Raw genomic sequence first — 144,179 nt, forward strand, 5'->3', positions numbered from 1 at the left:
TTATCCCCGTTCGCGCCAGCGCGACGCGGCGGCCAGGCAGACGCACAGGTGCATGGCCGCGCCGGATCGAGCGGCGGCCACCTCCTGCTGCTCACTGGCAAGGAGGAAGACGATACGCGCTAGATGGGCTGGGCCTCAGGTGAGCGACAGGTAAGCTTATTTTCCTTTTTTTTCATTTCTGTTTCTGTTTTATTCTTCCTGATATTGTTTTGTTTTATTTTTGGCTTCAAACTGTTCCTAAAATAGTTTGAAAAATATTAGAGTGTTAGTTGGAATATTTCCAACCACTCATAAAGTTTTCAACATTTTTGGAAACTTTGAATTATTTGAAATCAAATATATAATTGATTTCAGTAGATTTTAACTTAAATTTAAAATGCCTAAGATAGTTTGAAAATAAGTTTCATCTCTGATATTTTGTTTTCAACATTTATCAGAAGAGGTTAACTTTTCTAATGGCCATTTTGGATTCATTGATTTTGATAATGGTTAGATTTCTTTTGAATAAGAAGTGGCTAGGGTTTTGCTTTGGATTTCACCACTTCTTTTGAGTTTATTTCCATTTCTTGAATGCAATGAAAGAAGACATGAGCACAAGTTGTTAAACCCTAACAGGGAATAACAGGGATGTGACAACTCACCTCCACTCAAAAGAATCTCGTCCCGAGATTTGGAAGTCGTCGGGAATAGCGCGGGATACTCAAGTTGGAGGCGATCCTCTATTCCCCATGTTGCCTCCTTTTCAGAATGATTTGACCATTGAACTTTAAGAAACTCGAGGTTTCGACATCGAGTGGTACGCTCAGCTTGATCAAGAATACGCACAGGGTATTCTCGGTATGAAAGGTTATCTTGGAGATCAAGCATTTCGTGGTCCACTTCACAGATAGGATCTGAAAAACAATGCGTGAGTTGCGAGATGTGGAATACATCATGAACCTTGGAAAGATGCGGAGGAAGTTCCAATTGGTAGGCAACTTCTCCTCGTTTAGCAAGAATGCGAAAAGGACCAATGTAACGAGGAGCCAACTTGCCCTTGATACCGAATCAATGGGTACTCTTCAGAGGTGTAACCCGAAGGTAAGCCTTCTCGTCAACTTCAAAGGTCACAACCTTATGATGACGATCATATTGGCTCTTTTGACGAGACTGGGCTGTTTTCAACTTTTCACGAATAATGCGAACTTTCTCTTCTGCATCCTCGATCATATCCGGACCAAAGAGTTGCCTCTCTCCGGTTTCTGACCAATTAAGAGGTGTTAGACATCTTCGTCCATAGAGAACTTCAAAAGGAGCTTTGCCCAGGCTTGATTGATAACTATTGTTATAGGCAAATTCGGCGAATGGAAGGCACTTCTCCCAATTCATACTGAACAATATAACACAAGTTCGGAGCATATCTTCTAGGATTTGATTCACTCTTTCTACTTGACAACTTGATTGAGGATGGAAAGCAATGCTAAAAGATAAGTGAGTCCCCATTGCATTCTGAAAACTCTCCCAGAAGCAAGAAGTAAAGATACTTCCACGGTCTGAGTTAATCTCCATAGGAACACCATGAAGAGACACTATTTGAGAGATATATAACTCTGCTAGCTTGCTAGCTATTATACTCTCACGAATTGGAAGAAAATGAGCTACTTTGGAAAGACGGTCAATGACCACAAAGATAGCATTATTTCCTTTCTTGGTCTTGGAAAATCCGATGATGAAATCCATACTGACTTTATCCCATTTCCATTCAGTAATAGCTAAAGTTTGAAGGGTGCCAGCAGGCCTTTGATGTTCTGCCTTAACTAGACGACAAACATCGCAGTTAGCAACAAACTCAGCAATTTCTCTCTTCATCCTAGTCCACCAAAACCTCTGGCGTAGGTCCTGATACATCTTAGTACTACCAGGATGAATGGTGAGAGGAGAATCATGAGCTTCCTTAAGGATTAACTGCCTTAGATGTGGATTCTTAGGAACCACTAGACGATTCTGGAAGAACACAACATCTTGATCATTCATGGAGAATTCCTTAGCGTTTCCACTAATAATATTCTCCTTGATCCGTGATATACCCTTATCACGCTTCTGGCCAGCTACAATTTGATCCTTAAGAGTAGGCTTCACCAGCAGGGTAGAAAGGAATCCTTGTTGAACAATGTGAAGATTTAACTTCCGAAATTCCTCATAGATACGTGGTTGACCTCGTTGTAGCATCAGATTGTTACAATAAGACTTACGACTTAGTGCATCAGCCATAACATTAGCCTTCCCCGGGGTGTAAGTTATCCCTAAGTCGTAATCCGTGATCAACTCAACCCACCGTCTTTTCCTAAGATTCAAATCCGGCTAGGTGAAGATATATTTCAGACTTTGGTGATCAGTGAATATTTCGCAACGATTACCAAGAAGGTAATGTCGCCAGGTTTTAAGTGCATGGACTACTGCTGCAAGCTCAAGATCATGTGTGGGATAATTATCGTCATGTGGACGCAAATGTCGAGATGCGTATGCAATCACATGACGATCCTGCATGAGAATGCAACCTAATCCTTATCGCAAGGCGTCGTAGTAGATAACAAAGTCCTTAGAGAAATCTGGTGGTAACAACACAGGTGCGGAAGTCAGGCATCTTTTCAGTTCCTGAAAACTATGCTCACACTATGGTGTCCACTCGAACTTTTTATCTTTCTTGAGGAGTTCATTTAGAGGCTTTGCAACCTTGGAGAAATTCTCGACAAAGCGGCGACAATAGTTCGCTAGACCAAGAAAACTCCTAACTTGCTTAACCGATTCAGGTTGAGTCCAATCAAGGACAACTTGAAATCTCTCGGGATTGACAGCAACACCCTTACCAAAGATTACATGGCCTAGATAGGTCACTTCTGGTAACCAAAATTCACATTTTGAAAACTTGGCATAAAGGCGATGCTCTCGAAGTTTCATCAATACCAGCCTTAGATGCTCGGCATGTTCTTGTTCGTTCTTCGAGTAGATGAGGATATCATCGAGGTATACTACGATGAATTTATCCAAATACTCCATGAAGGTTGAATTCATCAAGCGAGAGAAGGTGGCTGGGGCATTGGTTAAACCGAAGGACATGACAGTGTACTCGTATTGGCCATAACGAGTGACAAAAAACCATTTTTGGAACGTCTCCATTCTTGATCTTGATTTGATGGTATCCCAACCTCAAATCCATTTTGGAGAAGACTGAGGATCCAGCGAGCTGATCATACAGATCGTTGATCATGGGGAGCAGATACTTGTTCTTTATGGTGACCAGGTTAACTGGTCGATAATCTACAACCATCCAATCCATTCCGTCTTTCTTCTTGACGAAGAGGACGAGACAAGCCCAAGGAGAAGAGCTAGGATGAATGAAACCTTTATTCAAGGCCTCATCTAATTGCTTTCTTAAGTTCGTCTGGCTCCAGGGGTGCCATCTTATAAGGTCTTCTGGCTATTGGAACGGTTCCCGGAACAAGGTCTATCACAAACTCTACATCTGTGTCAGGTGGAATTCCTAGTAGTTCCTCTGGAAAAAACATGCGGGAAGTCAGGGACTATCGGAATGTCTTCAAGTTCCGAAAGAGGGTTGGCATTGAGGGAATAGAGTTGGCATTTGGCAACTTGAGTAGAGACATTGACTATCTCACCGGAGGGATGCTAAGCTGAACATTTCTAGAATGAGTATCCATCTTGGCATAGTGAGCTGACATCCAGTCCATACCCAAGATGATATTGATATCCGAAGATTTCAGGGCTATCAAGGATGCTGGAAAAACTAGCCTGTCTACTAGAATTTCATTGTCATAGGTTACCCTGGAGGTTTGCCACTTACTACCAGGGGTTTGGACAACCAATAGGATTGACAAATCATAGAAAGACATGTTATGCAACTGTGCATACTTTCTGAAATGAAGGAATGAGATGACCCAGTGTCAAAAAGAATAGACGCTGGGTGATGATTAACAAGGAGCGTACCAAGTATGACGTCGGGATCCTCTGCAACTTCTTCTGCTGAAACACAGTTCACACGGCCACGTGCAGGAGTTGGCTTCACATAGTAAGCTTTGCCCGACTTGCCTTGCCGAACGGACTTTCCGGGTTGCTTGGCACCCATATTCTGAGGACACTCTCGGGAATAGTTCCCCGGTTCTCCACACTTGTAACAGATCACCTGATTGGCACGTGGTGCAGCATTGCTAGCTGGGCCACCATATGTTTTTGCTGGAGGGTTGGTCTGATTCGCCTCAGGCGCCCCATAGGATGGCCTCGGAGTGTATCTTGGTGGCAGAGAACTATTCGGAACCCACAACCTGCATTTTGGGAACGCGGAACCAGATGACGAGCCAGAGTCATGGGAGTGCTTCTTTGTGGCTTCATAATCGGTATGACCAGTCTCGGCACTGATTGTCTTGTTGACAAGAGCTTGAAAGCTTGTACATTCGTGGAGGCGCAAATCACGACGAAGTTCAGGGCTCAGACCCTTACGGAATCTTGCTTGCTTCTTGGCATCAGTTGACACCTCCTCAGTTGCATAGCGGGCGAGGTTACCGAACTCGCGGCTATAGGCATCCACGATCAATTTTCCCTGGGTGAATGCACAGAACTCCTCTCTCTTTCTGTCCATCAGGCCTTCTGGAATATGGTGCAGACGGAAGGCTGCACTAAAGTCTGCCCATGTGGCTACTGGTCCAGCAGGACGCATAGCTTCAAAGTGCTCCCACCACAGATTGGCGGGTCCTTCCAGAAAGTACGCCGCAAAGGTCACCTTGTCGGCCTCAGAAACATTTGCAGAGCGAATCTTGCGCGATATACTGCACAACCAATCATCAGCGTCGAGGGAATCGACGGAGTGATGGAACTTTGGAGGATTCAGCTTCACAAAGTCATTGAGGGACACTGCATCATTCCTAGGCTGACGAGCCGTATTTTGCTCAATACGCTCTAACAGACGGTTGGTCTCCCTTTTGTTTCTCTCTGCCTCAAGCATAACTTCCGTCAGAGAGGGCGGGTGAGGCAGTTCCTCATGCGATGCTTTACTACCCTCTCCTTGCTCATGAGCAGGGGCACGGTTCAACCTGGTGAACACCATCCTGACAAACAAACTCACAGCTTAGACCAATATCAACAACAACAGTAACTATGGATTAAGAATGCACTGAACACATGGAATGCGGAAATGAACATCCGAACAACATGGTAACAAGCAACTGCTATATATACACCATGGTTCATACACACCATTACATAGTTCAGTACAACCTTAACCAAAGAGCAAACTACTGAAAACATGAAACTACTCATCAGAGGCTTCCAAGCTTCCTATACATTATTTATCTATGCCTCCGGAATTCATCTCACGACACAAGCATACTCCACAAGTCACACAAGACCGTGGAAGTATAACTACTACCATGCTATCCTTCCACTCACGGGTTCAGGCATCTGCATAGAACATCTCATAAAGGTTGCCTCCATGGCCAGGAAACTCAACCTGCGGATCAGGAAATACTCCAGCCTGAGACCCCTGGGATCCGTAAGGACACGGGTGTGGCCTTGGTCCCCTGACTGGTGGTAGTAGAGGTCCCCGAAGAGGGGTGACTCCTCCTATAGCAGGCCAGTCAACATGAGCTGGAAGATGGGTCCTAATAGGGTTCAACATCTCCATATCTCCATACCCTGTCTGGACTACAGGTGCCAGCTGTGTCAAAGCCGTCCACAGACGGGCACATGTAGCATAGAGCTCCATACGAAGGGCATGAGCATCCCTGTCTCTATTCTCTAGCATCTCAGCAGTGGACTGCAGCAGCGGATCCTCCATAGAGGAATCAAAGTAGACCCCACTGAGGTATCCTTCTTCACCTGGCTGAGAGGCAGGAACACAACAGAACTCTGAATTCTACAACAGTGCATGTCTGGCCCTCATGATGGTCAGCATTGAATAGGCAGCATCTTGTAATGCCATGTCAACAGTGACCCCCAATCCATAAGACCAATGGATCGGCTCCTCAGCTCCAGGGTAATCTGGGAATACCCTAACAGTGCACATGTACTGACTCTGATTAAAATCTCGGTAGTGCTCCTCCACTGTGTACTCTGGGTACCAGCGATAACCGGCTACTGACATCATCCTGACTAGCATGGCCGTATGACCTGGAACATCAATGCAACTAGTCAGACGGACCACCTGACGAGAAGGACGGCCAGGCATCTGAAAAATAGAGTGTAATGCAAAAAGCATTAGAGCTCTGAAGACAAAATTGGGCAGCATAACGGCTGTAAATGCTCAAAAACATTTTTGAGACAACCCATAAAAATAGGATAGCGTAACCACTCAACTACCAAGTTCAATTCCATGGTCATCAAAACTTACTTTCTTTTCCTTGGAATAAAAGAAACCCGAAGTAACTCTCGACTCGTTGTCCTATAATCTACCGATCAGAAACACGAGCCTAAGAGAAAGATAAGTAACCTAGTCCTTAATCCCCGCAGAAAAGACGAGGATGACCAGAATAGAATAACATGAGAAGAGAAACAAGAGTCTTACATTCCCTTCCACAAACAATTCCCTTATATATAACTAAAGCAATTCTAGACTCAACTTCGACCAGTTTGGCTTAGTAATCCTACAGTTAGTCAGGCTCTGATACCAACGTTGTCGGGACCCCGATCCTAAGCCATAGGAATCCATCCTGTAACACATCGCATCCCTTTGCGGTCTCACGCACGGTTATCCCCACGGATGCAGCCTTACCTTAGCCGGGACCGTTTGCGCCTTTTGACTCGCGTATGCAATTGTGTTTCTAGCAATCCAATGTCAAAGAACCCGGATCGACATGTCTAGTCATAAACTCAAGCGGCAGTTCCGTACAGGGACATGCATACATGACCCAACAAAGCAGGTGTCGGTCATAAACGAATGTAGACGAGTCGTAGCAAGCTACAAGGACTCCATTACATACGCGTGACATTTCCCAAAGGGACAGACACAACAGCTAAGAAGGACACATGCTGGTCAACCAATGTGTCCGGAGCAGTAGCGAACTACCATGGCTCGATGGAATCACAAAGGGGCATTTCCCCGTAAGGAGTGTTACTAAGGCATACGACTAGGTATTCGAACCCCATACATAACAAGTACAACACAGGTACGCATGGCATACCGATATGTATAGATACACCGATGGCATCACAACATAACCATAAACATACAAACTTTATTTAGAAGGCTCGGAAGAGCCTCACACATTATATTACAAAGATAGGGGTCTCACGACCCATCATCACAAGTCACACACACAAGTCTTACAAGCTAGCGGAAGAATAAAACCGTCTGAGTATAGACAGATGGAAAGATAAAGGCACATGGCCTCACTATCTACAAACCCATCCTAGGGCCAGATCATAGCTGGGATACCAGCTACTCGTCGTCGTCGATGTCTAGGTAGAACCCTCCATTAGGGTCATTAACAACCTCTGCAACAATTTATTAAGCAAACATGAGTACAAAAGTACTCAGCAAGACTTTAGGAAATCTATCTACTCATGCAATGTATCAACAAGGAGTTGTGGGGTTTCATGCGAAAAACGAGCACTTGACTCTTGGCTAGACAACTTGTATTTTTAAATAGTTTTGACAACTATGTTTCTCGCACACGAGTCCACTAACACCACAACAATACTCCATCGTGGAATCATTCTGTCTCCCTATAGAAATGCCGTCCACGACACTCACGCTTATCTTGACAATTTTATGAGTAGCCATTAGAGTTATCTATGAACAAAGTATGCTTCCAAGTAGTCCATATCCGCGGACGCGGCTATTCGAATAGATCATAACCCTGCAGGGATGTACTTCTTCACACACGCTCTCACCACTTATCGCCATGTGCACGTCATGCACCTCGGCAACCTTCAAGCGGAAGCCCAGCGAGGGAGTCGGCCACGACCGTTAACCACGCTAATACTTAGTCGAGGTCTATCACCTATCTGAGGGTAACCCGCATGGAAGTCCGGCCGAGGTTTCCGCCACGACCCCAAACGATGTGCGCAGGGTTCCCAAGCCCACCATCCGTGTGCCACTTGGTACACCGTGCCACTGCCTACCGCATCATAGCCCACCTCTAAGGTCAGCGCTACGCACGGCCTCCAGCTTGACTATAAACACCAGAAACTACTTGCAACTCCTGGACCGAGTACTAAGCGGTTAATAAGTCGAGCGGGGTCATATTTTAGGGCCCAACATGTGGTAGTATCTAGTCTTGGATTACATACATGGAACTCAGTTCCTGAAGACGGTTCCAATGAAACAACCCGCCATGTACTCCTACATAGCCTTTCACTGGTACCTTTACCAAATCAGGTTCAACACACCACCTTTACTCACTGAACACATTCTCACAATTTTGTTCTTCACCCAGATGACAGACCATACACAACTCTAAGCATAGCATGCATAGCAGGATAAGGCACATCATGGGTTGCAAGGTTCAACTATTTACTGTGACAAGGACATGTCATGCAAAGGAAGTGGGTTCAACTAACGTGATAAAAGCAGTGAAAGCATTTTGACCTAATGCAATAAATAAGAGCAGGAGCCAGAACATGGGATTTATTGGGATGATCAAAATGGTTGTTTGCCTTGTTGCTCAGTAGAGGGGTGATATCCGTCAGTCGGATAATCAGACGTGTCTAGAGGGGCGGAGCCTACTGGAATAACTACAATCAATCAATATCAAACATATGCAACAAAATGATGCATGAAATGCAATGTAGCATGGTTTGAGATGACTAGCAGAACCCTTTGGGGTGATCTTGATTTGAAATCATAAGTCAAATATCATTTGAATTATAATTTATTACATTCTTTTAATTGATTTGACCTGATGCTGTTTCATAACTTTGTTAATCATGCATGAGAATAGCACCATTGGATTCCTTGAATTTTTCTGATCCTTTTACATATCTTATTTGTCAAATTTGGAGTTATATTCAATTTTCTATGAATTTCCAAAGTTTTGAACTTATTCTAGAATTATTTTTAAACAGAAAAGTCTTTATTGCATCAACATGACATCAGTAGGTCCAACTAGCCGTTGAAAGTCAAACCTGACCAGTGGGACCCAGTGGTCAGGGTCTCTGGCCAGGTTTTAGTTTAAATTTAACTTAATTAGTTAATTATCAGGGTTGGACCCACATGTCAGTGTCTGTTTAAGTTTTTATTTAATTAATTATTTTTATTAACCTAATCCTAATTAGCCAGGGGGCTGGCCCCACATGTCATAGGCTCAGGGGGGGTCAGATCCATCGGCGGCGAGGTCGATCTCGCCGGCGGTGAGCCTCCGGCGACCACCAGAATGGCGGAGGGGCTCGGAAATGCATCTCCGATGACCAAACTTCACGCGGAGGGCACCAGACGAATGACACTTCACCCGCGACTCCATTTTTGCACGCAGCAGGGGATGAAATGGCTAGAGATGACGCCGGCAACGAGCTTGGCGGCGGGCGAAGCTCGGGCTATGTCGGGATCATCGAAACCGAAGGCAAAACGAGCGGGGCTTAGCTCCTAGAGCACCTACGCAACACACTGAAGCCATTGGTGGCCTCAGATGGACCAACCGATCACCGGAGAGCTACCGACGACGAGGTCCCGCGGCGGATCTCGTCGGGCTCCGGTGGAATCGGGGCCTAGAGGAAGGGATCGCGGGGGAAAACTTGGGGGAAAGAACCCTGAGCTCACGGGGAGTGCAGAGGCGTCGAGAGTGGGCTCGGGGATGGCCCGAGGAGGAAGAACGATGGCGGCGAGCTCCGGTGACCCGAGGAGGAAGATGATGGCATCACGGCGTCTCAGGGGTTCTTGGCATCGTGCGACTAGCTCGAGAGCTTCCCGGGATCACGGCGAGGCTGTTATGCAGCTCTGGTGAGAGAGAGAGGGGCAGGAGCGACGGCGAGCTCGAGCTCAAGCTTGGTGTCATGGCGGCCGAGAGAGAGAGAGAGAGAACAGTGGGGAATGAGGAGGGGATGAGCTCGGGGAGACCTCAGGGAGCTTATCCCCATTCGCGCCAGCGCGACGCGGCAGCCAGGCAGACGCACAGGTGCGTGGCCACGCTGGATCAAGCGGCGGCCACCTCCCGCTGCTCGCTGGCAAGGAGGAAGACGACATGCGCTAGGTGGGCTGGGCCTCAGGTGAGCGACAGGTAAGCTTCTTTCCCTTTTTTCATTTATGTTTCTGTTTTATTCTTCCTGATATTGTTTTGTTTTATTTTTGGCTCCAAACTATTCCTAAAATAGTTTGAAAAATATTAGAGTGTTAGTTGGAATATTTCCAACCACTCATAAAGTTTTCAACATTTTTGGAAACTTTGAATTATTTGAAATCAAATATATAATTGATTTCAGTAGCTTTTAACTTAAATTTAAAATGCCAAAGATAGTTTGAATATAAGTTTCATCTCTGATATTTTGTTTTCAACATTTATCAGAAGAGGTGATCTTTTCTAATGGCCATTTTGGATTCATTGATTTTGGTAATGGTTGGATTTCTTTTGAATAAGAAGTGGCTAGGGTTTTGCTTTGGATTTCACCACTTCTTTTGAGTTTATTTCCATTTCTTGAATGCAATGAAAGAAGACATGAGCACAAGTTGTTAAACCCTAACAGGGAATAACATGGATGTGACAAACACATCATTTATTTAATAGGCTCCAAAGAGCCAACATAGTATAATGTTACAAACAGGGGGGTCACATGACCCAACACTCAGAGCATATAAACATCGAGCGGAAGTTACATGTTAGGGTACAGACATCTATTAAAAGTGGCTGGAAGAGCCTGAAAAGTTGCAATGACCCTACCATAGGAGGCATACCACTATCTGGGTTCCCAAGCTATTCCAACGATGTTAACATCAACAGGAAAACGTAGAGAGAACAACGTGTATCACTGCAAAAATGTAAATAAGCAGAGTGAGTACGAAGGTACTCAGTAAGACTTACATCAGAACTAACTACATATGCATCATGTATCAATGAACGAGACTGTGGGGTTTACTGCAGAAATGCCAGCTTTGACCTTTGGCTAACCTAGACTAAAACAATGTTTCATACCTCTCTCGTTTCCCTACGAGAGAGCGCACACGAGTCCACATATCCACCACATCAATACACCACCATGGATGCTCGCCCGTCATTCCACGAGAAGGCCATCCATACCACTCACACTTGACGCGGCTATTCGAATAGATAATTACCCTACAGGGGTGTACTTTGTCACACATGATCCCACCACTTATCGCCATGTGCACATAAAACAAGCACCTCGGCAACCTTCAAGCGGAAGCCCAACGAGGGAGTCGGCCACGGATGTTAACCTACAATGACTCATGTCCAAGGTAGCCGCCTATCTGAGTTGGAACCCAGAATGGATGTCTGGCTGAGGTTTCGAACATGGCCTCAAACGATGTGAGCAGGTCCCCAAGATGGTCCCGATTGGGCCGTTCATCCACTTAGAAGGCCGTGGCACAACCTATGAACGTTTCAAACTACTACGACTCCCGGACTAAGAATAGAGTAGTTAATAGGCCAAGAGGGGTCGAGTTACCGGAACCCAATGTGCGGTAGTATATAGTCTTGGAACACCAACACAAGATCTCAAGTCCTAAGTGTGACCTCAATGAGACAACCCACCATGTACTCCTACATGGCCTCTCATTGTTTCCTTTACCAAAACGGGCTCACATACTTAACTCTCATCAGTAGGACATGATCATTCCAATTCATCATCCAGATGATCAGACCAGCTCAACTCTAAGCATAGCAAGCATAACAGGGTAATGTCACAACATGACTCAAGCATCTACGAGGTATGCTAGGTTTCTTGCTTTAGCTATTTACTGTGACAATGACATGTCATGCAAAGGAATAGGTTCATCTACCATAACACAAGTACAGTTGAATCATCTTGTCCTAATGCATTGAAATGAGAGCAAGAGCGAGAGGGTGTGAATTCATCGGAATGCTCAAGGGGGTTTTCTTGCCTGTTGATGAGAAGAACTCATCTATTCTTCGATGTTTGTGATAACTACATCTCGCAAGTCTATCAACAATACCAAGCAAGTAAAAAATTAAGCACAACAAATGCTTCACAATGATGCATGAGCATGGCATGTTAACGTGATGCTATTTTTTGTCTAATGCAGGTGGTCACAAGTTAAATGGGAGTTATTTGATCAATATAGATCAACTTCAAACCCATTTATAAGCATTTAAATGCCTTTAGCAAAATTGTCCTATTCAACAAGTTTAAGTTGTTCAAACATGCATGAAAATACCACCATCAGATTCCTTGAATTTTTTGATAATTTTTCATATATTATTTATTTCATTAGGAGCTATGGTTGAATTTCTATATTTTTTTGTAGTTTTGGATATTTTATGGAATTAAGTAAATCTAGAAATGCAATTATTGCGTGAGCCTCATCAGCAAGTGAACCGACCCGGGTCCAGGTCAAACCTGACTACCAAGGCCCACACGTTAGTGACACACGGTTAATCCCTGTGCTGACCCACGCTAATTGTGGTTTGACCACCTGCGGGGCCTTATGGTCACTGGTTGTGTGTGTGTGTGTGTGTGGGGGGGGGGGTAATTAGTGCTAATGCCGACCAGATCAGCACCGACAGGGGTGAGGCAGCCGCCAACCGTCCGACGTGGCGGAGGCTCGCCGAAATCCGGTACGGGCATCGGATCGAGGCACCGAGAGAACCATGGCGAAGCCTAGGCTCGACCTGATCCAAGGGAACGTGCGGATGGTCGCACAAGCACCGGAGGAGGCGCTAGCGATGAGGCGTGCGGTGGCAGCGGCTCGGCCTCGGCGGCCTAGCGCTAGGAGGTGCAAGAGAGCAGGGAGAAAGGGGGGAAAGACGAGGTGGCTCACGTCGATCTCGTGGAGCAGCTTGGGAAGCTTGAGGTGTTGCGGTTGGCACGAAGTGAAGCACAACGGTCATAGGTCGGAGGTGGAGAAGGCGATGAAGACGGCGAGGTAGGAGGCGTCTGGGCTCGATTTCGATGATGGGGAGGACAAGCTCGAGGAGGCGCAGGCCTTGGGCAAATCAGGGAGCGAGGGGAGGCTGGAAGCTGCGACGGTGACAAACGGCTACGACGGTGGTTTCGGCCGTGCAGAGAGAGGGTGAGAGAGAGTGCAAGGGGGAAAATGGCGAGGAGGAGGGGATCAGGACGACTGCGGGGATTTCATACCCATAGTCTCGCTGGCCTAGGAGGTAGGCACGCACCTGCCAGCGTGGCACGAGGCCACATACGCTGTCCTTTGCTTCTCCTGTGCCTTCTGTCAAGAGGTAGAAGACAAGGGTGCCCCTGGTGGGGTGGGCTAGGCCGGTGTACACCAGGTAAGTATACTCTCTCTCTCTCTTATTTATTTTAGTTTTTCTATTTTTTGTCATTTGTTGTGGTTTTTTTATAAAAATATAAAACCATTTCTAAAAATCCTGAAAATTATTATGTGATATAAATGGAATTATGTAGTGCCACACAATTATTTTTCAGAATATATAGAACTATATCTTCTATATAACAAATATAATTCCATTTTAAATAATTGTTTAATTAATTCAAAAGCCCAATATAAAATGTTTCTGTGCTTTCAAAATATTGGTTGGCATATTTACCTCATCCCAATATTTTCACACAATAGTTGGAAAAATTTCTTGGATCCATTTGAAACAATTTTTATATTTCCTTTTGACACATATTTTAATTGTGAGGCTTGATCACTTCCACATTTCAAGTTCAAAACAAAAACAAAAATGCATGCATGAATGCTTCGCAAGCAAGGTATAACTAGGGTTGTGACAACTCACCCTCACTAAACGAGAATCTCGTCCCGAGATTCAGGCGTAGTCGGGGTACTCAGCCAAAGACGATCTTCGCGCTCCGAGGTTGCTTCATCCTCGGGATGAGACCACTAAACCTTGAGAAACTTGTTGTTGCAACGTCGAGTGCTGCGCTCGGTTTCGTCGAGAATACGAACAGGATATTCTCGATATGAAAGGTCATCTTGGAGCTCAAGAATTTCTTGGTCCACTTCGCGGATAGGATCCTTGCAGCAACGCCTGAGTTGAGAAATGTGGAACACATCATGAACTTTTGAAAGTTGCAGGGGTAGTTCCTATTGGTAGGCAACCTCTCCTCGTTTTGTGAGAATGCGAAAAGGACCAATGTAACAAGGAACCAATTTGCCTTTGATACCGAAATGATGGGTAAGCCTTCTCGTCAACTTCATACTTACTTCCTTATGATGACGGTCATATTGGCTCTTTTGACGAGATTGGGCAGTTCTCAAATTTTCATGAATAATGCAAACTTGCTCTTCTGCCTCCTGAATCATCTCCTCTCCAAAGAATTGTCGTTCACCGGTTTCTGACCAGTTTAATGGCGTTTGACATCTTCGTCCATACAAAACTTCGAAAGGAGCTTTGGCCAGACTAGATGGGAAACAGTTGTTATAAGGAAATTCGACAAATGGAAGACATTTCTCCCAATTCATTCCGAATGAGATAACACAGGCTCTAAGCATATATTCGAGAATTTGATTGACTCTTTGTACTTGACCACTTGACTGAGGGTGATAAGCAATGCTAGAGATATGGGTTCCCATAGCATTATGGAAACTTCCCAAAATCGAGAAGTGAAAAGACTTCCATGGTCTGTATTGATTTCTAGAGGAACACCATGAAGGGAAACTATTCGAGAAATATATAGGTCTGCTAATTGACAAGTAGTTATACTCTCTCGAACTGGAAGGAAATGAGCAACTTTCGAAAGGCGATCGATGAACACGAAGATGGAATCATTCCCTTTCTTAGTCTTTGGAAAGCCGGTGATGAAATCCATACCGATCTTGTCCGATTTCCACTCGGGAATAGCCAAGGGGTGAAGGGTGCCAGCAGTCCTTTGATGCTCTGCCTTAACGTGACGGAAAACATCATAGATAGCAATGAATTGAGCAATTTCTCTCTTCATCCGGGTCCACCAGAACCTCTGGCGTCGGTCCTGATACATCTTTATAGCACGGGGATGAATCGTGAGAGGAGATTCATGAGCTTCCTTGAGGATCAGTTCTTGAAGTTGTTGCTTCTTTGGAACCACCAAAAGATTCTCAACGAATAGAACACCTTTATCATTTACCAAGAAACGACCAGCAACTCCTTTGGCAATGTTGCTCTTGTTCTGGGAAATTCCCGTATCATGTTTCTTAGCTTCTATGATCTGATCCTCAAAAGTAGGTTTTGCCACCCAAGTAGAAAGGAATCCTTGAGGAACAATGTGAAGATTTAGCTTACGAAATTCCTCATGCAGAAGTGGTTGATTTTGTAGCAACATGAGGTTGTTATAATAGGATTTATGACTTAGTGCATCAGTCATGACATTGGCTTTTCCTGGGGTGTAAGATATTCCTAAGTCAAAATCCATCATCAACTCAACCCAACATCTTTGCGTGATATTCAAATCCGGTTGGGTGAATATATACTTGAGACTCTAGTGATTAGTGTATATTTCACAACAATTACCCACAAGGTAATGTCACCAGGTTAACAGTGCATAAACTACGGCGGCAAGTTCCAGATCGTGTGTTGGATAATTCTCCTCATGTGGACGCAACTGTCGAGAAGCGTAGGGAATCACATAAAAATCTTGCATAAGAATGCAACCAACGGCGACGCATGACGGCGGTGGTGGCTTCGCCCGTGCAGAGAGAGGGCGAGAAAGTGTCCAAGGGGGCAGACAGGCACCTGTCGGCGTGGCGCAAGGCCACGGGCGCCATCCTGTGCTTCTCATTTTCCTTGTGGCAATAGGTAGAAGACACGGGTGCCCCTGGTGGGCCCGGCTGGGCCGGTGAGCGCCATGTAAGTATACTCTCTCTCTCTCTCTCTCTTTCATTTATTTCTGTTTTTCTATTTTCGATCATTTGGTGTGGTTTTTTATAAAAATATAAAACCATTTCTAAAAATCTTGAAAATTATTATGTGATATAAATGGAATTGTCGAGTTCCACACAATTATTTTCAGAATATATGGAACTATATCTTATATATAACAAATATAATTCCATTTCAAATAATTGTTTAATTAATTTAAAATCCAAATATAAAATGTTTCTGTGTTTTCAAAATATTGGTTGGCAAATTTACCTCATCCCAATATTTTCACAGAATAGTTCGAACATTTTCTAGGATCCATTTGAAGCAATTTTCATATTGCCTTTGCCAAAAAATTGAATTGTGAGGCTTGATCACTTCCTCATTTCAAGTTCAAAAGAAAAACAAAAATGCATGCATGGATGCTTTGCAAGCAAGGTATAACTAGGGATGTGACATAGTTACAATCAAATCATATAAAAACCATATAAAACTTGGGTAACTATTTAATGAATACTTCATAAATTATTGATACGTTGGAGACTTATCAAAAACCCCTCGAACACCACCTTGACGGCCTACCGAGCCGTGCGTCGTTGTCCCCGTGTTTTTGGCGAGTCTCTCATGAGCTCGCCACCATGGTGAACCTCGATCTAATATGGATTGTTAAATTTAGATCCAGTGTGTTGATTTAATCACGTTTTGTTTTGAAAACCAAAAAGGCATCGACCAATCAAAGTGTGCCCCTAGAACTTAAAACCTTCATATATAATTATCTAGAGGGCCAAATAGAATGATTCTTTTTGTAGATGAAACCTTATAAGATGAATTTGAGAATAATTTCAAGAAAAGTAAATTTGAAATTTTCAAATTTGAATTTCAAACATAATGGTTTAGATACTAAACATGGCATAATTTTTAATCTAAAAATCTAAATTAGGTGATTCTTTTTTAATTTTGGAACTAGTTAAATGTAGCTTAGTATGGTCTATTGTTTGTAAAACTATATTATTTATAATAAGTTTCTAGACAGAAACTTAACAACCCTAGCTTCACATTTATTTGTATTTCTTTACTGAAATTAAATTTCTAAATAAACCCAAATCAATTAAAATATTTCTTAAAAATAATTTGAATCATAGTTTGAATTAGGGTAGTTATGATAAGCCCTAATTATTTTATAAAATAGAAGAATAATTAATAGGCCACTTAAATTTATTAATAGAATCATATTGACATAATATGAATAAATTTCAAATTGAAATTCAAGCTTAGGTGAATTAAAATTCAAATAATAAAAATCAAATTTCAAATTCAATCCAATTTACATTAACTAATGAGGTTTAAATTATTGAGGGTTCGTAAGATTCAAAAGAAAATGTCTAGTGAACACTATTAGGATTGAACCTAGCTAGCTAACCCTATTTGAATATTGTAATGGAGTTAAATACCAATCAAATCTTGAACTCAAATTGAAAGACCAAATCAATTAGAATCAAATCAAGCAATCCAATACAATAATGTGTGCTTTTGCATTCGTGCAATTTTACCATTTGCATGAATTGTGTGCTTATGATTGCTATCTATTATTTATGTTAACACTAGATTACAAGGAGTGTAACTCCTATGATTATGAGGAGTGCACGAGTGTCAACAATAACGAAGGCAAGTTCCACTTTAATCATATTACCAAGTATTTTATTTGCTTCGTAGTTTGCCATGTTAGGTGGGTGAGTTTAGGATACTAAATTCTATAAAACCCAATAGTTGTCAACTTAAGCTCAAACTTACCCTAAACTTGTAACCATCGAGTAGGTGCTTAGGTGCTACAACATGGATTGGGAAAGAATAAGTATTATGCCATCATACAGCCTCATGGTTGACTACTTAACTACAACTTAATTAATGAAATGATGTGGGCGGGTGATACGTCTCCAATGTATCTATAATTTTTGATCGTTCCATGCTATTATATTATCAACTTTGGATATTTTATATGCATGAATATGCTATTTTATATTATTTTTGGGACTAACCTATTGACCTAGAGCACAGTGCCAATTTTTGTTTTTCCTTGTTTTTGACCTTTTTCAGATAGGAATATCAAACGGAATAGAACTTTCGCCGTGATTTTTTATGGAAAATATCAAAAATACCAGAAGAAAAAGATACCGGAGAGGAGTCCCGAGGAAGCCACGAGCCAGGGAGGCGCACCCACCCCCTGGGCACGCCTAGGGGGCTCGTGACTCCCTCGTGGGTCCCCCTGACTTGTTCTCGATGCCATCTGGTCTTATAAATACAGAAACCTCCACAAATAAACCTAGATCGGCAGTTCCGCCGCCGCAAGCCTCTGTAGCCACCAAAAACCAATCGGAAGCTTGTTCCGGCACCATGCCAGAGGGGAATCCATCTCCGGTGGCCTTCTTCATCATCCCGGCGATCTCCATGAGGAGGAGGGAGTAGTTCTCCCTCGGGGCTGAGGGTATGTACCAGTAGCTGTGTGTTTGATCTCTCTCTCTCGTGTTCTTGAGATGTCATAATCTCGATGTACCGCGGGCTTTGCAACTATAGTTGGATCCTATGATGTTTTCCCTCTCTCCCTTCTTGTAATGAATAGAGTTTCCCCTTTAAATTTATCTTATCGGATTGAGTCTTTAAAAACACTTGATGTATGTCTTGCCCGTGTCTATCTGTGGTGACAATGGGATATTCATGTGAGTATTTGATGTATGTTTTGGTGATCAACTTGCGGGTTTTGTGACATCGGGAACCTATGCATATGGGTTGGCACACGTTTTGACTCTCCGGTAGAAACTTTGGGGCACTCTTTGAAGTTCTATGTGTTGGTTGAATAGATGATTCTGAGATTGTGTGATGCATATCGTATAATCATGCCCACGGATACTTGAGGTGACAATGGAGTATCTAGGTGACATTAGGGTCTTGGTTGATGTGTGTCTTAAGGTGTTATTCTAGTACGAACTCTAGGATAGATTGAACGGAAAGAATAGCTTCATGTTATTTTACTACAGACTCTTGAATAGATCGATCAGAAAGAATAACTTTGTGGTGGTTTCGTACCCGACAATAATCTCTTCGTTTGTTCTCCGCTATTAGTGACTTTGGAGTGACTCTTTGTTGCATGTTGAGGTCTAGTTATATGATCCAATTATGTTATCATTGTTGAGAGAACTTCACTAGTGAAAGTATGAACCCTAGGCCTTGTTTCCACACATTGCAATACCGTTCGTGCTCACTTTTATTATTAATTACCTTGCTGTTTTTATAATTTCAGATTACAAAAACCTATATCTACTATCCATATTGCACTTGTATCACCATCTCTTCGCCGAACTAGTGCACCTATACAATTTACCATTGTATTGGGTGTGTTGGGGACACAAGAGACTCTTTGTTATTTGGTTGCAGGGTTCCTTGAGAGAGACCATCTTCATCCTACGCCTCCCACGGATTGATAAACCTTAGGTCACCCACTTGAGGGAAAATTGCTACTCTCCTACAAACCTCTGCACTTGGAGGCCCAACAACGTCTACAAGGAGAAGGTTGCGTAGTAGACATCAAGCTCTTTTCTGGCGCCGTTGCCGGGGAGGTTAGCGCTAGATCTTGCAATCGAATATTTTTGTTTCTTGTTTTATCACTAGTTTATTTTATTTAAAGAAAACTACAAAAAAATGGAATTAAGTTTGCCTCATATGCTTCATCTTTTTAATGTCTTTCATGAAAATGATGGAAAAGAAAATTGTGCTCAAGTGCTAGAAGAAGAATTACATAGGATGCTTGGCATAAAATATGTGAAGGATGAGCATGATTGCAATGTTGTTAGTATGAATACTTTGAATATCCATGATGCTCATTGTGATTGCACTATTTATGATGAAACAATTTCTTATAATCATGTTGATTTCTGTGGAATACATAGAGTTTGCAAATATATATACCAAAAAAAGAAGATAGATTTTGTAAGACGCATAAGTATTTAGAAACTAAGTTTTTGCATGTGAGGCTAGATGATTGTGCTGAAATATTTAATATTGATAGCCGTCCTTGTGAACTTTGCAATGAACATGGTCATTTAAATCTCCAATGCAAATTGTTTCATGATCAAATCGTGTCCAAAAATTGTGATGACTTGATTTCCCTTGCGTATCATAATGAACTTAGTTTGCTTCTGAGATATGAAGAAATGAAACGTATAACTAAGAGCCTCCCAGATTGGGATGTCATAAAAATGCTTGATTATGATCTAGAAGAAATTTATTTATATTGTGCGGTAAATTGCATTGAGAATCTTTATATTGCCAATTACTTAAAGGCAAGAAAACAAATGGAAGATAAAGATAATACTAATGAAGGGGAAGAGGTTTCCCAATACCCTCCTATTATTTATTATGATGAATCAGGTAACGAGGAGGAGCGTTCTATTCAACCAAACTCTCCAAAAAGAAGCTTGGAAAAATTAAGTAAACCTTCACATGATGGGGTGAAGAAGAAGAAAATAAGAAAAGGTAAAGGTAAAAAGGTATCTCTCCCAAATAATGTTGCTCCTACTATTGATATGCCTCATGAGAATGAATCAAAGATAAATGTGGAGGATGATAATAATTGCTATACTATTGGTGCTATTCATACTATTAATGATGAGAGTGATTATGTCTATGATATGCAAAACCAGAAGCTTGGGGATGCTATGTTTGACGAGAATGACATGTTTGAGAATATATTTTCTACAATTAATGTTTTTCCCAATCATGAGGATGCTACGTTAAAAGAAGATGATCCTTTTAGTCCCCCACTTTGAGTGATCAAATTTACTATGATTATTGCATACCTCCTATCTATGATTGTGATGATATTTATGCTATGAAGAAGAATGATGATAAAACTTGTCACAATTATGAGTATACTTTTGGTAAACATTGCTCTTTTAATGAGGAAACTATTTGTAGTATTCAAGTCTTTTACGATACTCCCACTACTATAGATGAGAATAAATTTGCTTATGTGGAGAGTAGTAAAATTTATATGCCTGTAGATCATGAAAAGAATGCTTTAGGTGCTGGTTATATTGTTGAATTCATTGATGATGCTACTGAAAATTATTATGAGAGAGGATCATATGCCTCTACATTTTGCAATAACATCAAGTTTCCTCTCTATGTGTTGAAATTTTTGAAGTCATGCTTGTTTTGCCTTCCTATGATAGTTGATTCTTGCTCCACTAAATTGTTTGTTCACAAAATCCCTATGCATAGGAAGTGGGTTAGACTTAAATGTGCTAGTCATATGCTCCATGATGCTTCCATTATGTTTCAATCCTTATGTTTTATGTGAGCATCATTGAAATCATCATGCCTAGCTTGAAAGGCATTAAAGAAAAATGATTGTTGGGAGACAACCCAATACGTATCCTTACTGTTTTTGTGTGTTCACATGATTAAGCTACTGTATTAATCATGTTTTATAGCTTTTATTTCAATAAAGTGCCAAGTAAAGCCTTTATGATTAGTTTGGGTGATAATTGTTTGATCATGCTGAAAACAACAGAAACTTTGTGCTCGCGAAATCATTTATAATTTATATCCGGAGAGTTATTTTAGGTTGATTCTTTTTTCTTCCGATTGATATACAAATTTTATTAATGTTCATAATTGTTTCAGAATTTTTTGAAGTGCAGAAGTATGGTTAGCATTCAGATCATTACAGACTGTTCTGTTCTTGACAGATTCTGTTTTCAATGCATAGTTTGCTTGTTTTAGTGTTTCCATAGATTATATTAAGTGATATAAATTGTGGAAATGATAATATACAGTAGTAATTGTGCGAGAAAAATTATGAATCTTGTCTTGACAGTACCAAAGTGAATGCTTTGTCTTTATTATACTAACCCATCTCACGAAGTTCCGTTAAGTTTTGTGTTGTGAAGTTTTCAAGTTTTGGGTAAAGTTCGGATGGAGAACGGAACAAGGAGTGGCAAGAGCCTAAGCTTGGGGATGACCAAGGCTCCACAAAGCCATATTCAAGGACACCAAAAAGCCTAAGCTTGGGGATGCCCCGGGAAGGCATCCCCTCTTTCGTCTTCAATCCATCGGTAACTTTACTTGGGGCTATATTTTATTCACGACATGATATGTGTTTATCTTGGAGCGTCATTTTATTTTATTAGTACTTGATTTATTTTATTTATATTAATGTTTTACATCATTTAGTTCAATAAAAATGTCAAGGATAGCCTTTACTGTGTTTAGTTTGCAAGTATGGGAGTTGCTGTTCCAAAACAGAAAGTTTGCTTGTAGTGCAAAAATGCCCTAGAATTTTTTGTATGCCGGAATAGCTTGAAATTTGGACATAGTATGATCTTATAAATCCTCTACAGCTTGGAATTTTTCATATTGTTTGGAGTTAATTAAATATGTATCTTGTTACATTCTTTACATGTTGTTCTGTTCAGGCAGATTGCTGTTATGTTTGCATTGTTCGCATATGTTTGTTTGTTTAATGATTCCATTTGAGGATGGGAGTTTTAAATACGCAGAGGCATTTAGTATGCAATGTCAAATAATAATATTAGTGATTTTCTACTGTAGAGGATGATAAAGTTTTGCATTGATTTATACTAACCTATCTCACGAGTTCTTGTTGAGTTTTGTGTGGATGAAGTTTTTAAGATTTCGGAAACCATCATATGAGAGGAATTAAGGAGACACAAAAGCTCAAGCTTGGGGATGCCCAAGGCACCCCCAATACATATTTAAAGAAGTCTCAAGCACCTAAGCTTGGGGATGCCCCGGTTGGCATCCCACCTTTCTTCTACAACAATTATCGGTTAGTATCGGTTGAACCTAAGTTTTTGCTTCTTCACATGTTTCGTGCTATACTTGAAGTGTTTTTTTATTTTGTTTGAATAAGGTAATTAGGATCTAAAGTTCTTAGATGGGATAGTCTTCACATAGCCAAGTAATTATTCAACTACTCATTGAGCTTCACTTATATCTCGTGGAGTAGTTTGTCTTTTCCTCTAGTGCTTCACTTATATCTTTGTAGAACATTGAAATGGTTTTATTTTATAGAAATAGTTGAACTCTCATGCTTCAATTATGTTATTTTGAGAGTCTTAAACAGCATGGTAATTTTCTTAGGTTATGAATCTAGTCCTAATATGATGGGCATCCAAGAGGGATATAATAAAAACTTTCATATAGAGTGCATCGAATACTATGATAAGTTTGATTCTTTGCATGTAGTTTTGAGATATAAAGATGACGATATTAGAGTCATGTTAGTGAGCAATAGTGGATTGATAGAAATACTTGTGTTAGAGTTTGTGATTCCCGTAGCATGCACGTATGGTGAACCGTTATCTGATGAAATTGGAGCATGATTTATTTATTGAGTGTCATCCTTTGTGTGGAGGTCGGGATCATGCGATGGTTAAATCCTACCAACCCTTCCCCTAGGAGCATGCGTCTAATACTTTGCTTCGATAGCTAATAAACTTTTGCAATAAGTATGTGAGTTCTTTATGACTAATGTTGAGTCCATGGATTATACACACTCTCACCCTTCCACCATTGCTAGCCTCTCTAGTACCGCGCAACTTTCGCCGGTGCATACACCCACCATATATCCTTCCTCAAAACAGCCACCATACCTACCCATCATGGCATTTCCATAGCCATTCCGAGATATATTGCCATGCAACTTCCACCGTTCCGTTTATTATGACACGCATAATCATTGTCATGTTGCTTTGCATGATCATGTAGTTGACATCGTATTTGTGGCAAAGCTGTGACATCCTCGACTTTTGCTACAGTGATTATTGTAATTAAGCTACAGTGATCAACCGCTAACGATGCCACGTCATCGAATTCCCATCTCAGACCCGCGTTGATTCGCGTCTGTCCGGATTAAAAGATTTGGAAACAAAAGAAAAGTACCTTATAAGTTCATTACGAACATTAAAAGAATAGGTATATGAAAGATAGGATTAAAAGTATGTATAATAATTTGTAAAAGAAAATATAATAAGAGAAAGTGTTTCAAAAGAAAAATTCAAATAGTAAATTAAATAATAAAAGAAAGAAAAGAAAACTGAAAGAAAGAAATGATAAAAGGGAAAAGGTAAAACAAAATAAAAACAAATCAAAAAAAAAGAAGAGAAAACAACTCCCTCCCCGGCCCAGCTGGGCCACCTCCCACGCCCCCTCCCGCCAAACCCTAGCGAGAGGCCACCCTCCCCTCGCTACTCCCTCCCCTCCCCCAAGTGCGCCGCCGCCAGCCACCCCCCCCTCGTGGGGGGCCCCACACCCCCACCGACACTCCCTCTCTCTCTCGGTCCTCCCACCCCACGAGCGGGAGCCCCCACCCCCCCACGATCTCCCTCCTCTCTCCCGTGACGACTCCCTCTCCCTCCCCATCTCGCCTCCCCCACCGAGCCCCTCTCCCTCCCGCAGATCCCCGGCGGCCACCTCCTCCCGCCGGCGTCCTCCTCCCCCACGGCCACCTCCTCCCCCCCACGGCCTCCTCCCCCACGGCCACCTCCTCCCCCCACGGCCACCTCCTCCCCCCACGGCCTCCTCCCCCCACGGCCTCCTCCCTCCCCCGGCGGCCCCTCCCCTCGCCCCGCCGGCCGAGCCCCTCCTTCCCGCCGGCGAGCCACCCCCTCCATCCTCTCCACCGTCCCCTCCTCCCCCGGCGGCCCCTCCCCTCGTCCCGCCGGCCGAGCCCCTCCTTTCCGCCGGCGAGCCGCCCGTCCCCCACCGGGCCTCCCCTACGTCATCATCTCGCCGGATCCGACCGACTCCCCCTCGCCGGCACGTCACCACCATCGTCACCGTCACCGTCACCGCCTCCACGCCGTCTCCACCGTCATCTTCGTGCGAACTCCGGCTTCACCGGGCCGTCTCGTCACCGTCGGTGAGCCCCTCCTCGGGCTCCTCCCACCTTGTCGTTCTCCTCGACGTCACGGTTCCGTTCCGGCAAACGGGGCCTCGATCCGTCGACGGTGGACTCCGGTAGGAGAGTTTGAAGTTTAGGTTCTTCTAGGTGGTGTAGCAAAAGAACTTCTCTGTATCTCTGTTAACAGAGAGAGGGAGATGAGTGTTGAGAACTTTTGAGAGAAAAGAAATAAAATCAAATGGTGTATTAGATGCGTATGAATGTATGTATGTATGAGATGTGATGTATGTATTTGTGTATTTGGATATTTAGAGGAATACGGTATTTGCACGGATAGGTATCTAATAAAAATAAATGAGAAAATAACCTTAGGCCACTTACCGGTGGGGCCAACGCACCGCTGTCAATGACAGGGAGGCCCCACGCGATAATTAAAAATAATGTTTTTCTTAAAATAAATAAATAAATAGATATTTTAGTTAAAATAATTAATTAACATAATTAGAGTATGACACGTGGGTCCCTCGTTGAATTAATCTGATTAATAAATAATTAATCTTAATAAAAACTTGTGCCTATGACGTTCGGGACCCGCTGGTCAGTTGACCGGTCAAATGTGATGTCAGCCTGACATCGCGATGATGTCATAATAGGATTTTTCTAAATCTTTTAAATCTGTTTTTAGTTCTTAAATAATTAATAAAACTTTAAAAATTAATATTAAATAATCCGTAAGTCAGATCGAAATATTTTCAACATGAAAGTTGATCAGCAAAGCGAGACGAACCCGGATGCACGGTCCATTCGTCTGTCACGCGTCCCTAGCATAGCAAACATGGAACTTTTCCATCGTTTCCAGTATAACCGGTAGTAGCCCGAGACCCGGAAAATATCGTCAGATATTCTTCCGACCCGTCTATGACGGATGTTGCTGCGTTAGCTCATGTCTAGCCTGCATATTTCCATGTCATGTTTTGTGTTGCATCGGTGCTATTATTTATTGTTTCTTCCCCCTCTTCTTACCGGTAGACCCCGAGACTGACGCTGCTGCCGGGTACATCTACGACCCTGCCGATCAGTCCTTTGCCGCAGAGCAGCAAGGCAAGCAAACCCCCTTGATCATTCCTATATTGCCTATGTCTTTCTTCCTACTGCTTGCATTAGTATTTTGCTACTGTTGTAGTTAGCTCCTATATCTGATGCATAGCCTGATTTTGATGAACTGCTACTTTCAGTCCTGTACCTTTAATCTGCTTAGTATAGGTGGAGCAGTCATCCCCTCTGACCCCGTAGTTCAGTTGCCCCGCTTGTTTTCGAATCTCGATCTCTGATCGACGAGCCAGACCCGACACAGCACATTCACCCCCCCTTGTTGTACGACGCTACAGAGATACTATCGGGTACCGAGGGTGACACCTCGCTAAGTACTCCTGATGATATCTCTGTAGTATAGCTAGTCGGTCGTGGTTATCGAGGGTGATTCCTCTTTCACCATTCCCGATGACGCCTCTGTCGTGCAACCCCGCGAGTGTGGGACCCCCGAGGGTGATTCCTCTAAGCCCACCTTGACGGGTACATCGTTCGGGATCCAACGAGGGTGATACCTCGGATTCCCCCCCCCCCCCCCCCCCGATGTTACGACCACACAGTTACTCGACCATGTTACTGGGATCATTGGTGATTAGTTGTAAGACGGGTGGATTCCCGCGAGACTGTGTTGTTGGCCTAATTAAAATGCTAATGGATTTGGGTATTTGATCTGGGTTGGTCGGAGACCTTTTCGTACTAACCGGCTACGCGGGAATAATTATGGGTACTCGACGTCGCGGTATCAGCCGAAGCTTTTCAGATGCCAGCAGTGTAGCGGCGCGCGCCCGAGTGGTCCCGAGATGCATCGCGCTTGTGATTAAGGGATGCTAGGACTGACGTCGGCCGCCCACGCCACGTGCAGGAGCGTGAAGGGGAACTGGGCCCATGAACCCTTTGTGCTTAGGATTTAGACCGGCGGGCTGGCCTCTCTGATTAGTCTTAGGTGGGGCTGCGACGTGTCGATATTCCGAGGCCGGGCGGGACCCAGAAAAGTATGTCCGGCCAGAGTGTTATCGAGCGTGACGGGACATGTGGTGCACCCCTGCAGGGATGAAAATTAACTATTTGGATAGCCGTGTCCACGGTTACAGGACAACTTGGAGTTGTGCCCCGATCTTATACAACTACAATTGTTACTTAACTGGAATTAGTTTGCCTCGGGATTGCTTCCTCGCAGGGAGTCGAGGGAGGATCTTTAGGCGTGACCTCACTTTAATATTGCTGCAACAATATGACTATTAATGTGTTAACCCCTGTTCTACTCTCGTCTATTGCTGCAAGACCCTGAAGATGCTAGTCTTCGATAGGACTAGGCCTTCTCTCTCTATTCTCGCATTGCTGCAGTCAGTCCACATATATCCCCCCTTTGATACTGATGCATAATTAGAATAGTTCTGATGTAAGACTTGCGAGTACTTTGGATGAGTACTCACCGCTGCTTTGCTCCCCCTTGTTCCCTTGATCCGTTTGCTGCGACCAGATGATGAAGCCCAGGAGATGGAGGTCCCCGTCGCCGACGACTGCTACCCCGACGGTGCCTACTACTACGTGGAGGCCGCTGATGATCAGGAGTAGTTAGGAGGTTCCCAGGCAGGAGGCCTCGCCTCGTTCGATCGTTGTATCTTTTGTGCTAGCCTTCTCTAAGGCACCCCATGTTTTATGTCTGTACTCAGATATTTGTTGCTTCCGCTGACTCGTGTGTTTATCGAGCTTTCGTATTCTAGCCCTCGAGGCCCCTGGCTTGTAATATGAAGCTGATGTTATTTTATTTGTGTCTAGAGTTGTGTTGTGATATCTCCCCGTGAGTCCTTGGGTTTGATCGTACGCATTTGCGTGTATGATTAGCGTACGATTAAGCCGAGGGCGTCACAAGTTGGTATCAGAGCCAACTGCCTGTAGGTAGCCCCCTTTCCAACTCCTTGGCCGAAGTTGAGTCTAGTGTTTGAAAAACTTTACTAACACTGATGTTGTGGCTTACGGTCCCACATCTCAATTGGGTGGTATTAGTATCTTTTACTCCTTTCCTATACTCTGGGCTCTACTTTCTCTTCTCTTTCAGGTCAAAGATTTTACTAACTCTAACATTAGGTTTTCGAATCACATCAATCCGGAGCGCTGGACTATCTACTCTTTTTCTCCTAAATATGTATTACACACACTGTCATTGACATCCGTCAATCTTATTTTCAGATGCGTCCCACAAGGCAGCACGTGCGCCTGACACAGGCCACTGAGACGACTGGGTTCCCGGCCATTTTGGTCGATCTCCTGACCAGGCTGGGATATCGCTGGTACCCCGAGTACACTGTGTTCGAGGATTTCCGCGAGTACAACCAGTACCAGTACCAGGCTGAGGTTCGCATCTTCGACCAGAGGGGCGGCGAGACCCTCGAGCGCCACGTGTTCTGTGGTATTGGAGTGTCGGTCGAGATGGCCGTCCATGATGCGGCCTACATCGCCATCACCCGTCTCCGTGGAGCGTACCCTCACCTGGAGGAGAGCCCTTTCAGATACATCCCGCATGCTCCTGCTGGGGATGAGACTGGGTCTGATCTCACTGCCTACGCTTCTGACGTACGGGAGCGCAGCGACCGTTCCTACGTCGCTGTCTGCGCCCCCTACGTGACGCGTCGCTACGACGCACGGATTCTGGTGCAGTACACTGAGGCAATGGATCGTGCTTTCCGAGCTCTGACTGTGGAGTTGTATGCTACGCGCGCTCGTCTTTACGACGCGTTGACAGAGCTGCAGCCATCACACTGTCCGAGGGTTCCACCTATGCGCATCCGCGAGCCGAGCAGGACAGAGCTACCATCAGCTCTCGAGTGGACTGATGTTGGGGGTAGAACCCCTGCACTTGGACCTCGGCTGCTTGACTGGATGCGGTACCCTCATCAGAGTCACAACGGGACACAGGGTCCTGTCCCTACCTTCTATCACCGCCAGCTACCAGGATTCGATCGTCCTCTCCGACGTTGATGTAGCCTTATCGCTACATCTCGTTGTGGTACTCTTCCACCGCGTGCCTGCGCGCCGCCTACTGAGTCTAGGGTATCGTCAAATGCGTCCGGGCTATCGCCAAATTTCGAGTTTTTAATCGTTAGTCTGTAATCGAACTTATGTATGGGTCTGTATGTCGAACTCAACTACTATGGAGTATCTATCGCATTTCCCTTTCATTATGCTTGATTACTTCATGAATGCGTGCGATGCCTTTCAATTACTTTAAGCTAAACTACCCCTGCTAAATATTTAACAGGATGGTTAGACCAGCTGGCCGCCCGCGTGGCCGTGCCAACGATGCACCACCCCCGCCTCCTGAGTATATGGCGGGGATGATCCAACAGTTTGAGCTGAACCGCCAGTTTATGCAAGGGCTCATGGATCAGTTCCAAAGGACGAACATGAACCAACCACAAGGCGTGACACTGCAAGACTTCTGCCGTCTCAACCCTGCGATCTACCGCAGCTCAACTCAGCCTCTTGATGCTGATGACTGGCTCCGTGACATTTCTTATGAGCTAGAGTCTGCCAATGTGCCCCTGGCGAGCTATGTCAACTTTGCCGCCTACTTTCTGAAGGGTCCCGCTGCTCAATGGTGGGACAGCCACAGACGCTCTCAGCCCGATGGGACTATCATCACTTGGGCAGAGTTCAAGGCTGCTTTCCGTGCTCGATACATTCCCCAGGGAATCATGGATCGGAAGAAGCGTGAGTTCCGCAACTTAGTCCAGGGCAACAAGACTGTGGATGCTTATCAGCGGGAATTTCTGGAATTATCTCGCTATGCTGAAGAAGACATTGCGACTGATGCACGCAGGCAGGAGAAGTTCCGTGAAGGCCTCCACCCTGATATCAAGCTGACGCTCCTCGTTCAGGACTATGCTGATTTTGCCACCCTCGTGAACAAGGCTATTCAGGTTGAGACTGATCTGCAGGAATACAAAGATAGCAGCAAGTGCAACCGTGACATGGGCTCATCTTCGGGCTCATCTGCACAGAAGCGGAAGATCTGGATTCCCAACAACATGTACCATGCACCTGCTCCTACTCCGAGGCCGTCCTATGCTGCACCTCGCCTGCCTCCTCCACCACCTAGGCAGCCGAGGCTTCCAGCTCCACCACCTCGAGTTCCTCCATCCCGTCCTGAGGACGGGCTGTGCTTCAAGTGTGGCCGTCCAGGTCACCGTGCTAGAGACTGCAGGCAGAATCAGAATCAGCTGGCACTTCCCGCAACTGGCCGTGGCAACAAGCAGAACCGCAACTTCAACGCTAAGCCTGCTTATGTTCGTGGTCAGGCCAACAACATTGATATGGGTCAAGCTCAAGACCAGCCTGCTACCGTGATGGGTACACTTCTCGTTAACTCAGTACCTGCTTCCGTATTGTTTGATACAGGAGCATCGCATTCCTTTATGTCGGAAAATTTTGCATACATGCATGACATTAGGAGCGAAGAGATGAACATCCCGATAGTGGTAAACACCCGTGGGGGCGAATGCCGAACCTCTGTGGTTTGCCCCCATGTTCCAGTTGAAATTGAAGGATTAGAATTCCTTGCCAACCCCATCCTACTAAAGTCATCCAACATTGATCTCATATTGGGGATGGACTGGTTGAAAGCTCATACGGCATCGATCGTTTGTGCCACCAAAACCGTCCACCTCCTACACCCTTCAGATGAACTAGTAAGCTATCATGCTCATCTCGTCCGTAATGCTGAGGCACGACTCTATGCTTTGAATGCATTAAATGTGTCGCCTCTTGAAGGGGTTGAAAACATTCCAGTGGTCCGAGAGTTCCAAGATGTCTTTCCAGAAGAACTTCCGGGGATTCCCCCTGCTCGAGCTGTCGAGTTTGTCATTGACTTGATACCCGGTACCACTCCTATTGCCAAGCGTCCTTATAAAATGCCACCACATGAACTCCTTGAACTTAAGCAAGAAATTGACAACTCGCTCCGTCTGGGTTTCATCCGTCCGAGTTCCTCTGCGTGGGGAGCACCTTCTCTCTTTGTTAAGAAGAAGGATGGGACAAATCGATTGGTTCAAGACTATCGTCCTATCAACCAGGCCACTATTCAAAACAAATATCCTCTCCCTCGGATAAATGATTTGTATGATCAACTTGCTGGTTCCACCGTTTTCTCTAAGCTCGATTTGAGATTGGGATACCACCAGATCCGTGTTCGCAAAGAGGATATTCCAAAGACCGCCTTTGTTACTCGATATGGATCATACGAGTACACCGTCATGTCCTTCGGCTTAACCAATGCACCGGCAACCTTCTCTCGATTGATGAATTATATATTCATGGACTACCTCGACAAATTTGTCGTGGTATATCTGGATGATATTCTGGTGTTTTCAAAGAACAAAGAAGAGCATGCTGAACATCTTCGTCTTGTACTAGATAAGCTTCGGGAGCATAAACTCTATGCGAAGTATTCCAAATGTGAGTTCTGGCTAGGCGAAGTGACTTACCTTGGTCATGTGATTTCCAAGGATGGTATTGCGGTCAACCCCGAACGAATTCAAGCTATTCTTGACTGGACTACCCCGAAGAATGTCAAGCAAGTCAGAAGTTTTCTCGGACTCGCCAGCTATTGCCGTCGATTCGTCGAGAACTTCTCCAAGATTGCGAAGCCCTTAACCAACCTACTTCACAAAGGTGTTAAATATGAATGGACTGATAAATGTCAGGAAAGTTTCCAGGCACTCAAGGACAAACTGACGTCCGCTCCAGTACTTGCTCCTCCAGATACGAAAAGGGATTTCGTCATATACTGTGATGCTTCTCGTCAAGGAATAGGTTGTGTCCTAATGCAGGATCGCAAGGTGATCGCTTATGCTTCACGTCAACTGCGTGCTCATGAAGAGAACTACCCAGTTCATGATCTCGAGCTTGCCGCAGTCATTCATGCATTGAAGGAATGGCGACAATACCTTGTCGGTAATCGCTGTGAAATCTACACCGACCATCAGAGTCTGAAGTACTTGTTCACTCAACCGGAGCTGAACCTGCGTCAACAAAGATGGATGGAGCGTATAGCAGATTTTGACTGTAGTATATCATATACCCCTGGCAAGGCTAACGTAATGGCTGATGCCTTAAGTCGCAAGTCATACTGCAACCACCTCCAGGTTCATCAGGTTCACGATCGTCTGCAAGAGGAATTTCGTAAGCTGAACCTCCACATTGTTCCTCAGGGTTACCTTGTTCCCCCTCGTGAAGAGTATCAAAAGATGAACCTTCGTGTTGTTAATCAGGGTTCCCTCAGTAACCTAGTGGTCGAACCAGATCTTGTGAGCTCCATAAAGAATATACAAAACTTTGACGATGATGTCGACAGGATTAAGAGCTATATTGCGAAGGGTAAACCCTCCTTTTTCACTGTTGATGAAGGTGGCGCCTTGTATTTCAAGGGTCGCGTATTCGTTCCAAATAAGAAGGAAAATCTCAGGATGACTGGGAAGGTGATGGAAGAAGCTCATGACACACCATTGTCTATTCACCCGGGTAGTACCAAGATGTACCAAGACATCCGGCAAAGATTCTGGTGGCCCAATATGAAACAAGACATTGCACGCTATGTGGCAGAATGTGATATATGCCGGCGTATCAAAGCAGAACACCAAAAGCCTGCTGGAACTCTGCAACCTATCTCTATTCCCGAGTGGAAATGGGACCATGTTGATATATAACCAGAATGGATTATACACACTCTCACCCTTCCACCATTGCTAGCCTCTCTAGTACCGCGCAACTTTCGCCGGTGCATACACCCACCATATATCCTTCCTCAAAACAGCCACCATACCTACCCATCATGGCATTTCCATAGCCATTCCGAGATATATTGCCATGCAACTTCCACCGTTCCGTTTATTATGACACGCATAATCATTGTCATGTTGCTTTGCATGATCATGTAGTTGACATCGTATTTGTGGCAAAGCTGTGACATCCTCGACTTTTGCTACAGTGATTATTGTAATTAAGCTACAGTGATCAACCGCTAACGATGCCACGTCATCGAATTCCCATCTGAGACCCGCGTTGATTCGCGTCTGTCCGGATTAAAAGATTTGGAAACAAAAGAAAAGTACCTTATAAGTTCATTACGAACATTAAAAGAATAGGTATATGAAAGATAGGATTAAAAGTACGTATAATAATTTGTAAAAGAAAATATAATAAGAGAAAGTGTTTCAAAAGAAAAATTCAAATAGTAAATTAAATAATAAAAGAAAGAAAAGAAAACTGAAAGAAAGAAATGATAAAAGGGAAAAGGTAAAACAAAAGAAAAACAAATCAAAAAAAGAAGAGAAAACAACTCCCTCCCCGGCCAAGCTGGGCCACCCACCGGCCCAGCGGGCCACCTCCCACGCCCCCTCCCGCCAAACCCTAGCGAGAGGCCACCCTCCCCTCGCTACTCCCTCCCCTCCCCCCAGTGCGCCGCCGCCAGCCACCCCCCCCTCGTGGGGGGCCCCACCCCCCCACCGACACTCCCTCTCTCTCTCGGTCCTCCCACCCCACGAGCGGGAGCCCCCACCCCCCCACGATCTCCCTCCTCTCTCCCGTGACGACTCCCTCTCCCTCCCCATCTCGCCTCCCCCACCGAGCCCCTCTCCCTCCCGCAGATCCCCGGCGGCCACCTCCTCCCGCCGGCGTCCTCCTCCCCCACGGCCACCTCCTCCCCCCCCACGGCCTCCTCCCCCCACGGCCACCTCCTCCCCCCACGGCCTCCTCCCCCCACGGCCTCCTCCCTCCCCCGGCGGCCCCTCCCCTCGCCCCGCCGGCCGAGCCCCTCCTTCCCGCCGGCGAGCCATACGGTGTGTGGGGAAGATGGAGCATAGCTAGACTATATGATATTGTAGGGATAACTCTCTTTGGCCATGTTATTTTGAGAAGACATGATTGCTTTGTTAGTATGCTTGAAGTATTATTGTTCTTATGTAAATATTAATTTTTTTTGCTTTGAATCATATGGATCTGAATATTCATGTTACAATATATGTTAGATAGCATTCCACATCAAAAATTCTGTTTTTATCATTTACCAGCTCGAGGACGAGCATGAATTAAGCTTGGGGATGCTTGATACGTCTCCAACGTATCTATATTTTTGATCGTTCCATGCTATTATATTATCAACTTTGGATGTTTTATATGCATGAATATTCTTATTTATATTATTTTCCTAGAGTCCAGTGCCAGTTTCTATTTTTTTCCTTGTTTTTGACCTTTTTCAGATAGGAATATCAAATGGAATAAAACTTTTGCCGTGATTTTTTATGGAAAATATCAAAAATACCAGAAGAAAACGATACCGGAGAGGAGTCCCGAGGAAGCCACGAGCCAGGGAGGCGCGCCCACCCCCTGGGCACGCCTAGGGGGCTCGTGACTCCCTCGTGGGTCCCCCTGACTTGTTCTCGATGCCATCTGGTCTTATAAATACAGAAACCTCCGGAAATAAACCAAGATCGGGAGTTCCGCTGCCGCAAGCCTCTGTAGCCACCAAAAACCAATCAGGAGCCCGTTCTGGCACCCTGCCGGAGGGGGAATCCATCTCCGGTGGCCTTCTTCATCATCCCGGCGATGCCCATGACGAGGAGGGATAGTTCTCCCTCGGGGCTGAGGGTATGTACCAGTAGCTATGTGTTTGATCTCTCTCTCGTGTTCTTGAGATGTCATGATATCGATGTATCGCGGGATTTGCTACTATAGTTGGATCCTATGATGTTCTTCCCCCTCTCCCTTCTTGTAATGAATTGAGTTTCCCCTTTAAAGTTATCTTATCGGATTGAGTCTTTAAGAACACTTGATGTATGTCTTTCCCGTGTCTATCTGGGGTGACAATGGGATATTCATGTGAGTATTTGATGTATGTTTTGGTGATCAACTTGCGGGTTTCGTGACATCGGGAACCTATGCATATGGGTTGGCACACGTTTTGACTCTCCGGTAGAAACTTTGGGGCACTCTTTGAAGTTCTATGTGTTAGTTGAATAGATGATTCTGAGATTGTGTGATGCATATCGTATAATCATGCCCATGGATACTTGAGGTGGTAATGGAGTATCTAGGTGACATTAGGGTCTTGGTTGATGTGTGTCTTAAGGCGTTATTCTAGTACGAACTCTAGGATAGATTGAACGGAAAGAATAGCTTCGTGTTATTTTACTACGGACTCTTGAATAGATCGATCAGAAAGAATAACTTTGTGGTGGTTTCGTACCCAACAATAATCTCTTCGTTTGTTCACCACTATTAGTGACTTTGGAGTGACTCTTTGTTGCATGTTCAGGGCTAGTTATATGATCCAATTATGTTATAATTGTTGAGAGAACTTCACTAGTGAAAGTATGAACCCTAGGCCTTGTTTCCACGCATTGCAATACCGTTCGTGCTCACTTTTATTATTAATTAAACCTTGATGTTTTTATAATTTCAGATTACAAAAACCTATATCTACTATCCATATTGCACTTGTATCACCATCTCTTCGCCGAACTAGTGCACCTATACAATTTACCATTGTATTGGGTGTGTTGGGGACACAAGAGACTCTTTGTCATTTGGTGGCAGGGTTGCTTGAGAGAGACCAGCGGGCTGGATTTGATTGGGTCATCAGAGTCTAGTATTTGATGGGGAATGCCACCCAAGCATCAAAGGGATTGTACGAGTTGAAAGTTGAGTAGCTTCCATGTGTGAACATGAGAAAATATGGGCTCTGTCTGTACCAAGTAAGTTGCGGGAACCCTCCTAAGCAGACCGACATATGTAGGTAGGTTGGACTAGGTCTGCCATTTGAGAGGGAAACTACTTCCTAAAAGTGTCGTCTTGATCTACATAACTACTTCTTGAGTGAAGTTTAGTAATAGGAAGGTGTGATTGTGAAACATGAGTAAAGTACACAAACCTGTGCAGAGTGTATAAAAGTGATAATGATGAGTCGTGTCCCAGGTTACAGTTAATTTTGAGCAACTCATCAGAGAATTGTTAGCTTGATCTCATCACCTCTTCCATCTAAAACTAATGAGTTGAACCAACAGGAGTATGGAGTTGATCCTAGAGGACTGGAGTATCCACGGTCTAGGGAGAAAGGCTTGGGGCATAAGTGTCATGCGGGCGCCTAAATAAACAAATTGCATTGGAAGATCACGTGATACGATCTATCAAGGACTACCGCGTGATATGATCTGTACAAGACTACCGTGTGGTACGGTATGTCCATGTTTATCACGTGATACAGTTTGTCCGCTACTAAAGTAGACCACTACAAAATATATAGGGAAAATCCATGGTTCTACAAAGAGCATTGAACCCCACCAGCCAAAGTGCATGTAGTTGAATATGTTCCCACTGAACCGTGGACTTGCCAATACATTCAATGTATTGACCCTAGTGGATGCAATGCATCATGTTATAGGTGATTAGTATGAGGATTGACTTACATAGAGTTTCATGCCTCCACTCGACATGCTTCCCCGTGGTGTTGATGGAGCGTACCAAGATATATATCTTAGATTCGCCTTTGATTCTGGTTGTTATGTACTCTATTTTCTTATTGTAAGATTATATATTTTGACTAGTACATGGCTAGAGTGTGTAAGACTATTTGCTTTCTGGATCACGCGATGTAATAAAGAACGCATTTGTGTATGATATTGTCGGTCCAGTGGGATCAAGGGTACCACGGTTCGTCTGCCTCTGGCCCGGGAAGTGAGATGTGGGCCGGCTCGCTGAAGATGGCTCTCCCACGGCTGCTCTGGAGGGAGATGCATCGTGAGGGATAAGTTTGTCGAGGCCCCTTGCTGCTGGGTCAAGCCCTGCCGAGGCCTCCAGTCACCACATCGCCTCACGAGGCTCCCCTCATGAGGCCGTCGCAAGAAGTATGTCATACAATTGTACGACACTAGCCGCGGGGCTTCACACCCACCACGTGGGTGACACACCCGTGCACACAAGGACGACAAAGGTCGTGCTTATAGGTGTGGATAGGGCGGATTTACTCTTTGGTGATTAAGGTGCCGTGCCCGTTGCCTCCCCGAAAGCAGGTTTCCAAAGCTTACCATTTCGATGAAAGGAGATCAAGGCGGATCGGTGCTTCAGGATGAAGGTCACCACTGATCCCACAAGCGTGTCACGAAGACCACTTTATCAGCCGGATACCGCTATTTTTCAGGATAAGCTTGGGATCCTGCCCCCCTTCGAATTACCATCGACTGGCCCCCCTTCACCGCTCATTTTTTTAGGGAAGAGGACCAAGGCACTACAAGAGGGGCAGGGCCGCTTACATGTGCAGGGATTGACCCATTCTTCCCATACCTCATGTACTCAGAGCTCAAGGTCTCCATTGCAATCCAACATAGGCAGGAGTAGGGTATTACGTTGCACGGTGGCTTGTTCCTAGGTACCGCGCGCGTCCCCTTCGTGTCCGGTTTGAGCTGGTGTGCTCATCATGATCTTGCTGTGGTTGTCATTGATTCGCAGGTTGCCAAGCCAAGCCCCCCTAGTGTTTGAACCATGGTTCTTGGAGAGCTTCTTGGACACAGATCCCAGACTCTGACATTTTCGTGCCTCTCGACCTCCATGTCATCACCAGCATGGACGATGTTGCCGCTTGCCTATGCACAACATGCCGAGCTGCCACAAGGGGCCTTGCGGAACTCGTTACCCGATGTGCCCACGGGCGGCGTCCTCGTGATGCCATCGAGCCCGTTGGAGGGTGGTTGGTCTCCTTTGTTCACCCGTCTATGATTGAGCAGGCGCTTGGCTTCTCTCCCACTGCCTCCTCGCTCGCAAGTCGCCCCCGCTCCGCGTATCGCTTCGCTCATACGTATCCAATGTATCTATACTTTTTGATTGTTCCATCCGATAATATTATCATTCTAGGATTCTTTTAGCGTGTTTATATACCAAATAATATTATTTTTGAGCACTAACCTATTAACACAGTGCCCAGTCCAGTTCATGTTTTCTGCATGTTTTTGGCTTTCACGTTTACAGTACCAAATGGGTTTTAATTGCCATGAAACTTTCTTATGATTTTTTATGGACCAAAAGAAGACCTGGAAGCTTCGGCTGGAGACCAGACGCTGCACGAGGGGAGGAGCACACAACAGGGCACGCCCAAGGGGGTGACCTCTCCATGATGTGTGTTGCCCCTCTCGGGTGGCCTTCGACGTCCCTCTCTCGCCTTTAAATTCTAAAGTATCCCAAAATGCTATAGGAGCCACCATAAAAACTTTTTCTGCCGCCGCAAGATTTTGTTCCATCGTGTGCCCATCTGGAGCCCCGTTGCAGTGCTTTGTTGGAGAGGGGGGATCGATCATGAAGGGCCTCTACATCATCTTTGCTGCTGCCATGGTGATGTGTGACTACTTCACCACAAACCTACGGGTCTGTAGTTATACCAAGATGGCTATCTCTCTCTCTCGATCTGCAATACAATGATGATCTCATATTCGCTATGATCTATATAATGTAACTCTTTTGTGCCGTGCGTTTGTTGGGACCCGATGAATTGTTGGTTTATGTTCAGATTATTCATGATAAAGATTTGAGTCTTCCCTAAATTATATTATGATTCTTATTTGCATGATTTCTATAGCTTTGTAAATCTCTATGATCTATTGAAATAGTTTGGTCAACTAGATTGATATTTCTTCATTGAGAGGGGTGCGTTATAGTGGGTTCAATCTGACGGATTTCTGTATCCTAGTGACACAAGGGGACAAGATACATATTTCTATTGTTGCCACTTAGGCTAAAATATGGGGTTAATTCATACTGGTTGAATTCTCTTTGTCTACAACATGTCATTGTTCTCCAAGCATTACTCTGTTTTACTTAATACTCTATATGCATGCTAGATAGAGGTCGATAGGTGGAATAATAGTAGTAGGTGCAGGCAGGATTTGCCCTATTCGCTTATGGACGTGTTGCCTATATATACATGATCATTGCTGTGAATATCACATAATCATCGGCTTCTCTATCATTTGCCTGACAATAATTTGTCTACCCACCGTATGCCTACTACATGAGAGATGCCATTAGGGAAAACTACGAATCCCAAGTCTATTCACTTACAAGTTTACAAACATTACAGTTACCTTGCTAAAATTTGTTTAATTTGAATTGTACTACTATCAACTATCATCTACAAACTTAACTTACTTGCAAATAACGAGTCCAATGGGATTGACAACCCTCTTGCCCGCGCTGGGTGCAAGTGTTTGCTTATTTGTGTGCAGTCGTTGAAGATGGGGGTTGGTTGTTACTCCTATTGGTTTGATAAACCTTGCTTATCTACTGAGGAGAATACTTACCTATATTGTGATCCATCACCCGTTCCTCTTTACAAAAAACACAACATAGATCACAAGTATCACGAAGGTTTTCTCGTGCCGTTGCTGGGGAGTATCATAAACCTACTAACAAGAAACTTCGCACAAATTATTTTTCACTTGTCCTTCTTTTTATTTGTAGTTATATTTAGTTTGCATCATAAAAGCAAAAAACCCAATATTATTTATCTTTGCGAGTTACTACTTTACTTGTTTGCTTGTCGCTATGGCTAGTTCTTCTTTTGTACCCTTTACTCCCGATAATGAGGTACTCAATTTTAAGGAAAGGGGAGGAGATAGTTTAAAATATGCATGGTATAGGATTTGCAATGCTCAGAATAAATCAATTCATAAGCAATCCACCAACATCATGCTTTGCAATTGCTATGTCAGTAGTACTACTTGGTATAGATTTATACTTCATATGTTTTCCGGTGGTAATTTCTTAATGAGTCACACTTTGGATGATATCAAAGCAATGGAAAATTTATTCGGGTCACCACCTATTATCATTAATCAAACTATTTTAACCACAAAACATTTTATGCAAAGGCTTGATACTATTGAAAAGAAAATGACCACTAATGAAAAAATTGAGGATTTGGATAAAAAGCTTCATAATGAAATCACTCAATTTGGGTCCCAGGTAGGAATTACTTTGAAAGCCTTAAAGGAGAATGATAGAAATATTATTGAAAGGGTGGAGAAAAGCTTTAATGGAATGGAGGAATTCATTGATAAAGTAGGTTTCACTTTCACATCCTCAAAAACTAATGCTAGCACCTCTCGAAATAAAGGTCCCAAGTTAATATATGTTCCCAAGAGCATTAGCACCCCTCCTATCAAGAGAAATGAAGATCGTAAACGATTAGTGTGCATCGCAATTTTATATACTTGATAAAAGATCCTATTTTTAAGCCTCATATTATTCCTAAGAAGCCTGGTTGTGTTATTTAGGACCTTGATAAGGTGGATGACAAGACTTAAACTATATGCATTATGCGTGGCTAGGGGTGTAAAATATTAGCGCTAGTTGGCAGGCAACCTAATAGTTATCTTAAATTTCTTGCTTTTATTTTATATTTGTGTGTCATGATATGATGGTTGCTTTTGTAATGATTGTGTTTTAGTGTTTAAATTAGTGTTTGTGCCAAGTAAATCCATTGGGATGATTTGAATGATAGTAGAATTGATACGGTGCAAAAACAGAAACTTTGACATCGAGTGCAAAATTTCTGTGATTTGACTGGAACATCTTGTTAATCTGATTTTTTACACAGTATTTCTATGCAAATTCCAAAGGTCTTCCTAATTATTCAGAACTCTTGGAGGTATAGAAGTATGGTACTTTATTATATCATTACATATTGTTCTATTCTTGATAGATTCTGTTTTTGCTTGCATAGTTTGCTTGTTCTAATGATGTCATGGATTGTATCGGGGGGGGGGGGGTATAAGTCATGGGAAGTTAGAATACATTACCTTATGCAATAATAAAATATGAATAAAATTTATAGCAATACCTAAAGTATTTGATATGTTTTTTATACTAACGCACCTCACGAAGTTTCTGCTGAGTTTTGTGTGCTGAAGTATTCAAGTTTTGGTTGCTATCACGATGAGGAATAAGGAGCGGCATGAGCCTAAGCTTGGGGAAGCCCAAGGCACTCCAAGGTAATATTCTAGGAATACTCAAGCGTCTAAGATTGGGATTGCCCCCGATGGGAACCCTCTTTCGTATCAATCCATCGGTATGTCACTTGGAGCTATATTTTTATTCATCACATGATATGAGTTTTGCATGGAGCGTCATGTATCTGAGTTTGCTTTTGTTTCAGTTTTCCACAATAACTTTTCTCTGAATGCACCCACTTGAGAGAGACGCCAGATCACCATGATTTATTAGAATACTCTACCTGCTTCACTTATATCTTTTGAGCTTAGCAGTTGCTCTAGTACTTCACTTATATCTTTTAGAGCATGGTGACATACATATTTTAAAGAACTAATTATACTCTCGTTCTTCACTTATAATTGTTTGAGAGTTAATAAATAGCGATGGTAATTTCCATGGGCTATAAGACTAGTCGAAAAATAATAGGTATTCAATGAGTGCATAATCAAAACCACATGTAGCAAATAAAAAAGAAATCATGGTTAATGATATTAATATCATATTGCGAAAAGAGACGAGTGTATGATCGTTGGTTAACATAGGAATCATGAATTAGAGACTATTAACTTGTTGTTCATCTAAATATTTTTATGTCATGGTGATGATGTGTGAGCATACTTATTCCTCGTTGACATCCTAGTGCTATTTAAGTCAGGGGCGCGTGATGGTTAACTCCTACCAACCTCTTTCCTAGGGGCATGCGAGTAGTGTTTTCTTTGAGAAAGCTAATAAAATATTGCAATAAGTATGATAGTTCTTCATGACTAATGTGAATCCATGGATATACGCACTCTCACCTCCACATATGTGGTAGCCTCTTTGGTACCGTGCATTGCCCATTCTCACCTCGAGGATTGGTGCAACCTTCGCCGATGTATCCAAACCCCATGACATGATACACTTTGTTGCACATAAGCCTCATTTTATCTTCCTCAAAACATCCACATTACCTACCTATCATGACATTTCCATAGCTATTCCGAGATATATTGCCATGCAACTTACACCGTCACATCATATGACTTGTAATTCCATTGTCATATTGCTTTGCACGATCATATAAGGTGACATATTATTGTAGCAAAGCCACTGATAATCATTTTTTATACATGTTACACTTGATGATTCCACATCCTAGTACACTACGAGAGGCATTCATACAGAGTCATACTACATTTTTTCATTCGAGTTGTAAGCAAATAATGGTGTGATGATCATCATTATTAGGGTTGTCTCTCAGTGAGGAAAAGATGATGCATACAATGATTCCCCGACAAGTCGGGATGAGACTATGGATGAAAAATAAAAGAAAAGAAAATAAAAAAAGAGGAGAAAAGAAGAAGAAAAGAGCAAAAGAAAAAAAAGAAAAAAAGAGAGATAAAAAGTGAAGGGACAATGCTACTATGTGTTTTTCACACTTGTGGCTCAAAGTGGCACCATGTTCTTCCTATAGAAAGTCTCTTGTTTTGACACTTTCATATGCTAGTGGGAATTTATTTCATTATAGAACTTGGGGTGAACATTCTTTAAGGAACGTATATTTTGAAACTTGGTGATTATGTTGCTTGATACGTCTCCAACGTATCTATAATTTTTGATGGTTCAATGCTATTATCTAGTCAAACTTTGGATATTTTGTAAGCATTGTATATCTTTTTTGGGACTAACTTATTAACTTAGTGCCAAGTGCGAGTTCCTGTTTTTCTGTGTTTTTGACCTTTTTGAGAGGAGAATATCAAACGGAGTCCAAACGGAATAAAACCTCTGAAAATATTTTTTCCGGAACACAAGATACGCAGGGAGCTTGAGAACCAAGGCAAAGGCTCCCGGGGGAGGCCACAAGCCCCCTAGCCGCGGCCTGGGGGCACCTAGCAGGCTTGTGGCCCCCCATGGCTCCTTTTCCCTACCTCTTCCGCCTATAAATCCCCAAAAAATCTGAAACGACGGAAGAGAGCCACAAAAATACTTTTCCTCCGCCGTAAGTTTCTGTCTCTGCAAGATCCAATTTGGTGCACGTTCTGGTGCTCTGCCGGAGGGGGGATTCCGACACGGAGGGCTTCTTCATCAACACCATTGCCTCTCCGATGATGCGTGAGTAGTTCACCATAGACCTTCGGGTCCATAGCTAGTAGCTAGATGGCTTCTTCTCTCTCTTGGATCTTCAATACAAAGTTCTCCATGATCTTCATGGAGATCTATCCGATGTAATCTTATTTTGCGGTGTGTTTGTCGAGATCCGATGAATTGTGGATTTATGATCATATTATCTATGAATCTTATTTAAGTTTCGGCTGATCTCTTATATGCATGATTTCATATCCTTGTAATTCTCTTCGAGTTGTGGGTTTTGTTTGACCAACTTGATCTATGATTCTTGCAATGGGAGAAGTGCTTGGTTTTGGGTTCATATCGTGCGGTGTCCTCACCCAGTGACAGAAGGGGTAGCGAGGCACACATCATGTTGTTGCCATCAAGGGTAAAAAGATGGGGTTTATATCTATTGGATGAATTTATCCCTCTACATCATGTCATCTTGCTTAAGGCGTTACTCTATTTGTTATGAACTCAATACACTAGATGCATGCTGGATAGCGGTTGATGTGTGGAGTAATAGTAGTAGATGCAGAAAGTATCGGTCTACTTGTCTCGGACGTGATGCCTATATGTATGATCATTGCCTTAGATATCGTCATGACTTTGCGTGGTTCTATCAATTGCTCGACAGTAATTCGTTCACCCACCGTAATATTTCTATCATGAGAGAAGCCTCTAGTGAACATTATGGCCCCCGGGTCTACTTCACATCATATTTTTAGCTCTACACTTTTACTTTTTTGCACTTTCCGCCTTCAGATCTCACCTTGCAATCAATCGTGAAAGGATTGACAACCCCTTTGTAGCGTTGGGTGCAAGTTTGCTGTTTTTGCGCAGGTACTTTGGAGACTTTCCTTGATACTCCTACTGGATTGATACCTTGGTTCTCAAACTGAGGGAAATACTTACTGCTATTGTGCTGCATCACCCTTTCCTCTTCAAGGGAAAACCCAATGCAAGCTCAAGAGGTAGCAAGAAGAATTTCTGGCGCCGTTGCCGGGGAGGATCAAGTCAAGAATAGTCTCCCGTCAACATGACAATTTCTGGCGCCATTGCCGGGGAGGATCAAGTCAAGAATAGTCTCCCGTCAACATGCCAATTTCTGGCGCCGTTGCCGGGGAGCATCAAGTCAAGAATAGTCTTCCTCCAACGCGTGAATTTCTGGCACCGGGGACTATTCTATGTGAAGCTTATCCAAGTAACCGTCGCAAACTTATCTCTTGCATTTACTTTTTTGCCTCTCGTTTTCATCTCCCCCACTTATGAAAAACAAAAATTTACAAAAATATTTCCCTTTTTCATTTGCCTTTCCTTTTCTTGTGGGCTATGTGCCTTCAATATGCTTGCATCTTCGCTTGCTGAAAATCTATTGATATGAATCCTCATCCACTTGCTAATCTCTTTAAGAGATCCAATTATGTTGAACCATTTGCTAGTGAGTTGAGTGCACTTGACTTTCTCTATGGAGTATTTCTTGAGATGCGTGAATCTGAAAATCGTGATGAAGAAATTTATGAAGTGATTCACGAGGGCTCCTTCAATGAAAAGCATGATTGCAATGATTTCATTATAAATTCTATAAATGACAGTCATGCTAAAAATATGCAAAACCCTAAGCTTGGGGATGCTAGTTTTGCTATGTCCACTACTTGTTGCAATGATCGTGATTGGGGTGATAATTTTTCTTATGATCTTGAAAATTTGTTTAACCCTCATGATGATTATGATGTTTGCAATAATACTGGAAGTGGGTTTGGAGAAGCCATGACTTTAGTTGATGATAATCCCATTATTTTTGAAGAGCGTCAACTTTGCATGCATGTGGATCATGAAAAGAATATCCTTTGTGATAGCTATATTGTTGAATTTGAGTATGATCCCACATGTAATTTCTATGAGATAGGAAAATATTGTGGTAGAAACTTCATGTTACCAAATTACCTCTCGTTATTTTGAGATTGCTATTGTCTCTTTCTTCTTCCTTGCATTTGGTAACTATTGGTTGTCTTGCCAATTTGTTTCCCTATAAAATGCCTATGCATAGGAAGTATGTTAGACTTAGATATCTTTTTCACATGTTTCATGATGCTCTCATTGTGCTTCAGTTCTTGTCTTTTGTGCGAGCATCATTGAATTATCAATGCCTAGCTAAGGGTGTTAAACAATAGCGCTTGTTGGGAGGCAACCCAATGAATTTATATTTGCTTTTTGCTTTCTGTTTTGTTGTGTCCACACCATCATAATTCTGTTATTATTGTCTTTTTTGTGTTTCTTTTTGCGTTTGTGCCACATAAAACCTTTATTACTAGTTTTGGTGATGGTTGTTTGATCTTGCTCAAAAACACAGAAACTTTGCGCTCACGAAATTATTTTCAATTCCTATCCAAAAAGAGCTGTTGAGTTGATTCTTTTTGCTGCTGGTTTATATGCCAATTGCCCAAATTGTCGTAATTGTTAGAATTTTTGAGATACCAGTATTATACGAAGTATACAGATTGCTACAGACTGGTCTTTTTTTGACAGATTCTGTTTTTTTGTTGTGTTGATTGCTTATTTTGATGAAACTATGGATAGTATCGGGGGGTACTAGCCATGGAAAAGTGAGGATATAGTAATATAACACCAATATAAATAGAAATCAAGTTTGCTACAGTACCTAAAGAATTGGTAGTTTGTTTTCTTGTGCTAATGATATCACGAGTTTCTGTTTAAGTTTCGTGTTGTGAAGTTTTGAAGTTTTTGGTGATGTTCTCATGGACAATGGGATAAAGAGTGGAAAAATATCAAGCTTGGGGATGCCCAAGGCATCCCAAGCTAAAGTCAAGGACACCAAAAAGCCTAAGCTTGGGGATACCCCGGGAAGGCATCCCCTCTTTCGTCTTCAATCCATGGGTAACGTTACTTGGAGCTATATTTTTATTCACCACATGATATGTATTTTGGTTGGAGCGTCGTGTATTATAGGAGTTTTTTCTTTTTGTTGTGTCACAATCATCCTTGCTGCACACCTTTTTGAGAGAGACACGCATGCATCATGAATTTGCTAGAATACTCTTTGAGCTTCGCTTATATCTTTTGAGTTAGGAAATTTAGCTCGCATGTGCTTCACTTATATATTTTGAGCTAGATAACTTTGCTCTAGTGCTTCACTTAGATCTTTTTAGAGCATGGCGGTGTCATATTTTGGAGAAATAAGAACTCTCGATCTTCACTTATATCTTTTTGAGAGTGCTCTCTTTGAGTAACTTGGTAGTTGGCTTGTGCTATGAAAGTAGTCCTAAAGATGATAGGCATCCAAAGAGGATGTAATAAAAACTTCCATCTTCATGTGCATTGATTAGTAAGAGAAGTTTGATTCCTCTCAATTAGTTTTGAGACATGGATATGGTAATATTAAAGTTATGTTAGTAGGGTGTTGTGAATCTAGAAATACTTGTGTTGAAGTTAGTGATTCCCATAACATGCACGTATGGTGAACCGCTATGTTAGGAAGTCGGAGCATAATTGATCAATTGATTGTCATCCTTTGTGTGGCGGTCGTGATCGCGCGATGGTTAACACCTACCAACCCTTCCCCTAGGAGTATGCGTTTAGCACTTTGTTTCGATTACTAATAAAACTTTCGCAATAAGTATATGAGTTCTTCATGACTAATGTTAGTCCATGGTATAGATGCACTTTCACATTTCACCGTTGCTAGCCTCTCTAGTGCCGTGCAACTTTCGCTGGTGCACAAAAACACCATATACTTTCCTCACAACAGCCACCATACCTACCTATCATGGCCTTTTCATAGCCATTCCGAGATATATTGCCTTGCAACTCCCACCGTTCCGTCTCATGACTTGTGCCGTCACTTTCATATTTCCATTGCATGATCGTAAGATACCTAGCGAGATGTTTCAACGTCATACGCTAAGTAGATCGTTGCACATCCCGGTACACTGCCAGAGGCATTTCCTATAGAGTCATCTTTGCTCTAAGTGTTGAGTTGTGAGTAAATAAAAGTGTGATGATCATCATTATTAGAGCATTGTCCCATGTGAGGAAAAATGAAAAGAGGCCAAAGATGAACACCAAAAAAAAGAGAAAATGAAAAAAAGAGGCCAAAGAGCCAAAACAAAAAAAGAAAAAAAGAGAGAAAAAGAGAGAAGGGACAGTGCGACTATCTTTTTCCACACTTGTGCTTCATAATAGCACCATGTTCTTCATGATTGAGAGTCTCTTGTTTTGTCACCTCCATATATTAGTGGGAATATTCATTATATAACTTGGCTTGTATATTCCAATGATGGGCTTCCTCAAATTTGCCCTAGGTCTTCGTGAGCAAGCAAGTTGGGTGCACACCCACTAGTTCTCCTTTGAGCTTTCACACACTTATAGCTCTAAGTGCATCCGTTGCTTGGTAGTCCCTACTCATTCACATTGATATCTATTGATGGGCATCTCCATAGCCCGTTGATACACCCAGTCAATGTGACCATCTCCTCCTTTTTGCCTAACAACCTCCACCATACTCTATTCCACCTATAGTGCTATATCCATGGCTCACGCTCATGTATTGCGTGAGAGTTGAAAAGGTTTGAGAAAGTAAGAGTGCGAAAACAATTACTTGGCCAATACCGGGGTTGTGCATGATTTAAATTCGTTGTGTGGGGATGATGGAGCATAGCCAGACTATATGATTTTGTAGGGATAACTTTCTTTGGCCTTGTTATTTCGAAAGTTCATGATTACCTTGCTAGTTTGCTTGAAGTATTATTGTTTTCATGTCAATAGAAAACTATTGTTTTGAATCTTACGGATCTGAACATTCATGCCACATGAAAGAAGTTACAAAGGACAAATATGTTAGGTAGCATTCCACATCAAAAATTCAGTCTTTATCACTTCCCTACTCGAGGACGAGCAGGAGTTAAGCTTGGGGATGCTTGATACATCTCCAACGTATCTATAATTTTTAATGGTTCCATGCTATTATCTAGTCAAACTTTGGATGTTTTGTATACATTTATATATTTTTTGGGACTAACTTATCAACTCAGTGCCAAGTGTCAGTTCCTGTTTTTTCCGTGATTTTGACCTTTTTCAGAGGAGAATATCAAACAGAGTCCAAACGGAATAAAACCTCTGAAAAGATTTGTTTCCGGAACAGAAGATACGCAGGGAGCTTGAGAACCAAGGCGAAGGCTCTCGGGGGAGGCCACAAGCCCCCTAGCCGCGGCCTGGGGGCGCCTAGTAGGCTTGTGGGCCCCCCATGGTTCATTTGCCCTACCTCTTCCACCTATAAATCCCCAAAAAATCTAAAACCACGGAAGAGAGCCATGAAAATACTTTTCCGCCGCCACAAGTTTCTGTCTCCGCAAGATCCCATTTGGGCATGTTCTGTTGCCCTGCCGGAGGGGGGATTCAGACACGGAGGGCTTCTTCATCAACACCATTGCCTCTCCGATGATGCGTGAGTAGTTCACCACAGACCTTCGGGTCCATAGCTAGTAGCTAGATGGCTTCTTCTCTCTCTTGGATCTTCAATACAAAGTTCTCCATGATCATCACGGAGATCTATCCGATGTAATATTATTTTGCGGTGTGTTCTTGAGATCTGATGAATTGTGAATTTATGATCAAATTATCTATGAATCTTATTTGAGTTTCCTCTGATCTCTTATATGCATGATTTCGTATCCTTGTAATTCTCTTCGAGTTGTGGGTTTTGTTTGGCCAACTTGATCTATGATTCGTGCAATGGGAGAAGTGCTTGGTTTTGGGTTCATACCGTGCGGTGTCCTCACCCAGTGACAGAAGGGATAGCGAGGCACGCATCGTGTTGTTGCCATCAAGGGTAAAAATATGGGGTTTATATCTATTACATGAATTTATCCCTCTACATCATGTCATCTTGCTTAAGGCGTTACTCTGTTTGTTATGAACTCAATACACAAGATGCATGCTGGATAGCGGTTGATGTGTGGAGTAATAGTAGTAGATGCAGAAACTATCGGTCTACTTGTATCGAACGCGACGCCTATATGTATGATCATTGCCTTAGATATCGTAATGACTTTGCGCGGTTCTATCAATTGCTCGACAGTAATTCGTCCACCCACCGTAATACTTGCTATCATGAGAGAAGCCTCTAGTGAACACTATGGCCCCTGGGTCTACTTCACATCATATTTACAGCTCTACACTTTTACTTTGTTGCACTTTTCGCCTTCAGATCTCACCTTGCACTCAATCGTGAAGGGATTGACAACCCCTTTGTAGCGTTGGGTGCAAGTTTGCTGTTTTTGCGCAGGTACTTTGGAGACTTGCCTTGATACTCCTACTGGATTGATACCTTGGTTCTCAAACTAAGGGAAATACTTACTCCTACTATGCTCCATCACCATTTCCTCTTCAAGGGAAAAACCAACGCAAGCTGAAGAGGTAGCAAGAAGAACTTCTGGCGCCGTTGCCGGGGAGGATCAAGTCAAGAATAGTCTCCCGTCAACGTGCCAATTTCGTGCGCCGTTGCCGGGGAGGGTTGGCCCACTTCATCGACCAAAAACTAACATGTCCGACACCACTCAAGGCAGGGCCCTCGCGAGGGGCAAGCCTCGCAAGGAGGAACAACATCAAGACCCACATGGGGCCTCCTCAGGACCCCTCCGGAGCGGTGGATATTCCATGGTGAGACCTGGCCTCAGGAGTCGAGGATGACGCGAGGGAAGTATAGGCGAGCATCAGACAATAGGATGGTGCAGTTCGCCCTTTAATTCAAAGGGGGCGAGGACGCACGCAGGTCTCCAAGGCATCTCCCAATGGTTTCCATTCTGGTGCAACAAGGCCACCACCGCCCGCCAGCAGGAGGAACGTCTTCCCTGGACCCGTCCCTGCTGTGTTGACAACCACTTTGCAGGTGAAGACTACCTTTGGACAGGGAAGCATGTAAGCATGTTCGCCTGTCCCCCTTTAAAATTGGCCGTTGTGGGATCCCTTCCCGCCAAAACGATATGGGAAGAGGACCTGGGCCGCCACTATATGTATAGTGAGTAGGTTACTCCATAGAGGGGGGATCCATTCATTCACCCACTAGCATCACACAAAGGCCACCCAGCCTCCGGAGTCCCTCGAACACTATACTAGTTCATCCACCAACCTCCACAAGAGGCAATCCACCAAAGCAGGAGTAGGGTATTACGATTTTCAGCGGCCCGAACCTGGGTAAACTTCCGTGTTTAGTGTCTTCCTGACCATTGAGTGAGTTCTCTGTCATCCCCTGCGAGTAGCGAGTCAGGCGACCCAAAGCTGCCAAGTGGCCTCCGCACGCGGCCCCAAGTTCGAATCTTTAGGGTTTTGCGGAGCTCGAAATCTGACATTTGTCGCGCCACGTAGGGGGCGCGTGTCGGAGCGTCCACGCTAACAGCAAGAGCCAGACCTCGACTCGGCGACTCCATGGCAAGCACGACCACTAACAGCTGCCGGTCCCCGGCGATGGACGGCGTCTGGGCGAGCAGGGCCGCCCGTGTAGTCGCCTACATTCTTGGCGGACCGCAGGTGCCACCTTCCGGCCGTCACGCCAAGTGTTTCCTACAGGGCGAGGGGGCGGTTCACCCAAGGCTCGAGCCGCGGAAGGTGGCGTTGTCATGCCAAGCGTTTCCTACAGGGCGAGGAGGCGGTTCACACAAGGCCCGAGCCCACGGAACACCGCGTATGGTCGGAGGTCAACATCACCTCCGGCCCGACGATCACCCCAAGGCCACGACGGCCACTGGGACACTTCCTATGTTGTGCACGCCAACCATATGCGGCGTGGCCGTCTCCAAGACCTTCATCGACGGTGGCGCGGGCCTCAACGTCATCTCTATAGAGGCCTTCGACGCACTGTAGTTGACCCGAGAGCGGCTTGCGCCTTCAAAGTCCTTCTCCGGGGTGGTAGCAGGATCTTTCACTCGTGTGGGATGGATTCGCCACCCTGTCACTTTCGGCACCTGCTCCAACTTCCGCACCGAGCAGATCGACTTCGACATCGCCCGCATTTTCCTTCCATAAAACGCAATACTCGGCTACCCCGCCCTCGTGTAGTTCATGGCGGCAACACACCGAGGCTACAACATCGTCAAGATGCCCGGGAGAAGCGGCGTGCTCACCATCGTGGGGGACGTCAAGGACACATCTCGGGTACTCGAGCTCTCCCACAAGGCCGCGGCCATGGCACGTGCCAACCTCAGGGGCACGGCGCACGCCGCGGAGGACCCTGGGGACGTCCCTGACGTCGCGTGTGTGAAGAAGAAGTAGTTGTTCTCCCTGGACCGGGCAGAAACAAGCTAGTACCGGTGGACGAAGGAAGATCGGCTCCCACCTTCACCATCAGCGCAAACCTCCCCCTACACCAAGAGAAGGCATTGGTGGGTTTCCTCGGGGCGAACAAGGACGCGTTCGCCTGGAGCGCCTCCGACCTGGTGGAGGTCCCGAGGGACATCATTGAGCACCACCTCATGGTGTTCCCGAATGCGCGCCCGGTGAAGCAGAAGGCAAGGAGGAAAGCCCCGGAGAAGCAGGCGTTCATCGCTCAGGAGGTGCGTAAACTGAAGGAGGCAGGGGTCATTCGAGAGGTGCGCTACCCGGAATGGGTGGCCAACCCGGTGGTCGTCTCGAAGAAGTGCGGGAAGGAGCGCATGTGCGTCGACTTCACGAGCCTCAACAAGGCTTGCCTCAGGGCACATTCCCACTACCACGCATCGACCAGATCGTGGATTCCACCGCGTTGTGCGATCTCCCGTGCTTCTTGGATGCATTCTCGAGCTACCACCAGATCAAGATGGCGGTGGAGGACGTCGAGAAGAGAGCCTTCCTCTCTCTGTGTGAGGTATACTGCTACGAGTGCATGCCCTTCGGGCTACGGAACACCGCGGCAACCTTCCAGCGGTTGATTATTATCACTCTGGGACCGCAGCTCGGGAGGAACAGAGAGGCCTACGTCGACGACATCATGGTCAAGGCAAGGCAGGAAAAAACCCTGGTGGAGGACCTGGAGGAGACCTTCGCCAACCTATGAGAGGTGAACCTGAAGCTCAACCCCGAGAAGTGTGTCTTCGGGGTCCCATCAGGCAAACTACTCGGTTTCCTGGTGTCGCATCGGGGATTGTAGCAAACCCGGTGAAGGTCAATGCCATAAATAAGATGAGCGCGCCCACAACCCTCAAGGAGATGTAGAAGTTGGTAGGGTGCGTTACCTCCTTGGGTCGTTTCATATCCAATCTCGTCGAGCGGGCCGTGCCTTTCTTCAAGATCATAAAAAGAAAGGGGCCCTTCGAATGGACCCAGGAGGCCGACGCAACCTTCGATGAACTAAAGCGATACCTCACGAGCCCGCTGGTCATGGTGGCGCCTCGCCCACAGGAGCCTCTGCTTCTGTACCTTGCTGCCACCCCCACTCCGCCAATGCCGTGTTGGTGGCAGTAAGAGGGTAGCGAGCCAGCAAGGGCACCACTTCGGGGAACCTTGGCGGGACCCCACCCGCGGAGTCTGGGGGCTCGCGCGACTCCCGAGCTCCGATTCCCCCAAAGGCATAGGGACCTGAGGCTCAGACTGCAGGGCCGGGCCATGAGATGCTCAGCCCTCGTGAGGCCCCGGCCCCTCCCCTCGACCGCGAGATGCCCGAACCTCCTGAGCTCACCAAGAACCATGACGCCCCGGGGGGCGCATCCTCGTCGAGCACCCGATGTACTTCATCAGCATGGTGCTACGGGATGCACGCTCGCGCTATGCCATGCAACAGAAACTCCTTCTAGCGCTCCTCGTTGCTTCGTGCAATCTGCGCCACTACTTTCAGGGGTACCCAATCAAGGTCGTCTCAGCCTACCCCTTAGAGAAGATCCTGCATAACCCAAACGTGGCGGGAAGGGTTGCCGAATGGAACATCGAGCTTCAAGCTTTCAACATCGAATTCAGCAGGACCATGGTCATCAAGGGGGCGGCCTTGGCTGACTTCGTGGTGGAGTGGAGGGACGCACCGGACCGGGGACGGGAAGGGAGCCAATCCCTTGCCCCCGGTGTGGAGGCACCCGAGGGATGGACCATGCACTTCGATGGAGCCTTCACATGTAGAGGAGCAGGGGCTGGAGTCGTGCTCACTTCCCCGACAGGAGACAAGCTCCGCTACACCGTACAACTCTGCTACTAGTGTGGGGAGAAGGTCTCCAACAACAAAGCGGAGTACGAGGGCCTCATCGCCGACCTCAAAGCGGCGGTGGCCTTGGGGGTCCGGCGCCTCGCCGTGATGGGCGACTCCCAGTTTCTCGTCAACTTCTCCAACAAAGAGTACACTCCCAACGACGAGCACATGGAAGCGTATCTGCAAGAGGTATGTAAGATTGAGAAACATTTTCAGGGCCTGGAGCTGCAGCACGTCCCGCGTTGCGAGAACAAGGAGGCGGACGACATCGCCAAAAGAGATTTGCGTTGCGAGGCTCAAGAGCCAGACGTCTTCGAGGAGCGACTCTTCAAGCCTTCCGCGTCGCCGTCACCCGAGGGCCCGGTACGACGTGGGAGGAGATCCCCCCAGCACCGCCCTCGGGGGCTCTGTATTGCGGCCAGGCCTCGGGGGCTCGATTGCTCCTCGCCCTGGAGGCGCGGGCCGATGATTGGATGCCGGAACTCGGGGTGTAGCTGCTCCACGACACATTGCTGGTGAGGGAGGAAGATGTGGAGCGCGTAGTACGGCAAGCCTCGACGTACTACTTACGGGATGACGACTTGTACCGCAGGCACCCAAACGACGTCGTGCTCCGGTGCATCTTCAGGGAGCAGGGGCGCGAACTACTGGCCGACATCCATGGAGGGGATTGCGGGCATCACTCCTCTTCACACACGCTCGCAGATAAGGCCTTCAGGTCAGGTTTCAACTGGCCTACAACGTTGGACGACGCAACCGAGTTGGTCCAGTCTTGCGAGGCCTGCCAGTTCCACACCAAGCAGATCCACCAGCCCATGTAGGGCCTCCAGACCATTCCGCTTTCCTGGCCCTTCGTAGTTTGGGGGCTGGACATACTGGGGCCCTTCCCGCGGGCGGCGGGCGGCTTCCGCTACCTCTACATCGCCATCGAAAAATTCAGTAAGTGGGCGAAGGTGGAGCCCGTGCTCACCGTCCCTGTCCGGTCGGCCTTCAAATTCATCAAGGGCCTCGTGAGCCGCTTCGACATCCCCAACCGCATCATCACCGACAATGGTTCACAGTTCACCAGTCAGCTCTTCAAGATTTACTATGCTAACCTAGGAACGCAGGTATGCTATGCATCGGTGGCACACCCACGGAGCAATGGCCAGGCGGAGAACGCCAACGCAGAGGTCCTGCGAGGCCTCAAGGTGAGGAGCTTCAAGAAGAAGATTGAAGCTTGCGGCCGGGGTTGGGTCGAGAGGTCCCGTCGGTGCTATGGTCCATCCGCACCACCGCGTCTAAGCCCACCGGCGAAACCCCATTCTTCCTCGTCTACGGAGTCGAGGTGGTCCTTCCCCACGAGATCAAGCACCGGTCCCTGTGGGTCACGACGTTCGATGAGGAGCGTCAGGAGGCTACGCGGGGGACAAACCTCGTGCTTGGAGAGGAGGCGTGCCGCCGGGCCTCACTCCGAGCCGCGAGGTACCAACAGGCCTTACGGTGCTATCACTGCCGCAACATCCGCTCTAGGACCCTTGAAGTCGGCGACCTCGTCCTGAGGCGGGTTCAATCCAGGGAGGGCTTGCATAAGCTCTTGCCCATGTGGGAGGGCCCTTTCAAGGTTATCCATGTAACCAGGCCAGGCGTCGTGCGCCTCGAGACTCAAGACGGAGTTCCCATCCAGAACGCATGGAACATCCAACATCTTTGGAAGTTCTACCCATAACGCCTCTGCACCGCCTCTGCATCGTCCTTCAATTCTTACGAAACCTACTTCATCCCACGACACTCACACATAACAACGAGATATGACTGTATACGCCCGGTGTCCCCCGAGGACGCGGTGGGGCCCCTTCCATGCATAGTGGGAGCCCTACGCTCTGCGCTGGGGGGAAGACCGTGAGACTCTGCCTCACTCCCAAAGAAGAAGAAGTTATCAAGGTTTACCAATGACCCAAAAGGAATCAGGTGCCTATGCCTCGAGGGTAGGGACACTCGCGAGGCCAAAGCGTCCTCGCGACCGCCCAGATAAACCCCCGTGATACTCTCACGTAATAACGAGTTGCATCTATATACGCCCCCCCCACGAGGACGCGGACGGGTCCCTCCCACGCCTAGTGGAAGCCCGATGCTCTGTGCTGGGGGGAGACAGAGGCGGAGAATAGATTAGGCGCCGAATGCGGCTTTCATTTGCTTCTCTCTGGCATGGATTTGCTGATATTTATGAAATCAAACTCGGGGATTTTCCAAATGAAGTCTTTAGGAAAACTTGTTTTCTTGACCGTTCTTCATAGTGCACCCTCTTCCTCTGAGTTGAGCATTCGCCTGCCCCCCCGCCCCCCCGCTCGTACCCTGCGAGCGGGGGCTAGGGGCACGGTGCCAACACCTCACCAAGGCCTTGGCACCTGGACCCTCGCGTGGCACTCACGGACGAGTCGACATACTCATGCCATCTGATACTCGCTCAAGAGTCCCATTTACGGCTCGGCTCGGCACGCCACCCTAGAGAGGGAACAAAATTTGGTATTTTCTTACAACAACTGTTTCTCTTGGGATAGCTTGAGCGTCTAAGGGGGCTCCTGAGCATCCTGCCTCAGGAGCCTCGCTGGTCACCAAGTCACTTGGCCACCCTGGTGCCGTCCTGGCACATTCGGTCGGCATCGGGGGTGTTAGGGCCTCGCCCCGTGAGGAACCACCTTGGTAACGGGCCGCACCTCACGATGGTAGGGAGATGTACGGGACCGGGTCCTACCGATGCAGAGCTTCCTGAATGCATACTAGGGTTCTCCAGAAACCAGACCCTTCAAAAGCAGAAAGCAAAATCCCCGAGGGCCTCTTGGATGTATAAGGGGGCTCTTGAGCATCACGCTCAGGAGCCTGACCAGTCACAAAGCCACTTGGCCACCCTGGTGCCGTCCAGGCATATTCGGTCGGTATCAGGGGTATTAGGGCCTTGCCCTGTGAGCAACGACCTTGGTAACGGGTCACGCCTCAGAATGGCAGGGAAATGTGCGGGACTGGGACCTATCAACGTACATCCGCTTGAGTGTCTAAGGGGGCTCCTGAGCATCGCACCTCAGGAGCCTTACCGGCCGCAAAGCCACTTGGCCACCCTGGTGCCGTCCAGGCACATTCGGTCGGTATCCGGGGTGTCATGGCCCTGCCATGTGAGGAACGACCTTGGTAATGGGTCGCGCCCCACTGCGGCAGGGAAATGTGCGTGACTGGGGTCTGCTGACATAGAGCATCGACCCACTTCTCCTGCAATGAAGGGAAGCCAACCGAGGAACAAGCCCCTCGAACACCATAACCACGCCTCACAACCAAAGAGGTTCACTGCAAGCACACCAAGCTAAGTATCCAAACTGACCGAACGCAACAGTACTAACAAAAGGGGTGATCGCCCAAATCCATTACATGCCCGAAGGGCCCTTCCTTGTTTTCATGGATGCAGGGTCAGAAGTAAGGAGGAGACAATTAGAGATAGAGGTCCCAAGGGGGCTACCACCGCAGGTGTTCGACACCCGTGAGCCGGCACTTAGTCCGTGCCTCCTCCTCCTTCGCAAGCGCCACAGGAGCAGACGAGCGGCACCGCGCTTGGGGGCCTCCCCCCATGGTCCGAGCCTGGCAACGAGGCGGCTCATCATAGCTGTTGTCGCTCGGGCTCCCTCCGGAGGGGGTGTCACTACTACGTGAGGCGAGGCGCCCACCGCCGGAGGCGGGCTCATTGATACGTCTCCATCATATCTACATTTCCAAACTCTTTTGCCCTAGTTTTGGACTCTAATTTGCATGATTTGAATGGAACTAACCTGGACTGACGCTAGTTTCAGCAGAATTGCCTTGGTGTTATTTTTGTGCAGAAATCAAAGTTCTCCAAACGTCCTCAAAATTTACGGCAAGCAGTTTTGGAAAATAAGAAAAATATCTGCGCCAAGTTCCACCTCAGGCGGTGGGCAGGCTTGTGGGGCCCACACGGCTCTGCCATCCCCAATCTCAGGTCTATAAGATCCCTTTCGTCCCAGAAAAAATAGAAAGATAAGTTTTCGTCGCGTTTTCGATACGGAGGCGCCGCCACCACCTGTTCTTCATCTGGAGGGCAGATCTGGAGTCCGTCTTGGGCTCCGGAGAGGGGAAATCGTCGCCATCGTCATCATAAAGCTTCTTCCCTCTCCAATTCCATGAAGCTCTTCGTCGTTCGTGAGTAATCTATTCGTAGGCTCACTGGGCGATCATGAGTAGGATGAGATCTATCATGTAATCGTGTTAGTTTTGATGGGGATTGATCCCTAGTATCCACTATGTTCTGAGATTGATGTTGCTACTACTTTGCCATGCTTAATGCTTGTCACTAGGGCCCGAGTGCCATGATTTCAGATCTGAAATTATTATGTTGTCACAAATATATGTGTGTTTTAGATCCGATCTTGCAAGTTGTAGTTTCCTACTATGTGTTATGATCCGGCAACCCTTGAGCGACAATAATCGGAACCACTCCCGGTAATGACCATAGTTTGAGGAGTTCATGTGTTCACCAAGTGTTAATGTGTTGGTCCGGTTCTTTATTAAAAGGAGAACCTTAATATCCCGTTGTTTCCTTTTGGACCCCGCTGCCACGAGAGGGATGGACAATAGATGTCATGCAAGTTCTTTGCCCTAACCACGTATGACGACACACGGAATGCATGCCTACATCACATTGACGAACGGGAGCTAGCCACATATCTATCCGTGTTATAGCTATTGCATGATGAATATCATCCAAACAAATCACCGACCCATTGCCTACGAGTTTGTCCTACTACTGCTGTTACTTGTCTTGCTCTGCTGCTGCTTCTACTACTGTTGCTACTGTTGTTACTTGTCTTGCTCTACTGCTGCTGCTACTACTATTGCTACTACTGTCGCTTGCTACTGTTTCTACTTGCTACTGCTGTCACTACTGGTGTTCCTTGCCACTTCTGTTACTCGTTACACTTCTGCTACCTGCTACAATCTTGGTTCACTCGTCGTTGACGGGAACTGACAACTTCCGTCAATGAGGCAACTTGGCGCCACTGATACAATCGTTAGGAATAGTCTGCCGTCAACAGATTGTTTCTGATACCGTTGTTATCATATTACTTTGCTGTTACTACTGTGTTTGCAGATATTAATCTTTCAGGTGTGGTTGAAACTGACAAATTCAGCTGCTAATACTCGAGAGTATTCTCTCACCTCCCGACTGGTAAACCAACAAATTGGGTCGAATACTCTACCCACGAAAACTGCTGCGAACCCACGCACTGCTGGGCCATCAACAACATTCTTCTAGTTCCGTTGCCGGGGAGTGCTAGTAGCATTCTTCTGGTGCTGTTGCAGGTGAAGGTTTGTTGTCGTCAACATTTGTCTAGCCATCGCCAGAGATTGCAATCAGCATTTTTTTGCCGCCGTTGCCGTGGAGGTATTGCTATATTCTCTGAGTTACTTGGGATTTATATCTGCTGATCACTATGAAGAATCTGAAGGATCCGAAGACCAAAGTCTTGCCCTCAACTATGAGGGGAGGTAAGGAATTGCCATCTAGCTCGACACTTGATTCACCTTCAGTTATGAGTAAGTTTGCGACATCACCTCCTGCTAGAAATCTTGATATGTCACCTGTGCTTGATGATGCTTGTGATACTACTGCTAGAGATGCTCTGCTTGATACTATGCCTGATGATACTATGCTTGATACTGCTAGAGATGCTATGCCTGATACTGCTTTGCCTGATGATGCTAGAGATGCTACTTTGCGTGATGATGCTATGCTAGATACTGCTAGAGATACTCCTTTGCCTGATGTTCCACTAGGAGTTTTCCTTGATGCTCATATTGCTAGAGTTACTGCCAATGCTCGTGATGCTTCTGATACTGCCGATACTATTGAGATAGAACCTGCTTTTGCTCCTGCTAGATCTAGCTCTCCTAGATATGAATTGCTTGATATACCTGAGGGTTACGTTATGGAGGGAGAGATAGCTAAGGATTTTCTTGCGTGTAAGGATGCCTATGATGCTGAGAAATTACTTCTCAAGTGGAAGGAAAAATCTCGGGAAGCTAAGATGAACAATGACCCGAAGTTTGCCACTTCGCCTATCTTTGTCACCGATAAGGATTATGAATTCTCTGTCGACCCTGAGATAATCTCTCTAGTTGAATCTGATCCTTTTCACGGTTATGAGTCTGAGACGGTCATAGCCCATCTTGCCAAAGTATCCGAAATAGCCAACCTTTTCACTAATGAGGAGAAGATCTGCCACTACTATATCCTTAAGTTGTTTCCTTTCTCTCTAAAGGATGACGCTAAAGTCTGGTTCACCTCTCTTGCTCCTGGATGTGTGCGTAGTCCCCAGGAGATGGTCTATTACTTCTGTGAGAAATATTTCCCTGCCCATAAGAAGCAAGCTGCCTTGCAGGAAATATACAACTTTGCTCAACTCCAAGAAGAGAGTCTTCCACAAGCTTGTGGGAGGCTCATCCAGCTACAGAATGCTTTGCCTGATCACCCTCTTAAGAAGAACGAGATACTTGATATCCTCTATAACGGACTTACCGATGCCTCTAGAGACCACCTAAATAGTTGTGCCGGTTGTGTTTTTAGGGAACGAACTGTAGAACAAGCTGAGACCCTACTAAATAACCTCTTGATCAACGATAATGCTTGGACTATTCCCGAACCACCTCCTAGGCCAACTCCTAAGAAAAGAGATATTCTATTCCTCAGTCCCGAAGATATGCAAGAAGCCAAGAAATCTATGCAAGAGAAAGACATTAGATCTGAAGATGTCAAAAATCTACCACCTATCGAAGAGATCCATGGTCTCGATAACCCAATACAGGTAGTGGAAGTGAATTCTCTGCGTAAGTTTGATGAGAGTGATATTCCTTTTGATAAACCTGCTAGCCTATGCTTTGATGAATTTGAAAACTTTGTTGCCAAACAACAGAGTTTCAATGATTATGTTAGCAGACATTTGGAACAAAGTACTCATATGCTTAGCCATTTAAGTGCTTGTGCAGACAGAAATGTCAACGATCTGAAGCTTCTGAGTAAACATGCCTCTATGATTACTACTCAGGTAGAACAAGTACTTAAAGCTCAGAATGACCTGCTCAATGAACCAAATGACAACTCTGCCAGAGTCATTACTAGAGGAGGCAAAATGACTTAGGAACCTTTGTATCCTGAAGGTCATCCTAAGAGAATTGATCAAGATTCTCAAGGAATCAATGCTGATACACCCAGTCATCCTAAGGAGAAGAAGAAGGATGATAGAAGCCTGCACGCCAGTTCACCAAATACTGTCACACCTGAAGAACCTAATGATATCTCTGCGTCTGATGCAGAAACACAATCTGGTGATGAACATGAACCTGGTGACAATGTGGACAGTGATGTTCATAATAATGCTCAACCTAGGAATGATGAGGATGTGGAGATTGAACCTACGGTTAATCCTAATAATCCACAACCTAAGAGATATGACAAGAATGACTTCACTCCTAGGAAGCATGGTAAAGAAAGAGAGCCATGGGTTCAAAGACCTATGCCCTTTCCTCCTAAACCATCCAAGAAAAAAGATGATGAGGATTTTGAGCGCTTCGTTGAGATGATAAGACCCGTCTTTCTGCAGATGTGGTTAATTGATATGCTCAAGATGTCTCCGTATGCCAAGTACATGAAAGATATCGTGACTAATAAACGGAAGATACCAGATCTTGAGATCTCCACCATGCTTGCCAACTACACTTTCAAAGGTGGAACTCCTAAGAAACTTGGTGATCCCGGAGTGCCCACTATACCTTGCTCCATTAAACGAAACTACGTAAGAACTGCCTTATGTGACCTTTGAGCCGGTGTTAGAGTTATGCCACTCTATCTTTATCATAGACTTGAATTGGATAAGTTGACACCCACTGAAATTTCTGTGCAAATGGCCGACAAATCAACTCCTTTCCCTATCGACATTTGCGAGGATGTGCCTGTTGTGGTTGCTAATACCACTATCTTAACAGACTTTGTTATCTTGGATATTCCCGAGGACGATGCCATGGCTATCATCCTCGGAAGACCCTTTTTAAACACTGCAGGGGCTGTTATAGATTGCAACAAAGGCAATGCCACTTTCCATGCCAACGGTAATGAGCACACAGTGCACTTTCCGAAGAAACGATATCAAATACATTGCATCAATGCTATCGAAAAGACTTCATCGATTCTCATTGCGAGCTTTGAATGCCCTATTCCTCGTGTCAAGATGAAGTATGACTTGCTTGTTGGGGAGATACATATCCCCATTGAGCTGACTTAGTGGCTATTCAAAAATTCCCCGTTCTCCCTTGCGATTCGAGAAGGTTTTGTCAGAAGGACTTGATCAATCCCATTGACGGATTTCTTTCGATGACCATGAAGCGGATGAATCAAAGAGTCACATACATGTGTTTTAAGCTTTCTTTTTCTGTTGCTTAGAAGAAAAATGATAGAATTAGTTTAGCTTTTCCTGTTTTATGTTTTAGCGTCCCAGAGAAAAATACCTCGAAAATAAAAGTTCTCCGATGGTCCTGAAAATTTAGTATGATTTTTTCTGGAATTTTTGAAAATTTCTGGGCCTGAGAGCTGGCCAGGGGGCCTGACCAGTGGGCCACAAGCCCTGCGACCGCCACCTACCCCCTAGTGGTGGAGTGCAAGCTTGTGGGGCCCACAGGCACCCCCTCCACTCATTCCAGCTCTCAGCCTCTTCTTCCACCTCCAGAAAAAATTGTTTCGCAGCTCAAACCCGTGTTCTTGCTCATTTGGCTGTGATTTTAGATCTCCTTGCTCAAAGCACCATTCTCCGAACCATTTTGGGGAAATTACTCCTTGGTAAGTGACTCCTCCATTGGTCCAATTAGTTTTTGCTCTAGTGCTTTATCCTTCGCGTATTCTTGCTACCTTGGTGACCCTGTTCTTGAGCTAGAAATGTTGATTTTAGCTGGTCCCAAGTAGTTTTAGCGCGTGATACAATCTCTAGGCACTAGTAGGAGTAGTTGCTACAAGTTGGGTTAATCTTCATTCACTTTTCTTTCGAAGTCTCTAAAAATTTCAGAATTTTTCAAAGCTAGAAAAAGGAAAAGATGAGGAGGTTCTTGAGAGGCTCTTCAAGTCGTAACCCCAAGGAGGATGAGAAGAATCACCCCAAGTACGTAGTCCCTCGAGTCACGGAAGTTCGAGCGTGCGAGTGGCAAAGTGATTAATTTTTGCACGCCACCGGACTTTATGAAGACTTCTATTACTTGGTGGAGAACGCATGTCTTACTTTCGTTGAAGATAAGTGCCCACAATACTTCCTCCTCACCAATATTTTCGTTCAAAGATTCAACTTTTACCCGAGGAAGAATCCTCCCATGGATGAGTTCATGATATACGATGTCCCCCAGTGCATGACGCTGTAGGATTTTTGCAATGTATGCAAATTACCTTATGTTGGGGATATCCGTGACCCTCGTCCATGGGACTTGGAGGATTTCATTGGTTCTATTGCTGTTGGAGAGGAGAGAGGAGTGTCTCGCGCTAGAATTGCTAGCATACATTTTCCTGTGCTTCGGTACTTCTCATTATTTGTGGGAAAATGTTTGATTGGCCGTGGGGAGGCTGGATCACTTAGTTCTCCAGACCTTGCGGTTTTGCGCGAAGGCCTTTATAACGATAAGACTTATACCTTGGGTGCTATAGTAGCTCAACGGTTGAACCTAAAGCGTTCCAGGTGTCGTGTATGGAGGTATCTACGCTACCCGTCTTGCCAGACACTTTGAGATACCCATTAGACTGGGAGAGGAAGGAGAGATGCTTCTCCCTGAGAGATATCTGGATTATGACAGCATGGTTCGCCATGATTTTCTGGATAGAGATGCTAGTAGACGGATGATTTATAAGCTGGTGTTTAGTCAGGGTACTCGAGAGACTATTACTTTGCCTGCTCCTTCTTTGTTTGATCTTCATGGAGGCAGGTACACTATTATGCCCGCGGACATCTACGCATATTGGGGCTTGGCCCAACCACAGGTGCCCGTGCCCGAGCCGCCAGTCGAGTACCAGACGCCAATTTATCAGTGGGAGCCAGAGGAGCTCACACAGCAGTGGCATCCATAGTCTGCTCCAGAGTATCCCGGAGCTGGTTATTTCCCACCTTGGGAGTAGACCAAGCTAGGCCAAAAGCCTAAGCTTGGGTGAGTACGCGTTCTCACCGACTTTACATTCATGCTTATGCTTTCACTTTGTTAGCCGGTGTTTACAGTTTGCCACTGTATTATCCATGCTAGTTTATTTTCGTTTTCTTGTTTTCTTGTATTGTGTCCTTTTGAGAAAACCCAAAAAGATTTTTCTTTCTTCTTTTGCTTGTTGGGAGCTTTCCCGTGTAAATAGTTTTCTTTTTCTTTGTGTCAAGGTAGAAGATATTGGTTATAATGTTTAGTGGTTCTTGCATGCTTACCTGTTTAGCTTTCAAAGAGCCATATTATTTTGTCTTCTCCTTTGTGTTTGCCTACAGATTCAGCTTAGCCAATGCGCTTATTATCGTTTTCATCATTCGATCGTGCAAATCAAAGGCAACAATGATGATATATGATGAAGTGACTGAGATTGAAAAGCTGGTATGAACTCTATCTATTTTGTTTTTGTAAATATGACTAGCTTGTCAACCTAGATCTAGCTTTGTTGTGAGAGAACCAGGTTTCCAATGACAACTTAGAGATCATAGTTTCTGATGCCATGCTTATTTAGCTGAGAGCTTATAATGGTTTGTCTTGAATGCCAACATAGATTTTGAGATGACTATGATGTATTATGATAGGATGGTATTCTCCTTTGAATGTTTCAAGTGGCTTGACTTGGCGCATGTTCATGCATGTAGTTGAAACAAAATCAACATAGCCTCTATGATGTTCGTGTTCATGGTGATTTATATCCTGTTCATGCTTGCATTCAATGTTAGTCAAACTCATTACATCTTGATGACTGTTGTCGCTCTCTAGTTGGTCGCTTCCCAGTCTTTTGCTGGCCTTCACTTGTACTAAGCGGAATACTGCTTGTGCATCCACTTCCATAAACCCAAAAGTGTTTCCATGAGAGTCCACCATACCTACCTTTTTGCGGTATATACCTGCCGTTCCAAGTAAATTTGCATGTGTCATTCTCTAAACCTTCAAGAAATAATCTGTTTTGCATGCCCGAACCGCTCATGTGGTGACAGAGGGCTATTTGTATCTTCCATGCTAGGAATGTTATCTTCGACATGTGTTTATTCATAGTCATTCACTAGAAAGGGGCCGGTAATTGGAATGCCTAGTTCCACGCTTAAATCGAAAACATAACTGTAAAACAAGACTCCCCCCGGATTGCTGTTAGTATGGACGGTACCCGAGGATTCGGCTAGCCGTGGAGTGTGATTGATTGGTGGTGGGGGAGTTAAAACTTTACTTTTCTGTTTGGGAACCGCCTATAGCATGAGTAGCATGGAAGATATTGAGAACTCTTGGTCATTGCGTTGACAATGAAAGCATGCCACCCAAAATTATTATCTCTGTTTTCAAAGCTTGAGCTCTCGCACCTCTGCAAATCAATGCTTCCCTCTGCGAAGGGCCTGTCTATTTATTTTCCTGTTGAGTCATCCTCCTCTTATATAAGCACCAATTAGAGAGCACCTGTGTCATATTTATGCTTTGCTTTTGATTGATATTGAGTATGACTATGACTGGATCTTCGTTGCTATGAATTACAATGTTTAGTCAGCCCTTGTTCTTTGAAAGTGCTGTGCATTTATGTTTTGCGGTCTCAGAAAGAGCTAGCGAGATACCACCTATTCATATTGCTTCATGCTTGTTTTGATTGAAGTGTTGGTATTTGAAACTCATTATTATTTGCTCGTTAGCTGATTATGCCATTGATATTAGTTTACCGTGAGACCTTTGTGTCATTTGCTCATGTGGTTAACTTGTGATCTTGCTGAAATTCTGGTTATGAGTTAGACATAGTTGCAACAACAAGATCAAATAGAGGTTGTCAAAGTTTTTCTTTCTCTCTCAGTTTGTCAACTGAGTTGCTTGAGGACAAGCAATGTTTTAAGCTTGGGGGAGTTGATACGTCTTCATCGTATCTACTTTTTCAAACTCTTTTGCCCTTGTTTTGGACTCTAATTTGCATGATTTGAATGGAACTAACCTGGACTGACGCTGTTTTTAGCAGAATTGCCTTGGTGTTATTTTTGTGCAGAAATCAAAGTTCTCCAAACGTCCTGAAAATTTACGGGGAGAAGTTTTGGAAAATAAGAAAAATATCTGCGCCAAGTTCCGCCTCAGGGGGTGGGCCAGTGGGCCACAAGTCCTTGCTCCGCCACCACCCCCTGGTGGCGGTGGGCAGGCTTGTGGGGCCCACACGGCTCTGCCGCCCCCAATCTCAGGTCTATAAGATCCCTTTCCCAGAAAAAATAGAAAGAGAAGTTTTCGTCGCGTTTTTTATACGGAGGCGCCGCCACCACCTATTCTTCATCTGGAGGGCAGATCTGGAGTCCGTCTTGGGCTCCGCAGAGGGGAAATCGTTGCCATCGTCATCATCAACCTTCTTCCCTCTCCAATTCCATGAAGCTCTTTGTCGTTCGTGAGTAATCTATTCGTAGGCTCGCTGGGCAGTGATGAGTAGGATGAGATCTATCATGTAATCGAGTTAGTTTTGATGGGGATTGATCCCTAGTATCCACTATGTTCTGAGATTGATGTTGCTACTAATTTGCCATGATTAATGCTTGTCAGCGGAGTTAGTTCTGAAATTATTATGTTGTCACCAATATATGTGTGTTTTAGATCCGATCTTGCAAGTCGTAGTTACCTACTATGTGTTATGATCCGGCAACCCCGGAGTGACAATAACCGGAACCACTCCCGGTGATGACCATAGTTTGAGGAGTTCATGTGTTCACCAAGTGCTAATGCGTTGGTCCGATTCTTTATTAAAAGGAGAACCTTAATATCTCGTAGTTTCCTTTTGGACCCCGCTGCCACGGGAGGGATGGACAATAGATGTCATGCAAGTTCTTTTCCCTAAGCATGTATGATGACACACGGAATGCATGCCTACATCACATTGACGAATGGGAGCTAGCCACATATGTCTCCGTGTTATAGCTGTTGCATGATGAATATCATCCAAACAAATCACCGACCCATTGCCTACGAGTTTGTCCTACTACTGCTGTTACTTGTCTTGCTCTGCTGCTGCTACTACTACTGTTGCTACTGTTGTTACTTGTCTTGCTTTGTTGCTGCTGCTACTACTGTTACTACTATTGTCGCTTGCTACTGTTGCTACTTGCAACTGCTGTCACTACTACTGTTCCTTGCCACTACTGTTACTCGTTACACTGCTGCTACCTGCTACAATCATGGTTCGTTGGTCATTGACGGGAACTGACAACTTCCATCAATGAGGCCACTTGGCGCCATTGATACAATCGTTAGGAATAGTCCGCCGTCAACAGATTGTTTCTGACACCGTTGTTATCATATTACTTTGCTGTTACTATTGTGCTTGCATATACTAATCTTTCAGGTGTGGTTGAATCTGACATATTCAGCTGCTAATACTCGAGAGTATTCTCTCACCTCCCGTCTGGTAAACCAACAAATTGGGTCGAATACTCTACCCTCGAAAACTGCTGCGAACCCACGCGCTCGTGCGCCATCAACAACATTCTTCTAGTTCCGTTGCCAGGGAGTGCTAGCAGCATTCTTCTGATGCCGTTGCAGGTGAAGGTTTGTTTTCATCACCATTAGGCTAGCCATCGCTAGAGATTGTAATCACTCATCCACAAGATCGCCGCGGCCGGCTTCCTCCAGGCAGCAACCTAGACGCTCGCCCTCATCCCCAAAGATCTTGACGAAGAGCATCGCCTCCCCGTCATACTTGAAGTGGAGGTAGCGCCTCCCCTTCAGGCCTCGAGCGCGGGCGAACGTCTGACACCCGCGGTTCACGTACACATAGCCGTGGGGGTGACCTCGACCTCCACCCATGACGCCCACCAATGCTGCCGTCGGCCTGCAACCACAGGCCTGGGAGCCCTCCGGTCGGGAGCACCATTGCAAAGACGTTTGGGAGCTGGACCCATGCGATTTCCAGCCTATCCACCCACATCACGAAGTCCATCGCCGTGTCAGCTGAATGAAGCCGTGGGCGTGGCGGCCGGGTGGCCACCGCCGACCTCCCAACTCGACCACTATGGACGCTCACGCCAATCGACGCCCCACCGACGCCGCCAATGGTGATTTCAGGGCGGGCAGAACCATGGCCGCGCCCCCCGGAGACCGCTGTCAACACCGCCGCGTACTTCCTAGTGCGCCCGCGGCCCCTCTTGGGAGGCGGGGCGGCGAAACCTTCCCCGGAAGCCTTCCCCTTCTCGGCAGCGGAATACTTCCTCGCTGGCACCATGCTGAGGGGGTGGAGGGCTCGAGGTGGAAGATGAAGAAGACAGAGACAATGTGGACCTTATAGCACTTGCTAGGTCAAATACATAGCCGAGGGCATACTGGCGTCCCTCCACATTCCTGGGCCCACGCGGTTCATGAGGAAGTGTGCCTGCATGGCGTGCGTAGAGGTGACGTCCCCAAGGAGCGATGATGGCTGGCGCAGCGCCCGGGCGCCGCGTCAGTTTGACCAGGCGCGTCTCCGAGCGCCTCAGGAACTGGGAGTGTTGCCACTTGGCTATGCGACGCACATGAAGCCTGGTCCATACAATTTTAGGGCCCGCGACGCTTTAGATCGCCCTCAAGGCTTTGCCAAGAAGCCAGCCCAGGCACGCCTTCGGCCTGGGGGCTACTGTCGGCGTTCTGGGAATGGGGGTACCCAGACGTGCCTGCCTGCGGCCCAGGGTTGGTCCACTTCATCGACCAAAAACCAACAGGCCCGACACCACTCAAGCCAAGGCCCTCGCGAGGGGCCAAGCCTTGCGAGGAGGATCAACATCAAGACCCGCAGGGGGCCTCCTCAGGACCCCTCCAGAGCAGCGGATATTTGGAGGCAAGACCCGGCATCAGGAGTCGAGGATGACGCGGGGGAAGGACATGCGAGCAACACACAACAGGAAGGTGCAGTTCCCTCTCTAGTGCAAAGGGGGCGAGGACGCACGCAGGTGTCCAAGGCATCTCCCAAAGGTTTCCATTCTGGTGCAACAAGGCCACCACCGCCCACCAGCACGACAGACGTCATCCCTGGACCCGTCCATGCTGCGTTGACAGCCACTTTTTAGGCGAAGACTACCTTTGGACAGGGGAAGCATGTTCCTGTGTCCCCCTTTAAAATTGGCCATTGTGGGATCCCTTCCCGCTAAAATGATAAGGGAAGAGGACCGGGGCCGCCACTATATATAGAGAGAGTAGGTTACTCCATAGAGAGGGATCCATTCATTCACCCACTGGCACCACACAAAGGCCACCCAGCCTCCGGAGGCCTTTGAACATTGTACTAGTTCATCCACCAACCTCCACGAGACGCAAACCACCAAAGCAGGAGTAGGGTATTACGCTTCTCAGCAGCCCGAACCTGGGTAAGCTTTCGTGTTCTGTATCTTCCTCACCATCGAGTGAGTTCTCTATCATCCCCAGCGAGTAGCGAGTCAGGCGACCCAAAGCTGCCAAGTGGCTTCCGCACGCGCCCCCGAGTTCGAACCTTTAGGGTTTTGCGGAGCCCGAAATCTGACAACTATGTTGATGCTTATTAATTCACCATTTCTGAATGATCAAACCTGCAATAGATTACATGTTGGTGGCATGTCATATCAAAAATTCTATTTTTATCATTTACCTACTCCAGGACGAGCAGGAATTAAGCTTGGGGATGATGATACGTCTCCAACATATCCATATTTTTTTATTGTTCCATGCTATAATATTATCATTCTAGGATGCTTTTAGGGTGTTTATATACAAATTAATAATATTTTTGAGTAATTAGCTATTAACTAAATGCCCAGTGCCAGTTATTGTTTACTGCATGTTTTTTTATTTTTAAGTTTATATTACCAAACAGAGTCCAATTGTCGTGAAACTTTTTTATGCTTTTTTGTGGACCAAAAGAAGACTTGGAAGCTTCCGGAGGAGACTAGATGTTGCATGAGGGAAGGAGCACACAACATGGTGTGCCTAGGGGGGGGGGGGTGGCCGCGCGCTGATGTGTGCTGCCCCTCTCGGGTGGCCCCCGACGTCCCTCTCTGGCCTATAAATTCTAAAATATTCCAAAACCCTACGGTAGCCACCAGAAACACTTTGTTGCCCATCTGGAGCCCTGTTCTGATGCCCTACCAAAAGGGGGATCAATCCCGGAGGGCCTCTACATCATCTTTGTTGCTCCAATGGCGATGTGTGAGTAGTTCACCATAGACCTACAGATCCACAGTTATACCTAGATGGCTATTTCTCTCTCTCTCTCTCTTGATCTTAAATAAAATTATCATCACATCTTCACTTTGATATATCCGATCTAATTCTTTTATGCGGTGCGTTTGTTTGAATGTGATGAATTCTGGGTTTATGTTGAGATTATTCATGATAAAGATTTGAGTCTTCTTTGAATTCTATTATGATTCTTATTTGCATGATTATTATAGCTTCTTAAATCTTTTTGATCTATTGAAATGCTTTGGCCAACTAGATCAATATTTCTTCACTGAGAGAGGTGCGTTGTAGTGGGCTCAATGTGATGGATTTCTATATCCTAGTGACAAAAGAGAACAAGATATATTTTTTATTGTTGACACTAAGGATAAAATGATGGGATTATTTCTTATTGATTGAGTTATCTTTGTCTACATCATGTCATTGTTCTCCAAGCATTACTCTGTTTTACTTAATACTCTAGATGCATGCTGGATAGCGGTTTATGAGTGGACTAATAGTAGTAGGTGCAGGTAGGAGTCGACCTATTTGCTTATGGATATGATGCCTATATATACATTTTCATTGAAGTGAATATCACATAACTATGCGCTTTTCTATCAATTTCCCAATAGTAATTTGTCTACCCACCGTTTCCCTACTACATGAGAGATGCCATTAGGTAAAACTACAACCTCTGGGTCTATCCAATTAAGAGTTCAAAAATGCTACAATTACCTTGCTGCAATTTCTTTACTTTGTATTTTACAACTATCAACTATCATCTACACACTTTACTTGCTTGCAAATAGTGAGTCTAAGGGGATTGAGAACCCTCTTGCCCATGTTGGGTGCAAGTGTTTTCTTCTTTGTGTGTAGTCACTGGAGATGGGGGTTGGTTGTTACTCCTATTGGTTAGATAAACCTTGGTTCTCTACTGAGGGAAATAATTACCTATATTGTGTTGCATCACTCGTTCCTCTACACGGAAACCCAATGCAGATCACAAGTATCAGGAAGGATTTCTCGCATCGTTGCCCAGGATTATCGTCAACCTACTATCAAGTAACTTCACACAAATTATCATTCACTTGTTCTTCTTTTTATTTGATGTTATAGTTAGCTTTCATAATAAAAATCAAAAAATCTAAAATATTTATCTTTGCTAGTTACTAGTTTACCTATTTTCTTATCAGTATGGCTAGTTCTTCTTTTGTTTCCTTTACTCCCGACAATGAGGTACTCAATTTTAAGTAAAGGGGAGGAGAAAGTTTAAAACATGCATGGTATAGCATTTATAATGCTCAGAATTAATAAATTCAGAAGCAATCCGCCAACATATTTCTTCACAATTTCTATGCTGGTATTGCTACTTGGTATAGAAGCCACACGCCGTAGCGCGCGACTCGTCAAGCAGAAGGAATCGCGTGAGGTGCCCGAGGGGTAGGAAGTCGTCACCAAGGAAGTCAAAAAGCTCTAGGATACAAGAATGGCATGTAAAGCTCCCCACCCCAATTGGATCATCAATGACACCTCGATCATGAAGCCGCGCAGCAGCACATGTGCATGCGTCGACTTTGTCGCCCTCAACCAGGCTCGCCTCGTGAGTCCCTCCCCTCGTCCACCTCCGCTCATACGTATGCCTTTTGGCCTAATGGGACCCGGTTCCACCTTCACGAGGCTAATGTGCATGGTCCTGGAGTCTTGTATCATAAGAAATGCAGACGCAGTTAACAACCAACAACCAGCCCACCACGACCCCACTGATGACGGCACAGGGTGTTCTAATAGAAAACACATGGAACACCCTCCATCACCGTAAGTTCTAACTGTGCCCCACAGATACGAGCGATATGGACTTGTACCTGCTCCACGGCTCTCTCCACCCATGCTACCTAACACACGTGAGATCCCACTCCCACTCCCGTGGAAGCCCCATGCTCAGCGCTAGCAGATACCCCATGCTCAGTCATGGTGGACATTTTTCACAATGAGGGTGCTTTTCATCTGCATCATCCTCACGCTGACTCATGTCCATCACACCATCATTTTTGTCATCCTTTGAGGGGAACCTCTCAGCCACAGCCTCAAGCTTACCTGCTTTGAGCATGGCATCATGTATCTTTCTAATATGTAACGAACCAACTTCACACATCAGTAAAGCTTGTTCCCTTCACATGCTTGTATGCTTGTAGCTGAGTGTGCCTCAAGAAGGGTGTTCCCTTGGGATCTCCCTCGTGTCTATTGTCGGGGGGATAACCCCGGGGTAGGCTCATCAAGCCTGTTCCTTCATTTGCGGCCCAAAGGGCATGAAGGCACGGAGATTCTCAAAGGCCCAAGTCTTCTGACCGGCTAGGCATCACCTACCGGCTGGAAGACGAGGCGGCCACCTTTCTGGCCGGCTAGGCAACCCGTGCCGGCTAGAATCCCGGCAGCCTCCCATTCAGACCCGGCCTGGTCCCGCCAGCCGGACTAAAGAGGAGGCGGCCACCCTCAAGCCGGCTGACCAAGCAGGCTAGCCGGCCGAGGATCACTAGTCACATCAGATCGTAGGTCAGGAAAGGACCTCACGATTATAGGTAGCTACCGTCAGCAAAGGTACTGGATCGGGGCGCCGGGCAGGTACGAGCGTCGGCGGCCATGCCGCTGACCTACCCCGGCTCTGATCCATCACCTAGCTTGATGTCGGACCGTCACACTCCCACTCCATTACTACACTCGGCGTGGGGAGCAGTGGAGGCAGTCGTACTGCCTGCCCATGAAGAATCTCGCGGGGCGACGCTCGACGTAGAGTGCGTGCTCATCATCAACCTTACGCGGGAGCCCCATTGGCCAGCCGGCGGGTCCCACGAGCAATCTAGACCATGCAGCCGGCGGGCCCCTCATCGACAAGACAAGACCCCTGTGGGCCCCTGGCCACCCGGCGAAGCAGCCAGCCGGGTCCCACACATGTACCTTTTATCCATATTGTAGGTCGGTGGGTTCGCCTATAAAACCCCCCGGCCGTCCCCCATGCAAGGGGCCGATCACTTGCCAGTCATTCAACACTACACACTCACCAACCAACAGAGAGCGAGGTAGAGACGAGCCGGCTGCTCCCCTCTTCCTCCTCCCAACACAGCTCGAGGAGCAACATTGTACTCTGTTCCCATACATCAAACACACAAGCAGGATTAGGGGTATTATCTCTACGGAGAGCCCTGAACCTGGGTACATCGTGCGCCCAATGCGTGTACCAACCTCGTTCCCAGCGCCCACCTTTGTCCCTTCGGTTCTCACCAACTTTAGCCTACCTATGGCATATTTTGCGAGTATTCACCGACATTTGGCGCCCATCATGGGGCCGGTCGCGGCATCGGCTGGCTTCACGCGCTGGGCGGGGCCCCGCACCTACACCACCGGATGCATCGCGTCCGGATCAGTTTGCATGCCCGTGGAGCTCTCTTTCGACGAGGCGACGCCCATGATGATCGACGTCCCCATCCGCCATGCAGATTCGGACGAAGATTCTGATGACGAGGCGCTCCCTAGCGTTGTCGTCGCTGTTATGGAGAACCTCAGCGTTCTCTTCAGCGAACTTCGCCTCAACGACGTCCCACGCTACTTCGGCGAGGACTACGATGTTGAGGCGCTCTGCGCCAACTTCAGCAGGCTCTCTATCGCTGAGATGCCTGCCCATGACGTTTACCCCAGTAACGTCCTCATCTTCGACGGCCCTCCGCCGTCGGTGGGGTTCTTCACCCCATACTATGTTGCTGCCGTCTCCAACACCGTGGAGGTGATGGTTATTGGCGCTGGCACCAGCATGGCTCCCGGCAAGGCTTCCGCACGCGCCGGCGGGCCCGCTGCGGCCGCCGCTCATACTCTTCGGGACGCCATCGCCGGCCTGAAGACACCAGTCACCGCTTTGGCCGATCCTGCAGAAGCTCGGGCCTCACTCGAGGAGGCTCACAAGCGTATCTTGGAGGAGGGCATCGCTGTGGCCTCGGCAAAACGTCGGTTGGAGGCTACACATCGTGAGTATAACTCCGCGTACGGTCTTACTCCGATTTCCGAGGCCCCCAGCCGGCTTGGATCGGTCCGCAGCCGCGGACGGTTCGTCGCCGAGGTTCTAAGCGAGGACCTGCCCACCTACGAGACTCCCGCGGCCAACATGCGGGCAGCGCAGGCGGCCATGGAGGAGATGGCAAGCCTGGAAGGCGAGGAGCGCGCCTTCTAGGAGAAGCGTGTCAAGGATCTCCTTGACGCCGCTAACCAGCAGCGCACTCAGTCCGACCCCGGCCAGGCTCATTCAGAGTCCCCGGGACCGAACACGGGGGTTCGCCGCAACTCTAGCGGCCAACACCATGCCGAGGGATCTTCCTCGCATCGCCCTTCCGGCTAGAGGGGCGAGGGGAGCCAAGGCCGGCGCTCGCAGCACCAGAGCGAGCACACTTCGGGATTACATCGCGGAGGCAATGAGGGTGACTCGGAGTACGGGGATCTTCCCCCGCGAAGAACTCACGCCTCCGGCTCCCGAGGAGCCTCCCCTCTCGCCACCGGGGCTGGCGCCCCCGCCTCCCAGGACGAGCGGGACGCCCGCCGGCGTATCATCGCCCTGGCACATTTGGCCCTCCTAGAAGAAGACAGACCCGTCGGTCCGGCTTGCTTCGGCCCCCGGATCCGAGGGGAGCCGTTCCCCCGAGGTTTCACCCTGCCTCGGGATACGCCGAAATACAATGGCACGGCCAAGCCAGAAGACTGGCTGATCGACTACACCACGGCCGTGGGCATCGCCAGGGGCAACAAGCGCTTATCGGTTTGCTACGTGCCACTCATGCTAGCCGGCTCGGCCCGGCCTTGGCTTAACAGCCTCCCGGCCGGCAGCGTCAACTCCTGGGTGGACTTCGAGGAGGCCTTCGTACACAACTTCACCGACACCTACAAGCGCCCTGGCCGGCCCCGTGAGCTGGCCATGTGCGTCCAGAAGGCCGATGAATCCCTCCGCGACTACGTCACCCGGTGGACTGAGCTTCGCAACTCCTGTGAGGGGGTGCATGAGGTGCAAGCCATCCAGTACTTCATCGACGGATGCCGAGATGGCACCCTCCTCAAGCACAAGCTCATGTGCGCTGAGCCCACCTCTTTGGCGGTGCTCATGGCCAAGGCGGACAAGTACGCCACGGACGACTCCGCAATGCGCATCAAGGTGACCGCCCTGGACAAGGTTGTGCCTGTGCAGGCTATTGCCAAGCAGGCTGGGGACAACCTAGGCGGCCAGAACAACTACAAGCGCAAGGGGGATTAGATGGATCCCCGCTCCAATAACAAGCTAGTGGCCAACGTGGAGGGTGAGGCGTCGGCTTCCCAAGACGGCCCTCCACGAAAGCGTCGCAATCAGGGCAACCCGAACTGGCTGCCCAAGCAGTCTCTCGAGCAGCTGCTCGACGCCCCCTGCAAGATACATTCTGGGCGACGCCGTCTGCCCATACCCTTCGACAGTGCAGCATCGCACACCGGCTGTCGCAAGGGGAGAGCATGCCAGCTCTTCCGGGTGTGCAGGCGGCGCCCCGTGCACCGGCTCCCCATCATCCCATCGGTGGAGGGCGATAACGGTCCTCACCCTGACGACTATCCACATCAAGATGGAGCATTCGTTGTCTTCACTAGTGAAGGCGACGACAAGCACAGCCTGCGCCAAAGGCAGCGCGAGGTAAACGCCACTGTCCCCCCGGTTCCCCAATACATGCATTGGTCTGACAAACCAATTACATGGAGCCGGGTGGACCACCCTGCGGTGATGCCTAACCCGGGGTCATACACACTCGTCCCCGACCCCACCTTCGCCTCCAAGAGTCTCACCTGCCGATTCTCCCGGGTGCTGGTCGTTGGCGGCAACAGCATCAACATCCTCTACCTCGACACTCTCCGCATGCTCAGGCTCAAGGAGACGGACGTCCTGCCAAACAGCACTTTCTTCCATGGTATCGTGCCTGGGCAGTCATGCTCGCCCATTGGCAAGATCCAGCTGGACGTCCTCTTCGGCGACAAGGCTCACTTCCGCCGAGAGTCCATATGGTTCGAGGTAGTGGACCTCAGTAGCCCGTACCACGCACTGCTGGGGAGACCGGCTCTGGCCGAGTTCATGGCTATTCCGCACTACGCCTACCTGAAGATGAAGATGTCGGGTCCCAAGGGCATCATCACTGTTGTTGGCGACTACAAGAAGTCGCTCGAGTGCGCCCAAGATAGCAGCCGCCTCGGCGACGCCTTGGTGATTGCCTAGGAGAAGCGGCAGATCGACCGGCTCGTGGCCCAGGCTACCGAGCAGCCGGCGATTCCTTCTCCTCCGTCCCAATCAGCCGGCGAGGGCTCTTTCAAGCCGGCTAAAGAGACCAAGCAGGTCCCACTCGACCCTGCCAACCGAAAGCAGTGCGTCACCATCGGGGCTGGCCTCAGCCCCAAATAGGAAGGCGAGCTCGTCGACTTCCTCCGTGAGAATCGGGACATCTTTGCATGGTCCCCCAAGGACATGTCGGGTGTTCTGAGGAAGTACGCCGAGCACAAACTTCACGTGTGACCGGATGAAAAGTCGGTGAAACAACCTTTGCGCCGCTTCGCCGAGGGGAAGCGGCGCACAATCGGAGAAGAGATAGCCCGGCTCCTTGCAGCCGGTTTCATCATGGAGGTTTTCCACCCGGACTGGCTGGCGAACCCAGTCCTGGTGCTGAAGAAGAACAACACTTGGCGAATGTGTATCGACTACACTAGCCTGAATAAGGCCTGTCTGAAAGACCCTTTCGCGTTGCCTAGGATAGATCAAGTGATCGACTCCACTGCAGGCTGCGAACTGCTGTCATTTCTAGATGCTTATTCAGGGTACCATCAAATCAAGCTGGATCCAGCTGATCGCGTGAAGACCTCCTTCATCACGCCCTTCGGGGCCTACTGCTACACCACCATGACGTTCTGTCTGAAGAACGCACGTGCGACATTCCAACGCTGCATGCAGCAGTGCCTGCTGCCACAGATTGGCAGAAACATCCATGTCTATGTGGATGACATCGTCATCAACACGAAACAACATTTCAGCCTCCTCGACGACCTGCGGGAGACATTTGAGAACTTGCGCGAATACAAGATCCGGTTCAACCCGGAGAAGTGCGTCTTCGGGGTCCCAGGTGGCAAACTCTTGGGCTTCTTCGTATCCGTCCGCAACATCGAAGCGAACCGTGAGAAGATCAGCACCATCGAGCGGATGGTGCGGCCGGCTCGGATCCTCGACGTCCAGAAGTTCGCCGGCTGCTTGGCATCCCTCAACCGGTTTGTCAGCCGGCTTGGCGAGAAGGCCCTTCCACTCTACCAGCTCATGAAGAAGACGACGAAGTTCGAGTGGAACGACCAGGCGGACGAAGCCTTCCTCGACCTCAAGCGGGTAATCTCGAGCCTGCCAATCTTGGCAGCCCCATCTGAAAGGGAACCCATACTCATATATATCGCGGCAACCACTCGCGCGGTCAGCGTAGTGTTGGTAGTTCAGCGCAAAGAGGAAGGCAAGGTCCTGCCAATACAGCGCCCTGTCTACTACCTTAGCAAGGTCTTGTCCGCCTCTAAGAAGAACTACCCTCATTATCAGAAAATGTGTTATGGCGTTTACCTTGCTGCAAATAAATGAAAACAATACTTCCAAGAGCATGCCATCACTGTGGTGAGCACGGCTCCACTCTCAGAGATCATGGGCAACCGTGATGCCATGGGCAGAATTGCCAAATGGTCCATCGCCATGGCGGACCATGACATTCGGTACGAGCCTCACACCGCCATCAAATCACAGGTGGTGGCCGACTTCTTAGTTGACTGGGCCGAGACCCAGTTCAAGACACCGCCTCCAGACTCCACGCATTGGCGGATGCACTTTGACGGCTCGAAGATGAGGAGAGGACTCGGAGCCGGCATCATCTTGATGTCCCCAAAAGGGGACCAACTCAAGTACGCTCTCCAGATCCATTTCGCCGCCTCCAACAACGTCGCCGAGTACGAAGCACTTGCTCACGGCCTCCGGCTTGCCAAGGAGATTGGCATCTGGCGGCGCATATGCTTCGGCGATTCAGACTTGGTGGTGCAGCAGGTCTCTGGCGAATGGGACGCCAGGGACGCCAACATGGCAAGCTACCGCTTCGTCATACAACAACTCAGCGGCCCCTTCGAGGGTTGTGAGTTCCACCATGTTCCCAGGGCAGAAAATGAGGCGACAGATATGCTGGCAAAGATCGGCTCCACGAGGCAGGCCATCCCAACCGGCGTCTCCCTCGAACAACTCCACAAGCCGTCTATCAAGCCGTCTCCTGAGTCGGCATCAATCTTCGTACCGGCCGACTCTACGATACAAGCGCCGCCGGCTCCGCCAGTTATGCCGGCTGTGGACCCCACGCCGGCTGCACTGGCGGCACCGGCTCCAAATGCGGCACCGACTGAGTCTACGGTGCAAGCGCCGTCGGCTCCACCAACTACGTCGGCTTCGGATCCTAATCCGGCTCCATTGGTCCACCCGACTCCAACAACGACAAACCCGGCTCTGCCCGGGCTCGAATCCTCCCACTGGGTGGACGTCATGGAGGTAGACGATGAGCCGGCTGCAGCAATGGCACCGGAGACGCCATCAAGCTCGGGGGCTGCAGAAGCCCCCAACAGTCAAGACGAAGCGGAGGCGACCCTTGTGTCGGCTCCATCATGGGCTCAGGCCATTCTGGCCTTCCTTCTTCGCGGCGAACTTCCTCAGAATGAGGCGGAGGCGAGATAGACCAAGCGCAGGTCCGCCGCTTACGCCATCATCAATCACGAGCTGGTGCGACGCAGCAGGAACGGCGTGTTCCAACGCTGCGTGGAATCAGAAAAAGGGCAGGACATCCTCAGAGACATCCACCAGGGGGAGTGTGGGGAGCATGTCGCCTCCAAAACCCTGGTGGCCAAAGCATTCTGCCATGGATTCTACTGGCCCACAACCCTCGAGGAGGTTGTGGATCTGGTGGACAAATGTGAAGGCTGCCAACACTTCAGTGCACAAAGCCATATGCCGCCTTCAGCACTGAAAACCATCCCCTTATCATGGCTATTCACCGTCTGGGGACTGGACATGGTTGGGCCCTTCAAGACTGCTCGCGGAGGGATGACACATCTTTTGGTAGCCATCGACAAGTTCACCAAGTGGATCGAAGCCAGGCCTATTGAGAAGCTTGACGACCCCACTGCTGTCAGCTTCCTCACAGACATCTCTGTCCAATATGGCATTCCCCACAGCATCATCACCGACAACGGCACCAACTTCGCCAAGGCCTCCCTAGCGCTCTACTGTTCCAAGGTAGGCATCTGGCTCGACCTGGCCTCGATGTCACACCCCCAGTCAAACGGCCAAGCGGAGAGGGCCAACGACCTGATCCTAGCCGGCATCAAGCCAAGGCTGGTGGCACCACTAGTCAGGTCAGCCGACTGCTGGATCAAAGAACTGCCGGCTATGCTATGGAGCCTCCGCACCACGCCGAACCGGTCGACCGGCTTCACTCCATTCTTTCTGGTATACGCGTCGGAGGCTATCATCCCCACGGATATTGAATTTGACTCGCCTCGGGTCACCCTATACACAGAAACAGAGGCGAAGGAGGCCAGAGAAGACGGTGTGGATCTCCTCGAAGAAGCAAGGGACTTGGCTTTGAGCCGGATGACCATCTACCAACAAAAGCTGAGATACTACCACAACAAAAAGATTAGGCCTCTCTCTTTCAGGGAGGTAGACTTGGTCCTCAGAAGAATCCAGCGCACTCCCGGCCAGCACAAGCTCTCACCCCCCCTAGGAGGGACCCTTCATCATCAGTAGGGCGCTGCACAACAACGCTTACTACCTGATTGATGCCCAGAAGCCCAGGAAGCGCAAGAGGGACGACTCCAGCCAAGAAACGGAGCGCCCATGGAACGCGGCGTTGCTTCGCCCGTTCTATTGCTAAAAGGCAGAAGACAAGCAAAGGAAAGAACATGCACATGTATTTTCCTCCCTCTTCAGGGAACAACGAAGGCAATAAAAAGGACATGCTCCATGTTTCTTTTTATCAAGAGTTTTCACTCAAGTGTACGGGCTACACAGTGTACCACCTCTTGCCGGCTTAACCAAGCTCGGAGGCTACGTAGCGCGGCCCCTTGCTAACTTAAAACTAGCTCGGGGGCTCGCGAGCCGCCTGAAAGGTCCACCCTTATAACGGACACATAGTGTACCGGCTAACCCCTGGTCCGTCGCTTGAACCTGCGGGCTAACTCCGGTCGCTCGGTTCGCGATATGATGCCAGGTAAGGTCGAATACATGCAAAGTCCGACTACACTTGGGACGACCGGCTCGGGCTGGCTCGATCGTATATACGATCTCATTCAAGACTCAAGACGGCCTCTGACTGCCGGGAACAACAAATATGATGAAAAAAGTAGGCTCCATGTTTTCTCTTGCTAAAAGAGTTTTCACTCAGTGTACGGGCTACACCGCGTACCACCTCTTGCTGGCTTAATCAAGCTCGGAGGCTACGCAGCGCGGCCCCTTGCTAGCTTTAAACAAGCTCGGGGGCTCACCAGCCGCTCGGATGGTCAATCCTTGTAGTCGGGCACATAGTGTACCGGCTGATTCCCGGTCCTTCGCTTGAACCTGTGGGCTGGCTCCGGTCACTCGGTTCGCGATGTGACGCCGGGTCAGGTCTAATACATGCACAGTCCGGCTATACTAGTGACGACCGGCTCGAGTTGGTTCATTCAAGCCGGCCTCTGATTGGCTTATGTCTTGTTCTTTACGTCTTGATGGCTTTGGATAAGAGAAGTCAACCAGGAATCAAAAGACGGGATCATAAGACAACACGCTTGGTGACGAATATAATGCTGAATGTATACATTCATAAAAAGCATTGGCCCATGGCCCACGTTCGTTACATCCCTCCGGGGGTAGAACCAAAAACACAAAAGGACGCCAGTTACGGGACAGCGGCCTCACAGGTCGTCTTGGGTGCTGCTCCTGATGTGGTAGCATCGCCGCCTCCGGCTCCTCCCGAGGTGGATGCGCCGTCTCCCCCGTTGCGGCCCCCGGATCCGCTCATCCCGGAGTCGGCATACGCCCCACCGTTGGAGGCGGCTGCAGATTCCGCAGCACGGACCGCCTCGTCGGAGCTGCCGTCAGCGTCATAGGGCTGAAGGCCGTGCAGATCTTCAGCGATCACACCGCCGTCTTCACCCCACTCCAAGACAAAGTCATCCCAGGCTGCGTACTCGGTGATCGCGCTGGCTCTCACCCAGAGCTCCTCCTCCATGCCTTGCAGCTCCGCCTCCGAGCCGTCGCGCTGGGCAGCCAGCTTGCCCAAGTTCAGGTTACGATACCATGACTTGGCCAAGCGCACGGCCATATAAGCCTCAGACCGTGCTGCGGAGGCGCGCCAGGCGTCCAGGCGCTCTCCACCCGTTGCGAGCCAGCGGGTAAGCCAACTCATGGTCGTCGGCTCCACACCCTCCGGCCACAGGGCCGCCACCATCGACGAACCTAGAACCTGGAGCCGAGTCACAGACTCTCCCAGGACGTGCAGGCGGGCCCGAAGGCCCACCCCGATCTGCTCTACGCTCCAGCCGGAGGTAGTATCCACCTCCTGCTTGGCCGCGCGGCGCTCCTCACGACTCACCTCAATGGTGGTGTCGGCTGCGACCTGGGTTTCGGAGAAGAGATCTGGGGAAAAGGCAACTAGGACGTAAGAACACAGCAAGAGGAGGAGACGGCAAAAAAGACCAAACCCAAAACAAGGAAGAAAGAACCACACAGGAAGGTGCCGTCGGTCTCATGAAAGACCTCGAGGACCTCGCTCTCCCGCATCTCACTCGCATGGGTGAGGCGGGCGATTTCCTCCTGGAGGGTCACGACGGACTCGAGCGCCTTAGCCAGTTGCGCTTGCTTCTGGGTAAGGGCGTCATCCTTCGCCCTCAAGGCGGCATCCTTGAGGTTCACCTCCTCGAGGTGAAGCGACGCGAGGCGCTCCACGTCAGCAGAGTAGGAGGCCTCCTTCTCCTGCAGCGTGGCCCGCAGCCGCTACAACTCGGCCCGGTCGGCCGCCTCAAGCTCCTTCTTCTCCGCCTGAAGAAGGTCCAGCTGCTATTGGAGCCGGCCACCGGCTCCGTGAAGGGCATCACGCTCCGAGGCGGCCTCGCCCAGCCGGGCTTCAAGCTCGGCGATCCGGCTATCAGCCCCCAGGTGCTGGTCCCGAAGCTCGTTGTACGCCTGTACCTGAGCATCGTAATGCGCCTGCCAAAGGGGAGAGCAAGGGAACATGATTAAGATTCGACCTGGTTAAAAGCATAACCAGCCTGATTCTTGGGGGCTACACCCAGTGGGTGCGCTTGCGCGTCCCCACTAAAAAACAATATGCAGAGAAAAAAGCCTCCAAGAGATTCGGACCGGTTGGCAATCAACCCGCCCGGTTCTCGGGGGCTACACCCAGTGGGTGCGCTGTCGCGCCCCCACTGACGTCAAGAGAAGAGAAAAAAGCGCAAAGAAAACCAAAAAAAGGCAAGGCCTACCTGGGTGTGGGCTTCCAGGTGCTCCATCTCGCCGCACACCACGCGGGCCGCCTGCTCCACCTTCGACCGGCCGCTGTTAAACAACGTCACCAGCTCCGGCATGCCGGAAAGAAAGGTGTCGGCGGGCATTCGCAGGCGGGCCAAGTTCACCGCCCGCCATGACTTCATGGGCCGGCTCCCAGGCCGGCCCCCTGCCCTTGGCGCAACAGGGCCTGTTCGGGCCGACGATGGCGCCGATTCCTGGTGCTGGCTCGACGACCGGCTCGGGCGCCATCCCAACCGGCGCTACCTCCTCCGCAAGAGGCGGATGAGCCGTGTCCGGCGCATCCATGGTCGCCCTAGAGCATCAGGGGCCGTGTCCGGCGCGGCCAGATCCAGCACCGGCGCGTCAGGAGCCGCTTCGACCGTGGGAGAAACCGGGATCGTCTCCAGGTCCACCTGCTCCAGTGCTGCCGGTTCAGACGGCTGGGCCCCTTCAGTCCTTGGGTCCGGCCTGGAGGCGGCCTCGCTAGCTGGCTCCTCCACACGAGCATGTGCGGAGGGGTCCTGTCTAGCCTTCGCACGCTTCTCCACCAGCCTCTCGACCCGGCTAGGGCAAGGCTGGTCCACGGCGGCCTTCCCCGCAGCCGTGTCCCACCGGCGCTTGGACTCTATCTCAAGCTCCCTATCGGCAGCATCAGCTGCTGCCCAGCCGGCCGCTCGGCGGCGGAGGCGGTGTCTTCATCTGCATCCTCCGCCTCCCTGTCAAGACAAGCTTCTCAGGGACACAGTTCATCTCAAAATATGGAAGGGAGAAGAGGAGGAAACCATACCCTGAACTACCGGGACCTGCCTCCGGCCACCGCCACGGCGCCTCCTGGCGCCGTCTGCTCACTGCCAAGCTGGAGGACCCTGCGCCGGTCGCTTAGAGGCTGGCCAGGAAGCTGTGACACCCTTGCCCTTCTTCCCGGCTGCCTCTACAGCAGCGGTCGCTCTGCCACCTTGACACCGGCCGCGCGACGGTAGTGGGCCGGTGACCTCCTCCACCTCGTCGGAGTCTCCCTCGAAGGCTGCATCAGAGCAGAATGAGGCTTCCTCATCGTCGTCCATCCTGTCTGCTAGGGCGTGCCGCGGGTAAACACCAGACGGCTTGGTCCCTTCCGACTCCAGGGGATCTCCCGTGCCGGCGGAGGTGTCTGAGCGGGGCTTCATCGCATCCTCATCCTCCATCTCGGAGACGCCGGACGCCTCCACGTCAGGAGCAGGCTGACGAAGGGACCCCTGCAGGGTCTTGAACATCTACATGAAAGGAATTCAACCAGGCTCAGCAAAAGCCACCGGCTTCAAAACAAATCGACAGAAAAGAAGGGAGTAAGGCTACCATCGGAGGCGGATGAGCCCAGTTGAACGGGGACATCCCCCATGTGCATTCCCCGCCCTCATCCATGCAGGCGGTGGAGATCAGGTTCACCCTTCACGCTACAGCACCCGGGGTGAACCCCTTCATGGACAGCCGACATGGATCAAGCCGGCCGCTCATCTGGCAGACCAGATGCGGCCACCTGTGCAGAGGCAGAATCCAGCGGACCACCATGGTGGCGAGAAGGTCGCGGCCGAGGAGGCCGCTCTCCCTCAAGTTATCGAGGTGGGCGAGAATAAGCGCCACCTCAGGATGTGGCTTGGGAGTCTTCGCGTCCTAGTTCTGCCGCATCGGAGGGGCGATGGCGAACGGGGGCATGTTGAGGGCGTCCTGGGCCGGGTCGGTGCTCCTCACGTAGAAGAACCCCTTCTGCCAATGCTTGATGGAGTCTTGCAAAGGAATCTAGGGGAAGCTGGACTTCGGGCGGTGATGCACCAACGCGGCCCTGCACGGCGTCATGGGGCGCGGCCCCTTGAGCTTCTCCACCTCGGATTTCTCCATCGCGATGGACTGCTGCTTAAAGAAGAACAGGCTGCGCCACAGATCGACGCGAGGCTCGATCCCCACGAAGCCCTCGCACAGGACCACAAAGGCGGCCAGCTGCAGTATGGCGTTCGGCGCCAGATGATGCGGCTGCAGGACGGAGAACTGGAGCCACTCGGCGAAGAAAGAGCTAGCCGGGAGCCCGAAACCCCGGTAGAAGTGCTCGGCGAAGACCACAACCTCTCCCGCGACAGGTGCGGGAGAGGCCTCAGAGCCAGGAAGGCGCACCAACACTTGGGAGGCCGGGTGCAGAAGTCAATGATGATGGAGCGCATCGATGAGCTCCTCGTCGACACCACTGCCCCACCAGGCCCCTGCGCTGACGACTTCTTCAAAGAATATCTACCGGCCATTGCTTCGGGTGGCGAGAGCTCGAAGCGGTCGGCGGAGGCCACGGCGGCGAAGAAGAAGAACAGGAAGGGCGCGAGCTCTTCTTCTCAGGACGCAAGGAGGAAGAAAGCATGGAGCAGGGCAAGAAGAGGGGCCGAATGGCCTCCTCGAAACCCTCGCGTCCCATTTAAACCCCACGTATCATCGTGGGGAGGGGATCCGGTGCGTGCCGGGCCCCATTAATTCCGTGTATTACGGGCGGTAACGCCCCCCTAAGCCCAACCGCCGTGGTGTAAATCCGCAGAGGATCTCCCGCGCGGAGGCCGAGGGGGCGTCGTGGCGGGACCCAGAGCCTAGGCCCGGTCCCATCAGCAGTAATCGCCATCATTACGCCAGGCGGGGCCTAGCACGTGGCGCTCTCCGGGCCAGTTACGACCGGACCGAGGCGTCGCTTCGAAGCTACCCGGCTCCGAAGCCGGCGTCCTTCGCCGCAAACAACAACCAAAATATCATGACAAATCAACAAGCCGGTGAGGCCGGCCGCCAGCAGGCGGGAGACCTCGCCAGCTTCGGGGACTACTGTCGGGGGGATAACCCCGGGGTAGGCTCATGAAGCCTGTTCCTTCATTTCCAGCCCAAAGGGCATGAAGGCAGGGAGGTTCTCAAAGGCCCAAGTCTTCTGACCGGCTAGGCATCACCTACCGTCTGGAAGACGAGGCAGCCACCTTTCTGGCCGGCCAGGCAACCCCTGCCGGCTAGAATCCCGGCAGCCTCCCATTCAGACTTGACTTGGTCTCGCGAGCCTGACTAAAGAGGAGGCGGCCACCCTCAAGTCGGCTGACCAAGCAGGCTAGCCGGCCGAGGATCACCAGTCACATCAGATCGTAGGTCAGAAAAGGACCTCACGATTAAAGGTAGCTACGCGTCAGCAAAGGTACTGGATCGGGGCGCCCGGCAGGTACGAGCGTCGGCGGCCATGCCGCTGACCTACCCCGGCTCTGATCCATCACCTAGCTTGATGTCGGACCGTCACACTCCCACTCCATTACTGCACTCGACGTGGGGAACAGTGGAGGCGGTCATACTGCCTGCCCATGAAGAATCTCGCGGGGCGACGCTCGATGTACAGGGCGTGCTCAGCGTCAACCTTACGCGGGAGCCCCATTGGCCAGCCGGCGGGTCCCACCAGCAATAGAGACCATGCAGCCAGCGAGCCCCTCATCAACAAGACAAGACCCTTGTGGGCCCCTGCTAGCCGATGAAGCAGCCAGCCGGGTCCCACGCATGTACCTTTTATCCATATTGTAGATCGGCAGGTTCGCCTATAAAACCCCCCCGACCGCCCCCATGCAAGGGGGCCGATCACTTGCCAGTCATTCAACACTACACACTCACCAACCAATAGAGAGCGAGGTAGAGACGAGCCGGCTGCTCCCCTCTTCCTCCTCCCAACACAACTCCACGAGCAACATTGTACTCTGTTCCCATACATCAAACACACAAGCAGGATTAGGGGTATTATCTCTACGGAGAGCCCTGAACCTGGGTAGATCGTGCGTCCCATGCGTGTACCAATCTCGTTCCTAGCGCCCACCTTTGTCCCGTCGATTCTCACCGACTTTAGCCTACCTATGGCATATGTTGTGAGTATTCACCGACATCTATCACGCGAGAGGGGGATGGGCATGGTGTATGTGCTCTGATCAGTCCCTACAGCACTGCGAAATCCAATTAACTGAGCTCTAGCTTGTGGGCCTGCTCCCGTGTACGTCACCTCACCAGATCCTTGGTGCTCTTTCCTCCTTGCGTAGCACCCACACGTGACCTCGCTAGCGTGCCCCGCAACATTAATTGCGAAAACTTGGCAATTTCCCCGGTGCAGGACATCAAAGGCCTCAATAGCTTCCCTCCCCTCGGGAGGCCTCGCGAGCGACACCACGCGGGAAGGAGGCTTCACGAGGGTTCGCGCCTCACGAGCAGCTCCTGTAAGGGACTCGCTCCAAGCCGCACACCTCGAAGGAGCTAAGTCCATAACACCCCTCGGGTTTCCCTCCTCTCGAGGTATCTTGATTTCCTTGGAGTTAGCAACCAGCGCGTCTAGGGGAGGACTCTAAGCATCGCTGAAAGCACATATGCTCCCTTGGTACTTTTGATAATTCATGACAACATACATTGCCTCTTGGACTAACACGTTTCCCTAGATATTTAACTTTAGTCCATGAAGATCTATGGCTTAAGGTTTATGTGGAGATGCCCCTTGATGCAAGAAAGGAATAATATTGGCTCAAGCTTCAAGGTAGAAGACTCTTCATTTTATATTTGTGAGAAGTCACTTTTGAGTCCATAGGAAATCCAATACTATTAAAAGGGGGTGAGGTAGTAAAATTTAACTCATTGCTCAAATGCTCATAGTTAGCCACCAAAACACTCAGTCATTTTCCCACATATCCACTCTGTCAAGTTCACCACCTTAGTGCTAATCGGTACCACCGAGTTGTCCACTTCGGTGTCACCGAGTTTGCTCTTTTGTGTGTAACGGTTTGATTTTGGCTGATGCCTATATATACCCCTTCACCCACCTCTCATTCATGGGAGAAGCACTCAGAACACACATTTCATTTCCAGATCCATTTTCTGAGAGAGAACCACCTACTCATGTGTTGAGACCAAGATATTCCAATCCTATCATTTGAATCTTGATCTCTAGCCTCCCCAAAGTGCTTTCGACTAAATCAACTTCTCCTACCCATGCATATTCTGTGTGAGAGAGATTTGTGTTGAGGAGACTATCTTTAGAAGCACAAGAGCAAGGAGTTCATTGATCTACCACATCTATTACCTATTGAAACGTGGTGCCTCCTAGATTGGTTAGGTGTCGCTTGGGAGCCTCCTACTTCGTGTTGTGGAGTTAAACCAATATGTTTATAAGGGCAAGGAGATCGCCTACTTCGTGAAGATCTACCGTGGGTAAGGCTAGTCCTCCGTGGACGAAAGCCGTGGTGGTATAGACAAGACCGCTTCTTTGTGGACCCTCCGTGGGTGGAGCCCTGCTTGGACTCTCGCAGCTGTTACCCTCCATGGGTTGAAGTCTCCACTAACATGGACGTACGATAGAGGCACCTATCAGAACCATGCCAAAAATTCTTGTGTCAACCCCTTGTGTTTGATCTCCTAAACTCTACTCCTTTACATGTGCAAAGTCTTCACTTTTCCGCTGCCATATATGTTGACTTGCATGTGTAGGGTTCTCTAGACTTGTCACAACTGCTAGATTTCTTCCCTCCTAGAAATTCGGTTAGCCTAGAAATTTTATATTGACAAGTACTCTATTCACCCCCCCTCTAGACACATCTTCTATTGATCCCTCAATTGGTATCACAGCAAGGTTTCCAAAACCTTCGTTTAACAACTATTGTAGGAAGATGAATGTGACTAGTTCCCAGATTTTTAGTTGTAGAGTGCCTATTCTTGATGGGGAGTACTTTAGACAATGGAAAGATGAAATGCTTGTTATATTCAATGAGTTCCATTTGTGCAAGTATATTGAATGTCCATATGCGCCTCCAATTGACACATACATCCTTCTCATGATGTTGAAGTTAACATGCTTGGCAACCTCAACACTGTCAACCTTATCATTAGAGGTTTACCAAAAAACGTGCTTAATCAGTTGCAAATCTTTGAGTGTGCTCATACTTTGTGGAAAGACTTAGAGGAAAGATATCCAAATTATTCCTTGAAAAATATCGATATCATTGTTCACAAATACATTGCTTTCCACAAAATGAAGCCAACTAAGCCGAACTTTGATAAATGCTTATTTGAACTTCATGAGCTCATGCGTGCCAAAGGAATGTTATTACCATCAACAACAACATTGTTGAAGCCATTCGAATGCATAAACTTGAATATTGTAGTAGTCAAATTTCTGATGAAACATTTGTCTCTTACGAGGAAACTTCATCCGATGATGACTATGAGGACCGTGGCTACTACAACGATGATGAGGACTTCGACACCGAGTATGAGAAGACCATGAAGAATCTCAGTCTTATGGCTAACCTTAAAGACTACATGGTTGGTGGTAAGGAGTGGGTTCTCGACAGTGGATGCACTGATCACATGACCGGAGATAAAGACATGTTCCATGAAATCACACCAAATCGTGGACCTCGAAGGTATGTAACTATTGGAGACAATTCCAAAGGTAAGGTACTTGGTCTCGGTAAGGTGGCCGTATATCATGACAGTTCTATTCAAAATGCAATGCTGGTAGAATCTCTTGGCTACAATCTACTTTCCGTATCTAGACTAGCAGACTTCATTTTCGATGTGCTATTTACGAAAGTTGAATTTCGAGTATTTTGTAGCGACAATCTTAACATCGTCTTTACTCGTTTCCGAAGAGGTGATCTATACGCTGTTGATTTCTCTAAGATTTCCAAACCCCGTACATTCCTTGTTGCAAAATATTCTAAAGGTTGGTTATGGCAAAGAAGGCTTGGACATGTTGGTATGTGTAGTCTTGACAAACTTATCAAAGGTGATCATATTCTTGGTGTTAAAAATGTTATCTTCGACAAAGATAGACTTTGTAGTGCGTGTCAAGCAGGAAAACAAGTTGGAGGAAGTCATCCCATGAAGAACATCATGAACACAAGTAAACCCCTCGAGCTCCTTCACATGGATCTCTTTGGTCCCAATGCTTACAAGAGCCTCGGTGAAAATTCTAATGGTTAAGTTATTCTTGATGATTTTTCCAGATTTACGTGGGTGTTCTTTCTCAATGATTAGTCGCATGTACAAATGATCTTCAAGAACTTTGCTCGAAAATCTCAAAACCAGTTTGAAGTGAAGATCAAGAAGGTTCGGAGCGACAATGGAACAGAGTTCAAGAACACTAATGTGGATACTTTTATTGATGAAGAAGGTATCTGACATGAGTTCTCGGCGATGTACACACCTCAACAAAATGGAGTTGTTGAGAGGAAGAACCGGACACTCATAGAGATGGCAAGAACGATGCTTGACGAATACAAGACTCCAAGACACTTTTGGGCAGAACCCGTGGAAACAGCTTGCCATTCCATAAACCAACTCTACCTGCACAAGTAAAACGACATACGAGCTACTCACCGGCAACAAACCCCAAGTTGGATACTTTCGAGTATTCGGCTCTAAGTGCTATATTCCTGATAAGCATCGTCGATATAAATTTGCACCTAAATCTTATGAAGGTTTCCTTCTTGATTATGGATCAAACTCTCACGCCTACCATGTCTACAACAACTTCACTCGAAAAGTTGAAGAGACGGTAGATGTGAAGTTTGATGAGACTAATGATTCGCAAGTCAAACAATTGCCAATTGATATAGGAGATAAGGAGCCTTCAGAAGCTAGCAAAGAATTGTCCATTGGCAAGATTCGTCCCATGGAGGTGAAGGAAAGCACTTCATCAACTCAAGTGGAAGCTCCTACTTCGCGTCAAGGCGAACCGCAAAATGACATGGAAGCATCCAAAAGCGGAACACGACATGATGAAGAAGAGGAAGAAGTACATCGGGATAATCCACCTCAACCTTCCTCACCACCACCTCAAGGAGAACATGACGCCAACGACAATGCTCAAGATGATGATCAAGAATAAGAAGATCCTCCACCAAACAATAAGAAGCTGTCAAGATTAGAGCAAGAGTGGACAGAGATCATCCGCTGAAACAAATCTACAGTGGCATAAACAACGGGAGAATCACTCACTCTAAATCTCGATTAGCAAACTTTTGTGAGCATTATTCTTTCATATCTAGCATTGAACCCTTTAAGGTAGAAGAAGCTCTCCAAGATCCATATTGGGTGCATGCCATGCATGAAGAGCTACACAACTTCGAGAGGAACCAAGTTTGGAAGTTGTTGAAGAACCAGAAGACGAGCAGAATATCATTGGTACAAGATGGGTATTTCAGAACAAGCAACATGAAGACAGACAAGTTGTACGCAACAAAGCACGTCTCGTAGCCCAAGGATACACGCAAGTCGAAGGTATGGACTATGGTGAGACTTATGCTCCTTTTCCTAGACTTGAAGCCATTCGTATTCTTCTAGCTTATGCCAATCAACATGATATAACTCTCTACGAAATGGATATTAAAAGTGCCTTTCTCAATAGGGAAATTGAAGAGGAAGTTTATGTTAAACAACCTCCTAGTTTTGTGAACCCTAAGAAACTTGATCATGTTTACAAACTCCGCGAAGCTTTATATGGCCTTAATCAAGCACCTGGAGCTTGGTACAAATGCCTAACGAAGTTTCTCATTGAAAAGGAATTTGAGATTGGCAAAATTGATGCAACCTTACTCACTAAAAGAGTAAATGGCGAACTATTTGTTTGTCAAATATATGTGGATGATGTTATCTTTGGTTCTACTAACCCACATTTTAGTGAAAATTTTGGAAAGCTGATGTCAGAGAAGTACGAGATGTCCATGATGAGTGAACTGAGGTTCTTCCTTGGATTACAAATCAAATAGTCGAGAGAAGGTATGTTCATCTCCCAAACCAAGTACACCAAGGACTTGATCAAGAAGTTCAACATGCAAGAATGCAAAGGTATGAGAACCCCCATGTCTACTACTGGACATCTTGACCTCACTAAGGATGATGCACCCGTTCATCAAAAGGTTTATCGCTCAATGATAAGATCATTGCTATATCTATGTGCCTCTCGTCTTGATATCATGCTAAGTGTTTGCATGTGTGCCCGCTATCAAGCAGCACCTAAAGAATGTCCTATGTTGGCAGTGAAAAGGATAGTGAGATACCTTATACATACACCAAACTTTGGCATATAGTATCCCAAGGGACCTTCTTTTGATCTTGTTGACTATTCCGACTCGGATTATGCTGGAGACAAGGTTGATAGAAAATCCACCTCGAGTACATGTCAATTTCTTGGGAGATCTCTTGTCTCTTGGATATCCAAGAAACAAAACTCGGTATCCTTATCAACTGCCAAAGCTGAATACATTGTCGTTGGATCTTCCTGTGCTCAATTACTATGGATGTCTCAAACGCTTAATAATTATGGCATTCATGTTTGAGAAGTCCTATTGTTGTGTGACAATGAAAGTTCTATTAGGATTGCATATAATCATGTACAACATTCTAGAACTAAGCACATCCAAGTGCGACATCATTTCATCAGTGATCATGTTGCCAAAGGAGATATTGATCTAAGGCATGTTCGTACTAACAAACAACTGACTAATATTTTCACCAAACCACTTGATGAGAAAGTGTTATGTCATTTGAGGAGTGAGTTGAACATCATTGATGCTTGAAACTTGAGCTAGACTCACTCGGATGCATGCAAGGGCATGAGCTTGACTGACTATTCCTTGATGTCATTCATATGATCATCTTATGTCTTGGAAACTATGCTCCCTTGTATTGTATCTAACATTTTGTAGGTACTTGGATGAAATACACTCCACAAGATTGCAACCAACTCCAAACAAAAGCAATCTTGAAATGGACAAGTATTAACAAACTATTTCTTCGGAGATGAAGGAAGAAGATAATAAAATCATATCCTTGACAACACTATGATTATGAATTTCACTCATGTCATTTGGATATATTATGTTCTTCCTTGCGTGACTAACTATTGTAGGTGAAAAGTGAACCAAAACTACATGGATTGCTCCCAACACAAGATCATCTTCATCAACCTTGAGCATCCACAACAAGTTCTCCTACATGTTACGTCAACAACATCATTCGAAGGTATGTACTCATATCCTTGATAAAGCTCTACACCAATTAATGAAGTAAAGGAACTCAAGTGATATGAATACATCAAAATGCTTAATCAAAAAATGGTAACCCCATTTCAAGCTTAACGATGAGTATGACCTATGATCAAGCATCCTTGCTTGACTCCTCAAGTCAAATACTCTAATATAGGTGACCTAGTCACCGCCCCACATCTAGATGGAAACGTATGGTTCACATTTGATCTTTCAGATTCTTAGAACCATCCCTCTCTCATCTATATGTGTGTATTTTCAAAAAAATTATATTTATTCTTCTTACTTTTTTTAACTATCTCAGTTGGGATTATCATTCTTTTTACTCTAGACTTTTGAAACAATACTTTCGATCAACCTAGTTTTCGTTAAAGAGTTCACTATCACTTCAACTCGGTTTCACCGGATTGGGAAACTCGGTCCAACCGATTTATCCCAGAGGCAAAAATATTAATCTCGGTTCTACAAAATAATTATGCCTCGGTGACTCTGATTTTTCTGACTTTGTTGCTCTGATAAATTTCTTCTGGACTATTGTCTTGGGGGAGACAACTTCTCTAAGGGGAGAAAAATCTCAGTGATCCCATGCAATATAATACAGAGAATTATCAAAGACCCCTACCATAGGGGTAGATCAATCAAGGACCTCTTATCCATACCTAAGGGGGAGAACATTCGATGAGCCCTACAAAATATCTAGGTGGGGGGCAAAGCTAAATTCAAGGAACCCTTACAAAAGAGAGAAGTATCCAAGATCCCTATCTCTCAATGAGCCCTTACCCTTTGTCTTTCTTTTTGGTAATTATGCCAAATGGGGAGAAATATCATCAACACTTCCATTTAATGAAGCTATTATAGGGGATAAGTACTGTCAAGAAGCTTCTACAAAAAGAGGGAGCAACAACATTAAGGGGGGTAGAGATAAACATGGCTTTATTGGTTTGAACTTATTTTCCCTGCCTACTCCCAATGTCTACATGCTATGATTCAGAGGGAGAGGAAACTTTACATATTTATCTTTGGGGGAGAAAATTTCTTGCTCTTTGGAGACATATTCTTTCATCAAATCCTATCTTTAATATGTCCTCAGTTTCTTGGGATCTTTGAAGTTCCTTGCATCTTTACAATAGGGTACTCTTTTGTTATCTAACATTTGTTTTTTCCAAGTGCACTTCTATGTCCTTGTTCATGATGACCATTGTTTCTTGCACATATTGTTTGCAAGAGGGAGTCTTGAACATGGAAGTCCTTCATTCACACATGTTCGATGCATATAGCCAAGATCCATATGACTTGTCTTGTCCCTATACCTTGTGTGTGCCCATGCATTTCAAAGCAACTATCCTTTAAAGGGATTGCACACATTTAGGGGGAGTTTGTACTAGTCATATGTTTGTCGAAGCTGTCATATCCTTATAAGTATCTTTATTTCAAGATTTGATTGTATGTTGTCATCACTTACCAAAAAAGGGGAGATTGAAAGCACATATGCTCCCTTGGTTAATTTGATAATACATGACAACATACATTGCCTCTTGGACTAACACTTTTACCTAGATATTTCACGCTTAGTCCATGAAGAGCTATGGCTTAAGGTTTATGTGGAGACGCCCCTTGATGCAAGAAAGGAATAATATTGTCTCAAGCTTCAAGCTATAAGACTCTTCATTTTATATTTGTGAGAAATCACTTTCGAGTCCATAGCAAAGCCAATACTATTACAAGGGGGTGAGGTAGTAAAATGAACTGATTGCTCAAATGCTCAAAGTTAGCCACCAAAACACTCAGTCATTTTTCCCACATATCCTCTCTATCAAGTTCCACATACACAAATTCGGTGTCACCAACGTTGCCACATCGGACCAACAAAGTTTGAACCTAAGACACAACCCTAGCCATTCCCGCCAAATCGATGGTACCTAAACTGCATCGGTGCAACCGACTTCAGTGTGACCAACATTCTGTTGCCAAGATACACAAAATCGGAATTTCCGAGTTTGAGTATCGGTGCCACCGAGTTTGGTCATCTGACCTTTGGTCACCTTTTTGGTGCCACCGAGTTCTATATATATGTCTCACCGAGATTCAAAAGTTCACAACTTTAGTGCTAATTGGTACCACCGAGTTGTCCACTTCGGTGTCACCAAGTTAGCTCTTTTGTGTGTATCGGTTGGATTTTAGGTGTTGCCTATATATACCCATTCACCCACCTCTCATTCGTGGGAGAAGCACTTGGAACACACACTTCATTTCCAGATCCATTTTCTGAGAGAGAACCACCTACTCAGGTGTTGAGACCAAGATATTCCAATCCTATCATTTGAATCTTGAACTCTAGCCTCCCCAAACTTCTTTCCACCAAATCAACCTCTCCTACCCATGCATATTCTGTGAGAGAGAGGTTTTTGTTGATGAGACTATATTTAGAAGCACAAGAGGAAGGAGTTCATTGATCTACAACATCTATTACCTTTTGGAGGGTGGTGCCTCCTAGATTGGTTAGGTGTCGCTTGGGAGCCTCCTACTTCGTGTTGTGGAGTTGAACCAAGATGTTTGTAAGGGCAAGGAGATCGCCTACTTTGTGAAGATGTGTGTCGTGAGTAAGGCTAGTCCTCTGTGGATGGAAGTCGTGGTGGTATAGACAAGGCCCCTTCTTTGTGGACCCTCCGTGGGTGGAGCCCTTCATGGACTCTTGCAGCTGTTATCCTCCGTGGGTTGAAGTCTCCACTAACATGGACATACGATAGTGCCACCTATCGGAACCATGACAAAAATTGTTGTGTCAACCCCTTGTGTTTGATGTCCTAAACGCCACTCCTTTACATGTGCAAAGCCTTTACTTCTCCGCTACAATATATGTTGACTAGCAATGTGTAGTGTGCTCTAGAATTGTCAGAACTGCTAAATTTCTGCCATCCTAGAAATTGGGTTAGGCTAAATTTTTTATCTTGTATCGATCCCTCAATCGCGTATCAAGGACTCCTACCAGCCCTAAGATCCCTACACCCTCTGCCCTTGATGAGCGCACACTCCAAGAGTACCAGCAACGGTGTAGCCCTCCTTGGGGGCTGGGTTCCAGCAATGCAGGCCACAAGGGCAACACAAAAGGGAAAGAAAGAGCTCAGGAGGAAAACTGAAATGGACAAAGCATTAACTATTTAAGACAGAAGTTCAATGTGAATGATTTCACACCCCCACGGGGCCGGGTGGTCCACGATGCAGTAAGAAAAGAAAAATAAAGCCTCAAGTGAAGGAGGCGTCGTCTTTTTCATGATCATCATGGTGGTCCACCGTGAGGTTGTCACCTTCTTTTGAATGCTCTACCTACATGAACCACTCGATCATGGCCTCCACATGCTAGTGCACCTCATCCCTGAGCTGGCCGTGGAGCTCTATGAGCACTGGTTCCATCACACGGGTGAAGTCAAAGGTATGATCACGGTGGCAAGGGTTGGAGAAGACGCACGTCTCCGCAGAGTCCAAGAGGTCGCGGGTGCCTCCCTGGATGGCTTCATCCACCTTGGAGACTCCCGACTCTAGCACCTCCACCACCTTGATAAAGAAGTCGAGGTAGCCGCTTTTGTAGTTCGCGCGAGCAGTGCCAGAACATACTCTACAAAGTGGCCGAGCACTTCAATGACACGTATGGTGAGGCCCAAGAATAACTTGGTGCATTGCATCTGCGTCATCTGCGCCTGCGCATCATCGTCCGTACCCTTCTGCACGGCATCGGAGGCTGCACCAACTTGCGCCTACAACGACGCCAGATCTACCTCGACATCCCCTTTGCACTTAAGGGCACCTTAGAGGCTCCTCTCGGCGTCTCGGAGCTGGGCCTTAAGCTCGTCGATCTCCTTTTTGAGCTTGTTGTGCTTCAGCTAAAAGCGAGCTTCCTGCTGCTCCAGCTTGTCGTGGTACTCCTTAGAGCGGTCGCTCGCTCATTGGTGACTCTAGCGTCAACATCGGCTTTGACCACAGTCCTCCACCTCTAGAGCTGGGCGTTGGCCTTGGCGCACGCTGACTCGAAGATGACCATGTCGGCAAGGACCTGTCTCTCAGGGTCGTGAGCCGCTCGCGCTCCACCTCCTGGTCAGAGGTGGTCCGAGCGGCCTCTCGCTCTTGAATGTCCATGTCGGCCTCCCGTCGAAGAATGGCCTCATCTCTATTGGCCAGCTCCTTCTCATGGGCAGAGTATTCTTGCTCGCGTGCAACAGATGCATGCTCGTGTACCTTTAGCTCCTGCTTGCAGAGGGTAATTTTTCCTCCACCCGTCACGCACGGGACTCGGCCTCCATGTGCCGCTCATCAGCCACCTCTGGCTCGCGGACGACGCTCTTTGACAGCTCCTTGGCATCGTGGTTGCTTCGCTTCTCCTTGGCCACATCGTCATGCCTATGGCCCATCTTGACGCCCATCTCGAGATGGCACCATCCGACAGTGAGGCTCAAGTGCTCGGCTGCTAGTCGTGACTCCTCCGCTTGGAGGTCGTCCTTGAGCGCATCAAGAGCGGCGCGAGTGCTCCCAAAGGCCTCACGCCTGGCCAGGGCACTGCTGGTGATCCTTTGAAGGACCAAGCATGGGGGTGCCCCGGTGCAACTCGTGGGAAGGCCGCCCGTGGAGTACGCGTGGAAGCTTCCTCTTTTGGAGGCCCCTTGCCGTTGGCAAGGGCAACATTGCCACCCATGCGCTGGAGGTGGGTGCTACCTCCTCCTCATCCTAGTTTGGTGGCGTGCGCTTGGGGCTCGCTGCATCTCGTGGGTGTGCATCATACACCCCGGCGGGTGTAGTGCTCACCTGATGGTCCGCCTTAGTCTCCACCTTCATGTGGGTGGAGCCTTCAGCATCGGGCGCCTCCGGAGGCATGTCTCCCTCCATAGGTGGGCGGAAGGTCTTTGCGTGGGGGAGGAGACCCCTCGTGCTCCTCTTCTAACACCACTCGCTCTGCCTCTGCCTCTAGCTGGCAGGCAAGGCCTGCAAGACTCGCAGGGCTTGGCGAGGGTGTGGAGGCCTCCCTGACATGCGATGGAGGCGATGGCGCCGTAGATATGACGTCCCTATGCTTCTTGCACGTGGGCGCCATGCTGGACCAACGATTCAATATACTAGCACCAAGGAGTAGTAAACAAGAGAAAGTTGTAAACTTACTCATGGGGAAGGGCTAGCACCTCCTCTTCGGGAGGGACCTTGAGCGGCTGCTGCTGCCACTTCCATGGGCCCCTACAAAGCTTCCTCTCGAGGGTGCTCCGCAAGGCCTGCTGAAGCTCGCGTGGGTCGTGCTCAGCTGGCATGTCTCCCACTGAGGCCCGTAGGCCCCATCTATATTTCCCCGGTGGGGGTTTGGCGCCTCCACCACCTCATCCCCCCCGCCCCCGCTCGCTTAGAGGGGGCGTCGATGAACTGGCGAAGTTGAACGTTGTCGTCGTCGTCCTCCTCCCTGTCCGCTAGCAGCAAGCTATGGCATTCCGACATGTGCCCCCACCACCCGCAACCACCGTCGCCAACACTGGGAGATGGCCGGCATCCTTAGAGCCCCCTAGTGCGGGCATCATGAGGATGGGGTTGCCGCGGGGCCCCTCCTGGCCTTCGAGGACCAAGCCCTGTTGTTCGAAGGCCGACATTAGATCCCGAAGTGCCGCACAATTGACATGGATTTACAAGGGCTTCACCCCAAATGGAAACTCTACACGCATGCCTTCAGGAAAGAGGATGTGCACAACTGCCTCCAACATCGGCGTCTACAGGGAGTCGGCACACAACCTAGTGCGGTCTTGGCACCCTTGGCACTCCTAGTCCGGATGAACTCACGCACCACCATGGCGAGAGAGTGATGCATTGGAGCATGAACTCACGCACCACCATGGCGCACGTGAGCCCCACTGCCCGAAGCGCATGCAGCCGGGCAACAATTAGTCCGAACTAGGCATCCTCCATTTTGGAGTACCCCCAGCCCGAGCTCTTCACAACAGGCCATGTAGGCAACGCGAATAGGGCCTGCACTAGCGTATCTTCATGTAGATCCAGTGCACCCTGAGGTTCTCCACCTTCTTGAGCGGCTAATGTTGATGAACTGGCCTGGCACGCGGTCCACCATGAGGAAGGAGGCACACCCCGCGATTAGTCCCTCCTTGCACCACATGTTGTAGAAGGTGCAAAATAGGTCCAACAAGGGCATTACCTCCAGGAATTCCTCATAGAGGTAGGCGAAGGTGGCAACGAGGAATACGGAGTTGAGGTGGAGATGGAGCGCGTTGATCTTACAATGCTCCAGATCCGCACTGAAGAAGTCTAAGAAGGGAGGAAGCAATCCTTCAAAGATGCAAAGGAAGAAGAAAGGGACCGTCACCGCCGACAACCCCATGGTCGGCTTTTATCCCATCCAGATCTTGGTGGCACCATGCTCGTTGTGAGCAGTGGCCGTCAGTGAGATGAGTTTCTGCAACCCCTCCAAATTCTTGATTATGGAGGGCGGTAGCGCTGGCTCCACCAGCACTCCAGCAGCGGTGACGCTTCTCTTCCGTGCTATGGCTATGGAAGAAGCAATAGAGGAGGCAGAGAAGCAGGTGAGAAAGGAGAGCAGTGGGTGGGACGTGCACATGAAATGAGAGGCAATGCTCACGGAAGCGTGTGGTGAAAGGCAAGCAATGATGGTTTCGCCTAGCACGCATGATAGATTTAAGGAGGATGTGCAGTTCCGGGGAAATTGTGGGAGAAGTGGCTGGGTCTTGTCCCGTCACGGCTGACACGCGTCACCTGGTGGATAAGCAGTTCATAGGGACCCACGACATTTCGACCCGTGCCGTTTCATGCTTCACTTGCGGAGCATGCATGTCACGGGCCTAAGGGCTACTGTCGGCCCAATGGCAACCAAGGTACATGGCCCGTCTGCCTCTCGCTGAGGAGGTAACATGTGGGCCTGCTCACTGAAAAAGAGTTTGATGCCTACTACACAACTTTATTCTTGTAGACTCTATAGGCGCCCAAGCGCAGAGTTTTGTAGGATGGTAGCAAATTTCAATCAAGTGGATTACCTAAGGTTTATTGATCCATGGGAGCTATAGGATGAAGATGATCTCTCTCAAACAGCCCTCCAATCAAATACAAGAAATCGCTTGTCTCCCAAACACACCCAATACAATAGTAAATTGTGTAGGTGCACTATTTCAGTGAAGAGATGGTGATACAATAGTAGTATGGATAATAGATATAGGTCTTTGTAATTAGAAAAAAATAAAAAAAGGAAGGTAGCAAGTGGAAAACAGCGAGCAAAATGTTATGCCAATGCCTGGAAATAGGATCTAGGGTTCTAACTTTCGCTAGTGCATTGTCTCAATAGTTCTAACATAATTAAATCATACAACCATCCCTCAACGTGCGACAAAGAATCACTCCAAAGTTCCTATCTAGGGAAGAACAAAAAATGAAATTGGTGTTGGTAGTAAACCACCTCAAAGTCACCTTTCTGATAAATTTATTGAGCCATCGCTCTAATTATCACAAATATCCTTAGAATTTGTACTAGAATAATACCTATGATACACATCAATCAACTCTAATGTCACCTAGATACTCCAATGTCACCACAAGTATCTGAGATTTGACTATTTGACTTGCATCAAACAATTTAAGAATCATCATATTCAATCCACACAAAGAACCTCAAAGACTATCCCAAATTTCTATCGGAGAAAGTAGGAAGAAATTGTGTACCAACCCATGTGCATAGATTACCCCCAATGTCACCACGGGAATCCACAATTTTATTACCAAAACACACATCAAGTGATTTAGTAGAATACCTCGCTTTCACCATGGGTATCCGCATGCAAGACATATATCAAGTATTCTCAGATCTAAAGGATTCAATCCAACATAACGAAAACTAAAAGGGAAAGAGTCAATTCATCACAAGATAGAGAGGGCAGAACACCATATAATGTACATACTCTCACCTCAGAGGGTGAACTACTCCCTCCTTGAAATGGAAACCGTCGGGATGATGAAGATGGTCTTCAGTGATGATTTTCCCCTCTAGCAGGGTGCTGAAAAAGGGCTCCATATGACATCACTTCAGGACAGAGGCTTGCAACGACGGAGCAGAAGTTCTAGGTTAAGTTTTTGGGTTTCTAGGGTTTATATGATTTTTGGGTGTCGGTTTCACGTGAAGGGGGGCCACAAGGAAGCAACAAGCCCGATAGGCACTCCATACCCCTGGGTGAGCGCACCGAGCTTGTCACTACCTTGGACTTTGTTTGGTTCTTCGATGAAGCTTCAGGGGTTTGTTCCGTTCCAAAAATGATCACCAAAAAGTTTCAGCCCAATCCGAGAACTTCTATTTCTTCACAAAAATAACACCATGGTAGTTCTCCTAAAAACAGTTCCCAAGGAGATTGTATCTGACCGAGGCACGCAGTTCACCTCAAGGTTTTGGAAAAAGTTCCAAGAAGCCCTCAGAACCAAGCTCTCTTTCAGCACCGCTTTCCACCCGCAAACGGGCGGATAAACGGAAAGAGTGAATCAGATACTCGAAGATATGCTCCGCGCGTGCGTCTTGGCGCATGGAGCCAAATGGGAAGACTGTCTGCCGTTCACTAAGTTTTCATACAACAACATCTACGAGTCCAGTGTCCAGATGGCCCTGTTCGAAGTGTTGTACGTACGAAAGTGCCGCACCCCGCTCAACTGGTCCGAAATTGAAGAAGGGCTGATTTTCGGGTTGGAAGTTTTGCACAAGGCAGAAGAGAAGGTGCAACTGGTCCGAGATAATCTAAAAGCAGCCAAGTCTCGACAAAAGAGCTATGCGGAATCTCGCCGCAGGGATGTGGAGTTCATTCCCGGAGACCTGGTGTACCACCGTGTAACACCTCTCAAGGGAACCAAGCGTTTCCGTGTTAAAGGGAAACTCACTCCAAGATTCATTGGACCTTTTAAGATCACGACAAGGCGTGCAGAAGTGGCTTATCAGTTGGAGGTACCTCCGGAACTTTCGGGTGTGCACAACGTATTCCACGTGTCACAACTTTGGAAGTGTCTTCAAGTGCCAAATTGTCCCGATCTTTACGAGGACATTGACCACGAGGCCATTGACCTTCAGCCTGAGCTCACCTACCGCGAGAAGCCGATCCACATTGTAGATGAAGCGGAGCGTTGCACCAGAAGCCGCACCATCAAGTATTTCAACGTTCAATGAAGAAACCACACTGAAGCCGAAGCAACATGGGAGCGTTAAGACTATCTCCGATCTGAGTTTCCAGACCTTTTTAGCACCTAGCTTAGGAATCTCGAGGACGAGATTCTTGTAAGGGGGATAGGTCTGTCACACCTTGTTTTTACTACCACTTATCTGTATTGTGAAAATCTGAGCTTGTTAAAACATTTCCAAACTAATGTTTTGAGTGCCATGATTGTCATTATATGTTTGTTTGTTTGATCATGTGATGATCAAAACCCTATTTCGTAACATTGATTTCCAAAAACCTTTACTTATTTCTGATCAAGGTAAAACCCTACCTTGAGTTGCACTACATGCCCTTGATAGCTAGCAGTTCTTCTACTCAAAGTTGGTGATCTGATTTTAACTTATCTGTTGTTTATTCCTGTGTGAGCTATTTTATTATTTATTGTTTTATCGATGATAGAAAATCCGTGTGATGAGGGAATCGGAGCGGAAGACCTCGAAGGCCCCGGATACCTAGCTGACCAAGGCAAGCAGCCCTTTGACCATGACTGAGCATTTGTTACTTTGCATGTCAAAATAGCAAGTATTTCCGTTGCATATGATCATAAGTGTCGGTAATCATTTGATATGATTTTACCGATAGCTCCCCCGGAGCACATGCATTGAGCTTGATCCTACCCCTTGAGGGTCATGCTAATATCATGTTGACAAGTAAAGTTGAAAGTAGTATTATCATGAGCATGTTGATGACATAAATCAAGAGTTTATGAAAACCCGTCGGGTGCCACTAATGCCCGAGGGTGATGATGAGTTAGGTGGTCACTTTTGGTGAAGTGATGCACCCGGTATTTGTGTGAGTATGGTTTCGAAAATGGGATTAGATTTATGATGTCTCGACCGTCCCAACCTTACCAGTACGACCACGTTACCCCTTATGGGACGGGGCTATGTTAATTACTCTGGTCGGTGCTAGCAAAGAGCCACATTACTAGTGGCGGGAGTGATGTGTGGTCATTCTCGTGATGGGGTCGTGCCAGGTAGGACGACTATGCCATTTTATGAGTTCCAGTCACACCGTTGGACCCTGCATGGTTGGTACTGTCCAGAGTCGGTGCTCGTAAGACGTACAACATGTGGGCTGGGTACCAATCGAGTGGACCTCTTTGTCTAGTATCGTCAGGGGAAAGGCATTGATCGGGTACTTACCTCGGGTATGCTATATACCGCGAGTCGTGGATGACACGGAAGTTTCCCGGATCTCGTGGGTCCAGCGTACTACCTCTGGAGAGTGTAAAACTATTCTAATAGATGTGTCCACAGTCAAGTACAGTTGGGTAATCCTGCTTAAACCACGTCTAGTTATTTCCACATAAACCAAGTGTGTGTGAGTGTGTGTGGTGATTAAAAAGGTGTTGTTATGGAAATTAATGATATGACCAAATTCGGTGACTTGGCATATAGGGTGAGCCCAGATGGTTCAGCCCTCAACAAATATATTGATATCTGTAACCTATTCTTCAAAAGTAATTCTATAACTTGATGCATGTTCATGATCAGTCCACCCTGATGAATTCCACCAAAGATGCATGATATTGTATCCTTCACTTTGATTGTCCATATCATGGGTTGTTTGCGAGTACATTCAAAGTACTCATTGGCTTGCCATTGGTTATGTTATTGACCAAACATGGAAGGACCGGAGTTTGGAGATGAGTACGTTTTCGGAAACGCCTGTGCGAACTAGGATGCTTCCAAGTCAGAATGCCTGTTGGTGTAGGATTGATGGCATGGGCACCCGCTTAGCCCCTATGATTTTTCCGCAACTAGTTGTATCAGAGTGATTTGGCCGTAGGACCTCCCTTGTGAACTTGATCATTTGGTCATGTGATGTAATAATCGATACTTGGATGTAAGACTCTTTTATTTGGTATCTGTGTTCGGTGAGCTGATCTCTCGGATCACTGAGCACGGCGATCTCGACCCATAAGTCGGGGTCCCCACAATTAATCACGTTTTATTTTCCAAATCAAAACAGTATCGACCAATCAAAGTGTGCCCCTAGAACTTAAAACCTTCATATATAATTATCCATAGAGCCTAATTGAATGATTATTTTTGCAAATGATGCCTTATAAGATGAATTTGTGAATAATTTTAAGAAAATTAAATTTGAAATTTTTAGATTTTAATTTCAAACAAAATGGATTAAATACTAAACAATGCATAATTTGTAATCCACAAATGCAAATTAGGCGATTCTTTTTGCATTTTGGAGCTAGTGAAATGTAGCTTAATATAGCCAATTGTTGGTAAAAAAATTATATTATTTATAATAAGTTTATGGACAGAAACTTAGCAACCCTAGCTTCACATTTATTTGAATTTTTTTAACTGAAATGAAATTTGTAAATAAACCAAAATGAGTTATAATAAATCCTAGACTTATGTGGGCGATAATAGAAAACCATGTAAAATTTTCTAAAAGATAATTTGAATCACAGTTCAAGTTAATGTAGTTATGATAAGCCCTAATTATTTTATAAAATAGAAAAATAATCAATGTTCCTATTAAATTTAATAATTGAATCATATTGACCTAAGAGGAATAAATTGAAAATTGAAAATCAAACTTAGGTGAATTAAAATTCAAATAATGGAAGTCCAATTTCAAATTCAAACCAAGTTACATTATCTAATGAGGTTTAAATTATTGAGGGTTCATAAGATTCAAAATAAAATGTCAAGTTAACTCTATTAGGATTGAACCTAGCTAACTAACCCTACTTGAATATTGTAATGAAGTTAAATACCAACGAAATCTTGAAATCAAATTGAAAGACCAGATCAATATGAATCAAATCAAGCAACCCAACACTATGATGTGTGCTTTTGCATTCACGCAATTTTTCCCTTTGCATGAATTATGTGCTTAGAATTGCTATCTATTATTTTTGTTAATCTAAGATTATGAGGAGTGCAACCCTTGTGACTGTGAGGAGTGCACCAGTGTCAATAACAACCAAGGTAAGTTCCACTTTGATCGTATTTTCGAGTAGTTTATTTGTATTGTAGTTTTCCATTTTAGGTGTGTGAATTTATGATGCTAAATTCTGTACAACCCAATAGTTGTCAACGGCTCAAACTTACCCTATCTCGTGACCATCGAGTAGGTGCTTAGGTTCTACAATGTGGATTGGGAAACATCAAGTATTATTCCATCGTATGGCCTCATGGTTGACTAATTAACTACAACTTAATTAATGAAACAATCTGGGTGGACTCGCTTTGATTGGATCATCAGTGTCTAGTATTTGATGGGGAATTCCACCCAAGAATCAAAGGTATTTTACAAGTTCAAAGTTGAGTAGCTTCCATGTGTGACCATGAGACAATATGGGCTCTGTCTAGACCAAGTAGGTTGTGGGAACCCTCGTAAGGAGCATCAATTGTAGGTGTATAGGTTGGACTTGGTCTACCATTTGAGAGGGAAACTAATTCATGAAAGTGTTGTCTTGATCTACATAGCTACTTATTGAGTGAAGTTTGATTAGAATGACAAGTAAATTACATAAACCTCTACAGAGTGTATAAAAGTGATCATGATGATTCGTGATCCAGGTTACGGATATTTTTGAGCAGCTCATTAGAGAATAGTTAGCTTGATCTCAACATCTCTTCCATCTAAAATTAATGAGTTGAACCAAAAGAGGTATGGAGTTGATCCCAGAGGACTAGAGGACCCATGGTCTCTGGAGAAAGGCTTGGGGCAGAAGTGTTATGTGGATGCTGAAATACTCAAACTGCCTTGGAAGATCGCATGATACGAGCCGTCCAGGACTACCGTGTGATACAGTATGTCCAGGTTTACCACGTGATATAGTTTGATCACTATTAAAGTAGTCCACTACAAAATATATAGGAAAAAACTATGTTTCTGCAAAGAGCATTGAACCCCACGAGCCAAAGTGCATGTAGATGAATAGGTTTCCACTGAACTGTGAACTTTCGAATACTTTTAATGTGTTGACCTAGTGCCTGCAACGTATCATGTTGCGGGTGATTACTACAAGAAGGGACTTACGTAGTGTTTCGTGCCTCCACTCGACATGATTTCTCGTGGTGTTGACGGAGTTTACCAAGATATCTAGCTTCGATTCACCTTCATTTCTAGTTGTTATGAACTCTGTTTGCTTATTGTAAGACTATGTATTTTGTCTAGTACATGGCTACAGTTTATAAGACTATTTTCTTTCTGGATCAAGCGATTTAATAAAGAACACATTTATGTATGATACAACATCGCTATCGTGTATGCTCACGGTTTAATTCAGGGGTTGGCATAGAAACGCACGAAGATTGTATGCCTGAAAAGGTGGGTCGTGACATATTGCAATCATATTCATCATTGAATATTGCAATTGGTATATGAAGAGATTAAGGTAAATGTTAGTTGTTGAATCTTTATCTAAGGGGTGGGGGAATAAGATGATGATGATTTTGGGATGACCGTCGTCGTTATCATTCACGAGGACTTGAGGAGATCAAGACTTACATCTTAGTTCGGTTTCCTGTATATAAATTGTGATAGAGAGTAAGGTCATGCCAAGATGATGAAGGATTACTTTGCGCCAATGGTGATTTCAGATGCACCGAAGTTTCTTCAATACCATTGTAAAAGTTGTTGAGGGTATGATCCTTGGTTTAAATTGACACTAAGTGCGTGTGGAGAAATTAGTGAGGGTCCATTGATGAAGTGTGATGTGGCCCTTCGAGTGTATGCATGTGGGTGCTCGCTCGATGTGAGTGGTCCGAATTGGTGAAGATACAATCCTCAAGGCGGTTCAAAGAATCATAGAGCCGTGATCGAGATCTACGGACCAAAGTGTTGATGTCTACTAAGGAACTTTTTTATTGTAGACTCTATTGGGCCTCCAAGCATAGAGTTTTGTAGGATAGTATCAATTTTCCCTCAAGTGGATGACCTATGGTTTATCAACCCATGGGATGTGTAGGATGAAGATGGTCTCTCTCAAACAACTTTACAATCAAATACACGAAATCTCTTGTGTGCCAACACACCTAATACAATGGCAAATTGTATAGGTGCACAAGTTCGGCGAAGAGATTGTGATACAAGTGAAATATGGATAGTAGATATAGGTTTTTCTAATATGAAAATATAAAAACAGCAAGGTAGCAAGTGTAAAACAACAAGCAAAACATTGTATAAATGCTTGGTAATAAGGCCTAGGATTCATACTTTCACTAGTGCAATCTCTCAACAATGCTAACATAGTAGAATCATATGATCATTCCTCAACATGCAACAAATAGTCACTCCAAAGTTCCTATCTAGTGGAGAACAATAATATGAAATTTATGTAGGTAGTAGAACAACCTCAAAGTTATTTTTCCTGATCAATATTTTGATCTATTCCTATAAGTGTCACAAACAACCCTAGAGTTCGTACTACAATAACACCCATGATACATATCAATCAACCCTAATGTCACCTAGATACTCCTATGTTACCTCAAGTGTCCGTAGGTAAATTAAGAGACATGCATCAAAGAATTTCAGATGTATCATATTCAGTCCAACACAAAGAACTTCAAGGAGCACCCCAAGATTTCTACCAGAGAACATAATATGAAAACATGCAATCAACTCCTATGCATAGATCCCCAAGGTCACCGGATTCCGCAAGTTGATGCCATAACATATATCAAGTGAATCACTTGAATACCGCAATGTCACTACATGTATCCGCATGCAAGACATACATGAACTGTTCTCAAACCAAAATATTCAATCCAATATAATGAGATCTTAAAGGGAAAGATTTAATTCATCACAACAAGGTAGGAAGGGAACAACATCATATGATGAACTAGATTAACAAGGACCGTGATACATGAAGATCATGCCATCTCAAGAACACGAGAGAGAGATATTGAACACATAGCTACTCGTACATACCCTCAGCCCCGAGGGTGAACTACTCCCTCCTCGTCATGGCCTCCGTCGGGATGATGAATATCGCCACCAGCGATGATTTGCCCTCTTTGACAGGGTACTAGAAAGGATCTAGAAGGGTTTTTTGTTGATACAGTGAGTTTTGGCGGTGGAGCAGAAGTTCTCTCTTTATTTCTGGGTTTCTAGTATATATAGTATTTTTTTTAGTGTTGGAATCACGCCAAACGGAGCCAGTGGGCCCCATAAGCCATCAGGGCGCAGTCTAGGGGGAGCGCACCCCGTTGTCTCGTGGACCACATGTAGCTCCCCTCGGGTGGTTCTTCACTCCAATATTTCTTATTTCCTCTAGAAAATAATATCAAAAAGTTTCGGTAGATACCGAGAACTCTCATTTTCTGCACAAAAACAACACCATGGTAATTCTGATGAAAACGACGTCAGTCCGGGTTAGGTATAAATAAATCATATAAAGTGCATCATAACCATATAAAAGTATTGTAAACATAGGCAAACATGGCATGAATTATTCGTAAATTATGGATACGTTGGAGATGTATCAAGTACCTTAGGGCATCAAATGATGAAGAAACAAAGATGCTTATGGGTTTGAGTGAAGAACAAATATGGCCAGTAATGCTTAGATCAATTGATTGAGTACTTTGGGAATGAAGGCATTGTCCCACGGGATTAAAATGTCAATTCAAAGGTTATTCGAAAAATCCAACCGAAGTATCTATGGGTTTTGGAATTCATACATTGAGTTGCTTGGCTCTCATGATGACCTTAATTTCTTCGGAGATAACTGTTCAGAAGACTTTGAGCGAGAGAAGCTCCATCTTGCTACTATTTTGTTAATTGTCATCGTTAAACGATGGGCTACTATCCAACCAAATGCATATATCCTCCATTCACTAGTTGAGAAATGGCTAGTAACAACTCTTGTTCATGGCGCACCATTTGTAACCAACGCGAACACTAACATTTTCAAATAGTGTTGTCGTTGGACAAATTTGAAGGCCATAGCTATCAGATTAGTGCTGGCGTTGAACATTATCGTCGGTGTCGCACTTTTGCCTCATTGGGCACATGCCATCACTAATATGTCTAATCCCCGCCGCGCGTCCTACTCTCCACACTCTCGAGCCCCAACTCCATCGTCCTCCTGTCGATCCATGTTGCTGCCCCACCCGACGCTTAGCCCGACGCTGCCAAACGTCGCCCCGCCCGATGCCGCCAAACGCCACCCCGCCCGATGCCGCTTGTCGTTGCCCCGCCCGACACTGCGCTCGACGCCGCCCCACCGATGCCGCCTCCCATGTCATATCTAAAGAGGTTTGTAAATAAGTATTGTAGGTGCCAAATTTAGCCAACCTTAGGAGATGTTTCTTAGAGGTCATGCTGTTCTAGCTAGTATGTTTTAGGAATGCAGGTGATGACTAGGCGGGTTGTAGGTTTTCTCTTGTATACTTAAGAGAAGAAAATGTAGGTAAAAAGTGCAGAAGCTAAAAAAAGTCATCTACACATTTGTAGAAACTTAGTTCTTATTTGGCATGCATTTGATAGGTTTGAGTGAGAGATTTAATTAACAAATCCCTATCTCTGTGATCATTTATCTATCAAGCTTTCAAATTGCATAGAAAGAAACAGGTATCTACAAAATTGATCTGCCTCTTCCTTTTATGTAGCTAGCACACTCATAATTAGTTTCTCATTTGGAAAATGTAGGTAAAAATACAGAAGCTAAAAAAGACATCTACACAATTGTAGAAACTTAGTTCTTCTTTGGCATGCATTTGATAGGCTTCAGTGAGAGATTCAATTAACAAATCCCCATCTCTATGATTATTTATCTATCAAGCTTTCAAAGTTGAATAGAAAAAATAGGTATCTACACAATTGATCTGCCTCTTCCTTTTATGCAGCGAGAACACTCGTAATTAGTTTGTCATTTGGAAACATGATAGTAAAATATTCAGAAGCTAAAAAAGTTATCTACACATTTGTAGAAACTTATTTCTTCTTTGGCATGCATTCGATAGGTTTTAGTGAGAGATTGAATTAACAAAGCCCCATATTTGTGATTATTTATCTATCAAGCTTTCAAAGTTGTATAGAAAAATAGGTATCTACACAATTGATCTACCTCTTCCTTTTATGCAGCGAGCACACTCATAATTAGTTTCTCATTTTAAAACATAATAGTAAAAAATGCAGAAGCTAATAAAAGTCATCTACACATTTGTAGAAATTTAGCTCTTCTTTGGCATGCATTTGATAGGTTTCAGTGATACATTTTTAGAAACTTAGTTCCTCTAATTTTTGATGCTACAACATTTCCGACTTCAACATCTCGGAAGGCTCCTCTAAGCACTGGTCGGTGTTTGCCAAAGATAAAGGCAAAGTGAGCACCAACCAGGTAATTATTACAAGAACATGCATGGGCACATTGCAATCATCAATATATGTAACCAGATAATTAATTGTTGATATTTTGAAACCCTTGCCAGCCATACGTACGAGCTCCACCTTCTCCAGCGCCCAAAGAGCAGAAGACATGTGACGTCGACGTGCTGAATCACGAGCCAATCGCATCACATGAGAGTACTGTCAAGGCCATGAAAGAGTTTAATGCTCACCTAAAGAATGAGAGGGACAAGATTATTGATGACAATGCTACTGTCAGTCATAAGATTTACAGTCTCGAGCGTCAGGTTGAGTTTCTAAGGACTGACATAAGTCATTACAAGAAGGATATAGAAGTCCTGATGTCCAAAAACATTCAACTGAAGACAGAGAAAGCCCTTTACATGATGGAGTGTGACATGAACAATGAAATGACGTGGATGTCTCCTAGAGGGGGGGGTGAATAGGCGCTTTAATTTTTTTTCGGTTTAGGCTTGAACAAATGCGGAATAAAACTAAAGTTTAATTTGTCAAGCACAAAACCTAAAGCAACTAGGCTGACCTATGTGCACCAACAACTTATGCTAAGCAAGATAAACAACTAAGTGATAGCAAGATATATAACAAGAAACAATATGGTTATCACAAAGTAAAGTGCATAAGTAAAGAGCTCGGGTAAGAGATAACCGAGGCACGCGGAGACGATGATGTATCCCGAAGTTCAAACCCTTGCGGATACTAATCTTTGTTTGGAGTGGTGTGGCGCAACAATGCTCCCCAAGAAGCCACTAATGCCATTGTAATATCCTCACGCCCTCGCACAATGCAAGATGTGGGGATCCACTGAGGGACCTTTGAAGGAGGTCACCAAACCCATACAAAAAAGGTTGGGAAATCTCCAAAACTTAACTGGAGGCTCCCAACACCACCACGAATCTTTACCATAATGGAATATGGCTTCGAGGTAACCTCAAATGCCCGGGGCAATCTCTACAACCTAATTGGAGACCCCGACGCTTGCCCGGATCTTTACAGCACAATGATTGAGCTCCGAGGGACCACCAAGCTTCTAGGATGTCAATGCACCCAAGAATAACAAGTATTAGGGTACCAAGCACCCAAGAGTAATGAGTTTCTCACAATTCACTTCCACGTATCACCTTGGAGAACTCAAACCTATGCACCAAATGCAATTGCAAGGGCACACAGAGTGCCCAAGTCCTTCTCCCCCAAATCCCACCATAGCAACTAATGCTATGGTGGAAAATGGGAGGAAGAACAAAGAAGAACACCAAGAACTCCAAGAACTAGATCCAAGGGGTTCCACTCACAAAGAGGAGAAAGTGATTGGTGGAAATGTGGATCTAGATCTCCTCGCTCTTTTGCCTCAAAAAGGAGCAAGAATAATTGGAGGGATTGGGAGTTAGCAAGCTCTAAGAAGGTCAACAATGGGAGGGAAATGAGCTCAAGAGTTGGGGAACCATTGGGGAAGAAGACCCCCTTAAATAGGTCCCCACAAATATGCACGTTATGTGTAGAATAACACATGGGCGGTACAACCGGTGATGCAGGCAGTACAACCGGCTACGTAATATAGAGATACAACCGCCCAACCACCGCCCAAGAACCGCACCAAAACAGAACGTAGTGCGGTGGTAGTGCGGCACATGTCCGGTACAACCTATAGACCAATTTTGGAGCGGTATAACCGCTCAAAACACCGGTTGTACCGGTCGACCAGTACAACCTCTATTAGGGGCGGTACAACCTCTTAGTGAAAAACACATAAGACAAAAACAGCCATAACTTTCGCATACAGGGTCCGAATTGAGTAAACTCAAGCTTGTTGGATAGCAGACGACAGGTACTATCCAAACAACGAATTGTTATAGCAAGAACAGGTAGTAGAAAATTTTAAATGATTTAGAGATGTGAAACCTCTATGAATGAAGAACCCGCAAAAAACTCTAACAACGAAAACATCATAGAAGATGCACATGAACTCCGTTTTCGATGAACACAAGCTTGTCATAAAGATGATCATAGGCTCTACAACTCACAAAGACAGCCATCAAACAAGAACCAAGAAAGATGATGCAAGGATGCAAATGGTTTGAGCTCTCAACGAACGATACGATCAAGCTACTCACTTGAGAGCCCCCCTTGATAGTACGACATCTATCCTAAAATAGAAAAACCTATCAAGGGCAATGTCGGGACCCCGATCCTGAGTCATAAGAACCTAGCCTGTAACACATCACATCACTTTGCGGCCTCACGCACGGTAAACTCCACGGCTGCCACCTTACCTTGGCGGGACCGTTTGCGTCTTTTGGCTCACGTATATGAATATGTTGCTAGCGTTCAAACGACAAAGAACCCGGGTCGACATGACTAGTTATAAACCCCAGTGGTACAACCGTACAGGGACAGGCATAAATACCCAGCAAGGTAGGTGTCAGTCATCAGCGTGTGTAGACGAGTCGTAGCAAGCTACAAGGACTCCATTACACCGCATGGCATTTCCCCGAGGGGACAGATGCAGCAGCAAAGAAGGATACATGCCGGTCAATCAATGTGTTCCGAGCAGTAGCAAACTACCAAGGCTCGATGGAATCACAAAGAGGCATTTCACTGTAAAGAGTACTACTAGAGGCGAACAACCAGGTGTCGAATCCCACACATATAATGCATTTCAAACATACACACATTATGCACGATATGTGTAGATACAACATGGCATCACAACATAACTCTACGACTCAAGCATTTATTAAAAACTCATAAGAGTCAATTATTACAAACAGGGGTCTCGTGACCCGACACTCAAGTCATACAAACAACAAGCGGAAGCAATCATGTCTGGTTACAGAGATCTACTAAAAGTGGCTGGAAGAGCCTCGAAAGCTACTACGACCCTACCAAAGGAGCCAGACCTCTGTCTGGGATTCCCAAGCTATTCCAGTCAACATCGAACACATCGCGTAGAACCTTTAATGAGTCTAAGTCTTCTCTATGAGTCTAAGTCTTCTCTGCAAAAACATAAATAAAGCAACCATGAGTACAAAGGTACTCAGCAAGTCTTACATCAGAACTATCTACATATGCATCATGTTTCAATGAAAGGATTGTGGGGTTTGATTGCAGCAAGCCAGCTTTGACTCTTGGCTAACCTGTACTACGACTACAAGTTCTTTCCTTGAGGTGGGATAGCGCACATGAGTCCACATATTCACCAATTCAATACACCACTATGGATCCACTCTCGTCTCCCTACGAGAAGGCCTTCCATAGCACTCACACTTATCTTGCATGTTTTAAAGTATCCATTTAAATTGTCTATGTACCACGTAATGTTTCCAAGTAGTCCATAACCGAGGACGCGACTATTCGAACAGATTGAATCACCCTGCAGGGGTATACTTCTTCACACATGCTCCCACCACTTAGCACCATATGCACGTCATGCATCTCGGCAACCTTCAAGCGGAAGCACTGGCGTGGGTGTCGGCCACGACCGTTAACCACACAAGATCCTAGTCCAGGTTTATCGCCTATTTGAGACTGAACCCGCAAGGAAGTCCGGCCGAGGTTTCCTTTACGGCCCCAAACGATGCGCGTAGGGTTCCCAAGCCCACCAACCGGGTGCCACTTGGTACACCATGCCACTGTGTATCTACCGTAGTGAAGCCTACCCCGTCGGGCAGAGCTAAACACGGCCGCCGACACTTTTCCTACAAACACCAGAAACTAATTGCAACTCCTGGACAGAGATCTAGGCAATTAATAAGCCGAGCGGGGTCATATTTCAGGGCCCAATGCATGGTAGTATCTTGTCTTGGATAACATACACAGAACTCAGTTCTTAAGGACGGTCCCAATGAGACAACCCGCCATGTATTCCTACATGGCCTCTCATCACTACCTTTACCAAATCAGATTCACATCTTTACTCTCACACTGTAGGACATGAACACAACTATTCTGATTCATCATCCAGATGGATCAGACCCGACACGACTCTAAGCATATCAGGCATTGTAAAGAAGCATGGATGAGTAAGCAAATCAAGGCTCAAGCAGTTGCTACTCATGCTAAATGGTTTCAACTATTTACTGTGACAAAATCAGGTCATGCAAAGGAATGGGTTCAACTACCGATAACGTACAGTTGAATCGTGTTTGTCCTAATGCAGTAAAAGAGAGCAGGAGCGAGAGAGTGGGTTTATTTCAATATGCTCAAGGGGGTTTGCTTGCCTGACACGTCTGAAGATAGCAATGAGTCTTCATCAATTGCAACAATCACATCGTCGGAAACATCGTCTACCGAGAGGGAACAACACCGGCAAACAAGAAAGAACAACAATTACTTCACGGAAATGCAACACAATGATGCATGCTCAAGTCATGAAATGAAAAGTGGCAGGGCTAATGTGGCTATCATTTCTTATGTTGAAGTTGGTTTGAATTAGGATTCAAACATCACTTCAAGCCGGGTATCTTTCCGGATACCCTTTTAATTGATTCGACCTGAAGTTCATAACAAATTATTCCAACATATATGGAGTTAGTATTTTGAGGTACTGATTTACATTGACCAATGTTTGAGCATAGTAATTGAGGTGCAATTCAAACAAATATCAATTTCCAACTCCAAACTATTTATAAAATTTACCCTATTCATTATTTTGCCTATTTGGTGTTGTTAACTTTTTCAAACATGCATGAAAGTGCCATAATCAGATTCCTTGGATTTTTCTGATACTTCTTCATATATAAATTATTTTCATCCGAGTTATATTTTAGTTTCTATGATTTTTACAAGTTTTAGCAATTTCCTGGATTAATTTTATAATTGAAAATCAATTACCGCGTCAGCACTGCATCAGCATTGCGTCAGCAGTCAACTGGCTTGGTCAGAGTCAAACCTGACGTGTGGGGGCCACTCGTCAGTGACTCAGTTTAATAACAGGGTTTTTTAGCTAACTAATGACTTAATTAGAAGTGGGGCCCGTCTGTCATTGGCTCTGGGTTAATTAGTAGCTTTATTAGGGCTAATCTAATCCTGACCGGCCGGGCCCACATGGCAGTGGCTCAGGCCGGCGAGGTCAACGCCGGCGAGCAACAGGGCGACGGAGGCTCGCCGGAATCGCGACATCGGCGTCCATTCAGGGCGCGAATGGGTGGAATGGTTACTGGGGGTGCGTTGCTTCTTTTGGTGGCAGCTAAGTGGCTGGAGGGGCACCGGAGGTACGCCGGCGACGAGCCTAAGCGGCGGCAGGGTTCGGCCGTGGCGGGGAGTGGGGCTACGGGGCACGGGAGAACGTGGAAAGAGAGGGGAAACAACGGCGAACTCACGACGGTTCCATTTGCGGTGACGGGGAGGTCGGGGTCACGTCGGAGGGGGTGAATCGATGGAAGGGGGCCGGCGGCCGGAGGTGAGGAAGACAACGGCGATGGCAACGACAGGGGTCGTCCGGGCTCGATTCCAATGGCGAGGAGGAGTAGGGCGTCGAGGCGGTCCTTCTGGGCTTCTCGGAGAGGCGAGCGAAGGCCGGAGGCTGCACGGACAGCAACGGCGACGGCTTAGCCATGGCCGTTTCGGGCACGACGAGAAGAGAGCGGGGGGAGAAGGAAGAGGCGTGCACGGGGGACTCATCCCGGCGTCTACGTGGCTTGGGGCAAGCAGGAGGTGGCTGCGGGACGTGGCCTCGCTCGCCGGCACTTCGGCACGCACCTGCTTCTCCTCCTGGGAGGAGGAAGAAGACAACGGTGCCCCTAGTGGGCTGGGCTGGACTAGGTAGGCGCCAGGTAATTCCTTTCCTGTCTTTTCCTTTTCTGTTTGTTTTATTTCTAACATTTTTTATTTGTTTTGGCTCCAACTAATTCAAAGAAAATAGGTAAACAACTCTGGGGTGTTATTTGGAATATTTCCAATCCCATGTGAAGTTTTCAACATTTTATAAAACTAGGAGGTATTTGAAATCAATTAATTAATTGATTTCAGTGGCTTTTGAGTTTAAAATAAAATGCCAAAAGTATTTTGAAAATATATATCACCCCTGATATTTTCTTTCCAACATTTATCAAAATGATGGACTTTTATGAAAACCATTTTGGTTCATTGATTTGTCACCACTTTTGAATTGTTTTGCATATAGAGTTGCTAGGGTTTTGTTTTGAATATAGAGTAGCTAGGATTTTTCTCTTGTTGAACCTATTTGGATGTTGTTTGGTGTTAGGGTTTAGTCATCCCCATTTGTAGAACATCTAAATTTCAATTAAATTGATTTGAATGCATTCATGAATGTTTACTGATGCAACTAACTACAAGATATAATCTAGGGCTGTGACAACTCACCCCCACTAAACAAGAATCTCGTCCCGAGATTTAGGCGTAATCGGGAGGAGGAAGAGGGGACACTAAACTATCACAATCATCACGATCCATTTGCTTCTCTCGAGGATGTTGATTCATCGTACCATGTTGATCTTGACATCTTTGTCCTTGAGGTCTTAATCTAGCTTGACGACAAAAGAACAGGGAGACTACACAAGATTCGATCTCCTCGAAGATCGAGCAACTCAAGATCAACTCATAGAATGAGACATAGGAACGTCCTTTTTGCTGAGACACAACACAGCTAACATGGACGAGGAAATGAGACATATGACAGAGGTTCAATTGGTAGGCAACAAATCCAGGCTTAAAACAGATGCTGACGAGGTTTCAAAGTAGCGAGGATTAAGTTGCCCTTCATACCACAACGGGGCACCTTAGGAAGGTGACTCTTAGAGTTTTTTTCCCTTAAGTGGCAAAAGAATTACTTTTGATCCTAAGATCATTGAAACTCTTCATACCAGAGTAAGGCAATTCACAATTAATTGTTGGAGGAATTTTGAAAGAATGGCATGCTCAGGTTGGAAAGAAACTAGAGTTATAGAACAACTCGGCGAACAGAAGGCACATTCCAAGTATTACCGAGGATATAACCTAGTGTCTGAGCGTGCTCTCAAGAACTTGAGCATTTCCATATTCATCAAGGTTTTACCAATATCTGTGCCAAGATCTTGGTGACACAACCTACTACCATGATGAACAGTGATGGAGGATGCAGATGCAAAGGAAGACAACACTTCCTCAGATTTCACCTTAGCTGTGCCAAGGGAACGAAATCTGGTTGATCGACCGAGAGATGTTTAGCACTCGCTTCTAATGTTCTCCTTGATGTACTAGCACAACCCAATTATAGATCATGTTTGATATTTTGCACATCAAGTATAGGTCGGACTTCGGGACTCAAAAGGTCCATGAGGAACAACATCTGAAATAAGTCATACATAGTCCTCACGGGGAGATGGCTAAGGTTGCTGATGCAAGATATTATAATATCAAATCTTCCGGCTAGGTGTGTTAGCCATTTCACCACTTTACCGGGTTACATAGAGACCAATACTATAATTCTTGGGGAAGTTCCAACCATTATAACTGCCTGAGATTCAGCTCCGATTGGTGACATGATGCTTCAGACTCAGCATGTCCGAAAAGAAAGTTTGCAACACAAATCGAGGAGATAACGTTGCGTGATTCTCACGAAATGAACTACGAAAGACAACTCCAAAACATGAGCTGGATCGCAAGACCCACGTGAATACACTGCCCAAGACAATGATGACCACATGAAAAGTCTTACAACAAAACACTACCGCGTTCTAATTTGGGAACCATCATTGCGGATAACGAAGCCATGTGCAAGTCCGTCTGGTACCTTCCGGAATGGCACTTAACTTCTTTTCCTTGAACAAATCAATCAGTGGCTTGGTGTGCTAGGAGATACATATGGAATGGAGGTAGCTAATCTCTCAGACCATAGAATACTTCGCACGTGCATGACTGACTTGAGATGAATCCGAAGAAAACAAATTAACTTTTCTCGAATTCACGGCGACAACTTGCATCAGATGCACATGTATTAGAGGAAGTCACTTCTTACACCTAACATATACCTCGTGCACGAGACACGAAGACAATGTCTACCAAGTTTCCAACACTAACTTAATGTTCAACATAAATCATGGAACAAATGAAAATGTTGCCGATGGGCTCAACAACAATTCATCAAGATACCCATATAAATGGATTTCCACAACTATGTGAGCAAGATAATAGCATTGGTCAGATTAAAGAATATAATGGTGTAGGCTCAAGGAAAACCCTGAGTAAGACACCGCTACGAAAATCTTTGGTTCTGAGTCTGTTTTGACAATAGCCCATGCTCAAATCAAAATTGAACAAGATAATATATGCAACAATTGATCTCATGAATCAACCGATGAAAATATCATCTTTCTTCAGACTCACACAATAGAAAGATATCCCTTTTAGATGAGTTGAGTTTAGGCGAAGCTTTTATCTTCCAACTCTCCAAGTTGTTGTTTAGCTTAACCAACTAGCTCGGGGTATCCAATACAGATTCTTGGAGGAGGGGTTGGTTTATAGAAAAACCAACTTGATCACGAGCTCTATCATAACAGTCAGGAAACAACCTGATAATACCTCCGAGAAGATATTCGGAAAATCACGAACCACCAATATATTATTAAGCTCGGGAACAATCTCGCTTTTCAGGGCAAGATGATGTGATCAATAGAGCAAGGGATTGACACAATCCTAACTCATTGATCGAAAAGTGCTCCATGAACCATGGACTAGGTAGCATGCTCAGTCTTAGGATGACGATTCAATCACCATCACCATAAGAGTGAAATTATTGTCCATTAGCTACCAAGCAATAGCATTGCTAGGAGTATTGATTTCACACATCATGGTTCACTTGTCGATATTCCGGTTACAACCAACACAAAAACCGAGGAATGAACAATGATAGCGAAAAGTATCTCTACATCAAGAGCTCATAAGAGATGGTGCAATTCTCACGACATTCCTGACAAAAGAAGATAATACTCCAGGATAGAACAGAACAAAACCCAGATTGGCATTTTGATCTGCGGATTACAACTACTTTGACCCAATCCAAGAAATGGATGAGGTACTGGAGTTTGCTTCTCCGAGTCATTCGAGAATAGAACAACTTGACAGACCACGAAATAAAAGACATTAATGACACGAATGCACAACTATTATTGACTATCCTCTCATGGATGAAGATCAGAATACAACTAGATAGGGCCAACTCAAGAGCACATGGTTTCTTGAGTTGTGGATGCATGGATTAGCATGTCGAACGAGTTCAACATAACTCTTCGAGATAATCCGTGCAGAAGGGCGGAGTAGGCAGAATCACAATATGGAGTAGAGAACTCATCACGAGCACTCTTGTTATGATCTTTAATTCACGGAGAACTTCTGCCAAAGATGATTCATGGTGTTCGAAGAATGATATACCATGAACCTTGGGAACTACAACAAGGTTACTAATCATTCTAGAGGAACTAGCAACACTATCAACAGAGATAAGCATAATGATCATTGGATTCAGAGACCCAGAAATAGAGTACCTACAAGCTATTTAACATCACGGGATGTTTTTCGAAAATGATGGCCAGAACTATCACACTAGAAGACATACCAGACATCTAGACTATTGGGTAGTTTTCGGAGTAACATGTTTTCCTAATACTTCAACAAAACGTCGAGTTAATAGAGTACGTCAACACAATTATTAGTGTGCTTTGTTCGGCCAAAAGACATTGGGGAAAAGAGAAAGGAATTTGCAATCGTATCAGACTATTTGGGAACTTTGGAAAACTCGGACAACATAACGTCTGTACGGGCATGAATTATTAGGCAACCTGCAAGAAAACTAACAACATAACAATTGAATTCTTATGGAGACACTGATCTAGGAAGACAACAACTTCTCTATAAGTCTCCAACATAGTAACTCGCCATCCTAATGAATAGATGAGAAAGCCTAATTCTTAAACCCCGTAGAATAAAGAAGAGGGTGACTCAGAATAAGAATGACACAAGGAAAGGAGTAAAAAGAGCCTTACGTTCCCTTCCACAAACAATTCCCTTATATAACTAAAGAGTTGCTAGACTCAACATCGACCGGTTTGGCTTGGTTATCCTACAGGCAGTCATGCTCTGATACCAAAGCTGTCGGGACCCCGATCCTGGGTCATAAGAACCTAGCCTGTAACACATCACATCACTTTGCGGCCTCACGCACGGTAAACTCCACGGCTGCCACCTTACCTTGGCCGGGACCGTTTGCGTCTTTTGGCTCACGTATATGAATATGTTGCTCGCGTTCAAACGACAAAGAACCCGGGTCGACATGACTAGTTATAAACCCCAGCGGTACAACCGTACAGGGACAGGCATACATAACCCAGCAAGGCAGGTGTCGGTCATCAGCGTGTGTAGACGAGTCGTAGCAAGCTACAAGGACTCCATTACACCGCATGACATTTCCCCGAGGGGATAGACACAGCAGCAAAGAAGGATACATGCCGGTCAATCAATGTGTTCCGAGCAGTAGCAAACTACCAAGGATCGATGGAATCACAAAGAGGCATTTCCATGTAAAGAGTACTACTAGAGGCAAACAACTAGGTGTCGAATCCCACACATATAATGCATTTCAAACATACACACATTATGCACGATATGTATAGATACAACATGGCATCACAACATAACTCTACGACTCAAGCATTTATTAAAGACTCATAAGAGTCAATATAGTATGATATTACAAACAGGGGTCTCGTGACCCGACACTCAAGTCATACAAACAACAAGCGGAAGCAATCATGTCTGGTTACAGACATCTACTAAAAGTGGCTGGAAGAGCCTGAAAAGCTACTATGACCCTACCAAAGGAGCCAGACCTCTGTCTAGGATTCCCAAGCTATTCCGGCCAACATCGAACGCATCGCGTATAACCTTTAATGAGTCTAAGTCTTCTCTACAAAAACATAAATAAAGCAACCGTGAGTACAAAGGTACTCAGCAAGTCTTACATCAGAACTATCTACATATGCATCATGTTTCAATGAAAGGATTGTGGGGTTTGATTGCAGCAAGCCAGCTTTGACTCTTGGCTAACCTGTACTACGACTACAAGTTCTTTCCTTGAGGTGGGATAGCGCACATGAGTCCACCTATTCACCAATTCAATACACCACTATGGATCCACTCTCGTCTCCCTACGAGAAGGCCTTCCATAGCACTCACACTTATCTTGCATGTTTTAAAGTATCCATTTAAATTGTCTATGTACCACGTAATGTTTCCAAGTAGTCCATAACCGAGGACGCGACTATTCGAACAGATTGAATCACCCTGCAGGGGTATACTTCTTCACACATGCTCCCACCACTTAGCACCATATGCACGTCATGCATCTCGGCAACCTTCAAGCGGAAGCACTGGCGTGGGTGTCGGCCACGACCGTTAACCACACAAGATCCTAGTCCAGGTTTATCGCCTATTTGAGACTGAACCCGCAAGGAAGTCCGGCCGAGGTTTCCTCTACGGCCCCAAACGATGCGCGCAGGGTTCCAAAGCCCACCATTCGGGTGCCACTTGGTACACCGTGCCACTGTGTATCTACCGTAGTGAAGCCTACCCCATCGGGCAGAGCTAAACACGGCTGCCAACACTTTTCCTACAAACACCAGAAACTAATTGCAACTCCTGGACAGAGATCTAGGCAATTAATAAGTCGAGCGGGGTCATATTTCAGGGCCCAATGCATGGTAGTATCTTGTCTTGGATAACATACACAGAACTCAGTTCTTAAGGACGGTCCCAATGAGACAACCCGCCATGTACTCCTACATGGCCTCTCATCACTACCTTTACCAAATCAGATTCACATCTTTACTCTCACACTGTAGGACATGAACACAACCATTCTGATTCAACATCCAGATGGATCATACCCGACACGACTCTAAGCATAGGAGGCATTGTAAAGAAGCATGGATGAGTAAGCACATCAAGGCTCAAGAAGTTGCTACTCATGCTAAATGGTTTCAACTATTTACTGTGACAAAATCAGGTCATGCAAAGGAATGGGTTCAACTACCGATAACGTACAGTTGAATCGTGTTTGTCCTAATGCAGTAAAAGAGAGCAGGAGCAAGAGAGTGGGTTTATTTCAATATGCTCAAGGGGTTTTGCTTGCCTGACACGTCCGAAGATAGCAACGAGTCTTCATCAATGTCAACGATCACATCGTCGGAAACATCGTCTACCGAGAGGGAACAACATCGGCAAACAAGAAAGAACAACAATTACTTCACGGAAATGCAACACTATGATGCATGCTCAAGTCATGAAATGAAAAGTGGCAGGGCTAATGTGGCTATCATTTCTTATGTTGAAGTTGGTTTGAATTAGGATTCAAACATCACTTCAAGCCGGGTATCTTTCCGGATACCCGTTTAATTTATTCGACCTGAAGTTCATAAAAAATTATTCCAACATGTATGGAGTTAGTATTTTGAGGTACTAATTTACATTGACCAATGTTTGAGCATAGTAATTGAGGTGGAATTCAAATAAGTATCAATTTCCAACTCCAAACTATTTATTAAATTTACCATATTCATTATTTTGCCTATTGGGCGTTGTTAACTTTTTCAAACATGCATGAAAATGCCATAATCAGATTCCTTGGATTTTTCTGATAATTTTTCATATATAAATTATTTTCATCCGAGTTATATTTTAATTTCTATGATTTTTACAAGTTTTAGCAATTTCCTCGATTAATTTTATAATTGAAAATCAATTACTGCGTCAGCATTGCATCAACATTGCGTCAGCAGTCAACTGGCTTGGTCAGAGTCAAACCTGACGTGTGGGGGCCACTCGTCAGTGACTCAGTTTAATAACAGGGTTTTCTTTAGCTAACTAATTACTTAATTAGAAGTGGGGCTCGTCTGTCATTGGCTCTGGGTTAATTAGTAGCTTTATTAGGGCTAATCTAATCCTGACCGGCCGGGCCCACATGGCAGTGGCTCAGGCCGGCGAGGTCAACGCCGGCGACCAACAGGGCGACGGAGGCTCGCCGGAATCGCGACATCGGAGTCCATTCAGGGCGCGGATGGATGGAATGGTTACTAGGGGTGTGTTGCTTCTTTTGGTGGCAGCTAAGTGGCTGGAGGGGCACCGGAGGTATGCCGGCGACGAGCCTAAGCGGCGGCGGGGTTCAGCCGTGGCGGGGAGCGGGGCTACGGGGCACGGGAGAACGTGGAAAGAGAGGGGAAACGACGGCGAACTCACGACGGTTCCATTTGCGGTGACGGGGAGGTCGGGGTCGCGTCGGAGGGAGTGAATCGATGGAAGGGGGCCGGCGGTCGGAGGTGCGGAAGACAACGGCGATGGCGACGACAGGGGTCGTTCGGGATCGATTCCAATGGCGAGGAGGAGCAGGGCGTCGAGGCGGTCCTTCTGGGCTTCTCGGAGAGGCGAGGGAAGGCCGGAGGCTGCACGGACAGCGACGGCGACGGCTTAGCCATGGCCGTTTCGGGCATGACGAGAAGAGAGCAGGGGAGAGGATGAGCTCGGGGGGAGAAGGAAGAGGCGTGCACGGGGGACTCATCCCGGCGTCTATGTGGCTTGGGGCAAGCAGGAGGTGGCCGCGGGATGTGGCCTCGCTCGCCGGTACGTCGGCACGCAGCTGCTTCTCCTCCTGGTAGGAGGAAGAAGACAGCGGTGCCCCTAGTGGGCTGGGCTGGACTAGGTAGGCGCCAGGTAATTCCTTTCCTGTCTTTTCCTTTTCTGTTTTTTTTATTTCTAACATTTGTTTTATTTGTTTTGGCTCCAACTAATTCAAAGAAAATAGGTAAACAACTCTGGGGTGTTATTTAGAATATTTCCAATCCCATGTGAAGTTTTCAATATTTTATAAAACTAGGAGGTATTTGAAATCAATTAATTAATTGATTTCAGTGGCTTTTGAGTTTAAAATAAAATGCCAAAAGTATTTTGAAAATATATATCACCCCTGATATTTTCTTTCCAACATTTATCAAAATGATGGACTTTTATGAAAACCAATTTGGTTCATTGATTTGTCACCACTTTTGAATTGTTTTGCATATATAGTTGCTAGGGTTTTGTTTTGAATATAGAGTAGCTATGATTTTTCTCTTGTTGAACCTATTTGGATGTTGTTTGGTGTTAGGGTTTAGTCATCCCCATTTGTAGAACATCCAAATTTCAATTAAATTGATTTGAATGCATTCATGAATGCTTACTGATGCAACTAACTACAAGATATAATCTAGGGCTGTGACAGGCAAACCTATACCTTGTACATCGTCCACTTGAGCTAGATGATGACTATGTTGTCTTCGTCAAGATGGACCAACTTCTTGATTGTGTTGTCTTGATGAATACTTGTAAACTGCTCCCCCATACTCCACTATGGGGGAGCCACTCTTCAGCACATCTTCATAAGTCATTGCCACCACAATGGACGAAAAGCTTCAAGCATGATATCTTCGTGGTGCTCCACTTGAACTTGAACACTGCAAACTTCTTGACGATCACCACTTAACATCATCCTCCATGGGTTGTATGGGATCTTCCTTTTGACGCAAGTCCATGGAAACACACCTAACCCCACATAGAACTCTCACGAAGACCATGGGTTAGTACAAAAAGTGTAATGGACAATGCTTACCATACCAAGGGATCACTTGATCCCTCTTGGTGCATCTTGCATGCTTTGTGTCTTGATCAGCCTTGTGTTCTTATGACTAGTCTTTGGATAAAACCTTGAATACCACCTTGGTCATCTTAGAAACTCCTTGAAACTAACAGATGGAATTCAAGAAGTGCATATGGACAAATCCAACAAATATAACTTAAGGCAAACATTAGTCCATAGGGATTGTCTTCAATTACCAAAACCACATATGGAGAAATTATGCTCTAACAAACAGGAATAAGCTTCGTGAGCTTAAGTCAGTCCTTGAAAAAACTAGTAGTGTTGAGAGTAGAAAAAATTGATACATTGTACAATGAGAAGTTAATTTTGTACTTTTTTGTGAATTTCTTGAAACATTTAGTTTGTGTAGCTGGTAGCATCTTTTGTGAACAGCTTAAACATTTCGTTTGTGAAGCTGGTACTATTTTTTTATTATCTATTATGACAGTGTCGGCGTGCCACTCTGTTCAACGCCATAGGTAACCAAAATACTGCTAGCGTTGCCTCCAACACCACCACTATATTCTAACAGTGGTGACATATTGGTGGCGCCGGGTGTCCATGCTAGAAGGTCCCTTTTCGCCATGCCATAGCTAGGATTTTCTACACTAGTGATTGATCACATTGTGAAGACAATCCACCCTTCCTCATGGCAACAAAAGATCCCACTCTGAATCACATCAAATTAAGTATGTAAATCAATACATTTTTAGAAAGTTTTAGGAGTTATGTTTTTTCGACAAAAGGATTATATTAATATCATGATCATATAACAATTACACCCGTCCTCTTTATCAACAAGATGTCCAAAGACATCAAGGACACACACAGCCAAAAAAAGGAAAGAAAAAACAAAAGAAGACCCTGCCATGATGAACGATACTAGTAGAACCAACCCTCTTACCACCACCAGAGACCACACCCGAAATACAAAGAGGTTCTCCAAAAGCAACTCCTCCAAGAAGGAAACAATGCACAAGCGTTGTCGTTGTCGATCGAAGATCTCGGGTTTTCACCTCACAGGAAGCCTGATTTCACCAAAAACAATGGATTCAACAAGGACATTGTCAGGTACAAACAATAAAGGTCACCCCATGGGTTTTCACCCTGGGAATCAAAAATCGATACTCGAAGAGCACCAACAAAAATGCAATACTCCAGTACTACCGCCCCCACTTGCCGAGGCATGTGGTACAAGTCACCATACGCTTGGCACACAATCTTCAACGCATCCAATAAACCCTTTTGTTGAAGGTTCAACAGGTCCAATCGCAGCCATCATCACTTTCCCACCTCTATCACTACCTTGGAAAACTTGACTTAGACATGTCCCATCGCACCGATAAGAAAGCAAAGCTTCACACCTTGTCCTCGTAAGGCCGTGTTGGATGATAATATGAGCACACGCCATCAGAACTTTTATGATCTAGATATCCAGGGCGACATACACCAATACATATGAATGTTTGACGGGAAAGACCAGAACTCGTTAGCAGCCAAATCGAAGAGGTCAACATCCGACTGAAAAATGACTTGATGGAAGAAAAGTGCTAGGTCCAAGATCCGGCAAAACCATCTCGGGGCAAGCCACCAGCATGGAAGGCAGGTCCACCTTGATTCAGCCCACCGTCGGATGGGCTCTCACATGAGCCTGCACCGACGAGAGATGGCCAGGTCGTAGGCCAGTAGGATCCCCTCCAGCCATTGGCGCTTCATGCCATGGTCCAGATCTAGTGGAACTAGCTGGACCGAGACACGGCCTCCATCGCCCGAGGTTGCCCTAGCATCCGCGAACACGATCCTCAATGTGTGGATCAGATCTGAAGACGGAATGTTGGCCATCCCTCAAGATGAAGGGAGAGGAGATACGAATCGATGCATCCCGCTGCCGTCATCAACAACCATGGCCTCCTTCGATGGAGGAGGAGGAGATGGTCGGCTCGGGTGGCGAGTGATGTGGCAGTTCAGGAGGGCTGCGGAGTTGCTGTAGGAGCGACCAGAGTCACATGCATGCATAGGGGAGTTACGGTTAGGTATTGTCACGACTAGGAGTCGGCCTATTCAACCTGCAGCGAGCTTGAGCTGGGGAATCAAAGTTCGAGCGAGATTTGAATGCGAGAAGGGAGGAGCGAGATGAGGTTAGGATAAGAGAGAGAGAGAGAGAAAGACGAAGCAGAGAGATGGGAACAAGAGCTAATTCATTTCTTCGATACTTCTATCTGTTGCACGCTCTCTTATAAACCCGAGTCCATGGATGCGTTTATAAGGCCCATGGCACATTCATCATTACACGACACTATGGACCACTAGACGTTGTCTAAATTCAATTACTTCCTCAACTGCTTACTGCTTCGTGTCGCTCTCTTTACGCCTTCTTGGATGATATGGTCCCAGTGTAAGTATCGTGTTACTTACATTACCTGCCCCTGAATCACCAGCTTGTCCCCAAGCTGGAGGATCGGGATACTTCGTCTTGATCACCTCATAATCTTCCCACGTTGCTGATGTTGTTGGAATACTAGACCATTTGATCAGAACTTGCAGATGATAAGCAATACCTTTCTTCACCAAGCGACGATCAAGAATTTCTTCAGGAAGCAGCCCACAAACTGATAGACCTACTCGTTTTGGTAAAGTAGCAAATACTAGTGTGTGATCCAGGACATGACCCTTGAGTTGAGACACATGAAATAGGGGATTTACCAAGCTCCATTTTTGTAACTACAATCGGTATGCAACCTCTCCAATCCTGTCCAGAATCTTGTATGGTCCAAAATACTTAAGTGCTAGTTTGGGACATGGTCTATTGACCACTAATGATTATGCATATGGTTGTATATGTAAGTATACCATCTCTCATATAGCAAACACCCTTTCAAAATGTTTGTTGTTAGCGAAGTGCTTGTATTTGCACTGAACCTTTGCTTGATGTTCCTTCACATAAACATTATACTATGTATGTTCCGTCAACCAGGTCTGCACATCTGCATTCCTTGAACTGCGATGACCCACTAGCTGCCCCACATTTGGTTCATGGCCATACAATTCCTTGTAAGGAGTGAAACCCAAGGAGGAATGATATGTTGTGTTATTATAGAACTCTGCCTCAGGTAACCACAAAGCCCATTTTTTTTGAAATTCATCCACAACACACCTTAAGTACATCTCTAAGAACTAATTCACACGCTCAGTTTGACCATCTGTCTGGGGATGGTAAGTTGTGCACATGTGCAATTCTGTTCCCCATACCCTAAACAATTCCTTCCATAAAGCACTAGTGAAGATCTTATCTATGTCACATAAATTAACTAGATGAAGACCATGCAACTTGACAATGTTATTGAGGAAAACTTTGGCCAGTAAAGCAGCTATGAATGGGTGTTTCAAAGGTAGAAAATGACTAACTTTTGTGAAACGATCAACCACCACTAGTATGGATGTGTATCAATCAGACCTAGGTAGCCCCTCAATGAACTCCATAGTCATTTCCTGCCAAGGACTATTAGGGATGGGTACAGGCTGTAACATACCTGGTTTTTTGCACAGCTCATGTTTGGCTTGTCGACAAGTACCACATTGTTTGACAAAATTCTCCACTGTTGTTTTCCAACCTTGGCAGCTGAACAACTATTTGACTCTGTGATAAGTAGACAATATGCCAGCGTGTTAACCTATAGGGCTGGCATGAAAAGCTTGAATTAGCTTGGTTTGCAGTCCAGTATTTGCTCCAATCCAAATCTTGTCTTCATGTTTGATCGGTCCCTCTTGCAGTTGAAATCCAGGACATGCCTTTGCATCTAGAGCTAATTTTTGTAAGAAGGGTTGAGCCATAGGATCAATAGTGTAAGAATTCAAAATTTATTGCACCTAGAGTGGCTTATTTGTTGATACGGACTCAACAACAAATAAGTGAGCAACCCTAGACACAACATCTACTATTGTATTTTCCACCCCCTTTTAGTACTTAATAGTAAACTGCAGTCCCACTAGCTTTGTCATTGCTTTTTTTGTAAGATGTGAAGTCAAGTTTTGATCCTCTAAATGACACAAGTTTTGAAGATCTGTTTGGACAAAAAGGAGCTCTAGATAAATAGGACCTCCACTTGTCACTGGCCATCATAATAGCTAGATATTCCTTTTCATAAATGGAAGTTTTCGCACTAGCCACTCCCAATGCTTTGATGTAGTATGCAACAGGATGTCCTTCCTGAAATGGCACAACTCCCACTCCAGTGTTGCGAGCATCAGTTTCAACCACAAATGTTTTGTAAAAAATTGGTAAAGCTAATACATATCTTGTTTGAGTCTCTGAAAATCTTGCTCAGCATATTCACGCCACATAGAAGCTTGTTCCTTAAGTAGAGTAGGGAGAGGTTTAGCCATCAGTCCTTAATTTTGCACAAATTTTCTATAATAGGTAGTCAGTCGCAAAAAACCTCTCACTTCAGTGATTGTTGTAGGAACACATCATTTTAGCATAGCCTCTATTTTTGCAGGATCAGTTCCAACTCATTTGTCAGAGATAATATGACGTAGGTAGTCCATATTTCTCGACAAAAGCACATTTACATTCCTTCACAAACAATTGATGTTCCTTCAGTATATCAAACACAGATTGTAGGTGTTCTAAATGTTCCTCAAAAGTTTGACTGGAAACCAATATGTTATGCATGAAAACCAACACATATTTTTTGTTTGTCCCTGCAAACAGAAAATTCATCACACATTGAAAAGTACTTGGGGCTGTGGCCAGACCAAATGGAACAACCCTTAACTAAAACTGTCCATGGTGTGTCCTAAAAGTAGTCTTAAATTCATCTTCTTCCTTCTTTCCGATTTGATGATATCCGCTCTAAGGTCTAGTTTGGAAAACCACTTAGTGCCCCCTAATTCATCAAGCAACTTATCAATCACTAGTTAAAGCATTTAATCTTTTGTAGTCCACACAAAACCTCCATGTTTCATCTTTTTTCTTCACCAGTAAAACACGAGAAGCAAAAGGACTCACACTCGGTGTAATCAGACCAGATTTCAACATTTCTACCACCTGTCTCTCTATTTCATCTTTTTGCACTGGAGAGTATATGTATGGTCTGCAATTTACTAACACAACATGAGGTACCGGGTGAATAGAGTGATCCAAGGCTCTATGAGGAGGTAGTGTTTTAGGTTCTTGAAACATTGTTTGATTCTTTGCTAGCAATTGTTGTACTGCAGGAGGTACTTCCACAAAGGGTTCCATTACTATATGGTTCAATATATCTCTAACCCACACATCATTCCCCTTCTCCCACGTAAACAATTGTTTAGCAGATATTTCTTTGAGTTGGCCTTGTTGAACTAGAATCACTCCTTGTAGTCTGATTTCTGGCCCCTCATGATGAAACTGTATCCATCTTTGTGCCTAGTGACACTTCATCATTCCCCATTGTTCCAACGAGTTCATTCCCAGGATAATGTCATGCCCACCCAAAGGAAATACTTGCATGGAGCGACTAAAATTATGTCCTTGTATCTACTAGGTCAATTGAGGAACACATTCAGTACATGACACTAGGTGTCCATTGGCCACGTTAACCTGAAGTGGCATTGGAAACATTGTTCTTTTAACTACTATCCTGCCTAACAAGGCCCGATCTACAAAATTATGTGTGCTACGAGAGTCAATTAGTATGAGTACCTCTTGATTTCCCACTAATGCTCTCAACTAGATTGTTTTAGGATGAGATGCACGTGATAATGCAGTAGCTCATATAGTTCCACATTTTGAGAGTTTTCTGTTACTAGAGCATCTAGCACTACATCCAAAATTATCTCATGAGCATCTACTAGCTCAGCTGCCTTCAATTGCCCCCTAGGTATAGTGGTTTGGTTACAATTGTGACCTGGTATGAACTTCTCTCCATACTTGTAGTACAAATCATTAGCATGCCTATACTCTTTCAACTGTTTAGCTTTCGAGAACTCCCCTATTGCCATGTGATTTTTGTTCTCAAATCTGCCAAGGTAGTTTTACTAGAATATGTTTTTTGGTGTCTCTACTACATCAGCAAACCTTCCTAAACAGAAGCATACATTGTTGCAAGTTGTAGTATTGTAGGCATTTGAAGTTCCACCACCTTCCTAAACTCCTCCTTTAGTCCCATGATACACCTTGTAATCGGAAATGCACCACTAGGAGCAGGCTCACACAATCTCACAGTATACACCAATTGCAGAAACTGCTCCTTGTATATCTCCACATTGTCAACATGTTTTAGTAACAACAATTCCTTCATTTTATGTGTGTACACATTCACATGAAATTCTTGTATAATAGCTGCATAGAAATGTTCCGAGGACTGAAATGCCCCAGATTCCTTAACTGCTTGGTACCAGTGAACATCAATGTCACACAAATACAATGATGCAGAAGTGGCTTTGAAACCATCTGGAATGTTACATAACTGAAAAATGCTTCGCACTTATCCACCCAAATTCTGACATCAGAACCATCAAACCGTGGGAAATCCATTTTGGGCATCCAGCCACGTCGTGCTCCTTGTTCCTCAACTGTTTGCTTTGGCTGTTGGTCGGGATTTCACACACGCACCTGAACCTATGGATATCGCAACAGTGGTGGTTCATGCGTCATCAACACTGGCGTCGTCCCAGTATCCCATCCGACACCTCTGATGCGGTTGGGGACGAAGTCTCCCCACTGCCCTGAACTTGTGGTTACTTCCCGCACTGTGCTATGAACAACTACTCTTGTTGCACCCTGCCAAGAGCATCACAAGACAGATTGACCTTCACCTGTACGTGATCGAGACAGGCGGTTTGCTCGGACAGCTTGGTGTCGAGTGCCTCGAGCTAGGCACAAATCCCGTCGACCACGTCCAATTTTCTGTGCATGGCGCGCAGCTCGGAGATCTCCAGCAACATCCGCTCCTACAAGGCTTCCATCCCTTTCATGATGAAGTGTGTGTGAAGATTAGGCTTGAATGTTGTCGTCTCACTTGATTCTCCCCAAATCAACCCACCTCATGTCCGACATAACGCGTATCGAACCCTAGCACTACTAGGGAAAACATTATACACACAACATTAGCAGTAGTGCTAGATAAAAGAGGGTGCTAGTGCTAATTAGCAGCAGCGTGCGTCACAAAGAGGCGCTACTACTACAGAATTAACGGTAGAGCGACTTGGTAGAATAACGCTACTAGTAATATTGCCCGGCCGTTCCCGCCAAGCAAGGTTTAGTAGTAGCGCGCCCGCATTAACCGCGCTACTGCTACGGTAATAGTAGTAGCACACATTTTTTTGCACGGCGCTACTGCTAATTTTGAACCTGGCCACATGGCGGGCCCTGCTTAGCAGTAGCGCTTCTGCCGGAAGCGCGCTACTGCTAGCTTATTAGCAGCAACGTGTTTTACACACAGAGCTACTTCTAAACCGCAGCCACCACCTTTTCCATCCCTCTCTTCCTCCCCCTCCCCATCCTCTCTTCCTTCACATTCCCCTCCCACCTCCTTTCTCCCTCACTTTGCTTCTTCCTCACTACTTCTCCCCCCATTACTCTCCTTCTTCTACCTATCTTTCTCTCTCTTCATCACTCCTAGTTAACTACACCACCTCCATTAATGCATCTCCTTTCTCTTGCCCCCCCCTCCACTAGTTGAACTTGTCTCCTCCCAAACTAGCTAGCTAGGTAGATCTAGCATTTAGTGAAGTGACCTGTGTACCTCCCTAATTAGATCTAGCCTTGTCAAGAAGAGCTTTGTCCACTTTTGATCATTGCATAGTTGTGTGTGGCGATACCTATCGACATGATCATCACAGTGCTCGATCTCGAGATAGGTGATTAAAAATTTATGCTTTTGCAAGAATAGAAATATGTGTATGTGTGTGATATGACATAATCGGGCGATATGATGGAAATTGTGTGTGTGGCATAAGTTGCCACCGAATTGTGCGCGTGAGTTGCCTATGTTTTGCCGAACTTTCGATCTATTTCCATTTCGGTGAATTCCGGGCAAACTCTATATTTACTATTTTTAGGGAAGGTCACGCCGATTTTTTGTATGACTTTGATGCATGCATGCATTTTATAATCAATTTGTTTATTATTATTGTGCAGGCGTTCATGATGGTCAGTGGAACGATGGTGGACACGCGGTTGCGGTAGGCGGTGCAGTACATGAAAGAAAATAACCGTACATAGATTTTATATCCGTGTCGGTGGTGTAAAGGAGGAGTTTGGCTCGACCCCTATGATGATAGTAGTGTGATGGCACACCTGCTCATGACTGGTTTCATGGATGGCTATACTCGATGGATAACTGAAGATGAGGATCATGATGATGAGGACGCCGACGAGGCATGCAATGACGACATGGGGCAATACAAAGAGACGACCAATAGTGGCGGCGGAGAAGGGGTTGGACATGGCGGTGGAGAAGGGGTCAGACATGGCGGCGGGGAAGGGGCCGGGCATGGCGGCGGAGAAGGGGCCGAACATGACGGTGGAGAAAATGTGGACTCCAAGCCGGAGATTTCGTTGGTCCTAAGTTCAATCGTGCGGGACCCTCATGTTCAAGCACTGCTTTGCAAGGAGACGAGTACTGACAGAGCTACTTCTAGAGAGGAGGCCAAGTTGTAGCAACTCGTGGTAGACTCGAATGCTCCATTGTATTACGGTTGCGATCCCATGGTGACCCCCTTGAGATTCACGCTCGAACTCGTGAAGATGAAGGCTAAAAAAATGTACCGACATTAGCCTCGATGAGCTTCTCAACTACTTAAAGGATGTTCTTCCCGTGGGGAATCTATGTACTACTAGTGTGGATGAGGCCAAGAAGATCGTGTTCCCTCTTGATCGCCACACATCAGATACCATGCATGCATCAATGATTGCATAATTTATCGGAAGGAGCATGCGGAAAAAACCAGCTATCAGGTGTTCAATGCTTCTTGATACAAGAAGGCGAGGAAGAAATCTCCCAAGAAAGTTGTATGGTACTTCTGATCACTCCCCGTCTGCAACATTATTTTGTAGATCCCATGGAAGCAAAGCTCATGTGTTGGCACGCTCAGAGGACAAAGCCCGATGATGGAGATGATCCGAAGCTGAGACACCTCATGGATGGAAGCCATTGGAGAGTGTTCAACAACGAATATCGGTATTTCTCCTGTGAATGCAAGGAACATCATGCTTGGTGCGTGTACCGATGGCATGAATCCATTTGGCAACCAGAGCACCAACCATAGCACATGGCCCGTGTTTGTATGGATGTACAACCTCCCCCATGGTTGTGCATGAAGTCGAAGTACCTACACATGAGCATGCTGATTCAAGGGACAAAACAACGAGTGAATAATATTAATATGTATTTGGGGCTACTTCAAGAGGAGTTTGACACGTTATGAAAAACACCGGCCAAGACATGGGACGCCAGCAAAGGCGAGTATTTATATATGAGAGCCACGCTGATCACAACGGTGCACGACTATCTCGATTACGGATATGTCGTATGCCAGGTGTACCATGGATATAGCGGATGCACGCGGTGCATGGATGATACAACGAATCACCAGCTAACATCAACGAAAGATGGCGGGTGTGGGAAAATCATGTACATGGGGCTTTGAAGATGGCTCGAGAAGGACGACCCATGGAGAAATCGTGGAGATCTATTCAACGGTGAGGCTGAGCATCGAGGAGCTCCACGTAAACGGAGCGGCATTGAAATCGATGAGGTGTTGAAAAACTGGGAAGAGTGCCGCACGCCGGGAAAGATAATGAAAAAGGCGTCGGACCTGCTGGTGAAGGTATGGAAGACGAGGTTTGTTTTCCGGGACTTGGAGTACTGGCACAAACTCGACACGCCTCATTGCCTTGATCAAATGCATATCTGTAAGAACGTCCTTGAGAGCTTGCTTGCGACACTGATGAACATGCCGGATAAGACCAAGGTTGGCCGAAGGCAAGAAAAGACTTGCAAGATTTGAAAATCAGGGCAAATCTGCACATGTCGCCCCATAAAAAGTCAGAGGAGACAAAGATGGAGACAAAGGCGCACGAGAACACACTACTAGGGAAAAGCATAGCACTAGCATGGTTTTTAGGGCTATCTGTAGCGCGGGGTACCGTGCTATTGATATGGCGCTACAGCTAACGCTTATCAGTAGCGCGCTTTGGCCCGCGCTACTGCTATAGCTACTTAGAAGTAGCGTTATCTTTTTTTTGCTATGTATTTGTGATTTTTTTTGTAGAGATTTTATATAGTATTCTATGATGAGCATATTGCCAATTTATGTTATGATTATCATACACATAATAGTCTCATCATACCATCCAACACAAATCATGTTGTCACATCACAATCATGATATAGCAATACAAGTTACATGGCATGTCTCATCATACATAATGTAGTATTTCTTGAGGCACCGGTTCACATCCCTTTGTCGCACTAGCGTGAACCTAAAGTAACTACTTTGTGCTTCAGCTCTTCTATCTAACCATCTCTGGCTGTCGCTCAGAAACCGGTACACCTTGGCCTGACACTCTGGTCACTCATCGTATACTCCTGGCGTAGCTCTTCTTCGCCATCGATGATCTATGTACCTGCATGATCACATGAGTCGATAATATGCAACATATATAGTTGAGAAACAAAGAGAGACAGACTTGGCAAAAATAGAAGCAACATTTCATAAGCATAAATAACAAAGTTCATAGTACCCCAAATGCCCTAACTAGAGTGATCTTCGCTAGTTGAGGAGGACGGTTTAAATACATCACAATTTAAGTTTCGTCGTGCATAACTCAAAGTTTTGTCATAGAGAAAGTATGGACTAAACAGACACTTTGTCATATATTGTCAAGCACTCCAACATGTCGTGCCATCCATCCAACTCAGGGAGATAGTCCCCGAGCGCAGTGAAAGTCTTCAGGTCGAGAAGCTCAGCTGATACACGTGTTTTGTCGTCTTCCCACACCATTTGCCCTCTTCGTAGAACATCCATGTTGTTTCGAAGACCTCCTTTATGATATTTTGGGCAAGTTCACGCTGGATGTGATAGAACTCAGCTCGAAGTCGGTGATCCGGGATATCTCCTAGGTTTTTTGCCCATTGTAGCATATGGGCATCGCTGGATGTAGGTGACATGCGAAGGTTCTGCTGGTCCCGTCTGTATTCCAGCATGTGGTGAAGGACATATAATCCATCACTAAGAGTACCACTTGGTTGCTGGATGCAGCAGAAGTCGGTCTTATGGGCGAAGACGAGCGCGCGGTTCGTTGTCCTCATGGTGATGATCTCTCCACCCGTAGGCCGTAGAAAAAGATAGCACCGCCGAGAAAAGACTTGATGTGGGTGTAATCCTTTTTCTTCATGTCTTCGATGAGTCCAAGTAAAGAACATGGAGAATTGGGGGTAAAGGATGATGAGGACGGCGCCCCCTTCGCTACGCAAAAAAACTACAACTCAAATTAGCCTCCATGCGTGCAAAATGAATGACTGAAGACGAAGGAAAGATATCTGCGGATGACTTACATGGGATGATAAGGCACGAGGATTGTCTCCTTGTCCTTATTGGCAACCATGCAATCGGTGATGTAGTTACTCGTGTATTCACGTTGCTTTGGGAAGACTTCCAGGAAGGCCTTTTGCATGAAGTACGGGTCAACGACACAAATATAAGGTATCTACTCAATCCTAATTCTGTGGTTCATGTGCAAAGCAAAAAAGGCGGGCAAACATGAAATCCAGCCTTTTCAAGTGAAACATGTCGAAGATGAATCAAATCGAAGGAAGATCTTTTCCGCGGGGAATGTGTTGACGTACGACCTTGTTGCGGCACGTTAACAATGTAGAGCGGGTATCCTGTATTTTTCGAGGCGATCAGGCTTTTCTCTCTCCGCAGCACATCATCATAAAGTCTCCTTAGATCACTATATATAGCCTCTACCGCTGCCTAAGGTAGGATCGGAACACCGGGGATATGAAATTTGCCGCACCAGGGATATGTATACGGTCTTGAAATTGAGGTTGCTGAGGCGGCTGGATCATAGAAGCAGCTTAGTTGCCTTTCCTTGTTCTCTTCATATGCTTCTTTGCTACTAGAGGTGACCCTATAATACGTTCATCCTCCGGCAATTCAGGCACCAATTCATCATGCTCAAACCCTGAGTACTCATAATGCTGATCCATCAAACCTCCGTCGTCAGAGGCACCGGTATTCAGATACTATAGAGGGTCATCGTCATCCTCGTCGATGGCATCATGCATTGCTTCTTCGATGGTGGGGACATCATCAGCAACTAATGGAGCATCTTCCTCGCCTGGCACGATAGGCGATGCTAATTGGGTAGGTGGGGTGTTGGTCTTCATACCTTGTTGAGGCTGCTTGGTCGTGGGTGTGCTCCCGGCCGCCTCCAGATGAAGCAGACTCTTCGGCCAAAATAGGACCCAACGCTTGCAATCGCCAAGCCGCCGTAGGGTCTCATCGTCATATCCCCCTAGTGCTACCGGAGGATCCAAATTCTCATGGCCCGGTTCAATACTGGCCACAGAAACCTTCAAGAAATTTGGGGGGATCGGCTCGCAGTGGAACAATTGTTCCTTTGGCTTCATTATCGTCGCCTTCCCCACGTCCACCTTCCGGCCCCTGTTGGTGTACAGTATGGTCCACGGTGTTATGTCAGCCTGCAAAGACATGTCTGCAACGTGAGACATCCGAAAAGCAATGGAAACGAGAGATTATACATATATTGAAGAGGGACGGTGTGACAGGTACCATGAGGGCATCGAGCTCAGCCAAAGATGAAGCACCGCCAAGCATGTCCGAGATGGAGGACGGGCTGCTATGAGCAGGTGCGGGAGGCGGTGCCGGAGCGAGTGCAGGAGCAGGTGCTGGTGCGGGAGCCGGTGCAGGAGCAGGTGGTGGTGCAGGAGCCGGTGCGGGAGCAAGTGCTGGTGCAACGCTAGTCGATCTGCTCCCCGAGAAGTTGGAAGGGGAAATTCCGCTGCATCCTTATTTGGATTTTCCTTGGTACAACTGACGACAGCCGGACCCAGGAAACTATACGAAGCTGCAATATCCTCTTTTGCGGCAGCTAGCGTTGCTTTGATTGTCTCAGCTAATTACTTATCAACTGCAATCGCAACCTTCTTGTCGATGTTTTCTTCATTTAACCTCTGTATTTGCTTTCTCTCCTCCGTGGTTTCATGGTAGAACTTCTTCCACGTGGCACCGTCTCTGACGTTGTGCACGCATCCATACGACGGTCGAGTGTCCATGGGAGTCCTTTCAATATGTTCAAGTCCCAGTTGAATGGAGTGTCCCACTTGGGCCTCGCCAACGCCTCAGGCAACGAGTCGCTTTCGGCCGCAATCATGTGTTGCTCTTTCTGCAAAAGGAACGTGGACCGTTTACAAATGTAACTAAAAGTACAGTTGAATTGATCGTAAGCTAAAATTACGGGGTAAATTAATAATTACCGGCAGTCTCATGAACTCCTTCGTGACCCGGTCTGTATCGAAAACCTTTTTGACTAGGTCCCAACAGTACCTGGACATAATGACGTCACACTCCTGCAGACAGTGAACACCGCCATGGGGTCTGGGATGCCCAGACTTTCGCGTTCCGCATCCTCCTTGGCCCATGTGGACCTCTTCCCTGCGTAACCACGACTTCCGAGGTGGTGGCACGCCATGTTCCTCTCTTGAAGCCCCTTCATGTACTCCGACTTTTCTTTGGTAGCTTCGGCAATGCAGGCCGCCTTGAATATTTCAAAATGCTCTTTCGTAATTGTCGGATTATCCATTACAATCTCCCAGTAGGGTTCATTTTTGTTGATGATCCTTATTTTCACCCTTACTTTCCAGGCGGACAACGTGCCACTAAACTTGCCCATGGCGCGTATTTTTATCGGTGTCTTTATCTGAATTAGTATAATTTTTTTCATCCTGACCCGAGAACAAAAATACGTGGTGCAGCTTCGTTAGAAGGGAGTGCTCCATGCCTGGTATCTTCTTTAGTTTCTCATCGTTGATGTTGGCGGTTGTCCGTAGGATGCAACCTATTTGATTGTCGTAGCACGCGCGCGCTGCCGCCGGCAAATTTGGCTCAAAATTGTCGGATTCCACATCCGTGACCACCAGTCTAGTAGTGATGAGCTTGTTTGGGCGTCGTATCCTCTTCGGTTTCAGTTCTATACCGGGTTCGCCAGTCTGTGTGCCGGTCTGGGTCTTAGTGCCAGTCTCGGCGCCGGTCTCGAAGTCAGTCTCAGTATCGGATGTGACAGGTGGGCCCTGCAACGGCCATTGCTCGTCGAGAAGGTTCAAATAAGTGTTTGCCGCCTCGTAGACGTTGCAATCACCATAACCCTGTCCTTCATCATTGCTAGCCATGTTTCCTACGATTAAATCTAGTCAATTAATTCTAGACCTAATAAAATGAATAATGACATTAAAAAGGCCTATGTTTTGCAGGAACGTTGACTCATTCCTGGTGCGGCAAATCCCGGGCACTCGATATGTCCTAGATTGTAGCACAAGTCATGCCGAAATTCACGATTTTTTTTGGCATGACCTTTGCTAAAAAGTGGATAAATCGAGCACATGAAATTTGCTGGAACGGAAATGAATCAACATTTCGGCAAAACATAGGCCACTTGGCTTCATTCCCCAGAAACAACAAAAGACCACTTGGCCACAATCGAACCACTTCAATGTTCCATGTAACAAGACCACTTAAGAACATGTACGAGCAACTACAAAAGTAGATAAACATGATCAAACACTATTGAGGAATTTCCATATAACATGACCACTTCAAATTTGCATCTCCTAGTGTTTGACACTTCAAGAAAATGTACACAAATCTCATGCACTCTCAAACTCAATTCAAAAAGGTTCATAACTAGGGTTGGAACTAGTGTTCACCTAAGTTAATTCATTGGGTCTTCCTAAAGCAACAGAGGTTCTACACAAATCGAATCATTTTTCACCTAGTGTTTGGTTTCCTACCACACATGGTTAGAATCACCTTAGTGATAGAGTGGTGAGATTACTTGGCAAAAATCACATATATAGCATGCAATAATAAATGTAACAAGATTTGGTCACAACAATAATAACAATAAAAAATATATTGGAGCATTTTTTATTAATCCCATCAGCGTAAAAATAAGCAACCTCAATCAGCATAAAGATACAAAATAAGATAGATGCATGCAAGTTTCAAGCATCATTCATAAAGTCGCGAAATGATGTTTTCAAGAACAATGTCACAAAGTAATAGTTCTAGCCATAAAACAAGTTCTAGCCGCGTTACATTAAAGTGTTTCACAACACATCAAAAGATCCACTTCCCAATAGCAATGGTCATAGCACAAGTTCAACTCCCAGAAGTAGCAAGCAGACCCATCACACGTTATCATGTCCTAATTACCAAAAGTTGTCATCTTCTAGATTTCACAAGCTGCCATCTTCTAAACATCACAAGTGAGAAACTTGCAAGATTCAAAGGTTGCTATCTTCTAAATGTAATCTTTCTCTAGCAACTGAGCACAATATTCACCTAGAGAGGAGGGGTGGGGCTTACCGAGAGTCAGGGCGTTGAGGGTGGCTCAGGGGAGACGGTGACATGGAGGGTGGTTCTGGTGGTGGAGAGTCTGCTCTAGTGACAACTAGGGAGGCAGGGGCGACGAGGAGCGGAAGAGGGTGGCTCCGGGGGCGCGCGACTCCGATGGCGGCGATGGCGCGCAGCTCCGGTGATGGCGACGAAGGGAGAGGTTGAGGGTGACGAGGGAGCAGGGGCAGCAAGGGAGAAGTTGGAGCAGGGACGGCGAGGAAGAATGAGGAATTGGGGGAGGGATGCCCGCGTGTGGGGGCAAGTCAAACTTAGTAGTAGCGCTCTTACCCAGCAAGCGCTATAGCTACTTAGCTATAGCGCGTTATTTAAAAACGTGCTTCTTCTGTAAAACTTAGTACTAGCGCGGTTCTTAGAAGAGCGCTACTACTTTTAGTAGCCTGGCAACAACGATTAGAATAGTCATAGTAGCGATGCGTTTTATTTGAGCCCGCTGCTACTATTTGGGTAGCAGTAGCGGGCTTATTCGCCAAGCCCTACTGTTATTTAGCAGTAGCGCTTTGTTTTAACACGCGCTAGTGCTAAGATTCTGTGTATAACTATTTTCCTAGTAGTGAGAAGGGAAACAAAGTAAAGGAAGAAGATTATTGCCACCCATCTTGCCTCACCTTATGTCCGGCTGAGATCGATCAATTCTTCAAGTGCCTTACCGGAATCAAAGTTAGTTCCGGTTACTGTGGGAAGATAAGAAGATTTCTAGACATGAAGAAGAAAAGGTTAAGCGGGATGAAGTCCCATGGCTGTCATGTGATGATGATGCAAATACTACTTGTTGCCCTTAGAGGCATAATGGACGAGCACATCTATGACACGCTTATTGGTCTCTGCAACTTTTTCGACGTCATCTCTCGAAAGTCGATCAGTGTGAAGCAGCTCCGAAGGCTACAGGAAGAGATCCTTGTGATACTAAATGAGCTTGAGATGTACTTCCCATCGTATTCTTTGACGTCATGGTGCATCTGCGTGTCCATATTGTGGACGACATAATAGACCTGGGGCCATCATTCCTGCACAACATGATGTCGTTCGAGAGGATGAATGGGGTCATCAAAGGATTCGCTCGTAACATGTTCCGTCCGGATGGAAGCATCGTCGAGGGCTATTTTACACAAGAGTGCATCTCTTTCTGCGAGAATTTTCTATATGACGCAGACCGACCGCTTGCTATTGGTTTGCCCATTAACATGCATGTTGGGAGGCTCGAAGGAGAAGGTCACTCCAACGGTCATAGGGAACTTCATGTGGTCTACTTAGATCGACGCAACGACTTTGAAAGAGCAAACTTGGTAGTGCTACAACACCTAGATCAGGTAGATTCTTTCGTGACACTACAAAAAGAAACTATCGAAAAGAAGTATCGCGACCGAGGGGTATGCAGGACGGACGCTGAAGTTACTAGAGAGCACAACTCCACTTTCCTGCATTGGTTCAAAGAGAATATTCTTGTTAATCCCCCGGAAGAGGGCACTAAGGACGGATTGCTCATATACGCCTTAGCACATGGCCCCTCGCCCAACCTCATCACCTATCAGGCATACGATAGCAACGGATACATGTTCAACACGGAGGCCAAAGATATGAAGAGTGATTTTCAGAACTCAGGGTTGACGATGGAATGCATGAGCGGCAGCCACAACGGCGCAACTGAGAGATATTACGGAAGGGTCGAGGAGATGTGGGACCTGGACTACTCTGGACTGCACATCACGACGTTGTTCCGTGTCACATGGGCTAAGACTGTCGAAAGAGAAAACCGATATTTCACTACCATGACTATACCCGACGCCAAGAGCGCTACTATGAACGCCATCGCAAAAAACAAGCCATGGGTACACGCTAAGCATGCGACACAATGCTTCTTCATAACCGACATGAGCAATCCCAGCGGTGTTGTCGGAGGAGAGGCAAAAGGAACATCATTGGAATGGATGGAGTCGCCAAGGAGGAAGACTACGACCAGTATGACAACCCAATGGGGGAAGATGACGATGACGATGAAGTATACATTAAAAGAAGAGTCAATACTACATTACGTAAGAAAGATCGTACTCTATGGAAAAGGAAAAGTCATAATGAGGGGCTCAATTATTTGCCAACGAACAAGAAGGGAAAGAAGCTCACTCAAAAACAGAAACGTCGAAGCTGAGAAACCCTTATCGGTCAAATGATGTAATATATATGTTCCTATTTTGTATGCACACTTAACCGTTATGTGTTAAATGATGTAATATATATATTCCTATTTTGTATAGCACACTTAACCGTTATGGGTCAAAATATGCAATATATATCGCCTTAGTTATATATAGTGTATCAGTTTCCCTTCGTTCCACCTCTCGGAAAAAAATGAAAAGAAAAGGAAAGGAAAAGAAGAAAAGAAAAGGAAAAGAAGAAAAGAAAAGGAAAGGAAAACAAGAAGAGAGAAGGAAAATAAAATAAGAAAAAGAAGAAAAAAGAAAAACAATAGCAAAAGCGCTTGTTTCCAAAAGCACTATAGCTACTCGTGTTAGCAGTAGCGCGTTTTCCTCGAACGCGCTACTGCTACTTTAGCTATAACACATTTTGAAAAACGCGCTACTGCTATATTTTGATAACTCCCACGCGCGGGCTTCCCTTGCCTTCTTCCCCCAAACCACAACCGGCCTTTTGTGCCCTCGTCGCAGGAGCCCCTCCCCTCACCCCCGCCCTCGTCGCCGGAGACCCTCCCCTTGCCCCCTCCCCCGCCCTCGCCTCCGGAGTCGCTCCCCTCGCCCCGGCCCCCTACCATCGCCACCACACGTGCTCCCCTCGCCCCCTCCCCCTGTCGTCGCCGCCGCACCTGCACCCCTGGCCCATGCCGTTGCCACCACGCCTGCTCCCGCACCCGCTCGTCGCTGCCGCACCACCGTCTCCCCCATCAGCGACCGTTGAACCAGCCTCGTCCCTTCCTCCTCCACCTCCCCACCGCTGTCTCCCCCGACAACCACCTCCCCGCTGTAAGCCCTCCTCTCCCCTCCTCTTCACAATATTTAGGGTTAGGTGTTTTAGGTGTAGTTAAAAGAAAAAACTTGAATTAGTATGAACCCTAGACTTCTTGTATTTTTCTTCCTGTTATATGCATATTTGAAGTGGACATGTCATATTTGGAATTTGTACATGTCATATTTGGAAAATGATGGTTATGTGCAGGGTAAATGATCTGAGTGGCCTATGTTTCACTGAAATGTTGATTCATTTCTGTTCCGGTGAATTTCAGGCACTCGATGATAACCCACAAGTATAGGGGATAGTTTGTAGTCTTCTTCCATAAATAAGTGTGTCCAAGCCAACGAGGAGCTAAAGGCCGAAGAAATATTCCCTCAAGTTCTATCGACCGCCGATACAACTCTACGCACGCTTGACGTTTGCTTTACCTAAAACAAGTATGAAACTATTTTGGAAGAATAAAACTACGAGTACTTTGCAAGAATAAAACTATGAATAAATTGCAAGGTAATAAAAATGGATAACTTTTGTCAACAAGAAAGTCATTTGTCCCTAGGCAATAGATAACAGGTACCGGTAATCATTCTTGCAATTTTATATGAGGGAGAGGCATGAGCTAACATACTTTCTCTGCTTGGATCATATGCACTTATGATTCAAACTCTAGCAAGCATCCGCAACTACTAAAGATCATTAAGTTCGTGAAACCCAACCATAGCATTAAGTATCAAGTCCTCTTTACTCCCATACACCATAACTCACTTATCCGCGTTTAGGCTGCTGTCACCCCCGCAACACCGATAATAAGCAAACCATGAACATATTGCAACACAGATCACGTTTGCGCGGCACGAAGAGCACCTTAGGACAGCACCATAAATGAAATATACAATCATACCAACCAAGATCATGATTAACCCGTAGGACAAAAAGGATCTACTCAAAGATCATAGGATAGCCAAATATCATTGGGAAATAATATATGGAGTTGAGCACCATGTTTAAGTAGAGATTACAACGGGGAGAAGGGGTGTTACGCCGCTGCATAAACGGG

The sequence above is a fragment of the Hordeum vulgare genome, chromosome 1H (genome assembly GCF_904849725.1).
Source record: "Hordeum vulgare subsp. vulgare chromosome 1H, MorexV3_pseudomolecules_assembly, whole genome shotgun sequence".
Taxonomy (NCBI): domain Eukaryota; kingdom Viridiplantae; phylum Streptophyta; class Magnoliopsida; order Poales; family Poaceae; genus Hordeum; species Hordeum vulgare.